Here is a 115,983-nt window from a genome sequence, read left to right as displayed (position 1 = left end):
AAGAAAAAGAGCAGATCAAGTCTGTTTTTGTTTATGGACAATTTTTTTAAAAATGTATTGTTTAAATAATTCATTTATTGACAGTTCTTCCCCTCTAAGAGAGGAAAAACACTATTCGGGGAACTGAAGAATTTTCTTGTCACTTGTACCAATGCAGTTTTCAAATTATCAAGAAGGTGGGAAGTGTTTTTATTATAGAATGATAATAATTATAGCAATACCTGCCCACTTATGCTGAGCTTGCAGTCAGCCTGCACACTCTGGAGGACTAAAAATCTCATGCTAGTTACCTATACTAATCCTATACATATACTAAGTATATGTATAGGAGTGCAATAGAAGGAGTGCAATGAAAAGAATCACCATATACAAGATATGTCACAAGCCTGGAAGAAATGACCCTAGAGGAAAGAGCTATTATGAAGTATTCTATTATTATGAGGTATTTCTATTGAAGGGCAAAATCAGGGGTAGAGGAGGAGGTGTAACGTAATGTAAAAGAACAAAATTCTTCTTTGGGCTGGAGGTGAGGGAAATTTTTTTACTTTTAATTTCTTCCTACAGTTGAGGGAGAGGCTCTAAAGCTTGCCTAAATACCTGTTAACATGACTTCCAGAGGTCTGAATATCTGATCCCTGTTTACCACAGTACCAACTTCAGAATTGTACCTGGCCTGAGCTCCATTAGCTTGGGAGGGCTGAGTATGACAGATAAGAAGTTTGTTCGGGCCAAACTGTAGGGAGTTATCTACCCTAGTAATTATACTGTGCGTTCTGAAACTCTGATCTACGTGCCCTGGTTCTCCAGTTAGGCTGTGTTTCAAAGCAAACAGCTGAGGTTCCAGGAGGACTGATGTGATGCTTACTCGGGTGTGACCTTTCACAATTATGTTCCATAAAGGTGAGAATCTGGTTACTAACACTTCCACCTGTCTTAAAGGTGTTGACATCCTTCTAGATCCTTTAGATAATAAACCTTGCTTAATTTACCCAAGAAGTGTCTGGTCTTTATTTCAAGAAGTGATCACTGACATTAGTCAAAATGGTGGTCACACAGTCTCCAACAGATTAAAAGAGTTTTAAAATTACCATCAGCATGTTATTTACTTTTTAAAAATAAGTTATTTTTTACTTTTAAAAAAATATTTATTTATTTATTTTGGCTGTGCCGGGTCTTAGTTGCGGCACGTGGGATCTTCATTGTGGCATGCAGGCTCATAGTTGCGGCGTGTGGACTTCTTAGTTGCGGCATACATGCGGGATCTAGTTCCCCACCAGGGATGGAACCCAGGTCCCCTGCATTGGGAGCTGGAGTCTTAACCACTGGACCACCAGGGAAGTCCCATGTTATTTACTTTTATAAATATGATTAAAACAAAAGACAAATAAAACAAAAGAGCACAGCTTTCTCTAAATAAATTATGGCCTGAAGGGAGTGGTCTGTTTCTCTAAAAAAAACAAGTATTTGTGCGTTAATAGGGAACAAAGCATACCCTGAGTTCAGTGTTCCTCTATACCTATTTTACTGTCACTTTGAAGGAGTGTTACAGGCACTTGGGAATATACTTTTATAGAAATCAAGAAAATATAACACCCTTTTCAGAATTCTCACTACTTTCCCCAAACCTTACAGTTCAGGTCAAAATTGCTAACACAAAATTGCAACTCCTATGTGTGCAAATTTCTCTCCTTGTTAAATTACAATATGCTTAAGGGAAGGGGCCCTGTTCTATACTTGTTTTACATCACTTAAAGGCAGTGAACAGGAACTGTTGAAGGCAATGCTGAACAACATAGATATTAACAATGAATTTAGGAAGGCCAGGAGTATGTTAAAGAGTGCGTTGGTAACAGATCTGTGTTCGTATTCTTAGTGGGCACTTTCTAGCCGTGAGACCTTGGTTAAATCATTTTCTTTCAGGAGAAACTTTAAATCTATTAAATAGGTACTTGGGATGCATCAGGTACATAGGAGATTGGGCTGTGAACAAAGCAGGCAGCATTCCTGTCCAAAAATATCCTTCAATAGTCCAGAAGAGAGAAAAGAAAGCTGAATAACTGTGGAAGACCCTAGCTGCAAAATGAAAATCATATCCACTTCCAAGCGTTGTACAGATTAAATGAGACGCATTAAAGAGAGTACATAGTTCAGTGCCCAGCACATAATTAACGCTCACTAAATAGAAGATAACTTGGCAAAGCAACGCAGACTTAAGTTTGGCTTTCACTTCTTATCACGTAAGCTCCTCGTTTTACACAGGTGCGTTCCCCAGGCCTTTCCGCTCAGGGCCTAACAAGCGTCTACTTATCAGTGAGAGGGAAGAGCCCTGGCTATTAAAGACAAAAAGCCGAAGGCAGCAAGCACTAGGCCGGCTGGAGGCTCGGGGCTGCAGCCCATGGCCCCCAGCAACCTGTTATCTCTAAGACCACGGGCTCCAGTTCCCGAGCCCCCATCTAGTAGTCTCCCTCAGAAAAGCACGCCTTTTCCAGCCCTCTCAGGCTGCTATCCAATGCACGCCTCTCCGATCCTCTCCGCTTGCCCCGCCCCCGCCCCGCCTCCCTGACGGATTCGCGCCATTGGTGTAGCTCCGTGGCTGTGATGGCAGCGGTGCGCGTGCGCGCTTGTTCGGGGCCCTCCCGAGAAAAGGAGTTGGTGGGGCTGGGCTGGAGGAGGCTGGTCGCGCTCTGCCCGGGTGAAAGGGCGGTGGCTGCACCGGGCGGGGCCAAGTTTCAGGGCTGGCGGCCGGGCTGTGGTGGCGCCAGGAGCCGCTGCGAAGCTGCGCGCTGCTTAGGCGACGGGGGGCTGGCCGAGCAGAGTCCGCGCGCGCCCGCGCTGAGCTGCCGGCCTCGGCGGCTGCGCCACTCGGCCGCAGCGACGAAGCGCTGGTGTTCCCAGCATGACGGAGCTAAGGCAAAGGATGGCCCGCGAGCCGGACGCACCACCCGAGGACAAGGTAGCGGCAGCATCGGTTGGGCGCGGCCGGGGCAGCGGAGTCCCCCGGAGGTCCGTGCGGGGGCGCGCGCAGAGGGGTCGTCTTGCCATCTTCTGCGCGGCCGTCGGCGGCCCCGGGCCTGGCCTGCGGGAAGGGTCCTCGGGTGCTGGGCCCCGCGGAGCTCGCGGCAGGGTTCAGCAGGTCGGGGTCCCGGGGACATGGCTCTGGGGTCCAGTTGGGGGTGGTATCTCCGGGGCCCAGGAAGGAGAGCGCGGGGGTTGCGCACGTCCGCAGCCCTCGCAGGGCTGGTTGCGGGGTCCTACGCCAATCCACCTCCCCGAGGCCTTCCTCGGTGTGAAGACGTCGAGACCCCGGAAAGACTCCTCAGAGCGTGACTTAGCCTTTCTGAACTTCTTTAAAATGTTATTTGGGGGCTGGAGGTGTAACAAGACAAGGCCATGTGATTTGCCTGTTAGGAGATTTAAACTCTTTCTCGAAAGTTAAATCTTTTGGCTTTAAGCAGAGAAGTCTCTTAATTCATGTAGTCAGCAGGTGTTGGAAGGTATATTCCCCAAAGATGGGCTTGTTTCCTGCTTCAGATGTGGGCGTTGATAGGGTAGAGGAGGAGGGTAGAACAGAGGCCATCTTGGCAGGGACGTAGCTGGTTGGGGTTGAGATATGAGGGCAGCGGACTTAATTGGTTGAAGTGAAAGGTAAGGGAGTTGAGGAAGGTGAGGAGTCATTATGTTACTGTGGACGTTGAATGACAGCATAAACTTAGTGGTAGTATTTCGAGCCTGGAGTTAGTGGTCAGGAGCAGTGTTATTTGGTAAATTGATCTGACAGTGATGTGTAGACTGGACTGAAGGAGCATGGACCAGAATGAAACAGATTGGCTGACTCGCGGGTTGCCAACAGGTGACCTGCAGTTGTTTTCTTTGGTCCCTGTGTTGCTTTAAAAACCAGAATATTTCTCCCAACAGTCTGAATTTATTGCCTATTTTGGGTCATTGGAAGATCCGCCATCACATTCCCACCTGATTAACGTTTGGCTGGAACTGAGGAACAGCTGTTCCCACCAATCCCTGTTGCTCTACACCAGGTCCACAGCACCCATTTATGTAGCTTTCCGTTTTTGGTAACTGGAGGAAAGGAACATTAGGGAGATATCAGGAAGGAGGAAGGCACAAGATTAGGTGTCAGGGTGTCAACAGCAGTTATACTGGAAGGAATGTTTTGGGTGAAAGATAATGGGATTTTAAACAACTTTTTTGGTTATGACAGTGGATCACCCAAGGAGAACTCTCCATACTGATTTTTACAATATGTTTTGGAGAAAATTTAGGGCTTGGGTGCAAGTTTAGGAGTCGCTTACAGAGACAAGGTACTTTGAAGTTTCTAATCTTCCCATTAAATACCCTAGCTGGGCCTGGAAGAGTTCTGTTGCCACACTGCATATGCCTGTTGGGGGAGTTTACAGATATTTGGAGGCTGTGTAGCCCTGTTTAAGGGTGAGAGATCAGACTTGATGTTAATGGGACTTCGTGGTTTTAGAAGGTGTGAGAAGAGGTAGAAAAAAAGAAGGCATGATACCTAATGGACTGTACTTTTGAAAAGCTATTTGTAATAATTAGACTTACTCAGTGGTAAAAACAAGCAAAGCCACATACCCTAAAACCATGAGATTATGAGGTGAAACAGTTTCTACCCTCTCCACCTAACTACTTGGATCCATCTCCCAGACAAAAGTGCCAGTTGATTCTTTTTTTTTTTACTTCTTTATTAGAGTATAATTGCTTTACAATGGTGTGTTAGTTTCTGCTTTATAACAAAGTGAATCAGTTATACATATACATATGTTCCCATATCTCTTCCCTCTTGCGTCTCCCTCCCTCCCACCCTCCCTATCCCACCCCTCCAGGCGGTCACAAAGCACCAGACTGATCTCCCTGTGCTACGCGGCTGCTTCCCACTAGCTATCTACCTTACGTTTGGTAGTGTATATATGTCCATGCCTCTCTCTCGCTTTGTCACAGCTTACCCTTCCCCCTCCCCATATCCTCAAGTCCATTCTCTAGCAGGTCTGTGTCTTTATTCCTGTCTTACCCCTAGGTTCTTCATGACATTTTTTTCCCTTAAATTCCATATATATGTGTTAGCATACGGTATTTGTCTTTCTCTTTCTGACTTAATTCACTCTGCATGACGGACTCTAGGTCTATCCACCTCATTACAAATAGCTCAATTTCGTTTCTTTCTATGGCTAAGTAATATTCCATTGTATATATGTGCCACATCTTCTTTCTCCGTTCATCTGATGATGGGCACTTCGGTTGTTTCCATCTTCGGGCTATTGTAAATAGAGCTGCAATGAACATTTTGGTACATGACTCTTTTTGAATTATGGTTTTCTCAGGGTATATGCTCTGTAGTGGGATTGCTGGGTCGTATGGTAGTTCTATTTGTAGGTTTTTAAGGAACCTCCATACTGTTCTCCATAGTGGCTGTACCAATTCACATTCCCACCAGCAGTGCAAGAGTGTTCCCTTTTCTCCACACCCTCTCCAGCATTTACTGTTTCTAGATTTTTTGATGATGGCCATTCTGACTGGTGTAAGATGATATCTCATTGTAGTTTTCATTTGCATTTCTCTAATGATTAATGATGTTGAGCATTCTTTCATGTGTTTGTTGGCAGTCTGTATATCTTCTTTGGAGAAATGTCTATTTAGGTCTTCTGCCCATTTTTGGATTGGGTTGTTTGTTTGTTATTGAGCTGCATGAGCTGCTTATAAATTTAGGAGATTAATCCTTTGTCAGTTGCTTCATTTGCAAATATTTTCTCCCATTCTGAGCATTGTCTTTTGGTCTTGTTTATGGTTTCCTTTGCTGTGCAAAAGCTTTGAAGTTTCATTAGGTCCCATTTGTTTATTTTTGGTTTTATTTCCATTTCTCTAGGAGGTGGGTCAGAAAGGATCTTGCTGTGATTTATGTCATAGAGTGTCCTGCCTATGTTTTCCTCTAAGAGTTTGATAGTTTCTGGCCTTACATTTAGGTCTTTAATCCATTTTGAGCTTATTTTTGTGTATCGTGTTAGGGAGTGATCTAATCTCATACTTTTACATGTACCTATCCAGTTTTCCCAGCACCACTTATTGAAGAGGCTGTCCTCTCTCCACTGTACGTTCCTGCCTCCTTTATAAAAGATAAGGTGACCATATTGCATGGGTTTATCTCTGGGCTTTCTGTCCTCTTCCATTGATCTATCTTTCTGTTTTTGTGCCAGTACCATACTGTCTTGATTACTGTAGCTTTGCAGTATAGTCTGAAGTCAGGGAGCCCGATTCCTCCAGATCCGTTTTTCGTTCTCAAGATTGCTTTGGCTTTTCGGGGTCTTTTGTGTTTCCATACAAATTGTGAAATTTTTTGTTCTAGTTCTGTGAAAAATGCCAGTGGTAGTTTGATAGGGATTGCATTGAATCTGTAGATTGCTTTGGGTAGTAGAGTCATTTTCACAATGTTCATTCTTCCAATCCAAGAACATGGTATATCTCTCCATCTATTTCTACCATCTTTAATTTCTTTCATCAGTGTCTTATAATTTTCTGCATGCAGGTCTTTTGTCTCCTTAGGTAGGTTTATTCCTAGATATTTTATTCTTTTTGTTGCAGTGGTAAATGGGAGTGTTTTCTTGATTTCACTTTCAGATTTTTCATCATTAGTGTATAGGAATGCCAGAGATTTCTGTGCATTAATTTTGTATCCTGCTACTTTACCAAATTCATTGATTAGGTCTAGTAGTTTTCTGGTAGCATCTTTAGGATTCTCTATGTATTGTATCATGTCATCTGCAAACAGTGACAGCTTTACTTCTTCTTTTCCCATTTGGATTCCTTTTATTTCCTTTTCTTCTCTGATTGCTGTGGCTAAAACTTCCAAAACTATGTTGAATAAGAGTGGTGAGAGTGGGCAACCTTGTCTTGTTCCTGCTCTTAGTGGAAATGCTTTCAGTTTTTCACCATTGAGGATGATGTTGGCTGTGGGTTTGTCATATATGGCCTTTATTATGTTGAGGAAAGTTCCCTCTATGCCTACTTTCTGGAGGGTTTTTATCAGAAATGGGTGTTGAATTTTGTTGAAAGCTTTCTCTGCATCTGTTGAGGTGATCATATGGTTTTTTTCTTCAATTTGTTAATATGGTTTATCACATTAATTGTTTTACGTATATTGAAGAATCCTTGCATTCCTGGAATAAACCCCACTTGATCATGGTGTATGATCCTTTTAATGTGCTGTTGGATTCTGTTTGCTGGTATTTTGTTGAGGATTTTTGCATCTATGTTCATCAGTGATATAGGCCTGTAGTTTTCTTTCTTTGTGACATCCTTGTCTGGTTTTGGTATCAAGGTGATGGTGGCCTCGTAGAATGAGTTTGGGAGTGTTCCTCCCTCTGCTATATTTTGGAAGAGTTTGAGAAGGATAGGTGTTAGCTCTTTTCTAAGTGTTTGATAGAATTTGCCTGTGTAGCCATCTGGTCTTGGGCGGTTGATTCTTAAGTACTTTCCCAACCGTTGTTGTAGGTAGGGAGGATATGAGGAACTATCCAGCTAAAGTTACCTTAATTTTTTACAACTGCACTTAAACTGCTTCTATGATGACAGAATGCCTGGGGCTTAGAGGTTCACTAAGTGCTTGTTGCTCCAGAAACACAGCACCTACTTGCTTTCTGTTAAAAGCCTAATGTAGTCCATTAGCCCAGAGCAAGACAGTTCCTCCATTGCTCAATATTTCTGATTATCATGCATGGGATTTCAAACTTCCATAATTCTGGCTTTGCTGATATTCTTAGGTTAAAATTTAAGAAAATTAGAAATAATAAAACAAGGATATCTTTTTAGGGAAATAAATGGTGAAATGGGAACTTGCTTATTTTATAGTAGAAGAATTCAGAAAACAGTATTAGGTCAATTCATGAAAAGAACTGGAACAAATTTGAAAGATTTAAAAAAATGTTTCAGTTGCTTAACTGTTGTGGCAAAGTGTCTTATAAATAAGCAGACAAAACAATCTGGGGAATGTGTTTATTATAAAAGTCAGAAGGTATTTTGTTACATTTAGCATCCTAAAATGGAATTGTCAAAGCCAGTTGCTAATAAAGGAAACGTTTTCCTCTGGGAACCGTGCTTATAATTTTAAATTCCAAAAGCACAGTATTGTTGCCAAACTAAGAAACTTGGAATTTAAGCTTTGAAAGTGGTCTTCCTCCCACCGATCCATGTTTTTCCAGTGGTGCTTAGGAAAGACAAGAATGAAATGTGGGCCAAAAGATTGCCATCATAAAATTTATGATTGGGTTGGCATTTCAGGAGACTTTGAATGCATCTAGGAAACTTTTGAAATGACTCTCCTAACTAATTTCACAGTGCAAATAATCACCCTTTAAACTGTTTAAAAAAATGTGCATCACTATTTCTGATTGTGCACTCTGCTGTCTTTCCTGGGATCCACACAGGTGAAGTGTATTGAATTTGTTAGTTTTGCAGAGAGCTTGCTGAGTAATTCTGCTGCACACAGCTTCTTAACCTGCTCCCTGTGCTGTGACAGCCTCCCCAGCCTTCCTGACTGGTGCTAGAGGCTGCTGGGGGTGACAGAGCACAGCCTTTCACTTACAGACTGCCTCTGGTTTGGAAAAGAGACTCTTGACTGTTAATTTTGCCAGGCTCTCCTTGGAAGAATACTGATTTGTTCCTGGGGTTGGGCTGAGTTCCTGCCTTCCAGGCCTTGCCATGCAGTGGTTGCTTGGTTGGGGCAGTGATGTGGTGCCAACCAGGGCAGACCTGGTCCCCATTAGGCAGCTTGCCCTGCCAGTCCATGATCTTTGTTCTTGTGCTGTTTGCCTCATCAGTGGGGATGGCATAGGGCCCACTCAGTTGAGTGACCTTTTAAAGAAAGTTAAACTTTATGTTATCTTGACTAGACAGTGCATGCGTGGTTCAGAATTTGAAAGGTGCAGAGCGTACACTGTGAACGCCTCCTTGCTGCCTCCCTGGTTCTCCTCCCCAGCAGCAGCACACCCCTGCCAGGGTGCTCACGAGCACCTGCTGCTGGTGCGAAAGGACCTGAACTGTCCTTTGGATTTGTTGCCCTTTGGCAGCAGCTCTTTTATATTGGAGTCACCACAGGGCCAGCCTGGGGCTTCTCTGTGAAGACTTTGCTGCGTTTTTGAAAGAGCTCTTGAGACCTGGGATTTACTGGCAACATTCTCTGTCCTTGGGTGAGATTTTGAGAGGATATCTGTCACTGACCTGGATCCCTCAGTGGACGACTCTCAGAGCCTTGTCCGCCCAGTCTGTGTCCTGCTAGTCCTGTGGTTTCGGTGATCTGCAGGAAATTCCTAGGTATACGTCCCTCAGTCAACGCAAACTTAGTTTGTCTGAAATTTGACTTTTCTCGTTTTAGACGTTGACCTTCCTCCTCCCGTCTGCTCTGCTCCAGCTTGAAATCCGTTAGTCCCTGTGTCTCTGCTCCCTCATCCAGTCCAGGTCACAGGTTCTCATCAGATAACACCTGGATTCCTTATCTGTTGCTTTGGTGTATTTCAGATAGTTCAGGACTTGATGCCTGAACTGTTATAAATCCTTCTAATTGAGCTCCCTCCCTTCAGGATTTGTTCTCAGCCCCTTCTAGTCCACCTGACCTTTCTTTGTACAATTCTGAAACTTCCCTATGAGTTACAGAAGGGAAAAAAATTTTTAGCCCCTGTTTCAGATCTCTTAAATTTGGTCCTTTATGGCCTTGTTTCTTAACCAGCCCCTTTTCCTGCTTGGAGCCTCTGTGACATGGATCTTGGCTCTTGCTATTTCCAACCGTAGGAAATGTGTTCATTTTCTGTCACCCCTCTTTCCACCTCTACCTATTTAAGTCCTATTTTCTCAAAGTCCATTTTAGATCTTCCCCATTTCAATACTTCATCAGGCATGTATGTATTGTAGAAATCATAGGAATGTGTGCAAATGAGAATGAAATCCACCTACAATCCCATCATTCAGAGAAACAACCATTGTTCAAATGCATATCCCTCCTGTGCAGATTGCTACGTGGCTGTAATGCTACCATGCATGGTCTGATAGCTTGCCTTTTTTTCTTTATTAATTGAAATATAGTTGATTTACAATGTTCTGTTAGTTTCAGGTATACAGCAAAGTGATTCATAAATCTATACTGTTTTTTTTAAATTTATTTTTATTATTTGGTTGCATTGGGTCTTTGTTGCTGCATGTGGGCTTTCTCTAGTTGTGATGAGCGGGGGCTACTTTTTGTTGCGGTGCGTGGGCTTCCAATTGCGGTGGCTTCTCTTGTTGCGGAGCACGGGCTCTAGGTACACGGGCTTCAGTAGCTGTAGCGCACAGGCTCAGTAGTTGTGGTTTGTGGGCTCTAGAGTGCAGGCTCAGTAGTTGTGGCGCACGGGCTTAGTTGCTCCGCGGCATGTGGGATCTTGCCGGACCAGGGCTCGAACCCATGTCCCCTGCATTGGCAGGCGGATTCTTAGTCACTGTGCCACCAGGGAAGTCCCTATGAATTTTTTACATTCCTTTCCATTATAGGTTATTAGAAAATGTGAAATAGAGTTCCCTGTGCTATACAGTAGGTCCTTGTTGTTTATTTTATATATGGTAGTGTGTATCTGTTAATCCCAAACTCCTAATCTATCCCTCCTCTCCTCCCTTCCCCTTTGGTAACCATAAGTTTGTTTTCTGTATCTGTGAGTCAGTTTCTGCTTTGTAAATAAGTTCATTAATATTATTTATATTATTTTTTTAGATTCCACATATAAGTGATATCATATGATATTTGTCTTTCTTTTTCTGACTTATTTCACTTAGTATGATAATCTCTCGGTCCATCCATGTTGCTGAAAATGGCATTATTTCATTCTTTTTTATGGCTGATTAATATTCCATTGTATATACGTACCACATCTTCTTTATCCATTCATCTGCCAACGGACATTTAGGTTGCTTCCACGTCTTGGCTATTGTAAAGCTGCAGTGAACATTGGGGTGCATGTATCTTTTCGAATTAGAGTTTTTGTCTTTTCCAGATAAATGCCCAGGAGTGGGATTGCTGGATAATACGGTAACTCTGTTTTTAGTTTTTTAGGGAACCTCTATACTGTTCTCCATAGTGGCTGCACCAGTTTATATTCCCACCAACAGTGTAGGAAGGTTCCCTTTTCTCCATACCCTCTCCAGCATTTATTATTTTTAGACTTTTTGATGATGGCCATTCTGAATGGTGTGAGGTGATACCTCATTGTAGTTTTGATTTGCATTTCTCTAATAATTAGCAATGTTGAGCATCTTTTCATGTGCCTGTTGGCCATCTGTATGTGTTTTTTGGAGAAATGTCTATTTAGGTCTTCTGCCCATTTTTTGATTGGGTTTTTTTTTTGATATTGAGCTGTTTGTATATTTTGGAAATGAAGCCCTTGTCAGTTGCATGGTTTGCAAATATTTGCAAATATCTTCTCTCATTCTGTAGGTTGTTTTTTCATTTTTTTTATGGTTTCCTTTGCTGTGCAAAAGCTTATACCTTTGACTAGGTTCCATTTGTTTATTTTTGCATTTATTTCTTGCCTTGAGAGACTGATCGAAGAAATTATTGCTGGGATTTATGTCAGAATTTTTGCCTTTGGTCTCTATCAAATTACCCATGACATTTTTTTTTGAATTTTATTTTATTTATTTATTATACAGCAGGTTCTTATTAGTTATCTATTTTATTTTATATTTTATTTTTTTGCGGTACACGGGCCTCTCACTGTTGTGGCCTCTCCCGTTGCAGAGCACAGGCTCCAGACGCACAGGCTCAGCGGCCATGGCTCACGGGCCTAGCCGCTCCGCAGCATGTGGAATCTTCCCAGACCGGGGCACGAACCCGTGTCTCCTGCATCGGCAGGCGGACTCTCAACCACTGCGCCACCAGGGAAGCCTTAGTTATCTATTTTATACGTATTAGTGTATACATGTCAATCAAAGTCATCACACCACCCCCACACACACACCCCCCCCCGGCACTTTCCCCCCTTGGTGTCCATACGTTTGTTCTCTACATCTGTGTCTCTATTCCTGCCCTGCAAACCGGTTCATCTGTACCATTTTTCAAGGTTCCACGTATATGCGTTAATATACGATATTTGTTTTTCTCCTTCTGACTTACTTTGTATGATAGTCTCTAGATCCATCCACATCTCTACAAATGACCCAGTTTCGTTCCTTTTTATGGCTGAGTAATATTCCATTGTATATACGTACCACATCTTTATCCATTCGTCTGTCGATGGCATTGCTTCCATGACCTGGCTATTGTAAATACTGCTGCAGTGAACATTGGGGTACATGTGTCTTTTTGAATTATGGTGTTCTCTGGGTATATGCCCAGTAGTGGGATTGCTGGGTCATATGGTAATTCTATTTTTAGTTTTTTAAGGAACCTCCATACTGTTCTCCATAGTGACTGTATCAATTTACATTCCCACCAACAGTGCAGGAGGATTCCCTTTTCTCCACACTCTCTCCAGCATTTGTTGTTTGTAGATTTTCTGATGATGCCCATTCTAATTGCTGTAAAGTGATACCTCGTTGTAGTTTTGATTTGCATTTCTCTAATAATTAGTGACGTTGAGCAGCTTTTCATGTGCTTCTTGGCCATCTGTATGTCTTCTTTGGAGAAATGTCTATTTAGGTCTTCTGCCCATTTTTTGATTGGGTTGCTTATTTAATATTGAGCTGTATGAGCTGTTTATATATTTTGGAGATTAATCCTTTGTCCGTTGATTTATTTGCAAATATTTTCTCCCATTCTGAGGGTTGTATTTTAATCTTGTTTGTAGTTTCCTTTGCTTTGCAAAAGCTTTTAAGTTTCATTAGGTCCCATTTGTTTATTTTTGTTTTTATTTCCATTACTCTAGGAAGTGGATCAAAAAAGATCTTGCTGTGATTTATGTCAAAGAGTGTTCTTCCTATGTTTTCATGCAAGAGTTTTAGAGTGTCCAGTCTTACATTTAGGTCTTTAAACCATTTTGAGTTTATTTTTGTGTATGGTGTTAGGGAGTGTTCTAATTTCATTCTTTTACATGTAGTTGTCCAGTTTTCCCAGCACCACTTATTGAAGAGACTGTCTTTTCTCTGTTGTATATCCTTTCCTCTTTTGTCATAGATTAGTTGACCATAGGTGCGTGGGTTTATCTCTGGGCTTTCTATCCTGTTCCGTTGATCTATATTTCTGTTTTTGTGCCAGTACCATATTGTCTTGATTACTGTAGCTTTGTAGTATAGTTTGAAGTCAGGGAGTCTGATTCTTCCAACTCCGTATTTTTTTCCTCAAGACCACTTTGACTATTTGGGGTCTTTTGTGTCTCCATACAACTTTTAAGATTTTTTGTTCTACTTCTGTAAAAAAACAAAAATGCCACCGGTAATTTGATAGGGATTGCATTGAATCTGTAGGTTGCTTTGTGAAGTATAGTCATTTTCACCATATTGATTCTTCCAGTCCAAGAACATGGTATGTCTATCCATAGGTTTGTGTCATCTTTGATTTCTTTCATCAGTGTCTTACAGTTTTCTGAGTACAGGTCTTTTAACTCCTTAGGTAGTTTTTTTTCCTAGGTATTTTATTCTTTTTGTTGAAATGGTGAATGGGATTGTTTCCTTAATTTCTCTTTCTGATCATTCGTTGTTAGTGTATAGGAATGCAAGAGATTTCTGTACATTAATTTTGTATCCTGCAACTTTACCAAATTCATTGATTAGCTCTAGTAGTCTTCTGGTAGCATCTTTAGGATTCTCTATGTATAGTATCATGTCATCTGCAAACAGTGACAGCTTTACTTCTTCTTTTCCAATTTGTATTCCTTTTATTTCTTTTTCTTCTCTGATTGCCGTGGCTAGGACTTCCAAAATTGTGTTGAATAATAGTGGCGAGAGTGGACATCTTTGTCTTGTTCCTGATCTTAGAGGAAATGCTTTCAGTTTTTCACCACTGAGAATGAGGTTTGCTGTGGGTTTGTCATATATGGTCTATGTTGAGGTAGGTTCCCTCTGTGCCCACTTTCTGGAGAGTTTTTATCATAAATGGGTGTTGAATTTTGTCAAAAGCTTTTTCTGCATGTATTGAGATGACCATATCCTTTTTATTCAATTCGTTAATATGGTGTATCACATTGATTTATTTGCGTATATTGAAGAATCCTTGCATCCCTGGGATAAATCCCACTTGATCATGATGTATGATCCTTTTAATGTGTTGTTGGATTCTGTTTGCTAGTATTTTGTTGAGAATTTTTCATCTGTATTCATCAGTGATATTGGTCTGTAATTTCCTTTTTCTGTCGTATATTTGTCTGATTTTGGTATCAGGGTGATGGTGGCCTCATAGAATGAGTTTGGGAGTGTTCCTCCTTCTGCAATTTTTTGAAGAGTTTGAGAAGGATGGGTGTTAGCTCTTCTCTGAATGTGTGATAGAATTCACCTGTGAAGCCATCTGGTCCTGGACTTTTGTTTGTTGGAAGATTTTTAATCACAGTTTCAATTTCATTACTTGTGATTGGTCTGTTCACGTTTTCTATTTCTTCCTGGTTCAGTCTTGGCAGGTTATACCTTTCTAAGAATTTGTCCATTTCTTCCAGGTTGTCCATTTTATTGACATAGAGTTGCTTGTAGTCGTCTCTTAGGATGCTTTGTATTTCTGCGGTGTCTGTTGTAACTTCTCCTTTTTCATTTCTAATTTTATTGATTTGAGTCCTCTCCCTCTTTTTCTTGATGAGTTTGGCTAAAGGTTTATCAATTTTATCTACTCAGAGAACCAGTTTTTAGTTTTATTGATCTTTCCTGTTGTGTTCTCTGTTTCTATCTCATTTATTTCTGCTTTGATCTTTATGATTTCTTTCCTTCTACTAACATTGGGGTTTTTTTTGTTTTTCTTTCCCTAGTTCCTTTAGGTGTAAGCTTAGATTGTTTGTTTGAGATTTTTCTTGTTTCTTGAGGTAGGCTTGTTTTGCTATAAACTTCCTTCTTAGAACTGTTTTTGCTGCATCCCATAGGTTATGGATCGTCGTGTTTTCATTGTAATTTGTCTCTAGGTATTTTTTGATTTGCTCTTTGATTTCTTCGGTGATTTCTTGGTTATTTAGTAATGTATTGTTTAGCCTCCATATGTTTGTGTTTTTTATGTTTTTTTCCCTGTAATTGATTTCTAATCTCATAGCGTTGTGGTTGGAAAATATGCTCGTTATGATTTCAATTTTCTTAAATGTACCGAGGCTTGATTTGTGACTCTAGATGTGATCTATCCTGCAGAATGTTCTGTGTGCACGTGAGAAGAAAGTGTAATCTGCTGTTTTTGGATGGAATGTCTTAGAATATCAAATAAATTTATCTGGTCTATTGTGTAATTAATCTTATTTATTTTTATTTAATTTTATTTATTTTTGGCTGCATTGGGTCTTTGTTGCTGCGCGCGAGCTTTTTCTAGTTGTGGCGAGGGGGGCTACTCTTCGTTGTGGTGCGTGGGCTTCTCAGTGAGGTGGCTTCTCTTGTTGCAGAGCGTGAGCTCTAGCTGCGCGGGCTTCAGTAGTTGTGGCATGTGGCTCAGTAGTTGTGGCTCTCAGGCTCTAGAGCACAGGCTCAGTATTTGTGGCACACGAGCTTAGTCGCTCCGTGGCATGTGGGATCTTCCTGGACCAGGCCTCCAACCCATGTTGCCTGCATTGGCAGGTGGATTCTTAACCACTGCACTACCAGGGAAGCCCTATTGTGTCATTTAAAGCTTGTGTTTCATTATTTTTCTGTCTGTATGACTTGTCCATTGGTGTAAGTGAAGTGTAAAGTTCCCCACTACTACTGTGTTACTGTTGATTTCCTCTTTTATAGCTGTTAGCAGTTGCCTTATTTATTGAGGTGCTTCTATGTTGGGGGCATATATATTTATAATTGTTATATCTTTTTTCTTGGATTGATCCCTTTATCATTATGTAGTGTGCTTCCTTGTCTCTTATAACATTCTTTATTTTAAAGTCTATTTTATCTCATATGAGTATTGCTACTCCAGCTTTCTTTTGATTTCCATTTACATGGAATATCTTCTTCCATTCCCTCACTGTCAGTCTGTATGTGTCTCTAAGGTCTGAAGTGGGTCTCTTGTAGACAGCATATAGATGGGTCTTGTTTTTGTATTCATTCATCAATCCTGTGTCTTTTGGTTGGAGCATTTAATCCATTCACGTTAAAGGTAATTATCGATATGTATTTTCCTCTGACCATTTTCTTAATTGTTTTGAGTTTGTTTTTGTAGGTCCTTTTCTTCTCTTGCATTTCCCACTTAGAGAAGTTCCTTTAGCATTTGTTGTAGAGCTGGTTTGGTGGTGCTGAATTCTCTTAGCTTTTGCTTCTCTGTAAAGCTTTTGATTTCTCCATCGAATCTGAATGAGATCCTTGCTGGGTAGAGTAATCTTGGTTGTAGGTTCTTCCCTTTCATCACTTTAAGTATATCACGCCACTCCCTTCTGGCTTGTAGAGTTTCTGCTGAGAAATCAGCTGTTAACTTTATGGGAGTTCCCTTGTATGTTATTTGTCGTTTTTCCCTTGCTGCTTTTAATAATTTTTCTTTGTCTTTAATTTTTGCCAGTTTGATTACTATGTGTTTTGGAGTGTTTCTCCTTGGGTTTATCCTGTATGGGACTCGCTGAGCTTCCTGGGCTTGGGTGGCTGTTTTCTTTCCCATGTTAGGGAAGTTTTCAACTGTAATCTCTTCAGATATTTTCTCTGGTCCTTTCTCTCTCTCTTCTCCTTCTGGGACCCCTATAATGCAAATGTTGTTGCGTTTAATGTTGTCCCAGTGATCTCTTAGGCTGTCTTCATTTCTTTTCATTCTTTTTTCTTTATTTTGTTCCGCAGCAGTGAATTCCACCATTCTGTCTTCCAGGTCACTTATCTGTTCTTCTACCTCAGTTATTCTGCTATTGATTCCTTCTAGTGTAGTTTTCAGTTATTGTATTGTTCATATCTGTTTGTTTGTTCTTTAATTCTTCTAGGTCTTTATTAAACATTTCTTGCATCTTCTTGATCTTTGCCTCCATTCTTTTTCCGAGGTCCTGGATCATCTTCACTATCATTATTCTGAATTCTTTTTCTGGAAGGTTGCCTATCTCAACTTCATTTAGTGTTTTTTCTGGGGTTTTATCTTGTTCCTTCATCTGGTACATAGCCCTCTGCCTTTTCATCTTGTCTGTCTTTCTGTGAATGTGGTTTTTGTTCCACAGGCTGAAGGATTGTAGTTCTTCTTGCTTCTGTTGTCTCTGTGTTTGTTCTTTAATTCTTCTAGGTCTTTGTTAAACATTTCTTGCATCTTCTTGATCTTTGCCTCCATTCTTTTCCCAAGGTCCTGGATCATCTTCACTGTCATTATTCCGAATTCTTTTTCTGGAAGGTTGCCTATTTCCACTTCATTTAGTTGTTTTTCTGGGGGTTTATCTTGTTCCTTCATCTGGTACAAAGTCTTCTGCATTTTCATTTTGTCTGTCTTTCTGTGAATATGGTTTTCCTTCCCCAGGCTGCAGAATTGTAGTTCTTCTTGATTCTGTTGTCTGCTCTCTGGTGGATGAGGCTAACTAAGAGGCTTGTGCAGGCTTCCTGATGGGAGGGACTGGTGGTGAGTAGAGCTGGGTGTTGCTCTGGTTCCCAGAGCTCAGTAAAACTTTAATCTGCTTGTCTGCTGATGGTTGTTTGGCCTGAGGTGACCCAACACTGGAGCCTACTTGGCTCTTTGGTGGGACTACTGGGAGGGCTCATGTGAAGGAGTACTTCCCAGAACTTCTGCTTCCAGTGTCCTTGTCCCCATGGTGAGCCACAGCCACCCCCTGCCTCTGCAGGAGACCCTCCAATACTAGCAGGTGGGTCCGGTTCTGTTTGCTGTGGGGTCACCGCTCCTTCTCTTGGGTCCCAATGCGCACACTACTTTGTGTGTGCCTTCCAAGAGTGGAGTCTCTGTTTACCCCAGTCCTCTCGAAGTCCTGCAGTCAAATCCCACTAGCTTTCAAAGTCTGATTCTCTAGGAATTCCTCCTCCCATTGCCGGACTCCCAGGTTGGGCTAGCCTGACGTGGGGCTCAGAACCTTCACTCCAGTGGGTGGTCTTTTGTGGTGTAAGTGTTCTCCAGTTTGTGAGTCACCCACCCAGCAGTTATAGGATTTGCTTTTATTGTGATTGCATCCCTCCTACCATCTCATTATGGCTTCTCCTTCGTCTTTGGATGTGGGGTATCTTTTTTGGTGAGTTCCAGTGTCTTCTTGTCTTTGATTGTTCAGCAGTTAGTTGTGATTCTGGTGCTCTCTCAAGAGGGAGTGATCCCATGACGTTTTTACGGAACTAGAACAGAATAATCCTAAAATTCGTATGGAACCATACAGGACCCAGAATTGCCAAAGCAATCCTGGAGAAAAAGAACAAAGTTGGAGGCATAACCCTCCCAGACTTCAGACAATACTACAAAGCTACTGTAACCAAAACAGTGTGGTATTGGCACAAAAACAGATATATAGATCAATGGAACAGAATAGAGAGCTCAGAAATAAACCCACACACCTACAGTCAATTAATCTTCAACAAAAGAGGCAAGCATATACAATGGAGAAAAGACAGTCTCTTCAAGTAGTGTTGGGAAACCTGGATAGCTATATGTAAATCAGTGAAATTAGAACACTCCCTCACACCATACACACGAATAAACTCAAAATGGCTTAAAGACTTAAATATAGGGACTTCCCTGGTGGTTCAGTGGTTAGGAATCTGCCTGCCAATGCAGGGGACGTGGGTTTGAGCCCTGGTCCGGGAAGATCCCACATGCTGTGGAGCACCTAAGCCCGTGAGCCCCAACTACTGAGCCTGCATGCCACAGCTACTGAAGCCCGTGTGCCTAGATCCCATGCTCCACAACAAAAGAAGCCATTACAATGAGAAGCCTGTGCACCGCAACGAAGAGTAGCCCCCACTTGCTGCAACTAGAGAAAGTCTGCGCACAGCAACGAAGACCCAATGCAGCCAAAAAAAAAAATCTGTTGGGGGAAAAAGACTTAAATATAAGATATGACATCATAGAGCTCGTAGATGATAGCTTGCCTTTTTATGCTGTCAGGAACTTTTTCCCACATCGCTAAGGTTCATAAAGGTTCTTTTCAAACAGTATTTCAAACTTTTTTTAAAATTATTAAAGGCATAGGTGAAAACAAAAGATAATCATTGTAAAAGCACGAAAAAGAAATCACTGTAATCCTGCCACTCAGAGATAACCACTGTTAATATTTATTTTTATACACACTGCACATTCCTGCACTATGTGTACTATTGTAACTCACTTTTAACAGAAGAATATGCCCTAAATATAGTTCAGGTCTTTAAACATTTTGACCTGCTATCATTTTTAGTGGTTTTGTGTCATTTTGCTGAGGCTGTACCTTAACTTATTGAACCAATCAGGCGTTTAAGTTGTTTTAAGTTTTTTGCTGTTTTAAGCAAGGTGTAGCAAATACCCTCGATTTAACACACACACACACACACACACACACAACTTTCTGCACATGCATATTCTTAGATAAGTTCTATGTTTAGAACTACCAACTCAAAAAGGATGTACATTATTTAAGCTTTTGTTACAAATAATATATTTTCTTCTGCAGTAAATTTGTAGTCACCGTAACTGCATGAGAGTATTTGACCTTGTGGTCTCCCCCCAGAAAGGAATACTGAGTATTCACTCGTTTCTTGATTTTAGGAGAGGAATTTTGGCCTAGTGGTTACAAGCACAAATCCTCAAGTTGGACTGCTTGGTTTATAACTTGACTCTACCACTAATGTGCTTAAGTTTTCTCATCTGAACAATAGGGCTTAGAGTGGGGCTGTTCTGAGGCATTATGCCTTTCTTGTATGAACTGTACCTTCGAGTAACCAAATAGTTGATTAAAAGTTTCTCTTTATAGAATAATTGGAAAAGGAGTGATAGAATATTAATATTTCCACACCCCATTGGATTAATTGAAATGAGGCAATAACCATCAGTGCTACTACCATCACAGACAACCAGTTATTGTGTATTTCCTGATGGAAGTATATGTACAATACTACTGATGGAGGAATCTTGTCAAAAAAATCATAACCCAAACTCTTCAAGACTCTAGTTCTAACTGCTAGTTTACAGGAGATTCAGGGAACGATGAGAAACAGCACTGGACAAATGAACTGGTAGCTGTAGAAAATAAATGGCAAGGAGACCCACCTCCCCCACTTAAAAAAAAAAAAAAAGAAGGGGGGAAGCAATAGATATAGATATATGGAGGATAAAACCTACAAATTAGACTTAAGACAGATTGATGATTTCTGGACCTTATTTGGATCCTGATTCAATCAAACTGCTATAAAGAGAAAAAATGAAATTATTGGGTAAATTCAAATATTGGATACTTAATATAAAGGAATTGTTAACTTTTCAGATGTGATATAATGATATTGTGATGTTAAGTCCCTATCAAAAAGCACTAACTATAAAGGAAACAATTGACAATTCGAGCTACATTAAAATTAAGAAATTCTATTTACTGTGCTATTAAGAGAGTGAAAAGGAAGGCCACAGACAATGAGAAGATATTTATAAAAAAAAATATCTGACACAGGACTCATATCCAGAATCTATAAATAATTCCTACAAAATGAATTTAGAAAAGGAAACTCAGTAGAAAAATGGGTACTTCAAATGGTCAGTAAATATATCCAATGTCATTAGTCATCAGGAAAATCAAAGCAAAACTCACAATAAGATACCACTACACACCCACCAGAATGGCTAAAATTTAAAAGACTGAAAATACTAAGGTTTGACAAGTGTGGGGGGCAAATGGAACTTTTTTATACTGTTTGTGGGAGTATAAATTGGTACAATCACTCTGGAAAATTAGCAATATTTTCTTTACTTTTTTTTAAAACTACTTTTTAAAATTAATTAAGTTTTGGCTGCATTGGGCCTTCGTTGCTGCGTGTTGGCTTTCTCTAGTTGTGGCGAGTGGGGGCTACTCTTCATTGCAGTGCATGGACTTCTCATTGCAGTGGCTTCTTGTTGCAGAGCACAGGCTCTAGGCACACAGGCTTCAGTAGTTGTGGCACGTGGGCTCAGTAGTTGTGGCGCACGGGCTTAGTTGCTACATGGCATGTGGGATCTTCCCAGACCAGGGCTCAAAGCTGTGTCCCCTGCATTGGCAGGCGAATTCTTAACCACTGCGCCACCAGGGAAGTCCCACCAATATTTTCTAAAGCTAAATACATACAAACCTTACAATCTGGCAGTTCCACTCCTAGGTGATTACCCAACAGAAATCTGTACACATGTTCACTAAAAGACAAGTTCTAGAAGATTAAAAGCAGTGTGCTTTGTAGTAGCCCCAATCTGCAAACAACCCAAATTGTGAATATGCTGCTATAAACATGGGTCTGCAAATATCTGTTGGAGTCTCTGCTTTCAATTCTTGGGCAATATATCCTGAAGTGGAATTGCTGGGTCATAAGTACTTCAATGTTTAATTTTTGAGGAACTGCCATATTTATGTATTCTTGTATTTTAGAAACCTCACTTTTAATTTCTAATATTGCAAGTATTGATAGATATAAACTACATAAACAGCTATTGAAGTTCTCAATAATTGAGTGTAAAGAAGTCCTAAGATGAAAAAATTCAAGAACTGCTGCTTTAATGAACTGTATTACTTAACAAGGAAGGGAAAGGTTGAAACAGTCATTGTTGATGGGTGTGGATGAGTTGGGCAATGAATAGGGTGACACACTTGAGGGAAAAAGAGGTGCCCTTTTGCCCTCAAGTGTCTCAGTTTGGAGGATACGTTATAGGTCACCCTAATGATGGTTCTGACAATTCACCTCACATGAGGTGAATTGTCAGACTCAGCAATCAAGTTATCTTTGTTTTGGTGCTGCTGTAGATCTTCCTGAGCTGGCAGGCTTTCATTTTCCTATGAACCATGGTGGACCATGCTTTAGGATGGAAAAACTGCAGAATGAAGCTTTGTTATACTCTTGGTGGTTACATTAAATTTTTCTTTGTATGGTGCTATATGATGTATGTCAGGACCTTTTTTCAAAAGAAAGCTTCTCGGGAATTCCCTGGCAGTCTAGTGGTTAGAGAATTCTCTGGCAGTCCAGAGGTTAGAACTTCGTGTTCTCACTGCTGAAGGCCGAGGTTCAATCCTTGGTCAGGGAACTAAGATCCCGCAAGCTGTGCAGCATGGCCAGAAAAAGTAAAATAAAAGGAGGCGGGGGCTTCCGGGAAGATGGTGGAAGAGTAAGACGCGGAGATCACCTTCCTCCCCACAGATACACCAGAAATACATCTACACGTGGAACAACACCTACAGAACACCTACTGAACGCTGGCAGAAGACCTCAGACCTCCCAAAAGGCAAGAAACTCCCCACATCCCTGGATAGGGCAAAAGAAAAAAGAATAAACAGAGACAAAAGGATACGGAAGGGACCTGCACCAGTGGGAGGGAGCAGTGAAAGAGGAAAGGTTTCCACACACTAGGAAGCCCCTTCGCGGGCGGAGACCACGGGTGGCCGAGGGGGAAGCTTTGGAGCTGTGCGCCGCGAAGGAGAGCACAGCAACAGGGGTGTGGAGGGCAAAGCGGAGAGATTCCTGCACAGAGGATCAGGGCCAACCGGCACTTAGCAGGCCGAGAGGCTCGTCTGCTCACCCGCTGGGGTGGGCGCGGCTGGGAGTTGAGGCTCGGCCTTCGGTCGGATCCCAGGGAGAGGACGGGTTGGCGGCGTGAGCACAGCCTGAAGGGGGTAGTGCGCCACGGCTAGCCGGAAGGGAGTCCGGGAAAAAGTCTGGACCTGCCGAAGTGGCAAGAGACTTTTTCTTCCCTCTTTGTTTCCTGGTGCGCGAGGAGAGGGGATTAAGAACGCTGCTTAAAGGAGCTCCAGAGAAGGACGCGAGCCGCGGCTAAAAGCGTGGACCCCAGAGACGGGCATGAGACACTAAGGCTGCTGCTGCTGCCAGCAAGAAGCCTGTGTGCGAGCACAGGTTACTATCCACACCCCCCTTCCGGGGAGCCAGTGCAGCCCGCCACTGCCAGGGTCCCAGGATTCAGGGACCACTTCCCCTGGAGAACGCACGGCGTGCCTCAGGCAAGACAGAAAAACGCACAGCAGTTGAAGGAGCAAGATAAAAACCCACCAGACCTAACAAATGAAGAGGAAATAGGCAGTCTACCTGAAAAAGAATTCAGAATAATGATAGTAAAGATCCAAAATCTTGGAAATAGAATGAACAGAATGCAAGAAACATTTAACAAGGACCTAGAAGAACTAAAGATGAAACAAACAACGATGAACAACACAATAAATGAAATTTAAAATACTCTAGGGCTTCCCTGGTGGTGCAGTGGTTGAGAGTCCACCTGCCGATGCAGGGGACCCGGGTTCGTGTCCCGGTCTGGGAAGATCCCATATGCTGCGGAGTGGCTAGGCCCGTGAGCCATGGCCGCTGAGCCTGCGCGTCCAGAGCCTGTGCTCTGCAACGGGAGAGGCCACAGCAGTGAGAGGCCCACGTACCGCAAAAAAAAAAAAAAAGAGACTCTAGATGGGATCAATAGCAGAATAACTGAGGCAGAAGAACGGATAGGTGACCTGGAAGGTAAAATAGTGGAAATAACTACTGCAGAGCAGAATAAAGAAAAAAGAATGAAAAGAACTGAGGACAGTCTCTGAGACCTCTGGGACAACATTAAATGCACCAACATTGAATTATAGGGGTTCCAGAAGAAGAAGAGAAAAAGAAAGGGACTGAGAAAATATTTGAAGAGATTATAGTTGAAAACTGCCCTGATATGGGAAAGGAAATAGTTAATCAAGTCCAGGAAGCACAGAGAGTCCCATACAGTATAAATCCAAAGAGAAACACGCCAAGACACATATTTATCAAACTGTCAAAAATTAAATACAAAGAAAACAAAAGCAGCAAGGCAAAAACAACAAATAACATGCAAAAGAACCCCCATAAGCTTAACAGCTGATCTTTCAGCAGAAACTCTGCAAGCCAGATGGGACTGGCAGGACATATTTAAAGTGATGAAGGAGGAAAAGCTGCAACCAAGATTACTCTACCCAGCAAGGATCTCATTCAGATTTAATGGAGAAATTAAAACCTTTACACAAGCAAAAGCTGAAAGAGTTCAGCACCACCAAACCAGCTTTACAACAAATGCTAAAGGATCTTTTCTAGGCAAGAAACACAAGAGAAGGAAAAGACCTACAATAACGAACCCAAAACAATTAAGAAAATGGGAATAGGAACATGCATATCGATAATTACTTTAAATGTAATTGGACTAAATGCTCCCACCAAAAGACACAGATTGGCTGAATGGATACAAAAACAAGACCCATATATTTGCTGTCTACAAGAGACCCACTTCAGACCTAGAGACATACGGACTGAAAGTAAGGGGATGGAAAAAGATATTTCATGCAAATGGAAACCAAAAGAAAGCTGGAGTAGCAATTCTCATATCAGACAAAATAAACTTTAAAATAAAGACTATTAGAAGAGACAAAGAAGGACACTACGTAATGATCAAGGGATCGATCCAAGAAGATACAACAATTGTAAATATTTATGCACCCAACATAGGAGGACCTCAATACATAAGGCAAATACTAACAGTCATAAAAGGGGAAATCGACAGTAACACATTCATAGTAGGGAACTTTAACACCCTACTTTCACCAATGGATAGATCATCCAAAATGATAATAAATAAGGAAACACAAGCTTTAAATGATACATGAAACAAGATGGACTTAATTGATATTTATAGGACATTCCATCCAAGAACAACAGAATACACATTTTTCTCAAGTGCTCATGGAACATTCTCCAGGATAGACCATATCTTGGGTCACAAGTCAAGCCTTGGTAAATTTAAGAGAATTGAAATTGTATCAAGTATCTTTTCCGACCACAATGCTATGAGACTAGATATCAATTACAGGAAAAGATATGTAAAAAATACAAACGCATGGAGGCTAAACAATACACTACTTAATAATGAAGTGGTCACTGAAGAAATCAAAGAGGAAATAAAAAAAATACCTAGAAACAAATGACAATGGACACATGACGACCTAAAATCTATGGGATGCAGCAAAAGCAGTTCTAAGATGGAAGTTTATAGCAATACAATCCTACCTTAAGAAACAGGAAACATCTCGAATAAACAACCTAACCTTGCACCTAAAGCAATTAGAGAAAGAAGAACAAAAAAAACCCCAAAGTTAGCAGAAGGAAAGAAATCATAAAGATCAGATCAGAAATAAATGAAAAAGAAATGAAGGAAACGATAGCAAAGATCAATAAAACTAAAAGCTGGTTCTTTGAGAAGATAAACAAAATTGATAAATCATTAGCCACACTCATTAAGAAAAAAAGGGAGAAGACCCATCAATAGAATTAGAAATGAAAAAGGAGAAATAACAACTGATACTGCAGAAATACAAAAGATCATGAGAGAATACTACAAGCAACTCTATGCCAATAAAATGGACAACCTGGAAGAAATGGACAAATTCTTAGAAATGCACAACCTGCCAAGACTGAATCAGGAAGAAATAGAAAATATGAACAGGCCAATCACAAGCACTGAAATTGAAACTGTGATTAAAAATCTTCGGACAAACAGAAGCCCAGGTCTAGATGGCTTCACAGGCGAATTCTATCAAACATTTAGAGAAGAGCTAACACCTATCCTTGTCAAACTCTTCCAAAATTAAGCAGAGGGAGGAACACTCCCAAACTCATTCTACGAGGCCACCATCACCCTGGTAACAAAACCAGACAAGGATGTCACAAAGAAAGAAAATTACAGGCCAATATCACTGATGAACATAGATGCAAAAATCCTCAACAAAATACTAGCAAACAGAATCCAACAGCACCTTAAAAGGATCATACACCATGATCAAGTGGCGTTTATCCCAGGAATGCAAGCATTCTTCAATATACGGAAAACAATCAGTGTGATACACCGTATTAACAAATTGAAGGAGAAAAACCATATGATCATCTCAATAGATGCAGAGAAAGCTTTCGACAAAATTCAACACCCATTTATGATAAAAGCCCTGCAGAAAGCAGGCATAGAGGAAACTTCCCTCAACATAGTAAAGGCCACGTATGACAAACCCACAGCCAACATCGTCTTCAGTGGTGAAAAACTGAAAGCATTTCCACTAAGATCAGGAAGAAGACAAGGTTGCCCACCCTCACCACTCTTATTCAACATAGTTTTGGAAGTTTTAGCCACAGCAATCAGAGAAGAAAAGGAAATAAAAGGAATCCAAATGGGAAAAGAAGAAGTAAAGCTGTCACTGTTTGCAGATGACATGATACAATACATAGAGAATCCTAAAGATGCTACCAGAAAACTACTAGAGCTAATCAATGAATTTGGTAAAGTAGCAGGATACAAAATTAATGCACAGAAATCTCTGGCATTCCTGTACACTAATGATGAAAAATCTGAAAGTGAAATCAAGAAAACACTCCCATTTACCACTGCAACAAAAAGAATAAAATATCTAGGAATAAACCTACCTAAGGAGACAAAAGACCTGCATGCAGAAAATTATAAGACACTGATGAAAGAAATTAAAGATGGTAGAAATAGATGGAGAGATATACCATGTTCTTGGATTGGAAGAATGAACATTGTGAAAATGACTCTACTACCCAAAGCAATCTACAGATTCAATGCAATCCCTATCAAACTACCACTGGCATTTTTCACAGAACTAGAACAAAAAATTTCACAATTTGTATGGAAACACAAAAGACCCCGAAAAGCCAAAGCAATCTTGAGAACGAAAAACGGATCTGGAGGAATCGGGCTCCCTGACTTCAGACTATACTGCAAAGCTACAGTAATCAAGACAGTATGGTACTGGCACAAAAACAGAAAGATAGATCAATGGAAGAGGACAGAAAGCCCAGAGATAAACCCATGCAATATGATCACCTTATCTTTGATAAAGGAGGCAGGAATGTACAGTGGAGAATGGACAGCCTCTTCAATAAGTGGTGCTGGGAAAACTGGACAGGTACATGTAAAAGTATGAGATTAGATCACTCCCTAACACCATACACAAAAATAAGCTCAAAATGGATTAAAGAGCTAAATGTAAGGCCAGAAACTATCAAACTCTTAGAGGAAAACATAGGCAGAACACTCTATGACATAAATCACAGCAAGATCCTTTCTGACCCACCTCCTAGAGAAATGGAAATAAAAACAAAAATAAACAAATGGGACCTAATGAAGCTTCAAAGCTTTTGCACAGCAAAGGAAACCATAAACAAGACCAAAAGACAACCCTCAGAATGGGAGAAAATATTTGCGAATGAAGCAACTGACAAAGGATTAATCTCCTAAATTTATAAGCAGCTCATGCAGCTCAATAACAAACAAACAACCCAATCCAAAAACGGGCAGAAGACCTAAATAGACATTTCTCCAAAGAAGATATACAGACTGCCAACAAACACATGAAAGAATGCTCAACATCATTAATCATCAGAGAAATGCAAATCAAAACTACAATGAGATATCATCTTATACCAGTCAGAATGGCCATCATCAAAAAATCTAGAAACAATAAATCCTGGAGAGCGTGTGGAGAAAAGGGAACCCTCTTGCACTGTTGGTGGGAATGTAAATTGATACAGCCACTGTGGAGAACAGTATGGAGGTTCCTTAAAAAACTATAAATAGAATTACCATATGACCCAGGAATCCCACTACTGGGCATATACCGTGAGAAAACCATAATTCAAAAAGAGTCATGTACCAAAATGTTCATTGCAGCTCTATTTACAATAACCCGGAGATGGAAACAACCTAAGTGTCCATCATCGGATGAACGGAGAAAGAAGATGTGACACATATATGCAATGGAATATTACTCAGCCATAAAAAGAAACGAAATTGAGCTATTTGTAATGAAGTGGATAGACCTAGAGTCTGTCATACAGAGTGAAGTAAGTCAGAAAGAGAAAAACAAATACCGTATTCTAACACATATATATGGAATTTAAGAAAAAAAATGTCATGAAAAACCTAGGGGTAAGACAGTAATAAAGACACAGACCTACTAGAGAATGGACTTGAGGATATGGGGAGGGGGAAGGGTAAGCTGTGACAAAGCGAGAGAGAGGCATGGACATATATACACTACCAAATGTAAGGTAGATAGCTAGTGGGAAGCAGCTGCATAGCACAGGGAGATCAGCTTGGTGCTCTGTGACCGCCTGGAGGGGTGGGATAGGGAGGGTGGGAGGGAGGGAGACGTAAGAGGGAAGAGATATGGGAACATATGTATATGTATAACTGATTCACTTTGTTATAAAGCAGAAACTAACACACCATTGTAAAGCAATAAAAAAAAGAATCATTAATATAAAAAAATAAAAGGAGGCTTCTCATCGGATCTTCACAAGGCATGTGTTGCCAATATGACTCTCAAAATATCAGTACCTTTGGAGATCACACATCTCTTGAAATTTAATATACTATTCAAAATGTGTAATGATTCTGATGTTCTCCCAGTGTTGTTTGAAATGTAACTAAAAAATTTCCCCAATGCTTTCTTCTGTTAAAATGCTGAATGGATCTTCGGGACGTTAATACACATTTTTTTCCCTCTGTAAACACTGACTGAAAACATCATGTTGAGGGTCATGTGCAGTCTGTGAAGTGTATATTAATCCATGCATGTCTTCCCAGGAAAACATTAGCTGGGGAGGGTTTGCAGGGTGTGCTTGCTTGATTCAGTCTTCTCTTCTGGGTTGCAGAACTCAATTACTTCCTCTCAAAGCCGGCAGCACAAAGCTCCGTTCAGTTACTAGTCATTGTGTTTGGCTCATAGTTCGCATGCAGTTTGATATCCGGCAGTCTCCTCATTGGGTCTCGCGACTGTACGTGAAAGGGTTATTATCTATCTGTCATCTTTTGCCCCTTCAATTACAGTTGTGGAAGAGGGACAGGATGAAGGTGGGCAGGACAACCCCATTCAGACATGGAGAGAATGGGAGAGACACAGCAGTGTCTTGGCTCACCTGTGTCCTGACCGGGAATTGCCTGACCTCTGTGTGCTTAAATGGGGCCTGTTGCCTGATAGGCTTCATTTTAGGTTGAGTGGGTGGGGAGCAGAGCCCCCTAAATCTCATCCACCATCTTATCTGTCAGACCTCAGTCCAGAGCTCCTCCAGGGTTTCAGAGGGCAGAGGGCTCCTACTTTGCCTGGAGCCTTTCTTCTATATAATCTCTTGGCTGCATTTTTTTTTTTTTCTGTTTTATTCCATCCATCTTAGCTCTTCAGTCTACTTTGTCATCCAGAAATTTGTTGAAATCTCATCCACTGATGATCTCTGTCCCCTAATATTTCGTCTGAGGCCCTGGTTTTATTACGTACTGTACCCATTGACATTGATTTCAGTTGGATGTTGAGGTCAAAGGGCATGGGCTCTGTCTGCCCTCTTCAACAGGGAGTTTTGAGTTTTGAGAGACCAAGTTCATCTTACAACATTAGAAGCAGGTAGTTGCAACACTGTTTTTGTTGTTGTTTTATGTGTGTGGCGAAAATAAAATTGGTTCCTCTTGATTGGTGAACACTGAATTCTAGGCTTCTGCTTCTGACAAGCAAGAAAGGCAAAAGAGCTGATAACTGACCCTGGGAAGTGCCTGCGTTTGGTTGGAGTTGTCTGATGGAGGAGAGGAGATGAGACAGGGTAGGAGGCCAATGAAGGAGAGTGTGATGTGCTACCAAAGCCTGAGAGAACAAGTGCCATGGAGATGTCAAGTAGAGTAAGGAGTAAATGTGGTTTATCCTCTGCCTCTATATTTTCTCTCAGTGACCCAAAAATCATTTTATGGAAGATGGTATCTCACAAGGTTTTTTGAACAGTAAATCTTTATACATACATTTGCCATTTTATGGATTTTGCTAAGCTCTTTTTAATGATATTTTTTAGTCTCTATGTAGCTTTTCGAAATGACTAGCACTGTGTGTTTATAACCTATTTCTTTAAACATTCTAGCAAAATCTCAGGCTTCTTGCCCTGTTTAACTCCAAGTGACTGAAAACCAAAAATGATAGAGGATTAAACAAGATGGAAGTGTATTTCTCTCACAAAAAAAAGAAGTCTAGAGGTCAGCATTCCAGCAGCTTCATAGTGTCAAGGATTCAGGTTTCTTCTTTTGCTGTTCCACCACCCTGAGTATGTGACTTTTGCCTCTAGTACAGTATGGCTGCTGCAGTTCTAGCCATCACATCCATGTTTCAGAAAGCAGGAAGAAGGGCAGGAGAAGAGGCCTGCTCCTTTCCTGTAAGGATATTTCCTAGAAAATGCACTCACTGTTTCTGCTTATAGCTTATTGGCCACACTGTGTCACTTGTCCTCGCCTGGTTGCAAGGGAAGCTGGGAAATGGTCATGCACTTGGCTAAGCATTGGGGTTCTATTACAATGGGAAAGAAGGGAGAATGGATGTTGGGGCAACCAGTGACCTCTGAGCACTTCCAAAGGCCTGAAGATGCCTATCAAAAATTGGCAGCAGATCTCCTAAGCAATGAAAAAGAAAAGCTGGGGAAAATGAGGGCAGAGAGGAGGGGAGAACAGGGGTGGCTGAGGGTCTTCTCCAGTGGTGGCAGGCAGCTGATTCATGGGAAGTGAGGAAACAAGAAAAGGGGAACTGTTTTGCAGGTTTGGGGATAGGAAGGAAGGGGCTGAGGGTCAAGCACAGGCAGCTGCCTGCTCCTCAGTGGGAGAACCCTCGAGGCATAGGCATCTTTTGGACGGTATAGTACTTGAATGTTTGGTAAACAAAGGAGTAATATGTAGAAAAGTCACTGCATACTAGTATCTCCCAAGATGGATGTCCAGCACCACTTTTCTAAAACTAGAGGAAGAACCAGGCCCTCGGTTTCCTGTCTATCATCATCTAATTTATATCTTTTGATCTCTCTGTAGGATGGAGCAATAATTGTTGTTCAAAATGATGATCTTGAATTCTTACAAAATTGTGTGGGAATAGCCAGAAATGGTGTGGCTTTAACAAGATGCCTTTGGATAAAAGTTATCATTGCACATGCACCCCCTTCCCGCTATTGCATCAGAAATGTATGTTTCCTGTGTGTTGGAGCAGTAACTTGCTGGAGGTGGCAGGGCTGGCATTGAAACCTGAGAGAGCCTAACAAGGATGTGCAATGTGGCAGTTATCTTTGGAGAAACAAATCAGTTATTAATAAATGCAGTCTTCAAAATAAGAGGTCCTTGGTGGAAAAATAACTAAAGGATAAGATTGAGAAATAGTCTCATTATGTTACATGTGGAGACTGGCTGGCTGGAGTTCTTATTGCCTCTGGCCATTTTTTTTGCCATGGGCTTAACTCCAAAGGTATAAATCTTCTCTGTTCCCTTCCATTGTGGTTTATAGTGTCTCATCCTGTGCTGAGTGTGAAGGTGTTTGTAGAAGCCCCTTCATTGCTGATCTTTGGCTACTTTGAATAGAATCTCCCACTAGGTTCCTGTCTGCGCTATGTTTGGGTTGATGTCTTTCCCCTCCTGTAGTTTTGGGAGACCAAGGGCCACACGAGCTTTGTTTTCTTACAGGGATGTCAGCCAAACACCCAGTCTTCTCTTGAACAGTTGCCATTTCTATCTCCTGTCTGTTCCACAGAATTCTCTGTACAGACACTTTTCACTTCGCACATAGTGGTCTATCGAAAAGGTGCCCCTGGGGAGTAGTTTTTTTGAGAACTTCTGACAAAGAAACCATTTCTTCTGTAGATATAGCCTCTCCTAGGGACTTTCCATCGGACAAGTGACATCTCATCATTCTGTAGGGTCCTGCTGAGTCCTGGGAGATTTGGTTAGACATCTTGTTTCCTAGATCTCAGGGAAGAGTTATTCTGATTATTCAGTTTGGTGTTCTAACATGACTCTTATATTTCTCATTGGTCTTAATATATCCAAAACACTAGAATGAACCATCATTTGAAATTGAAGAAACAAAGATTTTTAGTGTCCTGGGGATCCAAAAGGGGATAGAATGGTTTGAGATTGGATGGTTTGGGATTTTTCAGGGTCCTTCCTTTTCAGGGAAACTGGCTCAGGATTTCCAGACTTTGTTGTCCACTAATCTCTCTTGGCTTTGATGAGTTCACCACAGGTAATGTGGTTGTGGAAGCTGATCTTAGGGCTGGTTTTTCTGGTTGCTTCGAAGAATCTCATATTGCCTCGTGTGTTCATCTGTGTGTGACTCCAGGGCTCACTCACTCATCATTCTGAAGTGTTTAGCACCGCTTGGGTAGGGGGAGAGGAAAGGGCTTGGTACAGGGGTGGTGACATTTGAGTTGTAGGAGCAGGAATCTGCTGGGAAGGATGGACAGAGAATGAGTCAAGGGTCCCAAAGTACAATGGGGAAGCCTTGAGTGCCCTGCCACAGAGTTTAGGGGAAGCCAGTAAAGTGTCAGCACAGAGGAGTGAGAGGCTTAGATATATCCATTTTGTACTTTTTAAATTATGGAAGCAATACTTGTTTTGTGGAAAATGTGGAGGTGACAGGAAAGTATAAATGAATATAAACTACATTAATTTCACTACCCAGAATATAACTGCTGTTAACATTTTCATCATGTCCTGCTAATCTTTTTCCTGTGGTTTTAAAATGGCTGCTTGGCATTCCTCCCTATCTTTGTTGAATAGATCATGGCAGAATCTTCTATTGTTGGACATATAGCTTGTTTCTTCCTATAAATAATGCTGTGATGAACATCCTCATAAATTGTGTTTCTCTAGACATTCACTTAGGGTAGTGTCTCAGTATGGAATGACTAGATCAGAGGAGATGTGAACCATTTAAAGGCTCTTTGTACCTATTTCCAAATTGCCTTTCGGAAAGGTGGTCCTAATTTACATTTCCATGAGTACCGCATGAGTGCACTGGTTTTTGCCCCCGTCCGCAGTGAATATTCTTTTTATTCTTTCAATCTGATGTGAGGAAAATGGTTTCTCGTGGCCATTTTTTTTGCATCATTTACAAATATTTGTAAATATTTATTTGTATTTGGCAAATTGTCTTTCTCTTTTGCTTAATTTTCTATTGGTATGTTCACATTTTTCTTACTAATTGTAAGGTTTGTTTTTTTTTTAGTAAAGAAGTTGAAAGACCTAAACTGGTATTGTTCTTAAAGGATTTTTGGAAATGATTATCCATTTTTCACAGACATGCCACTGTGACAGCCTAGCAGGAATTTGGGCAGTGGGGTGCTCAGTAGGCCTGTGATATTATTACAAGGCCTGACCATGCAGTGACCAGCCGGCCACTTGTATACATGTCTAGAAGTGGGCTTGCTGCATTATCAGAAGCTTTGGCTCCTATTTTATAGGGATGAGCAAAAAGGCTTGAAATTCAAGCTATATTCTGAACCCAGGTGGGCTGAATCTGAGTTCCGTGCTCTTTGCCTTAGCCTTCTGCCTCCTTGGCCTCCTCGTTTCCTCAGTCACCGTGTGGCCAGAGAGTCCCTAACACAGGAGGACCTATGAATGTCTCAGGGTTAGCCAACAGGGCTGTTGGGAGGGCAGTGGGGAAGCCTTTACCTCACTCTGCACCAGTCTGTGAGAAAGGAGCTGGTGACAGTGGCCACTGAGTTCCTTGGGGCCTGCAAACTGGAAGCAGGGACATCTCAGCCAGTGCAGGCCCTGCAGGCTGCAAGCAGGCTGGAAGCTACACTGGTATGAGGCCTGTGTGGCATGGATCCCTTGTCCCCTGAGCCCCAGCCTCCTCTGTGGAGCCCTCTTGACTCCTGCACCCCATTTCTTCATCCTCCTCCCTTCTCCATGCTTCTGTGGAAATTGACTGTTCAAATCCTGGTTAGGTGCTATCTCCTCAGCAGATGAAGTCTCTGGAGTTGGGCTCCTTGTCTTGAATTTCTGTAGTTCCCATGAGCTGCAGTAAAGGCAGGTTGATCCGTCATGGGGGTTCCTGGCAGGCTGGCAAAACTGGGGTAACAAAGCAAGCAGAGCCCAAAGGCACAGCTTTCCTTTATGACCTCTTGGTCATATAAACTCCCAGTTGCTGTCAGACTTGGCTGTTCCTAGACGTAAAGTGGTCGGGAGGTTGAGTGGTGTTAAGTCAGCTGTGAAGATTAGCAACTGGCTGGGTGGTCTGAACCAGGCCTCTGGTTTCAGGAGGAATTTGTTGAGCTTAGTGACTAGAGTAGTGGAGCAAAAAGAAAACATTGGCAGGTCAGTGTTTATTTTTAGTATTGAAGTACCATGCTGCATTAATACATGATGTGCTTAGTATCAATCCCAACATTTGTTGAAAAGTGTTTAGAATTTATGAAAATAAAAAGACAGTGAAACTAAATGGTTCAGATGCACAAAATTTGGACACACTACAGAATATCGAGTAAAAATTTAAATGCATAAAAAGGCTAAACTAAAAATTACTGTTGTTGGGGAGGAGGAAATTTCCCCCTCTACCCCCCTTAAGTTCTGTGGCTGGACTAATAATAAAATTGACACAAGACAGATTAACAGGAGAAAAAGAAATTTTAATTCATGCGCGTGGAGGTCCCATAGGAATGGGACCTAAGAAGTGGCCACAGCAGGCAGCTTTTATACTTTTTAGACAGTTTGTGAAGAATTGACAGGATGAAGAAGCTTAGGTTTTCGGTGCCCAATTAGTGAAGAATGTAAACAGAGTTTGGGCTTGGGGTAGTAAATTAAAGAAGTTAACAAGGTTTGTTTATATAGGCTTCTTGGCTGAATTCCCTATCACTTGGCTATAAGGGTGTCCTCCTAAAGCTCCAGATGCAGGGAGTGCACCTTACACATGAGAGATTTCCTGCTTTCAGGGGACAGCAAGGAGGGTCAAAGTGTCCTTCTTGCATTGGCTGTTTCTTAAATAACTAATTCAAAATAATCAATATACCATTGTGACATATTTTGGGGTGGCCTGCCCTGAGTCTCAATGATGGCATGCAGGTGTGACAAGCAACTTGGACTGCATGAACACAGCTTCCACTCTCACCGTGCCGCAGAGCACTGTGGTGACTTGGATTTCCCTCCCTGCCTGTGGAAGCCTATGGGTAGATTTCTTCCTGCCCTGTGTCTTTCTCAGGTTCACCTACCTATAAGGCCTAAGTACTGAGCTGTCCTCAAGCCTTTCTGGTTAAGAGATTGTTGCTCCCAGCCAGGACCTCTCGGAGTAAATGCTCTGAGAACAGCTGGGGCTGATATCCACAGTCTATGCCCAGAAATCCTTGACTGGGCACTGAGCCTGAGCACTCTCTCAGGCTGTGAACAGTTCACTGGCTCTGTCCATAATTAGCTCAGGCCTAGTTCTCAGAGCCTTGGATAGAGGCTCTACCCCTGATAGAGTTCTCTGGGAGAGAGGCAGCTTGGAAGTGCTCTCAAGGCAAGTATGTCAGTAGCCTGATACTGAGGGAGGATAAACTCTAGGATTCAAACCTGAGCACTAAAGCACAGGGTCTGTATTACTGAGGAAGACAGCCTCTTCATTCATTAGCTCCTGAGATCTGCACAGGTGGAAGAGCAATGGGAATTCAGGGTGTTAAAAACAAGACAATAGGCCCAAAATGGAGTCACTTACGCTAAGCTCCACATCACCAAAGAGACCTAGTTACTGTTTTGCCTCTCCCAGAAATGGAACCTTAGACCATTCACTCAGGAGTTACCTAATCAGCACTATTTAGGGTAATCTCCTGATAGACCCCTGCCATTCCCTGAAGGAAAGTAATATTGCAATAACCAATTTACCTTTTTTTTTTTTTTGGCCTCACTGCTCACAGCATTCGGGATCTTATTTCCCTGACCAGGGATTGAACCCCTCCCCCTGCAGTGGAAGCGCAGAGTCCTAACCACTGGACTGCCAGGGAATTCCCCCAATCTACTTTTTTGCTAGTATAGTTTCCTTGTTCACACTCTCTTCTTCCTATAAAAGCCTTTCATTTTGTGCAGCTCCTGGGAGCTTATTTCTTTCTGCTGAGTTGGATGCTGCCTGATCATGATTGAATACAACCAAAAAGATCTTTAAAATATACTTTGTTGAATTTTATTTTTTAACAAAGGAAACGTAGAATAATAGGTTAAGCATCCTTTTTGTAGAGGTGGTTAATCATTTTTGGGTAGCAGATTTGCTTTTAAATAGCTTTAAAAGAAAACCATTTTTTATTGATGAAGCAGGTACATTTTGGTTATCTAGAAATTTCACTATGGATTAACAGGTTTTTCCTTAATACTAGATAGCAGAGATGTTAGAATTTATTCTGTTCATCAAACCTTCAACCCTCAGCTGAGATCGAGTTGGGTAGAGGTGACAGCCTGCCGGTTCAGTGTGAAGAATAAGTGGCCGCCAGTCACTGTTGCCTATGTTATTAAGGTGGCGAGTAATTTCTTTTTTGGTTGGTGCATCTGTCTGTCTGTGCTTGGAGCAGAAACTAGCTTGGTGGAGAACTCAGCTTCTGGAAGCCCAAGCTGCAGGAGGCATGTATTCCTTTTTTGCACGAATGCATGGAGGGAAAGGCAGTCAGCAGCTGCTTGAGATTGTCTTCTCAGTTCTGCTACCCACCTCTGTTCTCCTGTTTGATGGCTCATCCTTATGACGTTCTTAAGACTTCCACATTCCTTCCACACAGAACCTGCAGACGTGAGATGGAGACATTTTGTGCAAAGTGGTTGGCTATTGTGATGTGATATTTATGCCTGCCATTTTAACCTACAGACTCAGAAGTGGATAACTCCTTAGTCATTCCTTAAGCTGTCTTCTTTCTTCCCTTCCTCCCTTTGTACAGAGACATTTATTGAGGACCTTCTATGTACCAGGCAGTGTCGTAGGCCATGGGGATATAGCAGTAAATAAAAGTCCCTTCCACATGGAGTTTATGTTCTAGTGGAGGAGACAGAAAAATGTGTAATAATTTCAGGTAGTAATGATCTTACAAAGAAGAATAAAGCAGGTGTTTCTTAACATGAAGGTAGCATTTCAAAGTGTGAGCATTGGAAGGGACCTTCCAGCATGCAGTCCAGTTGGCTTAAACGACAGATGTGTTCTGATTCTGCCTGGAGTATTTCCCATTATTCAAGGGAAATGAGTGTACCTATATGTTCTTGCAGCATTGAACCATTTTGGGCTTAAAAGGTTTCACTCTGCCAACTTATTCTTTATTCCTGACAACACATTAGTTGCTGTCCAGAAATACAGCTCATTATCACCTGGGTTTTATGGGTGTCCCTCCCCAAATAATTTTAATCTTTGGGAAGGGCTGAAAATTTAGTCCTTTTAGTCATTAGTTGTAATTGTGTAACTGTAGCTCTAAAGTTGTCTTTCCTACCCAAATGGTGGCAGCCATTATTCCAGGTTTTGTAGATAAAGGTTGATGAATTTGATTAAAATTCAGTGAGTTTAAAAAAACACTCATTAAGCTTTAACCAGCTTCTAGGCCAGGAGCACTCAAGGTAAAGAAAGATGAATAGGGCAGTCCTTACTTTTTTTTTTTTTTTTTTTTGCGGTACGCGGGCCTCTCACTGATGTGGCCTCTCCCGTTGCGGAGCACAGGCTCCGGACGCGCAGGCTCAGCGGCCATGGCTCACGGGCCCAGCCGCTCTGCGGCATGTGGGATTTTCCCGGACCGGGGCACGAACCCGTGTCCCCTGCATCGGCAGGTGGATTCTCAACCACTGCGCCACCAGGGAAGCCCAGTCCTTACTTTTGATGAGCTTGAAATCTAAATTAGATTATGTTAAGATTACGCCCTCTGAACATGACTACAAAGTGCAAAAATTAGTGGGAGGAAGGACACATAATATGCTGTGGGAACTTTATTGAAAGAGGAAACTGGTGAGCAGGGTCGGGTATTAGTTTCCTGGAGCTGTTCTAACAAATTGCCACAAACCCAGTGGCTTAAAACAACAGGAAATTATTCTCTCACAAGTTTTGGAGGCTGGAAGCCTGAAATCAAAGTATTGGCAGGACCATACTCCTTTCAGAGGCTCTAGGGGCGAATCCATGCCAGGCCCCTTTCCAGCTTCTGGTGACATCTTGGCATCCCTTGGCTTGTGGCCACATCTCTCTCTCTCTCTCACTCTCTCTTTCTGGTCTTTCTTCACATTGTCTTCTCCTTTGTTTCTGCATCAGATCTCCCTCTGCATCTCTCTTATAAGGATACATGTGATTCCATTAGGGCCCAACTGGATAATCAGGATAAGCACCTCTGTTCAAGATCCTTAACTTAATTAACACACCTTTTGCCATATAAGGTAATATTTACTCTTTTGCCACGTAATGTAATATTCACAGATTTCTAGGAAGTCAATTTATTTTGGGGAGGGGTGTTTTTTTTTTTTTTCCTGTTTACTGTAGGTGGAAATCAGGGAAGACGTTCTTTGAGGAGTCTTAGTGCTCCTAAGATGGGACCTGAAGGATGAGCAAGGAGGAAAAAAGGCTGGGAACAAAGCTGGAGAAGAGAACAGGGTGGGAGGTAATCAGGGCCAATGAGTAGCTGTGCTTGGTTGGAGCATGTGGCTTGTGCTGGGTGTAGTGGACGGATCTTGGAGGACCTGAGGTGAGAGGCCATTTGTCATTAGTTCACTGGGCAAAAATGAGTGGATGAGGCGTGTAATCAGAGCTGTGCTTTATGAAGATTAATTTGGGCGTGTGTGGGGAATAAGTTAGAGAAGGGAGGAATTAGTGGAGAAATCAATTGGGAGGCCAGTGTAGTAGAGAAGGGCTGACATGCAAACTTTAGCAAGCATACTAGGGGTGAGAGTGGGAATAAAGAGAAACCCTGGAGTGTTAGGATCACACAGTTTGAGGACAGATGGGTGTAGGGAGGGGGATTTGGAGGTGGTGATGAGGTCACTGTTCCCTATGGAGCACATCTCAGGTAGATTCGATTCTGATAGAAACAGGAGGAAGAGCTAGTGTGGGTGGTAAAGGAGGTGGTTCGTTTTGGACCTGTTGAGTTTTGAGGTGCTGGTTGGACATAGAGGTGTCTTGTTGACGGGTTGAAATGTAGTGCTGTAGCTTGGGAGAGAGGATATATCTACTGTTACGGAAGGTAGGTCCATAGAAGAGAGACTGATGGTACTAAGGGTGCAGTACACTGCACTACAGAAATACAAGCTTGGGGAACACTGGCATTTAGGAAGTGTGGGGAAGAAGAACAGAAGTGTGAGGAGAGGAATAAAATAAGACTGTTTCAGTTATAAATGCAAGAAGCTTCTCAAACTTGATTAAAAGGGAAAAAGGACTCTATTAGCTCATGTAATTTAAAGACCAAGGAGGTTCTAGCTTCAGGCCTAGTTTAATCTAGTGCCTCAATGTCATCAAGCCCCAGTCTCCTTCCATCTCTTGGCTCTCCTTCACGTTGGCTTCATTTCTAGGTTTCACATGGTTACAGGATTTTCTAGCAGGTGGAAGGTCCCATTGACAAGGTTATGCCTTCTTCTTTGGGGCTCCAGAAGAAGTACAAGGAATTGCTATGATTGGGTCATGTGTTTACCTCTGACCCAGTGGTTGTGGTCTAGGGAGCACAGTGCTCTAATTAGTTATAAATTACCTGCTTACACTGGGTGGGGGTGGAGAGAGGATTACCCCAAAACAAAATTAAAGAACTGTTATCACAAAAGGGAGACCCAAACCTGGGTATTAAAACACTACATGTGCAGTATACCAGGATTGATCCAAGCCCAGCAGTATCACCAAAGATCCAGTCTGAGAGGTAATAGATTGATAACTGATACATATGCCAACTGTTTTCAAGCTTTATGTAGTTAAAACCCCATATAGACATAATTTTGCATTCTGCCTTTTTCGTGTTGCTGCATGGTGTTTATAGTTGTATTGTTAATAGCTGCACAGAAAGTTGGTTTACCATAATTTACCTAGTAATTTTCCTTGGCAAGGGACATAAAACCTGTTTCTGCTTTTTTATCAATGCAGTGATGCCAATGTTCATTTCTCAGTGGTCCCCAGGCTCAGCCTCTCTGGTTTCTTCATCTATTTCTATTACAGTCTTGTTCCTTTTGTATCTCCTTACTGTTTTAACCTTTGTACTGGACATATTTGCCCCTAGGTAAGGTCTGACCAACGCTAAGTAGAGCAGGACCATGCCTGTGTTAATACAACCTAAGGTTTTTTGTTTTTTTTTTTCGGTACGCGGGCCTCTCACTGTTGTGGCCTCTCCCGTTGCGGAGCACAGGCTCCGGACGCGCAGGCTCAGCAGCCATGGCTCACGGGCCTAGCCGCTCCGCGGCATGTGGGATCCTCCCAGACCGGGGCACGAATCCGTGTCCCCTGCATCGGCAGGTGGACTCTCAACCACTGCACCACCAGGGAAGCCCAGGTTTGTTTTTTTAAAATAACAAAGTTCAACTGAGTAAAATTTGAAGATATTATTGGCTTCATTCAATGGTCATGAATCAGGCAGCATCCAGTGTAGCAGACAGAAATGAGCTCCCAGAGCAGTACAGAATGAAAGACTTTTATAGGCAGGAGAGAGTGGGAACAAGGGACTTAACACTAGGCAAAAAAGTAGATTAGTTACTGCAAAGTTACGTTTCTTTAGGATATGGCAGGGATTTTGGGCACATTACCCAAAATAGTGCTGGTTAGGTAACTCCTGACTGACTGGTTTAAGATTCCATTTCTAGGGGAGCCAGAGCTGTAGGTTGTCTCGGTTTGGTGATGGGAACTTAACATAAGTGACTCCATTTTGGGCCTGTTGTCTTGTTTTGAACCGATTGGACCAGTTTTTGTTTTTGTTATTCAAACTAATCTGTGATTGTCAAAGTCCTTAAGTCTTCGGGTGTATATGTTACTGTTAAGCTATATCTCCCTCAATTTGTGCTTCTGAACTGGTGGTTGAAGTCTTCTGTTAATTGCAGTCTAATTTTATATTTGTATAATTGGCCCGTCTTTCTAGCACATTGATATTTTTAAGTGTTTGTCTATCTTTCTGAGCTTTGTGTTGCCTGCATGTTTTATCAGTCTGCCATCAGTGGTTTCACCTAAGTCATTGATGACAGAGGTGACTAGGAAGCAAACAGGACTTGGGTGTGCAGTGTGATTACAGCTATTATCCCCCCAAAAACATGTATACATAGAAAAAGACTAGCATGAAATACATCAGAACGTTAATTATTTTGGATAATTTGGAGGTTCTAAAGATGCATATCCCAGTTATCTTTAAGGAATATGTATTACTTTAAGAAAAATATTTATCAAGACCAGATAAAGGTTGAAGCGGTATGCATTCCCTAGTGCCTTCAAATTTATTGATAATAAATTTCAGGCATTAGTAAGTGCTATAAAGAAAAGAAAGCATTGTAAGGAGATAGAGAATGATGGAGGTGGAGTTGAGCCATTCTTTTATGAGTAGGGTGGTCAGAAAAGCCCTCTTTGAGGAGGGACTGTTTGAATGGAGACTGAGTGAGGTGGCTGATTGAGCAGTGAGAACATTCCAGAGTCGGGGTGAAGGCTCTCAGTCAGGAGTTAGGTCAGTGTATTGAGAGACAGCAGAAAGGCCACTGTGGCTGTGGGTCCATCCTCCCTGGAGATCACTGGTGCAGGGAGGGGCTAGGAGAGGTAGGTTGGGATCTGGTAAGTTAAGCTAAGATAGTGAGAGGTCATTAAAGGGGTTTTAAATGGGGGAGATGCATGCACTGGTAGGTATTTTGGGAAGATCATTGGCTATTTGTGAGGAGAGTGGAGGGTGGAAGGAACAATTAGGAGACTGTTGCAGGTGAGAGATAATGGGGGCTGGGATGAGCCTAGTGACCGAGGAGATAGAAAGGATATGTTCAATATATATTTTGGCTGTAGAACCAACAGAACTTGAATTGTTTTTCAGTTGCAGATAATAGATCATGCAGATCATGCAATTCATTGGCTTAAGCCATTCTTGGTCCTCACTCCACTGTGGCTTTCAGGTGTTGGCATCGTCTGAAGACTCCCATGAAGATGCAGGCTAGTGCCGGTAGCACCTGGGGCTCTGCCTCTCCACCTGTTCCCCTTTTCCTCAGGCTGGTGGGGGAAAGAGAGCTCAAGTGTCTCTCCCCACAGTCATCTAACTGATTCTAGAGTTCTAATTTGATTATACTATCTTAGGCCAAGTGCCTACTCGAGAACAGTCATGTTCCCCATTGGGTTATGCTGGGGTTAAATGCCTGTTCGTGAGCCTGTCGCTGTGGAAAAGAGCATGGGATTAAAATGATTATTTTGCACAGGCTACTACACACCATGCAAGGGGAGTAGAATGGATTTTAGGAGGGAGTCAGCTGCAGTGTCCAGTACCTGGGGAAAAATGAGGAGAGAGGAATTAAGCATGACTCCCGGGTTTCTGGCTTAGGCAGGATATAGATTGTGGCGCCATCAACTGGCTAGCTAGGCACTTAAGGATCAACAGTTTCGTGGGTAATGTCAGCAGTTCTTTTCAGATATGTTTGAGATGCCTGTGAGAACTTTCTAGTGGAGATGTCAGTAAGTAGTTGGAAATATAGCAGTTGGGTCTGGCGCTGGAGGAGAGGTTGGGGTTGGTGATACAATCATCAGAGTTGTTGGCGTGGTACTGGTAATTAAAGGCAAGGGGCTGGATGGTAATACTTAAGGGAGAGAGTGTTGTGGGTCCAGAATTGAGCCCAGGTCCAGATCAACATTTAGAGGACAGGTAGAGGGAAAATAGCACAGGAGACTGAGAGCAGCCAGTCAGGTAGAATGAGAACCTGGAAAGTATGTATCGTGGAAGCTGAGAGAAGTGGTCAGCTAGATCTAATATTGCCAAGAGGTGAAGAAGACCTGCATAAGATGAAGAGTGGAATGTCCATTCAATTTGGCATCTTTGAGGTTGTTTTATTTACTTCATGTGTTAGAAATTTTAGACTCATTTTAGTCCCCAGAGTCTGGGACATCACACTTGAGGGCACATTGGTTTTTCTCTGCTGAGGTACTGGATATCTGAAAGTCATATGCAGTTGAGCTGACCAGGCACTCTTTTTTAACCTTTGTATTAAAGGAACTTTTCAAAGACAAAAGAGAATAGTTTAATCAATTTCTTTGTACCCATTGTACAGAAGGGGTGCGATAAACACACTTTTCCTTTTAATGATTGGTTTTCAAAAGATGATCTGGTGTCCCAGCAACCTTCAAAGGTGGTCTCTGTGGCTTTGCACAGTTATCATTATGAACTCAGATTTTCATATTTTTGTGTTTATATCACTTTTGGTTTATTATTTATTTTAATGCTCAAATTGTCTCATCTTTGATCATTAGGAGTATTATATTTCTTAAATGGCTTTCTCATTTTCCTATTTCACCTTTTCCCAGGGATCTTAGTCATTTATCAAAAACTATTTTGCATTGTTGCTTTCATAATTTCTTCTACAACTAATATGGAAAATTTGGGATGAGAACACTGTTAATTTTTTGTCCTCAGTATATTTGATTGGCACTTGTTTCTATGACTGTTGGCTATGAATCAGGAATAGTGACACTAAAATAAAGTGACACTATACTATTCCAATACTGTAAACAGCTCAGGGTGCTTGCCTACCCACAGGGGCAGGGGAGCTTGAGGCATGAGATACTGGGGACATTAGCTCTCATGTCCACTTACCTTGTCTAGTAATCTTTGTAGTAAGAACTGTGGGAGATGCATGACACTGAGGTGGGTACTGGATGTCAGTTTATAGTTTAGGGGTTCGTCAGATGTGGAATCCAGCAGCTGGTCCTGGTTTCATTTTCTGGCTGAGGTCTAGGGAGTACACTTGAGCCCAATTTTGAGATTGCAAATGTATTTTTCTTTCCCATCTTATTAGATCTTTTGGTAATATTTGATAAACTTTCTTCTTTGCAAGAGCCTTATTCTAATAAAGAGGAAACTTAAAAAAAATTACTTTCTCCCCCAGGATGGACTCATTTTTTCTTAAATACTAATAGAGATGCCTGACTAGGTAACTGATGATAAGAGGACTTATTGGACTCCAGCGGGGCTTCTAATTTTTGGTGTCTTGCTTTGACTCTGGAGGACAGTGGAAAACAAGCGGTATCATTAGAACAGAACTGTGGGCAGAGCCTCCCAGGAGACAGAGGTGATTTTTCCAGCTCTGGTAGTCTCTATCCTGAATTAAGTAATGTCTTTTGATGATGGTTGGTACTAGGTTAGAGTTGTATGCTTGTTCTTTTAGTAAACAAATACATTTACTCCAGACGGAGGCTTTAATGGGGGGAGGTAGGAGAGTGTTGGGAGAAAGAACAAACAGGAATTATCCTATGTCATCCAAACTCTCGGTTTAATGTATGAGAGAGCAGTTTTGAGGAGGTTGGGACCTAATCCAGCAGTGTCTGTCTGAATTAGAAAACCTTGTATTCAAGCAGGCTGCGTCTTCCTTTTCTGAACTCCTTCTCAGACATACCTCTATCACAAATCCTGTGCTTCTTTGAGTCCCCTCTATCACTTATGTATTTGGCCACAAATGACAGAAAACTCAGAATATCACTAGCTTACCAAGATAGAAGTGCCCTTCTTTCTCATGTAATAAGCAGTCCATACCATTTTTGTCGTGCTACATAGTTGTCCTTGATGGTCTCCTCCTTTTATCTTGTTGCTTAGTCATTGGTAATAGGTGGCTTTCACATCATGGGCCAAGATGGTTGCCGGAGCTCCAACTAGCCTTTCCACATTCCAGTCAGCATAAAAGAAAAATGGTAGAATTGCACACAGTGCTTCTGCTAACATCTCATTGACCAGAACTGGAAAATGCAGTCTTGGTTCTAAGCCCAGCTAAAAATCAAGGCTTCTGTTCTAAGAAAGAAGAGGAGATGAACAGTGGGACAATGGGTTGCAACCCTATAATGCCTCATATAGTGCTTTTAAGAGCATGGAAAATGTTGAATTGCTGTATGTCGCTCGGCTATCTGCCAATCTAGTAAACCCTGGGTCCTCTCCAAATGATTGTCTGTGGCTGCTTAGGCAGATGTGGTGAGACTTACTGTCTTCTCTGTAGGCACCATGCCAGATGTAGGGGGTACTGTGGTGAGGAAGTCAACATTTCCCCCTTGCCCCCACCCAGATTGTGGTCTACAGGAGGAGACCATACAGTGTGGGGTGCATTCTTGAGGGAGGATGGGGGCCACTGGGACACATGGCAGAAGGTTTGGAGAGAAAGGTACCTCTTAGCTGAGATCTGAAGTAAATAATAGTTGGCCACAAGAGAGATGAGTTTCTGAAGAGGGTGATTTGCAGAGACTGTTCTAGGTAGGAACAGAATGAGCAAAAGGCCTAAGGTAAGAAAGTACAGCCTGTTCTAGGAACTGACTGTAGTTCAGAATGGCTGAGAGAGACGAGGCTGGAAGGGTATACAAGACCATGATCCCAAAGGGGCTTGTAGACCATTAAAAAAAAGTTTAGATCTGTCCTGTAGTTTAGTCTATCCTTTAGACTGCTAGAGGTGGAAAAATCACCTCAGTTTAGCCCAGAGAGCTCCAGGAGGAGTATTGCACAGGGAGTTGACATGGTCAGATTTTCTTTTTGGAAGGTCCTTCTTGGTGCAGTGTGAAGAGTAGAGTGGAGGTAGGAATAGACTAAGGCCAGAGATGAGGTAGCTGGTTGGGCTGTCACAGTTATCCAGGGGGGACAATGTTGGCTTGAGTTAAGGGGGGGTCTAGAGGCAAGGGGAATGAATAGATGGAGCTAAAAGCTGTTTTGGAGGTAGTGATCCCAGACCTGGTGATAGGAGCCAAGGCAGGAAGCACCAAGGATGATGGCCACCTTTCTCACTTGCCAATTCAGGGGAAAGGGAATGAATTTGGTTTTGAACACACAGAAAATTTTAGGTGTCTTTGGGACATCCAAGGTGGGGACATCCAGTATGTTTGGATATGTGGGTCTGAAGCTCCAGAAGAGGCAGTTAGAGGCATCAGAGTGAATGAGATTACTCAGGGAGAGTGGGCAGTAGAACAGGAGGAGTGCCCAGCACAGAACCTCGTGGAGTCCCTCGATTAAGGGACAGGCTGAAGAAGAGGAAGCTGCCAAGGAGGAGCTGGCTAAAGAAGGCCTGGCTAGAGAGGCAGGTGGGAAACCAGGAGGATGTGCTGCTTGGAAGCCAAAGGAAGAGTGTGTCTCGATAATAGCATCAGAAGCCGCTGCAAGGCTGTGCCGGTGGTGGAGGACTGGGAATGCCCGGGGATGAAGGTGGCTTGGTGTGGCTTGAGGAATGAAGGTCGGTTGAGGGAGGAATGAAAGCCCGTCAAGGGTGAAGGTCAGTCAAGGGAGGGGTTGGGATGTTCAAAGCTTTTCCCAAAGGTTCATCCTTCCCCAAAGGGGAAGAGGGTGCTTTCCTTGGATGAGCCTGTTTGAATGGTGTAAATGAGGGCCAGGGGTGAGGGGGAGGCGGGAGGACAGAGGGGAGGGAGGGGAGATCAGTGGAGCAAGGTCTCCGAGGAGGGGGAGGAAAGGGGATGGCAGCACGTGGGAGGCTCCAGTGCTGGTGTCCTGGGAACAGTTGTCCTCCCACAGGAGCCCTATCTGGGCCCAAGGCTGGCGGTGGTGTGTTCTCTGTAAAGACCTCTGTGGCTCGTTGTAGATAGTATTGTCTGTGGATGAAACGGTTCAGAGCCAGTTAGGTTTCAAAAAGCTGAACCTCCCGCACGTGTGTCTTTCCGTGTCCTCTGGAGAGCTCTTTGGTGTGGAGGTACTTTAAGGAAGCAGTCCATCTGGAGTAGTTGAATGCATTTTCTGTGGATCACGTTACTGATATGAGGCTTTTGAAGGCAGGATATGGCCATGCCAGGGATGATTCTAAACTTTCAGAACCAGGCTCTTCCCCTTTGATCCTTTGTTCAGACAATTGAACTTGTCAAATGAGGTTAGCGTTAGAAAAAGCTAGAAATATTTTCTTTGCTGTTCCAAACACTAAACACACACACACACACACACACACACACACACACACACACACACACACACACACACACACACACACACACACACACACACACACACACTTTTTTTCCCCCCAATAGGAACTCAGATGAAAGTCTACTTCGCTTTTTCAGTAAGAAGGACACATAGGTCCCTTACACTCATATTAAGGATAAACCTGTCTCTGGTAATTTCTTTCCTTACAAGTGGGGGATTCGATTTTCCTGGCAACTGGCCACAGGGCTTGTTTAAGAAGATGGCAGGCATGATACTTAGTGGAAAGGTTAGGCTCAGCCTGAATGATTTTCCTCCAGGACAAGGTTTGTAATTTGCATCTAAAGCAGTACAAAAAATAGTTTGTGTAAGTTGTGAAGTCGCTCATTAAATGAAACTTACGAGTTTTAATGCAGCTTAGTATTCTCTAAACTGCTTGTGTTCTCTCTAGGGTTTTCTAAGTAGATTATAACAGTGAAAATGAGTCCTACGGATGCTGTTCCGGACCAAGCCAGGTCCCTTCTCAGGCCAGGAAGCCAGACCTTGACCACAGGGACCTCCCCTCTCCCCACCATTACAGCTCCTTCTGGCCCTGCCTCGCTGCCTTCTCTTGCTTGTGTTGAAGGAAGCCTTCTGTGCTGTTTTGAGCCCTAGTTCATTGGTGTCTGGGCAGCTGTAGGAGGTTGAGGAACCCTGGTAGGCTGGTAGGGGAAGCCTTTCAGGCATGAGTTTCTCTAAGAATGTTGACAGGTCTGAGCCCTTGGTACCCAAGACTTTCCATGTGTCCCTCACCTGAAGTGCTTCTGCCTTTCCCTATAGAGTCTTAGTGAACCAGAAGGAAGGAGGCCTTAGAGATAACTTTTTTTTTTCCTTTTAAAGTAATGCTCTTGTTTCCTGTTTACACCAGCACCACAACCCCCTTGAGAAATGGCTGCTGGACTGTGGGAGGATGGGCGGTGACTGAGAGAGAATCTGAGAGACAAGGGTCTGCCCTACTCAGCCTCTGATCTGGGCCCTTGGGTTGAAAAGAAAGAAAGGAAGGAGGAGGGGATGCCTGGGAGCCGTGCTGAGACAGCTTGAAGCAGCAAGGCAACCTTTCCCCGCCACTGTGTTCTGGCCCCAGAGCTACTGAGCTGAGTCCTAAGACCCACCAGTCAGCAGGGAGAGGGGATGAGAGTGGGCACTAGTCTGGCTCTGCTGCAAGGGCCACACGAGCTGGAAATCCAAGTGGGTTCTGTCATATGCTCAGTGCAAACAGACACTTTGGTCCATGGTAGGTTAAGTAGAATTAATTAGCTCATTAGTCCAACAAATCTTTGGGCACCTGCTACGTTCCAGGCACTGCTCAGTGCGTGGGAATCAAGAAGACCACAGTCACTGACACACCACTGTGTCCAACATATATGTGATGCTTTTACCATGTGCCCCAGCTTGCACAGACTCACTCAGTTATATACCTGTGCTGATAGGTCCCTTATAAAGCATGCACAAGGAAGGAAAGCTGAATGAGCTAAATAGAAATAAGTCCTAATATTTCCTCCCACACCTCAGTGGACTGTGCTATACACATCCCACATCAGGGAGCACTGCCATGTACTGCTGCCTGTGTCTCAGACCTCCACCTTTCATGGGAGCTTTGAGAAGTGGATCATTTTTGAGTTGGGGCCGCCTGTTGGATGAATGGAAAACAGGAAACAGGAAGCAAGGCAGGCACATGCTGAGCTCACAGAATTGATTAGCCCAGGACCCCAGCAAAGCCTGATAACCACCATTCTTTCACCACTCTACCCTCCTTGGGAAGGGTGCCCAGGTTGCCTGGGGTAGGTGTTTAGGGTTCTTGGGCTCCTGTCGTGTGTGCCATGGTCAGCCTACTGGGGGGGGGGGTGTGGGTGCAGCAGGTGCCTGTTGCTATTCAGTCCCTTTATAGTTTTAATAGACTTTCACTGATGTTGCATTTGATCATCCCAACAACCATCTGAGGTGGGGGGGGGTCCTTTCCCCAGTGGTAAGACCAGAGACTGGAGGCCTGTGCTGAGTGTCATGAGCACCAGGGCTGGGATTTGACTGGCTGCCGCCGCCACCTCCTGCAGAAAGTCTTCCGTGGCGTCTGCCTGTCTCACCATCCGCTGGAGGAGCAAACCTGTGAAGTGCTTGACATCTCTGACTCTTGGTCCTGCGTGTGCCACTTTCTGCTGGGTGAAAACTTGGGCTCCAGGTTTCTGCCTCCTTCTGGGCCCACTATGGAAGCTGCCGCCAGCATTCGCCTCCTCACTCGGGCATGAGCAGCCCAAGTGGAAGGCCCTGCCCGTGCATGGGGAGGGGCCAGAACGCCGCAGGATTCTAGGTTCTCCAAGGTTTCTGTTCATTGCCCTGCTTTCTAGACATCTCCACCTGGAGCCCAGAGAGCTGGCCGATTTGCCCCACCCTGATCCATGTCTTCCCAGGCTGTGCTCTTTCCTCCCACACAGGAATTTGCCCTTCTGCCTTTTTTGGCTCTGTTTCAGCTTGTGGGAGAGTGGCTGCCTGTGTAGGTGTTTGTCTCCTGCTCTGAGGAGACCTCCAGGTAAGGGCTCTGAGGGTGCTTATTCAGGAGCCTGGAGTGAGTTACTTGCTTACAGGCAGGTGACACCTGGAAAGTTAATCTCCTTCAGGCTTGTTTCTTTAGGGCGTTTACTTCATTTCTTAGTTGTTCATCCCAGGCCCCCGATGTCTTGACAGTAACAACAGTCACAGCATCTTTGTAACATTTCTCTCTGTCCTTTTACTGCTTTCTGCTTCAGGATACCTCTCTTCACTGCACTTCTTCCTAGCAAGGAAGGAGAGGAGTCGGATATGGCGATATCTGGGCTAACGTTCGTAAAAGGGCCTGCAAAGTCCAGAGACTTAGTACGGAGCCGGAGGTCCCTGCCCCTCCCCTGCAGGGGCTCTGCCTGGGTTCCTTCCTGCCCTTCCTAGCCTGGGGAACCAGCAGCCTTTGTGAGTTTCCTTGACAACAGGATGGATAAGTTAAAAATAAACTGTGCTAGGGCTTGTGTGTGTGCATGCACGCATGCCTGTGTCCTCTCGCCTGCTGTGCTCACCTCAGCCCCTGTGGCTTCTAGATACTCCTGGAGAACATCTGTGGGAAGCCTTGGTGGGGCTCTGGTACTTGCATTTTGAAGCCCCTTGGTTGAGGGGTCAGATCTAGATAATCCCACAACATCGTTACCTCATATTCCTGATGGTAGCTGATGGGGAGGGGATGATAATGTTAACATGAAGAATGGAAAGCTGTTCCAAATGCCTCAGTCTTTACGCAGTCTCATCAGAGAGGGATAATCCCACATTATCCATGCATTTCAGAACCTTGTGGGGCAGTGGAATAGGCACAGCTCTGGGTGGGGGTTTAGTTAAATCTTTCTAGGGAACCCCTACCAGATAAGGAGGGTCCTTTCTGGGCTTCTTTTATTAGGTGAGGAAGCACAGTACAAGTCACTTGGGTGACTTGTCCAGAGCCACTGGCTAAGCATGGCGGAGGAAGGAGCACTCACCCCCATCATCGGAAATTGTGGCTTTCCCCCTCAGATCCTACGGATGAGGCCACCTCCATAAGTTCTTTCTTTTTTAAATTGAAGTATAGTTGATTTACAATGTTGTGTTAATTTCTGCTGTACAGCAAAGTGCCTCCATAAGTTCTTTACCAAAGCCTGCTGTCTCTGTATCAGCAGCTCTGCACTAAAGCCTCTGTTTTGTGGTGTTATCACAGTTGTGAGTTAATTTAGAAACAGCTGTCTTTATGAGGGCAGGGGCAGCTTTACCACACCTGGAATTAATTCCTCTCTTCCTCCCACCATCCTTACATATATTTGTAAGTATTTTATGTAAGTATCTTTGTGCCGGGCATGAGGATATCCTGAGAAAAAGTTGTTATAATCCTTGTCTTTAGGGACCTTATGGCCAGTTGGGGCAGAAGACAGTTATAAAATCTCCCACCAAGTCCCCGTTGTGGCCAGTGCTGAGCCGGAGGGAGAAGGTCTGACTGTAGGAAAGGGAAGGACTGAGGTGGGGCGTGGGGGTTAGAGAAGGCTGGAGGAACAGGTTAGTGACACAAAGTACTTAAATCTGAAACATATTTAAAAAAACTCCTACAAATCAATAAAAAGGAAAGCAAGAAAAGTCAGTAGAAAACTGGGCAATGACTTGACAGACACTTCACAGAAGACGGTATCCAAATGGCCAAGAAACATGTGAAGGGATCCTCAGTTTCATATATTTATTAGTCATCAGGGAAATTCAAATTGCCCAATTTGAAGAAAGATATAACTGTCTTTTTGTTTGCACATGTATGTAATGAAATCTTTGACACTTTGGTGAAACATCCTTTTGCCATTTTCAGTTTACTTTATTCTGAATCACTTACTGAAGAATAAAACGGATTCCGAGATGCTTACATAAAAGGAAATCTAGTGGGATGAACACACTGAAGTCAGAGACCTGGTTAGTAGGAGATTTGGGGCCAGCCATCGAATTTCTCAGAGCCCCTGTTTCTTCATTTGTAAACAGGGATCTTTCCGTCTTCCTTCCCTTCCTCCCAGAGCTGCTCAGATGTTCACAGGTGTGGGAGATGCTCTCAAAACTGTGAAGGGCTATTCAAATACTGTGTAGTATTGTTACTCTGATTCCAAGTGATTTGATTTCTCCTGCACCTCTTCTCACAGCAGCTATTCTAAATTCTCCTAAGAAATAAAAGCTCTGAGTAGAAGGATGGTCCCTAGGATGTAGAGCAGCCTGCTCCATGGTACTCTGGATGGAGAACCTGTTGTTGGCATGGCTCTGGTCCCTTCACACAGGCTGGGGAGCAGGGTGAGTTCCTGTGAGCATTTCCTTATGTGGCTGGGGTCTGGTGGCAACTCTGTGAGTGACATCAAAGTGTCTGCTGATGCCCAGGCCTGGTGGCTGGGAGAGGGCAGTGGTACACACCAGTCCTGGTGAAGCAGTGACTCGAGTTAGTGGTCCCATAGGGCTTTCACACTGAGTGGGGCTGGCCTCCTTATGGGGTGTTCTTGTGAAGTCTGGAAGTAACACCATGGACTTTGGGGAGCCCTGTTGCGGGGGGCAATAGCCTGAACACCCAGCTTTCCCCGAGAGAGCCTGGGCTGTCTTGGTGGTTCTCAGTATCCATAGCTTGTGGCAGAGCAGGGGCTGCTCCCTGTGTGACTTAGGTGTTGATGGAGAGGGGTTCTCAAAGGTGGATGGGTCTTTTTGGATGTCTACACCCAGTATCCTACTCAGCGCTTGTGACCTTTTCCTCTTCTGTTTTTCTGCTATGTAGGAGTCGGAGGCAGAAGCAAAGGCAGATGGAGAGACTGCATCGGACAGTGAGAGCCGAGTGGAAGCTGTCACCCTACCAACCTCTGTAGACGATACCCCAGAGGTCCTCAACAGGGCCCTTTCCAACTTGTCTTCAAGGTAGCTTGGCTTAATGATGCAAGTGCTTGCTGGGGTCTTGCACTGTCTCCAAGTGCCATGGAAGACCCGAAGCCCTTAGAGAGCCCACAGTGTTGTAGCAGGAGCCCACATCTGTTAGAATGTGAGGTTGCAGACCTGCCCGCTTTCATTGGCCACAGTCTCCCCTGCCTTTGCCTAGGGCTCCATTGAGTATCATCTAGTGTTTAACAGTGACTACGAGCGCCGCCTGGGTGGATCTGGCCTTGAAGGGTGCTCTAGGCTGTCTGGGAGGTGCTGTCTAAGGAGGAGGAGCGAGTGGACATGGGGGTGGTCACTGACACAGCATGTGAAGATGAATGATCCTTGGGGTTTGTGACTAATGGGCAGGTTGCTTTACACTGAGGAGCCCAAGTTTCTAGTTAAGAGTTCAGTTTTCCCTCTCTCACACACATACACATTGTGGACATTCCTTGAATTTTCCTATAAGAATTGAGAAACATCTCAACTTCGGTGAATTCAGGGTTAAAATTTTGGTCCCTTGAGATTCTAGTCCTTCCGATACCAGCTGCATGGGCAGATTAAAAAGGCAAACTATAAGACCCCAAAACATTATCTAAGAGTGTTCCTGGGCATGCCTCCCACACATTTGTCCCTTTGAAAGGCTGTATTGTGCAGTGGTTAAGGGCATGGGTCCTGGAGCCAGACTCCCAGGATTCAAATCTCAGCTTAAACACTTCACAGGTGTATGAACTGTGCACCCCTTTCTTCATCTGTTGTAAAAGCTAGTAGTGTTGAGGGTTGAATCAATTAATACATGTGAAGTCCTTATAGAAGTGCCAGATACATACATATGATAGCTATTATTACCACTGTGTTTGATACTGTTATCGCCATAGCAATGCAGGGTCAGAGCAATGTAGGATTCTGCTGCAGGAAAAATGTTCATAGTTTTTTCCTCAGATAGACAAGCCCATAGAAGCCGTCCAAGTAGATACAGAAGTAGAGGGCATTGTTCCCTCGGGTTTTTTGCCTGATTCCTTCGTTAAGACACAAGCTGGGTGTGTTTTTCTGTGGACCTTGGAGGACTTGCTGAGTTTAGCGTGGATGATGTGATGGCTCTGGCGGCTCTGCTCCTCCCAGCATGTGGCTACTGGGCTACTGCCTCTGTCAAGGTGAAGGACATACTCCTGGAAAGGATGGACCTCAGGGCCCTCTCAACCCAGGAAGAACCATCCCCCTTGGGTTTGTGCCTCAGTTCTTTCTGGGCCCCTGACATGTTTTCTCCTTCCCCTCCTCTCTAACTTAGATGGAAGAACTGGTGGGTGAGAGGCATCTTGACTTTGGCCATGATTGCATTTTTCTTCATCATCATTTACCTTGGACCAATGGTTTTAATGATGATTGTAAGTGCCATTTATATGCTGTTTTATAGTTTTGCCTTCACTTTTCCCTACAGGACTGGTCATTTTAAGTGCCAGGTGTTGGGTTGGTTCTGGGAATCACTTGGGGTCCAGGCTCTTCAGACCACATCTGCCTTAGAATAGCTGTGATTTCTCACCTTCCAGCGGCCAACTGGAGGGCCATTTGTGTGTGAATTCAGGATCACTTTAAAATTTGATTTTATTACTTCAGCTCTTTGATCAAACTGGGACCCTGGCTACGATTCCGTGTGACTCTTGGTTTTGTTTCTTGTTTTCCTGGAGTCTCCCTCCTAGGTTTTAGGACTTTTTTGTTAAGAAACCCCAGTCCACAGTACTTTGCTGTTAGTCTTCCCACTGTCATGGACAGGGTCAGATGACTAACAGATGAGTGCTGAGCAGAGCAGTTGGGACTTTTCAAGTATGTATTTCTATTCAAAGTCAAGAGTGGAAGATACTGAGTCCCGAGGTGGGGGGTGTTCTACAATAAAAAGTTAATTGAAGTTTCAGAAGCATATATTTATTGTGAGAAATTGCATCTACTCTGTGTGACTTAAAGGGCCTCACTACCCTGTGGGGTGGTGTGAGAGAGAAAGGAGGAGAGTGGAATCACTGAAGGACCGACATTGTTCTTAAATATAGTGGTTTTTCTTGAAGGCCCATGACCTGTTGGTTTCTGTTTCCAAAGATCATAAGAATTGGGGAGTTGACAAGTGTTCTAATTCTTTTGTGTCCTGCAGGTGATGTGTGTTCAGATTAAGTGTTTCCATGAGATTATCACTATTGGCTACAATGTCTACCACTCCTATGACCTGCCCTGGTTCAGAACCCTCAGCTGGTAAGCTCTTTAGCCCCACAGAAACCCTTAACAGATTTGGACAAGTGTTTTGTGGTAGGTATTTACAATCATGGTGGGAGGGAGGCTGTGATGACCATGGACCTTCACAGCGCCTTTGAGACCCAAGTATTGCATAGGCCCGACTGTATAGTTGGCCTGTGAGGAGCGTTTGAGTAGTTACCCAGAGTCTGGACTCTTCCTCAGAAGAAACCAGACCAGCTGCATCTGTGACTGTGTTTGCATCAGTATTTGGATTCCTTAGACTCTGCACAATGGCCCCCCTTTTCTATATCAGTACATTTTTCATGCTCTAGTATCTCAGCATCCCACAAGAATCATCTGGGAGTTGTCAGTGCTGGTGTTGCTATCTCTGGAAGTTGACTTCCTCATCCTTAAAACAGATGGTTGAGACCTAGTCAGTGCTTTTCAAACTGTGGTTTTGGAGCCCTAGTTCCTCGGAGGCTCCTTGGGTGCCAGTGAGCAGGAGTGAGACTGAGTGCAGGGGATCGGGGCTCCTCAGAGGAACTCTGCTTTCTCCTCCTAGGAAGGGGCTTGGCTTTTATTTTTTTTTGGCCACGCCACGCTACATGCAAGATCTTAGTTCCCTGACCAGGGATTGAACCTGGGCCCTCGGCAGTGAGAGCGCAGAGTCCTAACCGCTGGACCACCAGGGAATTCCGGGCTTGGCTGTCTTGAAGCAAAAACAGGATCAAAACCTATAGTGCGGATGATGTCCGAGACCCCTTCCTGACCTGAAACTTGCTGCTGTATTGACCACACTCTTCTCAGGTGGTGACATGTGAGCAGAGTACTGTGTAGTCCTGAGAAGACTTCGGGCAAATATAGATTCTTCTCACCCTGCTGTGCTGGGTCTCGGGCATTGATTTCATTACTTACCAGGCCAGAGAGTAGTGTTTTGGGCCCCGGCAACTTGGTTATGGCCAAGGGAGTTGATGTGCTCGGACTTGGCCTGGACACATCCTCTGAGAGATGCTTCCTCGTCATCCAGCAGCACAAGCTGCCTCGCAGTCTCCACAGGGCCTGTGCTTGCCACCTGGGTTAAGATGTAGGTCTCTCTTGTGGGTCTTCTATAGCTGGAAAGCAATGTTATGAATTTTGTTAACATACTCAGGATGTCTGACCCCTGACTGTGGTCACTGTACAAAGGAAGTGTTTTTCACATAACAGAAAACAAACCCAGTATGGGAGTTCTTGAACTTCCACAATTAAAAAAAAAAAAAAAAGAAAAAATGGAAGAGAGAAGCTCTCCCCTCTCTTCTTTGTCTGGATCCTTGTTGAGTGTTTAGAGTGGGGCTGCTGGTTCCCATACTCAGAAACACCAGTGAGGCCGCAAAGGTATATGAGCCATGTCTTCTCCCTCCTCAGAGCTCCTTCCAGTAGAGGAGAGAGGTTATAAACAGATGAAGAGTTAGTGCTAGTGAAAGGTTTGTGTGTCAAAGCCAGGCATCAGAGAGGAAGACAGTCTGAAGCATAATTAATTGCTTGGTGGAAGGAGCAAATACTTTGTACTATAGAAATAAATGCAGGGGAGGCAGATATCATGTTAGGTCATGCAAGGTTTTTATGAAGAAAATGGTATTTGAGCAACGAGTGATAAACTGGGTAAGTGAAGAGGATGTTCCAGGCAGGGAAAAGAAGGGAACCAAGCAGGCAGGTGGCAAAGCCAGAGAAGTCCATTTTGATAGATGTGCAAGGTTTGTGTCAGGAAGAGTGGATGTAAGGCTGCGGAGGCAGGATGAGGTGCCTTTCAGAGGGTTGTCTTACAGTTTGAGTGTTAAGTTAGGCCTGGTAATGCTACAGAAGGGGCAAAAACTTGAGTCCCAAGTTTATGATAAATGGAGAGTGAATGAAAGCCACAAATTTCTAGATAAACGTCTCACCTGCAGTGTCACCAGAGAACAGGGAATGGTGATCTACTTGTCCCTGTGTGAGCTGCCCCCGGGGGTCTTGGGGGTCAGGTGGACCTCTGGTCCTCGAAGCTTTCTAACAGCCTCGCTTTAAAGGAGAGGCCACATGTGCTCCCCTTGGCAGTGACCTGTATTCTCTTACAGGTACTTTCTACTGTGTGTAAATTATTTCTTCTATGGCGAAACAGTGACAGATTACTTCTTCACTCTGGTCCAGAGAGAGGAACCTTTGCGGATTCTCAGCAAATACCACCGATTCATTTCCTTTACTCTCTATCTAACAGGTATGAGTCAAGCAGCTCACCAGTTGTGTATGTCTTGTTTTTGCATGTCTGCTGAGTTGGGGCATTTCTTGGTCAATGTAAGGTTTTGATGACATTAACTCTGACCACTTAGGGGAGCAGAGCTAAGGATTCTGCCTTACGTGAGCTGTAGCAGCTCTTTACTAAGAGAAATGAGACCAAGGGGCTTGTGTGGTTGTGGAGGCTGAGTTTATGCCACCTGTCCTTGTGTTCCAGCCTCTGTTGGAGGACTGCATAGCATGGTCTTGTCCTGACTGTCCTCTTGGCAGAGATTCTGCAGCGTGACTGAAACAAAAACCACCCAGGAACTTGTATATAAAAAGGGACATTGCATTGACATATACACTACTATATATAAAATAGATAACTAACAAGAACCTGCTGTATATATAGCACAGGGAACTCTATTCAGTTCTCTGTAATGACCTATATGGGAATAGCATCTAAAAAAGAGTGGATTCACTTTGCTGTACAGCAGAAACTAACACACATTGTAAATCAACTATACTCCAATAAAAATTAATTTTAAAAAAAGGGACATTGCAGTATATTAGAAATTTTATTGATTGGGTTTAAAATTTTATTGATTGGGTTTAAAAAGACCTGTGACTTCAAAGGAGCCAGGAGCTTACTCTTTGAATCTCAGTTAGCTCTTCTGTAATCTAAAGCTAAAACAGGAGCATTACTGTGAGGATTTGAACAGATACATTGCAACTTGACAAACAGTAAAGTGCTCTGTCAATCTAAACTCAGTTAAGACTGTACAGTAATGCTAGTAATGTGTTCTTCATAGTTACCCTAAAAGCCAGTTTGAGGCATATGAGAAATTTGTTCTGACCTAATAAGTTTCAGTCTTACCTGTTGTTCATTAGCTTGATGGCAATACTCGGCTCCGTGAAAGACACCTGGCTATTAAAATATGAAGTCCACTTCTGAGAGGTTTGCTGTGTTGAGGATAGACAGCATGCCTCAGAGCCTGGGAGCAGCCCCACAAAGGGAGGCCAGGGGTCTTGAATAGTGATGTGCTCTCTTCTGGGCAGGGCTGCTTTTGAGGGACTCAGCACACTTATGGGTAAAATCCCTTTCCTTCCTGGAGAGTTCGGTCATATGGGTCAGTAGGAGAGAGATGCAAGGATGGCCTTGGCCCCATACCGGGTGGATCCCCCTTCTGCCTGTTCTTTAGGACAGAGGTTGGCAAACTTTTTCTTAAAAGGTCCAGATAATAAATATTATAGGCTTTGGGGGCTATAGGGTCTCTGTTGCAGCTCCTCATTTCTGCCATTGTAGCACAAAAGGAACCCTGGACAATATGTAAACAGATAGGTATGGTTGTGTTCTAATAAAAGTTTGTTTATAAAAACAGGCAGCTGGCCTGACTGTTGTCGGCCCCTGCTCTAGGATCAAAACATTTCTATCTGGTGAACGGTGTCCTAAGTTGAGTGTAGTCTGCAAGATTTTAAAATATTGCCTTCCTTTAATTGTCTTGAAGGAGTCATTTTTTCCTCCTGACTGCTTATCTGGTTTTATTCCCTTGGGCTTTGAATTTGTGCCCTGGTTGGTTAACTGCTGCCAGGAAATTAGCAAAGGACTGCTTAACACAGCTAAAGGAAATGACTAGGACAAAGACAGATGCAGAATGTGATTCATTTTGCCCTTTCTCCTCCTCTTCCTCAAACTAGGATTCTGCATGTTTGTTCTGAGTCTGGTCAAGAAGCATTATCGACTGCAGTTCTACATGGTAAGGGAAATATGCGCGTCAGTGTCCAAATTCTTGGCATAAGTGAAATTCTGTGGAAACTCCACAGGCCTCTCATCCTTTCAGTGATAAATCAAAACCCTGGAATGCAGTCTGTGTTTATTCATCTGGAACCTAGAGGATGAAGGAGGCATCCCTAGTGAAGTTTGGTGGCTCTTTATCCACCTAGACCCAATCGCTGTTATGTAATTTACACCCTAAGTAGTCTTTGCCCTCTGGACCTGAGGGTGGCCTCCAGGTAAGGCTCAAGGTGAAGCTTTAGGCATTGCCCATAGATATCCTGCCTGCTATATCACTCCCTCAACCTAAAAACATCCCCTCTCTGAGTGTCCTAAGCACTCGATAAATACTTACTAAGAAAATGAGAAGTACCCAGGCTTTTGGAGCGTAGAAGGACTAACTAATGGGCCATATGGGCCCTCCTTTTGATGGCAACTGTAGCTGGGGAGCATAGTTCTTCCCAGAGGCCTGTTCTATACCTTTTTAACTTCCTGTAAGGCAGGTACAGAAGCAGATGTCTTTCCTACCTGTTTCTAACCAATTTTCTATTTGGTATTAACGGTTATTTGAAGTTCCTTTCAAGCTAAACTGTTAGGTAAAGTTTATCCTTTATCTTCTTTTGCAGTTTGGCTGGACCCATGTAACATTACTGATTGTTGTAACCCAGTCACATCTTGTTATCCACAACCTGTTTGAAGGAATGATCTGGTGAGTGATGTTGGGGGGGGTTTTCCTTTTATTTTGTGGATGTTTCCATATAGGTGGGCTGAGAAACTCTGATGAACTGTCTAAACCAGAGGTTCTCACCTGAGCTACATCAGAATCCCTTGCAGGCCTAGTTGCAGCACAGGTTGCTGGGCACCCCCACTCCTGAGTTTCTGCTTCAGTAGCTATGGGGTGGGGCCTGAGAACTTGAATTTCTGGTACATTCCCAGGTGATGCTGATGCTGCTGGTTGGGACCTACACTTTGAGAACCACTGTTCTAGACTAACAGGTGTAGGGATATTTAAAGAATCAAAGGCAGTGCAACTATATGGCAACAAATTTGAAAATCTAGAAGAAAAAATCATGATTTCCTGACAAGAGGTCACCGAGTAAAAATCACGAAGAAGAAAACTTGAATAGATCAGTAACTATAAAAGAACTTTGAAAATTGCATAAGAATCCACACCTGGAAAGAATGACCAATGATAGCAGCTGAGTTTTATCCACCCCTTAATATTAAAGCTGATAAAAGCATAGGGAGGGAGAAACAAGAATGATAAACTGATTTCTTTTATGATTATAGATATACTATTCTAAATAAACTATTAGCGAATGGAATCTGGCAATGTGTCAAAAGAATGATATACTTAGTAGATTTTATTCCACAAATGCAATGGTTTCAGCAGGAAATCTGTCACCATTGATAGAAATCAGTAGGCTGACTGAAGAAGCTATGCTTTTAGTGAAAATGTGAAGGCATATCCTCGTGTATATGAGGAGCTAAAGTACTGTGATTAAGATCCCAAACTGTGCCTCTGTTTCCTGTTCTCAGGGTGAAGGTACAGTAATACCCACTGCCTGAGGAATAAATTAGTAAAAATATGTAAAGTGCTTAGAACAGAGACTAGCTCATCTAAATGTTCGCCTTATGGCATTATTATGTTTAAAATAATGATAATGGCCTGAGGAGATGTACTCTCCCTCTCTTTCAGAGTGTTGTTAAGTAATTCTAAAGAGGGGCTCATGCTAAGTTCTCATCTTCAGGGCTAGACATACCACTTGGCTCTAGAGTGAATCATATTAAAATCTCTAGTTATTGGTTTTTAGACTGAACCGTCAAGACTTAATTATAGGTGTAGAGCAGAGAATGTTGCTAGAAGCCTCAACAAAGTAAATACTATGGGTGGTTGGGTGGATACAGGTGCTCTAAATCCCTACCTTAACAAGCAGGAAGTCAGAAAATATTGCCTGTAGTTGAAGGGCTAGGATTTTTGTATGTTATGTTAAACTGTAATAGAGGAAATTTGAAAAAAGTGACTGTCAGAGAGCAGAAAGTGAGAAGAGAGAGATGGTACAAGTTTGGAAACTGTCCCTTTTTTTTCATGGTGGGGATGACCAGACCAGCAGAGGGAGGCAGAGAAGAAATCTGGCTATATGTACTTGGTCTTGCTCTCAGTGTAGTCCTGGGGAAAAGTTGGGCTCACTAGAGCTAGTAATAAACAGTAAAAAAAAAAAAAAAATTATGAAATAGATAATAAATGTATTACTTAGGATTATGGAGGTAACTACTAGAAGAAGAAAAGTCAGAAATGTTTAAAAGTAGTTATTTTGGAGAATGGAGATAGGGATAGGGGAAACAAGGCAACTTTTTATTTTTTCTTTTCTTTACACTTTAAATTTTTAAAGTGAAAAAAGAACAAATGACATTTTATAGGATACCACCTCCATTTATTCAGTAGTCATTCAGTAAACATTTGAATCCTGCTATGTGCTGGGTACTAGGTATGGCTTATGTGGCATTTTATTTCTTTTAAACTTATTCCTTAATGGTTAATAAGTACTATATGGGTTATTCTGGTACTGAAATTTATGAATGGCATTGTTTTGTGGACTTCTGAGGTATTATCATGTTGGTAGTGTTGATTCTTACTTTGGTTTATTTCCTAGGTTCATTGTCCCCATTTCTTGTGTGATCTGTAATGACATCATGGCCTATATGTTTGGCTTCTTCTTTGGTCGAACCCCACTCATCAAGGTAAGTGGATCACCCTAACATGGACCATCACCGTGAGGGGAGGGTGGTGCTTTCAATATGAGTAGATCAGCTTGGGAGACAGAAGAGATCTAGCTGGTGTGTACATCTTTATGTCATCCTGATGAAAGGCTAGTAATAAATTAGCTTCAAGAGAAAAGCCAGAGGAAGACTTGACAACTACTCATAGGAAAAAAAAGAGCTAATAGGGAAAATATTTTTATAGACGGTGTAGGCACACTTTTGTGGCTTTGATCTGAATTTGAGTGTTATCATTTAAATAGTTTGCTGTTTTATAATATAATTAAATTATTTGGCCAATTGAAACAGAAAGGAAACTGAGGGCTATCAGACAGGGAACAAGGAAACCAAGCATGGGGTACTTTAGAAGGTGAGGTGGTTTAATTGAATGAGTTTTTTTAATAGTAGAAAGACTTTTAACAGTTAATCATTATTCCCAAAGCTAGAGTTATCAAAATGCCTTTTTTAAAGAACTTGCTCTCTGTCCACAGCTGTCCCCGAAGAAGACCTGGGAAGGCTTCATCGGGGGCTGCTTTGCTACTGTGGTATTTGGCCTTCTGGTAGGTGGTGCTCCCAGTTGGGTGGGGGATGGGCAGAGGCCTCCCACCCACCTTCAAAGCCCATCCACGGCTAGTGAGCATGTCCCCCGAGGCCAAGGACTCTGTCCTGCTGAATGGCAACCTTGCCCTGTAGCGGGGCATGAACATGGCATGGGCAATGCCAGCTGTCCTTTATCTGCCAGTCTTTAAGCAGTAGAGGAGTGGGTGCCGTGCACACCTTGTACTCCTCTCAGTCTGAGGCCTGGCAACACTCAGGAGATGGCATTCTTGTCCAGGCAATTGATATTTTGCCTGAGAGTAAGAGGTGAGGTGGGATATGCCATTCTAACCCAGATTTTCTCCTGTGTGTGTCTTTCCTGGAGAGGAATGATCTCCCAGCCCTTTCTAGAGCACCATTCGCTGCTTCTGACCCTCAGGCCTGTCTCTCCCCTTTTCAGAGTTGTCCAGCTGCCCTTCAGGGCTGACCCCCTACTTAGTGCTCTTCAGCCTTCTCTCCTCCTGGTTGTCTCCCTCTCACTATACCACTCCCCTCACCACCTGCCATTTTGAATTAAGGGATCCTGAGAAAAATGGACCGTCGCTCCTCCAAATGGGTGAAACTTCTTGTAGTTCTTTGCCCAAATTCCCTCAGGTCTTTCCTGGATTTATTCAGGGCCTGGTTGTTGGAGCAAGTACATTGAAGCCTCAGTGGGCCATCAGCCTCTTTTCCATTTTTTTTTCTCCAGATACAGGTAAAATACACATATCGTGAAATATGAACCTCTGATTTAGTGCATAGCTTGCACTTAGGGTGCTAGGCACTGTGAGGGACTTGGCTGAACCAGGCACGTGCTGCCCAGGCAAGATGGCTGGAACTTGTCTCCTTAGTCTGTCTGTTCTCACCCTCAGCTGTCCTATGTGATGTCGGGGTACAGATGCTTTGTCTGCCCCGTGGAGTACAACAATGATACCAACAGCTTCACTGTGGACTGTGAGCCCTCGGACCTGTTTCGTCTGCAGGAGTACAACATTCCTGGGGTGATCCAGTCGGTCATTGGCTGGGTATGTGCCACTCACATGGGGCGAATGATCCTTGGCTGGATAGTGACTACAAAGAGAGAGCCCCCTCTCCACCACTGCCTTCCCTCAAAAACAACTAGCTTCCTCCCTCCCCAAAGCTTGTAAGCCCCAGGTTGGAGAATTGCTCAAGTCAGTTCAGGGTGAAGACAGGAGACATTTCCTCCCGCTTCAAATCATTAAGACCAGGATTCTGAAAGTGTGCTTTTGGATCCTGGGGCACCCTGAGGTCCTCTCAGGGGGTCTGTACTTTCTTCATAACATAATGAAGAAAGTTTCACTTTTTCACTTTGTCAACATTTGCCATGATGGTGCAAAAGCAGTGCTGGCACCTTAGCATGAGTGAAGGCAGTGGCACTAAACTGGACTGTCATTGAATTCATTATGCCACATACTCACAGGAAGACTCAGCCAGCTCACTTTAAGAATGTCTTTGATGAGATAGTAAAATTATTAATTTTATTAAATCTTGACCCTTGAATACACACCTTTCTAATGCTCTGGTACCGAAATGGAAATTATACATAAAATGCTCCTGCTAAATGCTGCAGGACAGTGCTCACCTAAAGGAAGACTGCGTGTGCACCTGCTTGAGTTATGAGCTGAACTAGCGGCTTTTTTATGGGGACATAATTTTTACTTGAAAAGAACCGGCAAACTATAATTTTTCAGATTTGGATTTTTGGCAGACATTTTTCTTGAAAAGAAACAAAGTGAGTCTGTCACTTCAAGAAAACAACTGACAGTAGTTGTTACCAATGATAAAATTTGGCTTTCAAGTACAAATTAGAGTTTTGGAAAGTGTATACCTGCCACTGTAAGTTTGACAGCTTCTTAATACTTAAAGGCTTTTCTGAGGGATCTGTGGTGATTTTAACATATGACGTTTTGACATTGTATGGCAAAATTTGTCTACATTTGAAAGATCTGTGTAACTCAGTGAACCAGTATTTTTGAAATGGCCAGTGCATAGTGTTACACAGTCATGCACGGGTAAACGATCCATTCAAATGGTCATTGATAGGCTTTCAGATTCCACATTGCACCAAATTTTTAGAAAACTACCGCTCAAGTTCTGGTGTAGTATCAGAGAAGAATACCCATAATTATCTGAAAAGACGGTGCTAAAATACTCTTCCTTTTTTCAACAATGTATCCTTGTAGGGCTAGATTTTCTTCATACACTTCAACCAAAACATCATATTGCTGTAGACTGAACGCGTAGTACCTTAATGTCCTCTATTAAGCCATATATTAGAGATTTACCAAAAACAAACAAAAACCCCCAAACCAGTCTTTTTCCTAAATTATTTTGGGGTGGGGGGAGAGAAATAGTTTCATAAAGAGGTGGTTTTGTTGTTGCTGTTGTTTGTTTGTTTTTTAATGTTAACAAGTAATAAGCCTGGGCTTGCAGGCATCTCAACTGACTTCATTTATTCTTTTCAGAAAACAGTCCGGATGTACCCCTTCCAGATTCACAGCATTGCCCTCTCCACTTTTGCTTCACTCATTGGCCCCTTTGGAGGGTTCTTCGCTAGTGGATTCAAGCGAGCCTTTAAAATCAAAGTAGGAAAACGCTTTTCTTTTCCCCTCATTGTCTCCTAGCTGGGCCCCTTTTCACCCGTCTTCTGCCTTCCTCCTCCTGTCCCACTTCATCAGCCACCACCCCCTTCAAAATACCAAGCTATGAACTCTGATTATTAATGTGTGCTCTTCTTCACCCATGCATGGAATTTAAGTAGGTTAAAGGAAGATACATTGTTTCTAAGAAAATTCAGCGGTTGGATTTTCAGTATATTTGTTAATATATTCTTTCTTCAAAAGAAACATTTTGTAATTTAATAAGATTGTGTACTATTATAGCTTCAGCATTTGAATCAATACCTTTCACTTTCTGTTGCCCTCAGCTATTCAGTTACAGTAGCTGGACATTGAGGTGGGACCATAAACCAGGCTTTGACTTGGCTGAGGCCAGGCTCATCAGTCCTTCCCCTCCTCTAACAGGACTTTGCCAATACCATTCCTGGCCATGGAGGCATCATGGATCGCTTTGACTGCCAGTATCTGATGGCCACCTTTGTCAATGTGTATATTGCCAGTTTTATCAGGTATAGTACCTTTCCATCTGAACCAACTTAGTGGACTTTAAGTGGTGAAATTCTAGAATTCTAGCTACTCAGTTTGAGTGAAAAAAACCAAGTGTGAATGCAGTTTTCAGTTGCTGTTCGTTATGGATTCCCTGAGGACCCTTACCCTCCATTAGTAGAGAATCCAGAGAGGGAACAGCTACTTAAATAATCAGGCCCTCGAAGTTGCTTGGCCGCTGCTTTGCTCAGTGCTGTTTCTTCATCCTCTTCCAGGGGCCCTAACCCGAGTAAGCTGGTTCAGCAGTTCCTGACCTTGAGGCCAGATCAGCAGCTCCACATCTTCAACATGCTCAAATCTCACCTGACTGACAAGGGGATGCTGACAGCTGCCACAGAGGACGAATAGGGACCACCGAGGGCCAGGAGAGCAGGAACAGGGCTGAGTGAGGGGCAGGGCTCCAGGGCAAGCCCAGCTGGACAAAGACAAGACTTCAACTCACTGTCTTTTTTTTTTTTTTTACAGTGTTTTTTATTTGTGGATTTAAAAAAAAAAAATCTGTGTGTACAGTCTATGTGCTTATGATTTGGGTTGTAAGTAACCTACAGCTTTGAGTTGGAAAGAGGTCATGGTGGTAAAACCATTTGGGTTTTTAAAACCGAAGTTTTTAACAACCTGGAAGACAGTGTTGCCCAGCTCTGAAGCACCTGCTTGGTGCTTCTAGCTCCCAAGCTGGAGCTTCCATATCTGGGCTTGATCAGAGTGGTCATTCATCTGTGTTCGTCCAGTTTAGCCACCCCCCCACCCCAAGCTCTTTTTGTAGCTGACCCCCGGCAGGGAAGAGATGCACAGCTTGGATGTCTTTACTACTGGAGTGCTTTCCCTGGGCTTCTCAGTAATCCCTGCCTTGGAGCTACAGGAGTGCTGCCTCCTGAGGCTGGAGGGATGAAGACTTGTTAATCAGATAGGCATTCTGTTCACAAATCCTGTGGAGTATGAGCTCTGCTTTATGATATGGGTTCACCTCGCTTCATCACAGACTGAAAGAAGGTTTCAGTTTTTATTTTTTTCAGAAAGCATGAAAAATTATAATAGTCTGGAGAAAAGCCACACTGTACTATTTCAAGTGTATGCAGTAGGATATACTGTAATTGGGCCTTTTCCCACAATTTAGGCTCAAGTGGCTCCTATAGGGCAGTCGGTTAACTGGGTCTTTTCAGGGATGATGTCGTTCACGTTTGTGCTGTAGACTTGTTGCTGCTGAATCCCTTCTGGGGGCTTCCCATTTGACAGGGAGCAGAGGGCTTCTCTTTCACATGCCCATGCCCTTGGCCTTGCTGACCACCCACGTAGCTGCTGTGTTGTGTGTGTGTGTGTGTGTGTGTATATTATATATATAATATATATATGTATAACTCTTAAGGCAAGTGTGTACCTGTGTGTGTGTTAAAAATCACTTATTTCTTACAGTGATTTCAATTGTACCATGACTTCTTCACTGAAACCACAAAGTCCTGCTTACAACTCTGCATAACCCAACCCAATTAGAGGTTTGAAGCTTCTGAAGATTAAATGCACACTTGTTGTATAATGTGACCAGTTTAAATGTAGTTTATATTTTACAGGGGGACCGTTTTTCTTTTCAACTGTGACTTATTTATTGTTTCCTTTTAAGTAGAGGAGTGAGGTTGACTTTTGGAATATATGTTCTTTGTCAGGACAATAAGCAAGGGGAGAGCTTGGTGGCCAAGTGTGTTCCATTATTCTGTGCCATATTGGTTCTCATTGCCAAATGGGGGTGTAACAGCTTGCTTCAGCACCTTGGGCTGGTGCTGCTTTGCTTTATTTCTGTTTATCTCAGCCTCACTGCATCCGTGGATGCTCACAGCCAGCCCAGATCACTAAAGCGTCCAGCACGGACCAGACCCCTCTTGATGTCTCAGCTCACAGTCGCTGTGTGACCTTCCACGTGCAACAGCTTCTTTCTTCTGAACTTTTATTTCCAGTTCATTACATGGCTTTTCTTTTTCAGGTCCAAGGCCCCCTTAAAAACAAAATGTGTTTTTGCATGGGGTTTTAGTGCTGGCTGTGACTCTAGGTAGGACAGACACATCACTCTGTGGGTCCTCATTTTCTGAGCTGTCTTGTAATTCCCATATTCCATGATTCTGGCTGAACAAGTACATGTAACCAGAGGCTGCTGCAGGTATTGAGTCATGTCCTGGGCACCCAAAAAGCAAGTACTTACAGGCCTTTTCTAAATAACTTGTCCTTAAAATGCTTGTCCTCAGCAATAAATCTTAAAAAGTGGAGGTGATTAGTAATGAATCTAGTTTTCTGATTGCAGAATGAACTTGGTTCCCCAAACCAGAGATGGAATGGCGCCACATTTGTCTCGTGGTGCCCTGCTGTGGGCAGATGGTGGATCCTTGGGTGCAGGGAGTCTCAGCTGGGACTCGGCAGCAGAGAGCCACCTTTGAATAGGTCTTCCTTTGGGATCAGGGAGCCTGGCACATTCCTGTGGACATGGCTGCTGATGGGGGTCCTGGGAAATGGCAGCTGGAAGCTCAACAGAGCTGCCATCAAGAAAGCCCGAGGGTCAGCTGGGATTTTGTTTTCTTTTGATTCCCTTCCTGCTTTCTGGTGAAATAGGGGAATTTCATAGTCAGTAGCCAGGAGACTGATGCCACCTTGTGTCTATATAGCACATTGTTTTTCTTTCTCCCATTTATTGAAAATCTTTCACCAAATAGACAAGTTTCCAGAGACTTGTAACACACAGCTGTGCAGATATTAATGAGTGGCATAACTTGCTTCAGATCCATTTTTTTTTGTGAGAAATAAAATGTGACAAATTGTGTGCCCTCCCTTGTCGTGGATTTAGCTTCTAACTCCCATGCATGGTTTTATGTTTCCCATTTGATTTTGTGTTCATACGTATTGTGCAGTCCTGTTGTAGAGATTTTTGTTTTGTTTTCCGATTTGAATCCTGTACATTCTCACAGCAGCCTTCTGAGGTACCTCAGGTCGGAGGCATGAGCCCTTTGCTGATGAGGAAGCCGAGGGCCGGGGGGCGCTTCCCCAGGGTCACGTGGTGGTTGTGCTCACCAGCAGGACAAGGACTTATCATCCCCGGGCCTCCTCACCTTTGGGAAAGCGCAGTATTCCTTCCGGCAAGCTCAGGAGGCCCGACCTGTGTGCCATGTTTAGAGCTTAAGTTGCTGTTAGCTCCTACCTGGTGACATAAGGAGCTGATGGAAAAAGAAACCAGGGAGCATCTGCAGGAGCTGGGCCTGGGCGTCCTCCCTGGCGAGCTCTCGTGACTGCTCGCAGGACACCCACACCTTTTCCCTTTGCGTGCATGTGCCACCCTCTCAGTTGCTCTCAGCATCGAAAAAGTACACATTTATGTTTTGCTTCTGAAAGTGAAACCTTCTAAGGCAGCCTGGGCCTTATTTATGTTTATTACTTCTTGCCTGTTTCATATTCTGAGCATTTTAGTAGGTATAGTTTAACTGTATTTAAGATGTATTTCCTTCTAGTGTTGTACAATTCTGTAATGTATGTTTGAAACTAATGTCTCTTTCAGAAGGGGCAAAATGTAACTTAGCCTTACACAGGTAGACTCTGAAATCATTTTATGGTATTTATTTTTTCCCCGCTGTGCTTTTTATCCTGTAACTTATATTGTATAAGAAGATTCCAAAAATATATTTTAACGGAGACTAAACGGGCCCTTTGATTTGAATGAGCTAGTTGCTGAGTTAGCTGGAGGCTGATTCGAATGGATCCTTAAGTTCACATCTTCAGACTGTCAGTGAGCCCCTGGCAGGCTCAGGAGCATCCCTGACATTGCCAGGGGCAGGGGTGTGCGTGACTGACTCAGGGCAAAGAGCATCATTGCTTGGAAAACTGGACAGCAGTGGCCTTGCTCAGTAAGAAGCCTGCCCAAGGTCAGTTTCCAAGGAAGTAGATTTGCATTACTGTACTAGATGTGGCACCTCTGAAACTTCTTCTTGTGTCACCGATATCTTAGGCACCATCGCCTTTTGTCTTTGGGAGTAACTCTCATGTGTGCCCACCTTTCTTGTGCGCTGTGATTATGTGCTGAGGAAGGGGTGGAGTGGGGAGGGAGCAGTTTCCCTTAGGCCCAGGGTTCCTGTTTTTCCACAGTCAGGGTGGGAAGTTTCCCTTAGGCCCAGGGTGCTGTTCTTCCACAGAAGGATGTCCAGGTGACTGTCACACACACATTGCAAGACAACAAACCATGGGCCGACTCTCACTGTGCTTGTCAGCAGGGGCTCCGAAAGAGTGGCTGGAACAAACCATCAGCTTCCTGAAGAGAGGGTCTGGTTCTTGGGCAGAGCCTCGTTATTCTGTCCTTGTCTTGGTGAAACGAACTTCCTTTTCCCTTGATCACCTTCCATGCTCGCAATTACCCAGCTTTCACTTTTTAAAGAGATTACCCGCTCCCACTTCCTAACTTGTTTTCCCTTGTTGGGTGGGGGCCCTTGTGGCACGACCTACATAGGGTGCTGGGCTTGGACCAAGTGGTGATGAATGAGGCTAATTTAAGGGTTCTTCTAGGCCTACCTCCTCTTGGTCCTGAACTCTGTTCACCCACATTCCCTGCAGAAGGTGGGCTCGTTCTCAGGAATGGAGTCCCAGCTGCTGACTGCCTATTTCCATTTGAAGGTGGCCCCATCTTTCTGTTCCTCCCATCACTGCCCCCCACCCCCCCCCCACCGCCCCTTTCAGATTGACCGGCAGTAACCTTATTCACCTGGCCTCTCAGGTGGGTAGAGGCTGCTGTTCTTACCTGGGGCTGCCTCTTGATAGAGCAAGGCTTTCACCTGTCCGTATGTATGCCATGGTTTCAAAGACAAAGAGATCTCAGCTGGGAGGGTGGTTTGGGAGATATACTTTGGGTGCTGAAGTGTTGGGATTTTAGAACATGTAGATGATTTATGAGAATAGAATGCCAGAATATATGAAGTCTAGGATTTTATTGCCAGTGGCTTTCAAATCCATTGGCTCTTTGAAAACCCTGCCCCCCTTCCCCTCTTCTACCAAATGCCTATCTGATGAGGCTCCTTTTTATTCTCGAGTCATTAAGTTACCAGCAGTGTGTTTATTAATAATAATTGCAATAATAGTGCTTAATATGTGCCAGGCACAGTGCTAAGGATGCATTATCCCTTTTAATCCAGAAAACAACCTTTGATCAGGTATTATCTCCATTTTATACATGAGGAAAATGAGGTACCATGACAGGCAAAGTGCAGTGGTTAAGATAGACTTTGGGCTCAAATAGCCCTAGGTTTGGGCAGGTTACTAGGTACAATTCCAACCCAGCTGTCTCTGATAATAGCAGCTCCCTTACGGGATTGTTGTGAGGATTTTATGAGGTAATGCATGTAAATATTTGTCAGTGCCTGGCACATAGTAAGCTCAATAAATGGTAGTTGTTTTTATTGAACCCAGCTGGTAATTTGAACCCAGGGTTGTGTGATGCTGGAGACTGTTTCTCAGCCACTACACTGCCCCTTCCCTGCACACAGCCTGGGTGTTAACAAAGTCTAGAAAGTGACCACACCCTCCTTCTGAGAGAATCAGTCCAGACCTTACCCATCTACAGCGACTGGTTACTTCCCACTTCATTTAGAAAGCCAGCCTGACGAAAGGAAAGAGGATGTGGACAAGTTCCAGAATTCTCCATTCCTGGTAGGAATGGTTTGCCTGAGGTTTTGCTCACCTCCTGCTGCCCCTGGTCTGGACTTGCCATGGGGAAGGAAGCCCTTTCCTCTTGCCTGGTGGTGCCTCCACTTCCTGGGCAGTAAGGGCTGATCTGTGAATTGCTGTGGACCCCATGTCCCCCTCTGCCAAGAACTGTGCTCTGTGCACACAGCTCAGGGACCTGCAGCAGTCCTCCGTGTGAGCGGACACCGCGGGGCCCAAGAGGAGTGGGAGAGAGAGAAAGCTGCTCTGTAGTAGATGATAGTACAGAGGGAAGGCCTAAAGCTCTCGCTCGTGTCCTTACGCATAATAAGTCAGGGGCTTTGTGTTTCTTGCTTTCTTAAAAGTGTTAACAGGGTGGACGCAGATGACCGCTTGGGGATAGATAGAGGGTGTTTCTCTTGGATTCTAGGTTAGCAGAGGATCTCAGCGGTGATTCATGAATGAAAGGAGAGTAGGCACCGGATTAATGAAAAATGAAAACTATTTCTTTTAGTTTTCCGAATGCAGACAGAGGAGTTGGGGAGGGTGTGTTTGAGGTGGCTCATTCTTCACTTGGAAGGAATGGTGTTGACAGGGTATCCCGGAAGTTCTCAAGCCAATAGAATAATAATGACCTAGGACCACTGGCTTGACTGTGGGCTGTTTCCTGAGTAAGGGGAATGAAGACTAGACCCAAGGCCCATGTGTTTAAATGGTAGTCTCTCCCCTTCAGTTAGTTGCTTATGACAGGAGCCAGGAGCACAGTTGTGGGGGGTTAGTGAGCAGCTGCTGTGATGGACTGATCCGGGGCCTGCCTCCCGCTCCTCTGGACCCATGCTTGCCAGGCCGGGCACTTCCTCCCTCATCGTTGCATCTAATGGACCCAGGCAGCTTTTTATCTGTAGAGAAAACAGCTCCAAACCAGGGGCAAGGGCCCTCTGCACCTTGGGCTGAAGATGCTGCTGCAGTGGTCTCCCAGGTCTCGGGAGACCCTTATGTAGTGCTCAGAGTCTCTAGTTGGGTTTAGCCACCTGGTGACTGTCCTAGGTGAGATTCTCTGCTGACATCATCCATAGCGCAGTCCCTGTCCTCGGCTGCTGGAGCACCCATTTCTTACCTCTGTTAGTTTCATGTGCTGGTTTTGCTGGCTTTGTGCCAGGGAATGCCAGAATAGAAAGGGGGTTGAGAATGTACCTACCTGTTTTTATAAGGATGTCCTTTGTGTTCTGTTGCATTTGAATCCTCCATACACACAGCACCGTGTGGCTGCCACACAGCACTGTGTTGCTGCCTTATGTCACACTGGCTGGGTGTCTGGGAGCTGATTACAAAGGGAAAGAGCTGAGCAGACATCAGGGCCAACATAACCAAAGGACTTGGAGCCAAGAGAACAAAAGGCAGTGTCAGGATACACTGGTTTATTGTCGTCCAGCCAGAGGACTGTTGAGAAGCCATGGGAGCAGCAGCAGGAGGAGTGCAGGCAGAGGAGAGGCCATGAGTCCTGCAGCTGGCGGAGGCCAGCCCTGAGTGTCTTGTGGGTGCGGGAACAGAAACTGGGCTCAGAAACCCATCCAGGTCTCCCTGGATTCAACGCTCATGCACTGTGGATTCTCTTCTGGAGTCGATGCTGATACCAAGTTTTAAGTTTTATTGGTGTTTAATACTTTCCAAAACAGGAGGGGAAGACCAAAGTGTTAGAGACAAGCGGCCCCTCTGTTCAAGATTGTTGGGAAGCCTGGTGGTGTTCGGTGAGTCAGGCACTTCCTCAGTTCTGTTCACTCTGAAGACCTGTTTAGTGACAAGGTTCCCCAAAACATAGAAATGGCTTCCCTGGCCCCACTGGGGAGTGCCAGGTAGTCAAATGTAGCCCACTGCAGTGTCTGTGCTGCCAAGATTGGCCCCGAGTTTGTCCTGGCCCTGCCTCTGGCATTTCACTAAATCCATGTGTTTTTGCCCCAGCTGACCTTTCTCTGTGCACTGTCTGATCAGTATTGAACTGATTCTTTTTCAATGAAGTGTCAGATCATGATATACTGTACATTGGAAAGTATTCACCTTATTTATATACCTGAATCTTCCTACTACACAAATAAACATCTGTTAAATTCTGCATCATTTGTGGTATCTGATAGGGGGTGTGCTGACTTGGTATGAGATGTGGGGGGTTGTCTGTATGGAACCAGTATCACTTCCCAGGGCGCTGCCGACCACTCCCTCCTTCTAGAGGCATCCTCTGCCCTTGGCCTTCACCTGCTCTCTGGCTTTCCACCTTTCCTCATTTTGCCTTGGCTGCTCCTTCTAAGTTGCCTTTCTGAGCATCTCTCCTCCTGCTGGCCCTGCCCTTAGCTGGCAGCATTCTGCTCGAGACACTTCTCCCCACTGAATGCTCTCTCCTGGGTGTTCTTGCCTACTCTCAGGGCTTCAGTCACCATAATCCTGCGGTTTCCAAGTCCACATTCCTAACCCTCATGCGCCTGTGAGGCCTCTTTGTGTGGACTTTGCATGGCCAGACCCAGGCCCTCCTCCTGTACCTGCCCCAATCCAGTGTTCTTTCACCACCATCAATTCTTTACTAGGAGTGACCTCATCAGTATCCAAGGCCTGCCCATTCTACTTTCTAAATATTCTTCAGATTCATCCTGACTGCCAGTTGGCTCCATGCAGCCTCGTTGCCTCCGCTCATTCATTCCTTACACGATAGCTGGGGTGAGATTTCTCTGCTTGGCGCCTTCCTGTGGCCTTAGTTGAGGCTTGTTGCTGAGACCTGACCCCACGCTCAGGTCCTGCCCTCTCACAGCCACACTCCTGCTGTCCCCTCTTTGTCCCAGGTGCTCTCATCTCCTAGCCTTTGCACATGCTGTTTCCTCTGCCTGATTCCTCCTCTCTCCCTCCCTGGCTCACCTCGGCTGCCTAACTCCTGCTCATCTTACTGTCCCACCGTCAGCAGCACCCGACCTGGGAGACCTATGTGCTCCCCACCCCAGGACTGCTTTCCTGGTAGGACTGTGGGCCCTGGTGGGAGGGTGGTGGCTGCCCTGGCTCTGAAGTCCAGGGGCTAATGCCTCGGGCCAGTGGGACCTCTAGATAACTTGCCTTTTGGGTAGGAGCCTCTGCCTTTCTCACCTATAGGGACCCTAAATGGTGGGACTTCTGGAATGAATTGCTTCCCAACACTCAAAGTGTAAAAGATACTGCATTTACTTTCCTAAATCCAACAAAATGTGACTCCAAGCCACCAGTTTCCGCGATTGATGAGAACCCCAACTTTACTTGTCTTCCCTTACTGCCTTGCTCCCACGGGCTCGTGTGGTGCCAGAGACAGGGGGGTCCCATGTCTTCAGTCCATCTACTGAAGGCTTTCCTCATCCAGGCCTGTGAGGTCCATCCACTCACTCCCCAGTCAGTGTGTCAGCACCCACCTCCCTGGGCACCCCTGCAGCTGTCTGCATCTGACATCCTGCCACCTCAGGGCCCCCGCACTCAGGCCTTGACCCTCTCCATGCATTCGACAAACACTTGTGGAGTGCCTGTCCCGTGCTAGGCCCTGGCTGGACACTGGCGATGCAGCAAAAAATAAAGCTGACACCGTCCCTTGTTCTCAAGGTGCTCATTTTGGAGAGGGTGGCAAACATGTGAAAAAGCCACGTTAGATGGAGAAACTGTAGCCAGGAGAGGGGAACAGGGAATGCTGGTGAGGAAAGCTTGCAATTGTAAATAGGGCCCTCAAGGAGGGGCTTGCTACCACAGTGATGTTTGGGCAAATGGACACACACCTGAGGGAGGTGGGGGAGGGTGTTCCAGGCAGGTGCAGAGCAAGTGCAGACACCTGTGCCTTCGAGGAACAGCAGTCATGGATGAAGCAGGGTGAGTTGGGAGGGAGCCGTGGTAGGTAATGAGGTCCCAAAGAGACTACGTAATTAAGCAGGGCCAAGGCCACTGGCTTTTACTATGAGCAACATGAGAAGCTGTTGGAGAGTTAAGAGCCAATGAGTGACTTGATCTGTTTGTTTTCAAAGTGTCACTTGGCTGCTGCACTCAGACTTGATTTCAGAGGGGGCAAGGGCGGGAGGAGGGTGCAGCAGCAATCTGGGCAAGAGAGGATGGTGGCTGAGCTCCGTTGATGCAGTGAGAAATGATCAGATCATCAGGATGTGTTGAAGGATTCTATGTGGCCTGGGAGAGAAGGGGAGTCAAGGATGGCCGTGACGTTGTTGGCCTTGGCAACTGCAAGAACGGCATTACTGTTTTTCTGACCTGAAAAAGGCTGTGGTGGGAAGACAGAATTGGGGTGGGAGGTGGAACAGAGAAGGAAGATCAGGATTTTGATTTGGACTCAGTAGGTCTGACATGCCTGTGAAATATCCATTTGGGAATGTCCAGTCCAGGGGGGTGGTCACAATGTGGATATTATTCTGCAAGAGCCGGGATACTGGATGAGATCACTGATGAAGAGTTGAGGTATAGGGACTTCCCTGATGGCCTAGTGATTAAGATTTTGCCTTCCAGTGCAGGGGGTGCAGGTTCAATCCCTGATCGGGGAGATAAGATCCCACATGCCTTGCGGCCAAAAAAACCAAAATATAAAACAGAAGCAATATTGTAACAAATTCAATAAGGACTTAAAAAAAAAAAAGGTCCAGATTAAAAAAAAAAATCTTGGGCAGAAGAGTAAGACGCGGACATCACCTTCCTCCCCACAGATACATCAGAAATACATCTACAGGTGGAACAACTCCTACAGAACACCTACTGAACGCTGGCAGAAGACCTCAGACCTCCCAAAAGGCAAGGAACTCCCCACGTACCTGGGTAGGGCGAAAGAAAAAAGAATAAACGGAGACAAAAGAATAGGGACAGGACCTGCACCAGTGGGAGGGAGCCGTGAAGGAGGAAAGGTTTCCACACACTAGAAGCTCCTTCGTGGGCGGAGACTGTGGGTGGCGGAGGCGGGGGAGCTTCGGGGCCGCGGAGGAGAGTGCGGCCACAGGGGTGCAGAGGGCAAAGCAGAGAGATTCCCACACAGAGGATCGGTGCCAATGAGCACTCACCAGCCCGAGAGGCTTGTCTGCTCACCCGCCAGGGCGGGTGGGGCCGGGAGCTGAGGCTTGGGCTTCGGTCGGAGCGCAGGGAGAGGACTGGGGCTGGCAACATGAAAACAGCCTGCAGGGGGTTAGTGCACCACGGCTAGCTGGGAGGGAGTCCGGGAAAAAGTCTGGACCTGCCGAAGAGGCAAGAGACTTTTTCTTCCCTCTTTGTTTCCTGGTGCGCGAGGAGAGGGGATTAAGAGGGCTGCTTAAAGGAGCTCCAGAGACGGACGCGAGCCGCGACTAACAGTGCGGATCCCAGAGACGGGCATGAGACGCTAAGGCTGCTGCTGCCGCCACCAAGAAGCCTCTGTGCGAGCACAGGTCACTCTCCACACCTCCCTTCCGGGAAGACTGTGCAGCCCGCCACTGCCAGGGTCCCGGGATCCAGGGACAACTTCCCCGGTAGAATGCACGGCGCGCCTCAGGCTGGTGTAATGTCATGCAGGCCTCTGCCGCCGCAGGCTCGCGCCGCACTCCGTCCCCCTCCCTCCCCCCGGCTTGAGTGAGCCAGAGCCCCCGAATCAGCGGCTCCTTTAACCCTGTCCTGTCTGAGCGGAGAACAGATGCCCTCCGGAGACCTACACGCAGAGGTGGGGCCAAATCCAAAGCTGAACTCTGGGAGCTGTGCGAATAAAGAAGAGAAAGGGAAATCTCTCCCAGCAGGCTCAGGAGCAGCGGATTAAATCTCCACAATCAACTTGATGTACCCTGCATCTGTGGAATACCTGAATAGACAACGAATCATCCCAAATTTGGAGGTGGACCTTGAGAGCAAGATTTATTATTTTCTCCCCTTCTCCTCTTTTTCTGAGTGTGTATGTGTATGCTTCTGTGTGAGATTTTGTCTGTATAACATTGCTTTCAACATTTGTCCTAGGGTTCTACCCGTCCATTTCTTCTTTTTTTTTTTTGTTTACATTTTTAAAAAAATATTTTTCTTAATAATTATTTTTTTATTTTAATAACTTTATTTTATTTTACCTTACTTTATTTTCTTTTCTTTTATCCTCTTTATTTCTTCCTACTTTTTCTCCCTTTTTTTCTGAGTCGTGTGGATGAAAGGCTCTTGGTGCTGCAGCCAGGAGTCAATGCTGTGCCTCTGAGGTGGGAGAGCAAACTTCAGGACACTGGTCCACAAGAGACCTCCCAGCTCCACGTAATATCAAACGGTGAAAATCTCCCAGAGATCTCCGTCTCAACACCAGCACCCAGCTTCACTCAACGACCAGCAAGCTACAGTGCAGGACATGCTATGCCAAACAACTAGCAAGACAGGAACACAACCCCACCCATTAGCAGAGAGGCTGCATAAAATCATAATAAGTCCACAGACACCCCGAAACATACCACCAGATGTGGACCTGCCCACCAGAAAGACAAGATCCAGCCTCATCCACCAGAACACAGGCACTAGTCCCCTCTACCAGGAAGACTACACAACCCACGGAACCAACCTTAGCCACTGGAGACAGACACCCAAAACAACGGGAACTACGAACCTGCAGCCTGCAAAAAGGAGACCCCAAACACAGTAAGATAAGCAAAATGAGAAGACAGAAAAACACACAGCAGATGAAGGAACAAGATAAAAACCCACCAGACCTAACAAATGAAGAGGATATAGGCAGTCTACCTGAAAAAGAATTCAGAGTAATGATAGTAAAGATGATCCAAAATCTTGGAAACAGGATAGAGAAAATGCAAGAAACATTTAACAAGGACCTAGAAGAACTAAAGATGAAACAAACAATGATGAACAACACAATAAATGAAATTAAAAATACTCTAGATGGGATCAATAGCAGAATAACTCAGGCAGAAGAACGGATAAGTGACATGGAAGATAAAATAGTGGAAATAACTACTGCAGAGAAGAATAAAGAAAAAAGAATGAAAAGAACTGAGGACAGTCTCAGAGACCTCTGGGACAACATTAAATGCACCGACATTCAAATTATAGGGGTTCCAGAAGAAGAAGAGAAAAAGAAAGGGAATGAGAAAATATTTGAAGAGATTGTAGTTGAAAACTTCCCTAATATGGGAAAGGAAATACTTAGTCAAGTCCAAGAAGCACAGAGAGTCCCATACAGGATAAATCGAAGGAGAAACATGCCAAGACATATATTAATCAAACTGTTGAAACTTAAATACAAAGAAAACATATTAAAAGCAGCAAGGGAAAAACAACAAATAACATACAAGGGAATCCCCATAAGGTTAACAGCTGATCTTTCAGCAGAAACACTGCAAGCCAGAAGGGACTGGCAGGACATATTTAAAGTGATGAAGGAGAAAAGCCTACAACCAAGATTACTCTACCCAGCAAGGATCTCATTCAGATTTGATGGAGAAATTAAAACCTGTACAGATAAGCAAAAGCTGAGAGAGTTCGGCGGCACCAAACCAGCTTTTCAACAAATGCTAAAGGAACTTCTCTAGACAAGAAACACAAGAGAAGGAAAAGACCTACAATAACAAACCCAAGACAATTAAGAAAATGGGAATAGGAACATACATATTGATAATTACCTTAAATGTAAATGGATTAAATGCTCCCACCAAAAGACACAGACTCACTGAATGGATGCAAAAACAAGACCCATATATATGCTGTCTACAAGAGACCCATTTCAAACCTAGAGACACATACAGACTGAAAGTGAGGGGATGGAAAAAGATATTCCATGCAAATGGAAACCAAAAGAAAACTGGAGTAGCAATTCTCATATCAGACAAAATAGGCTTTAAAATAAAGACTATTAGAAGAGACAAAGAAGGAAACTACATAATGATCAAGGGATCGATCCAAGAAGAACATATAAAAATTGTAAATTTTTATGCACCCAACATAGGAGCACCTCAATACATAAGGCAAATACTGACAGCCATAAAAGGGGAAATCAACAATAACACATTCATAGTAGAGGACTTTAACATCCCACTTTCACCAATGGACAGGTCATCCAAAATGAAAATAAATAAGGAAACACAAGCTTTAAATGACACATGAAATAAGATGGACTTCATTGATATTTATAGGACATTCCATCCAAAAACAACAGAATACACATTTTTCTCAAGTGCTCATGGAACATTCTCCAAGATGGATCATATCTTGGGTCACAAATCAAGCCTTGGTAAATTTAAGAAAATTGAAATTGTATCAAGTATCTTTTCCGACCACAATGCTATGAGACTAGATATCAATTACAGGAAAAGATCTGTAAAAAATACAAACACATGGAAGCTAAACAATACACAACTTAATAACGAAGTGATCACTGAAGAAATCAAAGAGGAAATCAAAAAACACCTAGAAACAAATGACAATGGAGACACGACGACCCAAAACCTATGGGATGCAGCAAAAGCAGTTCTAAGAGGAAAGTTTATAGCAACACAATATTACCTTAAGAAACAGGAAACATCTCGAATAAACAACCTAAACTTGCACCTAAAGCAAGTAGAGAAAGAAGAACAAAAAACCCCCACAGTTAGCAGAAGGAAAGAAATCATAAAGATCAGATCAGAAATAAATGAAAAAGACATGAAGGAAACGATAGCAAAGATCAACAAAAGCAAAACCTGGTTCTTTGAGAAGATAAACAAAATTGATAAACTGTTAACCAGACTCATCAAGAAAAAAATGGAGAAGACTCAAATCAATAGAATTAGAAAACCATAGTTCAAAAATAGTCATGTAACAAAATGTTAATTGCGGCTCTATTTAGAATACCCGGAGATGGAAACAACCTAAGTGTCCATCATTGGATGAATGGATAAAGAAGATGTGGCACATATATATACAATGGAATATTACTCAGCCATAAAAAGAAATGAAATTGAGCTATTTGTAATGAGGTGGATAGACCTAGAGTCTTTCATACAGAGTTAAGTAAGTCAGAAAGAGAAAGAAAAATACCGTATGGTAACACATATATATGGAAGTTAAGAAAAAAAATGTCATGAAGAACCTAGGGGTAAGACAGGAATAAAGACACAGACCTAGTAGAGAATGGACTTGAGGATATGGGGAGGGAGAAGGGTAAGCTGTGACAAAGCTAGAGAGAGGCATGGACATATATACACTACCAAACGTACGGTAGTTAGCTAGTGGGAAGCAGCCACATAGCACAGAGAGATCAGCTTGGTGCGTTGTGACCCCCTGGAGGGGTTGAATAGGGAGGGTGGGAGGGAGGGAGATGCAAGAGGGAAGAGATATGGGAACATATGTATATGTATAACTGATACGCTTTGTTATAAAGCAGAAACTAACACACTATTGTAAAGCAATTATATTCCAATAAAGATGTAAAAAACTAGAATTAGAAATGAAAAAGAAGTAACAACTGACACTGCAGAAATACAAAAGATCATGAGATTACTACAAGCAACTCTATGCCAATAAAATGGACAACCTGGAAAAAATGGACAAATTCTTAGAAATGCACAACATGCCAAGACTGAATCAGGAAGAAATAGAAAATATGAACAGACCAATCACAAGCAATGAAATTGAAACTGTGATTAAAAATCTTCGGACAAACAAAAGCCCAGGTCTAGATGGCTTCACGGGCGAATTCTATCAAACATTTAGAGAAGAGCTAACACCTATCCTTCTCAAACTCTTCCAAAATATAGCAGAGGGAGGAGCACTCCCAAACTCATTCTACAAGCCCACCATCACCTTGATACCAAAACCAGACAAGGATGTCACAAAGAAAGAAAACTACAGGCCTATATCACTGATGAACATAGATGTAAAAATCCTCAACAAAATACTAGCAAACAGAATCCAACAGCACATTAAAAGGATCATACATCATGATCAAGTGGGGTTTATTCCAGGAATGCAAGGATTCTTCAATATACGCAAATCAATCAACGTGATACACCATATTAACAAATTGAAGGAGAAAAACCATATGATCATCTCAATAGATGCAGAAAAAGCTTTCAACAAAATTCAACACCTATTTATGATAAAAACCCTCCAGAAAGTAGGCATAGAGGGAACTTTCCTCAACATAATAAAGGCCATATATGACAAACCCACAGCCAACATCGTCCTCAGTGTTGAAAAACTGAAACCATTTCCACTAAGATCAGGAAGAAGACAAGGTTGCCCACTCTCACCACTCTTATTCAACATAGTTTTGGAAGTTTTACCACTGCAATCAGAGAAGAAAAGGAAATAAAAGGAATCCAATTCAGAAAAGAAGTAAAGATGTCACTGTTTGCGGATGACATGATACTATACATAGAGAATCCTAAAGATGCTACCAGAAAACTACTAGATCTAATCAATGAATTCGGTAAAGTAGCAGGATACAAAATTAATGCACAGAAATCTCTGGCATTCTTATACACTAATGATGAAAAATCTGAAAGTGAAATCAGGAAAACACTCCCATTTACCATTGCAATAAAAGGAATAAAATATCTAGGAATAAACCTACCTAAGGAGACAAAAGACCTGTATGCAGAAAACTATAAGACACTGATGAAAGAAATTAAGGATGATACAAGTACATGGAGAGATATACCATGTTCTTGGATTGGAAGAATCAACATTGTGAAAATGACTCTACTACCCAAAGCAATCTACAGATTCAATGCAATCCCTATCAAACTACCACTGGCATTTTCCACAAAACTAGAACAAAAAATTGCACAATTTGGAAACACAAAAGACCCTGAATAGCCAAAGCAATCTTGAGAATGAAAAACGGAGCTGGTGGAATCAGGCTCCCTGACTTCAGAGTATACTATAAATCTACAGTAATCAAGACACTATGGTACTGGCACAAAAACAGAATGATAGATCAATGGAACAGGATAGAAAGCCCAGAGATAAACCCATGCAATATGGTCACCTTATCTTTGATAAAGGAGGCAGGAATGTACAGTGGAGAATGGACAGCCTCTTCAATAAGTGGTGCTGGGAAAACTGGACAGGTACATGTAAAAGTATGAGATTAGATCACTCCCTAATACCATACACAAAAATAAGCTCAAAATGGATTAAAGAGCTAAATGTAAGGCCAGAAACTATCAAACTCTTAGAGGAAAACATAGGCAGAACACTCTATGACATAAATCACAGCAAGATCCTTTCTGACCCACCTCCTAGAGAAATGGAAATAAAACCAAAAATAAACAAATGGGACCTAATGAAAGTTCAAAGCTTTTGCACAGCAAAGGAAACCATAAACAAAACCAAAAGACAACCCTCAGAATGGGAGAAAATATTTGCGAATGAAGCAACTGACAAAGGATTAATCTCCTAAATTTATAAGCAGCTCATGCAGCTCAATAAGAAAAAAACAAAAAGCCCAATCCAAAGATGGGCAGAAGACCTAAATAGACATTTCTCAAATGAAGATACACAGACTGCCAACAAACACATGAAAGAATGCTCAACATCATTAATCATTAGAGAAAAGCAAATCAAAACTACAATGAGATATCATCTCACACCAGTCAGAATGGCCATCATCAAAAAATCTAGAAGCAATAAATGCTGGAGAGGGTGTGGGGAGCAGGGAACACTCTTGCACTACTGGTGTGAATTTGAATTGGTACAGTTACTATGGAGAACAGTATGGAGGTTCCTTATAAAACCACAAATAGAACTACCATATGGTGCAGCAATCCCACTACTGGGCATATACCCTGAGAAAACCATAATTCAAAAAGAGTCATGTACCAAAATGTTCATTGCAGCTCTATTTACCATAACCCGGAGATGGAAACAACCTAAGTGTCCATCATCGGAGGAATGCATAAAGAAGATGTGTCATATATATACAATGGAATATTACTCAGCCATAAAAAGAAACGAAATTGAGCTATTTGTAATGAGGTGGATGGACCTAGAGTTTGTCATACAGAGTGAAATAAGTCAGAAAGAGAAAGACAAATACTGTATGCTAACACATATATATGGAATTTAAGAAAAAAATATGTCATGAAGAACCTAGGGCTAAGACAGGAATAAAGACACAGACCTACTAGAGCATGGACCTGATGATATGGGGACGGGGAAATGTAAGCTGTGACAAAGTGAGAGAGTGTCATGGACATATATACACTACCAAACGTAAAATAGATAGCTAGTGGGAAGCAGCCGCATAGTATTTGGAGATCAGCTCGGTGCTTTGTGACCACCTAGATGGGTGGGATAGGGAGGGTGGGAGGGATGGAGACGCAAGAGGGAATAGATATGGGAACATATGTATATGTATAACTGATTCACTTTGTTATAAAGCAGAAACTAACACACCATTTTAAAGCAATTATACTCCAATAAAAATGTGAAAAAAAATCTTAAAAAAAGAAAAAGAGACTTACCTGGTGATTCAGTGGTTAAGAACCCTCCTGACAATTCAGGGGACACGGGTTCAAGCCCTGGTCCAGGATGATCCCACATACCACAGAGCAAGTAAGCTCGTGTGCCTAGAGCTCGTGCTCCACAGTAAGAGAAACCACGCACACCGCAATGAAGAGTAGCCCCCGCTCACCGCAACTAGAGAAAGCCCGTGTGCAGCAGTGAAGACGCAGTGCAGCCAATAAATAAATAAATTTATTTTAAAAAAAAGAGTTGAGGTCCACAGCTGAGCCCCCCATCCCCTGCCATTCTTTCTTGACTTGAGGGTCCAATTCTTGTCAGTGAGGGCCACTCCCTTCATCCCTTCAGGTAGACTTTCTTTCCTCAGGGAGCTTCAGACAATCTAGCTCTCAGGCCAGAAAAGGGCCTGGATGGATCTTGTCTTCAGGTGGCCCCACTCCTGTCTGAGAGCTGACCAGCTTCTTCCTGGGGAAGGAGGCTGCACTTCTGGAGGAGGAAATGCACAATCACGTTTTTGGTCTCTTGGGGGAAGATGGGGGTGGGAAACAAAGCAACAGTGATTTTTTTTTAACATCTTTATTGGAGTATAATTGCTTTACAATGGTGTGTTAGTTTCTGCTGTATAACAAAGTGAATCAGCTATACATATATATACATCCCCATATCTCCTCCTTCTTGCGTCTCCCTCCCACCCTCCCTATCCCACCTCTATAGATGGACACAAGAGTGGCATCTATATTTGGTTATTCAGGGGACAGGCAGTTGTATGGATAGCCCCAGAGAATGGACTGATAGCCTAGCCATGGCAAACTAAATCAAAACCCATCACCTCCCCATATTTACCAAAGGACATTGCCAGTTCCATAATCAACCAAAACCCAGGCAACCCTCAAATTAAGTAAAATTGGGTGGTGGGAGGGGCACACAACGAGGGGCATGCACAAGGATGCCTCCCCCCCCACCGACAACACCTTACGTTGCATCACCACTGCCGACCCTCTCCCGTGCTCTCCACTGCCAGCAATGGTGGGTGTGGGCCCCAGGCTCCAGCACCATCCATTTTCAGAGCTAGTTGATTTGGCAGCTATGTGGCTGACAGGGTCTTGATATTCTGGTCTGGTGTCAGGCCTGAACCTCTGAGGTGGGAGAGGCAAGTTCAGGACGTTGGACCACCAGAGACCTCCCAGCCCCAGGTAATATCAGTAAGCGAGACCTCACCCATAGATCTCCATCTCAATGCTAAGAACCAGCTCCATCCAATGGCCAGCAAACTCCAGTGCTAGATGGCCCATGCCAAACAACTAGCAGGACAGGAAAAAAACTCCACCCATTAGCAGAGAACCTTCCTAAAATCATACTAAGTTAACTGACACCACAAAACACACCACCAGATGCCGTTCTGCCAACCAGAAAGACAAGATCCAGCCTCACCCACCAGAACAAGGCACCAGTCCCCTCCACCAGGAAGCCTACACAACCCACTGAACCAACCTCACCCATTGGGTGAGGGAACTCCACCAAAAACAATGGGAACTATGACCCTGCGGCCTGCACAAAGGAGACCCCAAACACAGTAAGTTAAACAAAATGAGAAGACAGAGAAATATGCAGCTGATGAAGCAGTCAGGTAAAAACTGACCAGACCAAACAAATGAAGAGGAAATAGGCAATCTACCTGAAAAAAAATTCAGAGTAATGGTAGTTAAGATGATCCAAAATCGTGTAAATAGAATGGAGAAAATAGAAGAAATGTTTAACAAGGACTTAGAAGAACTAAAGAGCAAAGAAACAATGATGAATAACACAATAAATGAAATTAAAAATTCTCTAGAAGGAATCAATAGCAGAATAACTGAGGCAGAAGAACGGATAAGTGACCTGGCAGATAAAATAGTGGAAATAACTACCACAGAGCAGAATAAAGAAAAAAGAATGAAAAGAATTGAGGACCATCTTAGAGATGTCTGGGACAACAGTAAACACAACAACATTTGAATTATAGGGGTCCCAGAAGAAGAAGAGGAAAAGAAAGGGTCTGAGAAAATATTTGAAGAGATTATAGTTGAAAATTTCCCTAACATGGGAAAGGAAATAGTCAAGTCCAGGAAGCACAGAGAGTCCCATACAGGATAAAGCTAGGAGAGACATGCCAAGACACAAAGTAATCAAACTATCAAATGTTAAAAACAAGAGACAATATTAAAAGCAGCAAGGGAAAAGCAACAAATAACATACAAGGGAACCCCCATAAGATTAACAGGTGATCTTTCAGCAGAAACTCTGCAAGCCAGAAGAGAGTGGCAGGACATGTTTAAAGTGATGAAAGGGAAAAACCTACAACCAAGATTACCCAGCAAGGATCTCATTCGGATTTGATGGAGAAATTAAAAATTTTACAAACAAGCAAAAGTTAAGAGAATTCAGCACCACCAAACCAGCTTTAGAACAAATGCTAAAGGAACTTCTCTAGGCAGAAAACACAAGAGAAAGAAAAGACATACAAAAGCAAACCCAAACCCAAAACAATTAAAAAATGGTAATAGGAACATACACAGAAATACATACATTCTTATGTATTAATAGGAACATACATTTACTTCCTTAAAAGTAAATGGATTAAATGCTCCAATCAAAAGACATAGACTGACTGAATGGATACAAAAACAAGATCTGTATATATGCTGTCTAAAAGAGATGCACTTCAGACCTAGGGGCACATATAGACTGAAAGGGATGGGATGGAAAAAGATATTCCATGCAAATGGAAATCAAGAGAAAGCTGGAGTAGCAATTCTCATATCAGACAAAAGAGACTTTAAAATAAAGACTATTACAAGAGATAAAGAAGGACACTACATAAAGATCAAGGGATAAATCCAAGAAGAAGATATAACAATTATAAATATATATGCACCCAACAGGAGCACCTCAATACATAAGGTGACTAATAACAGCCATAAAAGGGGAAATCAACAGTAACACAATTATAGTAGGTGACTTTAACACCCCACTTTCACGAGTGGACAGATCATCCAAAATGAAAATAAATAAGGAAACACAAGCTTTAAAAGACACATTAAACAAGTTGAACTTAATTGATATTTATAGGACATTCCATCCAAAATCAACAGATTAGACTTTCTTCTCAAGTGCTCATGGAACATTCTCCAGGATAGATCATGTCTTGGGTCACAAATCAAGCCTTGGTAAATTTAAGAAAATTGAAATCATATGAAGTATCTTTTCTGACAATAATGCTATGAGACTAGATATGAATTACAGGAAAAAAGCTGTAAAAATTACAAACACATGGAGGCTAAACAGTACACTACTAAATAACCAAGAGATCACTGAGGAAATAAAAAAATACGTAGAAAAAAAATGACAATGAAAAAACGACGACCCAAAACCTATGGGATGCAGCAAAAGAATTTCTAAGAGGGAAGTTTATCACAATACAATCCTACCTCAGGAAACAAGAAAAATCTCAAATAAATAACCTAACTTTACACCTAAAGCAATGAGAGAAAGAAGAACAAAAAAAACCCCAAAGTAAGCAGAAATCATAAAGATCAGGTGAGAAATCAATGAAAAAGAAATGAAGGAAATGATAGCAAAGATCAATAAAACTAAAATCCAATTCTTTGAGAAGATAAACAAAATTGATAAACCATTACCCAGGCTCAGCTGGAAAAAGAGGGAGAAGACTCAAATCAAGGAGAAGTAACAATTGACATTGCAGAAATACAAAAGATCATGAGAAATTACTACAAGCAACTATATGCCAATAAAGTGGACAACCTGGAAGAAATAGACAAATTCTTAGAAAAGCACAACCTTCCGAGACTGAAACAGGAAGAAATAGAAAATATGAACAGACCAATCACAAGCACTGAAATTGAAACTGTGATTAAAAATCTTCCAACAAACAAAAGGCCAGAGCAGATGGCTTCACAGGCAATTTCTATTAAACATTTAGAGAAGAGCTAACACCTATCCTTCTCAAACTCCTCCAAAATATAGCAGAGGGAGGAACACTCCCAAACTCATTCTACAAGGCCAAAATCACCCTGATACCAAAACCAGAAAAAACAAGACAAAGATGTCACAAAAAAACCCTACAGGTCTATATCACTGATGAACATAGATGCAAAAATCCTCAACAAAATACTAGCAAACAGAATCCAACAGCACATTAAAAGGATTATACACCATGATCAAGTGGGGCTTATCCCAGGAATGCAAGAATTCTTCAATATACACAACTCAATCAATGTGATACACCATATTAAAAAATTGAAGGATAAAAAGCATATGATAATCTCAGTAGATGCAGAAAAAGCTTTCGACAAAATTCAACACCTATTTATGATAAAAACTCTACAGAAAGTAGGCATAGAGGGAACCTACCTCAACATAATAAAGGCCATATATGACAAACCAGCAGCCAACATCATACTTTTTTTTTTTTTCTTTGCCGTATGTGGGCCTCTCACTGTTGTGGCCTCTCCCACTGTGGAGCACAGGCTCTGGACGTGCAGGCTTAGTGGCCAGGGCTCACAGGCCAAGCTGCTCCGTGGCATGTGGGATCTTCCCAGACCAGGGCACAAACCCATGTCCCCTGCATCGGCAGGCAGACTCTCAACCACTGCACCACCAGGGAAGTCCACCAACATCATTCTTAATGGCGAAAAACTGAAACCATTTCATCTAAGAATAGGAACAAGAGAAGGCTGCTCACTCTCACCACTATTATTCAACATAGTTTTGGAAGTTTTAGCCACAGCAATCAGAGAGGAAAAAGAAATAAAAGGAATCCAAATCAGAAAAGAAAAATAAAACTGTCACTGTTTGCAGATGACATGATACTATACATAGAGAATCCTAAGGATGCTACCAGAAAACTACTACAGCTAATCAATGAATTTGGTAAAGTAGCAGGATACAAAATTAATGCACAGAATCTCTTGCATTCCTATACACTAATGATGAAAAATCTGAAAGAGAAATTTAGGAAACACTCCCATTTACCACTGCAACATAAAGAATAAAATATCTAGGAATAAACCTACCTAAGAAGACAAAAAACCTGTATGCAGAAAACTATAAGACACTGATGGAAGAAATTAAAGACAATACAAACAGATGGAGAGATATACCATGTTCTTGGATTGGAAGAATCAACATTGTGAAAATGACTATACTACCCAAAGCAATCTACTGATTCAATATAATTCATATCAAACTACCACAGGCATTTTTCACAGAACTAGAACAAATGTTTTCACAATTTGTATGGAAACACAAAAGACCCCGAATAGCCAAATCAATCTTGAGAACGAAAAATGGAGGTGGAGGAATCAGGCTCCCTGACTTCAGACTATACTACAAAGCTACAATAATCAAGACAATATGGTACTCGCACAAAAACAGAAATATAGATCAATGGAACAGGATAGAAAGCCCAGAGATAAACCCATGCACATATGATCACCTTATCTTTGATAAACGAAGCAAGAATATACAATGGAGAGAAGACAGCCTCTTCAATAAGTGATGCTGGGAAACCTGGACAGCTACATGTAAAAGAATGAAATTAGAATACTCCCGAACACCATATACAAAAATAAACGCAAAATGGATTAAAGACCTAAATGTAAGGGCAGAGACTATAAAACTCTTAGAGGAAAACATAGGCAGAACACTCTATGACATAAATCACAGCAATATCCTTTTTGACCCACCTCCTAGAGAAATGGAAATAAAACCAAAAATAAACAAATGGGACCTAATGAAACTTAAAAGCTTTTGCACAACAAAGGAAACCATAAAGAAGACAAAAAGACAGCTCTCAGAATGGGAGAAAATATTTGCAAATGAAGCAACTGACAAAGGATTAATCTCCAATATATACAGGCAACTCATGCAGCTCAATATCAAAAATACAAACAACCCAATCCAAAAATGGGCAGAAGATCTACATAGATATTTCTCCAAAGAAGACATAGAGATTGCCAACAAACATATGAAAGGATGCTCAATATCACTAATCATTAGAGAAATGCAAATCAAAACTACAATGAGGTATCGCCTCACGCCAGTCAGAATGGCCATCATCAAAAAATCTACAAACAATAAATGCTGGAGAGGGTGTGGAGCAAAGGGAACCCTCTTGCACTGTTGGTGGGGATGTAAATTGATACAGCCACTATGGAGAATAATATGGAGGTTCCTTAAAAAACCAGAAATAGAACTACCATATGACCCAGCAATCCCACTACTGGGCACATACCCTGAGAAAGCCATAATTCAAAAAGAGTCATGTACCACAATGTTCATTGCTTCTCTATTTACAATAGCCAGGACATGGAAGCAACCTAAGTGTCCATGAGAGATGAACAGATAATGAAGATGTGGCACATATATACAATAGAATATTACTCAGCCAAAAGAAGAAATGAAATTGAGCTATTTGTAGTGAGGTGGATGGACCTAGCGTCTGTCATACAGAGTGAAGTGAGTCAGAAAAAGAAAAACAAATACCATATGCTAACACATGTATATGGAATCTAAAACAAATCATGATTGTGATGCACCTAGGGGCAGGACAGGAATAAAGATGCAGACGTAGAGAAGGGACTTGAGGACATGGGGAAGGGGAAGGGTAAGCTGGGAGGAAGTGAGAGAGTAGCACTGACATATATACACTACCAAATGTAAAATGGATGGCTAGTGGGAAGCAGCTGCATGGCACAGGGAGATCAGCTCACTGCTTTGTGATCACCTAGAGGGGTGGGATAGGGAGGGCAGGAGGGAGATGCAAGAGGGAGGGGATATGGGGATATAAGTATACGTATAGCTGATTCACTTTGTTATAGAGCAGAAACTAACACATCATTGTAAAGCAATGATACTCCAATAAAGATGTTAAAAAAAAATAAAGTAAAACTGTGCTGTCACTTGCCGTTATGTCTCTTCTCAATTTTAAAAAGAAATCTCAGCACACTTTTGGGGTCAAAAGTTCGTCCATCAGTCTGAGACTACTTGCAGGGTAAATTCTGATCTCCGTTTGACCAGGGTAATTGAAGTTGTTCATTCCTGTAGCAAATACTGGTGCTCTGGTCTTGTCCACATGGTCCAATTTCTCTGAGATTCACAGAACCTTAGAGCATCCCTAGCAAACGATTCTCAAACTTAGGTGTATATTAGATTCACCTGAGGAACTTTAAAAAATGTTGATGTCCAGGCGGCACCCCAGGCCAATTACGTCAGAATCTTTTTTTTAAAATTAATTAGTTAATTAATTAATTTTTGGCTGTGTTGGGTCTTCATTGCTGTGCGAGGGCTTTCTCCAGTTGCGGTGAGCGGGGGCCACTCTTCATTGCGGTGCGCGGGCCTCTCACTGTCGCGGCCTCTTCCTTTGCAGAGCACAGGCTCCAGACGTGCAGGCTCAGTAGTTGTGGCTCACGGGCTTAGTTGCTCCGCGGCATGTGGGATCTTCCCAGACCAGGGCACGAACCCATGTCCCCTGCATTGGCAGGCAGATTCTCAACCACTGCAGCACCAGGGAATCCCGCGTCAGAATCTTTGGCATCAGTATTTTAAAAACATTCCTGGGGAGATTCCAACAGGCAGCCAAGTTTGAGAACCAGTGGCTGAAACTCCCTTCAGTGAGTCCATCCCCTCTCAGACAACCCCTCTCCACGTACACACAGTGGTTGGCACCCTGTGCCCTATTGTCCCCAGGGGAGAGCCTCAGCGTATCCCGAGGTGAGCCTCCTGGTGTAATCACTGGAATGATCCACACCACAAGCCACGTTTAGAAAGGTGTGTGCCTCCCAGTACCTCCCCTCAGTGTTCATTCTGTCTTGCATCTCACAGACTGAGTCTGCTTTCTGTTTGTTTGACAAATGTCTAGAATGTTTCTCATGTGCCCCCCAGCCAGCTCCTCCCCTCACCACCTAGCCTTCTCTTCCCAAGTTCCTCATCTTATTCTATTCACTCTTCCTCACAAGAAATGCCTTCCAGCCCCTTTGCTATGCTAACCAGTGTCTGGACACACACAAGCTTATCCTTTTTGGGAGTTCTCTATCATTGCCTGTAGTTGTGAATATGAATATGTTTGTGCCTTGGAGGGGGTGTACATGGGGTCCTGTGGGAACTGAAGACCCCGAGAGCTACTGCTCAAAGGTAGCTTCTTTCCTCCTGTCATCTCGAGGGTCCCTATACTCCCTGCCTACCAAGATTGTCATGATTGTCAACCTGAAGAGAAGCCAGAGAGGTACCCCTGTGGATAATAAATTTGCAATCTCCCACGGACCCTATCAGTTACCAGAGAAAGTCCCAGCAACCTGGGGAGCTATGGTGGTTGGCTTCCTGAAGGTACAATGATTAACCTTTTTATTTGAAGTAATTTCAGACTTACAGGGAAGTTATGACAGTATAAGGAATTCCCTACATACTTCACCCAAATTCCCCAGATGTTAACATTTTACTACATTTGTTTAATTAGTCTCTCTTTCTCTCTCTCCATGCACACACACATGCACTTTTAAAAACTGAAATTTGTAGACATCATGCCCCTTTACTGTTATGTAACCTTATTCAGATTTCACCAATTATCCCAATAGTGTTCTTCATAGCAAAATAATACATATAGTTATGGCTGATGCAATTTGATGGGCTCTGCAGTGGCTTTGAGAACCAGAACTACCCTACCTGCTTCCTCCTTCCTCACCCCCAGCGTGTCCTTCATCAGATGGAACCACTCAGCACCCTGTGTGCTGTAGTTAAAACTTGGTACCCAGTACAGCAGGGCAGTGCTGTCCCACACCAAGCAGAGGGCAGCAGCAGGTCACGAGGTGCAAAGCTTTGGAGTGAGACATATCTGGGTGGAATCCTGGCCCAGCAGTCACTGACTTTGTGACCTTGAATGAAACACTCAACCACTCAGCCTTCTCCTCTATAAAATGGAGGTAATTGAGAAAATATGCAAAGTACTTATCCAGCACCAAGCACCTACTAATCACTCCTTTTATTTGTAATATTGCCACCTTGGCCTGAGAAGTGAATTTCTGGGGGATGCAGGGGAAGGAACTGGCAGCAACACTCCAGTGAAGGTGGGGGCACAGGGAAGGGAGCACCCTTGGGAAGGAAGGGGAGGGAATCTGAGTCTAGTGACCTCGGGTACCTCAAGGCCAGTTGGAACGAAAATTCACCCTGGAATGCTGGCTGAACATTTCGCGGCATTGTCCAGACTCACAACCTGTGCTGGAATCCCCCTCCACAGCCATCCTTACCAAACCCATGAAGGAGAAGTGGTTTGTCTTCTTTGCTATTTTGGTTGGGAGAGCAACCGTGATCAGCTCCTGACTCTTATCATTTACTGGTTGTGTGACCTGGTGGCTTTGGGCAAGTTACTTAACCTTTCTGTACTTCAGTTTCCTCATCTGTGAAGTGGGGATAATAATAGTGCCCACCCCATGGTATTGTGAGGGTAAAATGAGTTAGCACTTGTAAAGAGCTTAGATTAGCTTCTGGCACATAATAAATTTTCATAAATATTATCTGTTATTTCAGTGATCCCTCCCTCTTTTCTTCCTGATTCGTGTGCTTGGCCCTTTTATATCACCCCGGAGATGGTCCCACTGTGGGTGGGGGAGTTACTCTTGGGTCTGAACCTCCCTGCTGCTCACACTGAACTCTCCATAGCCACCAGTCAACCTTGTGGACTTTTCACCCAACCAACGGCTCTCTACCTGTCCATTATCTATTGCAGCAAACATACCAGACAGCAAAGGTGCTGTTAAAAAATAACAGGGCTGGGAGTTTCCTTGTGGCCTAATGGTTAGGATTCCGGGGTTTTGCTGCCATGGCCCAGGTTCAGGCTCTGGTCAGGGAACTGAGATCCCTGCAAGCTTCATGGCATGGCCAAAACAAACAAAAAACAAGAAACAAAACAAACAAGAAAGCCCACAACAGGATCATATCAAAACGCCTCGGAGCTAGTAAGAAGATGCTCCCAAAGATGGGACATTTTGAACATCAGTGAGGATAACTGCAGTGTATTGAAACGTATCAATTACATTTTAAATACATGAATTCATAACAATACTTTAAAAATGCAGTTGATCACCACTGGAGGATGCTAGTAAGCCAAATCTATTTCTAAGACTAGTAAACAAAGAGGAAGAATCAAGCATTTATCCTGCCTTTTAAAAATAAAGCATACCATTGGTATCAAGCACCTGCTGCATAAAGATGAAGCAACTAGCAACATAGGTAGTAATTTTTAAATTGGTAAATAAAGTGAAAGAATTAAAAACTGGGAAACAGACTTGCACATATATGGTCACTTTATTTGTGACAAAGGTAGTACAGTGGAAAATGGGTGGTTTTTCAATAAATAGGCTGCATCAATTGGACATCCATGTGAAAAAATTACCTCACATTATACTAAAAAAATCAGTTCCAGATGGATTGTAGGTCTAAATGAGAAAAGTAAAACAATAAACCTTTTGAAGAAACCATAGGAGACCATCTCATGACTTTGAGTAGGAAAATGTTTCTTGAAGAGAATACAAAAGAGCTAACTATAAAAGAAAAAAAAAAGGAAAATTAGACTAAAAGACTATTGTGTTAGGTATATTGAGGGATGCAATGACAGCAAAACCTGGTTCTAGTCCTAGTGAGGTTTATGATTAAGCCCATCTATAGTTTTATTATTCTTTCTTCCTTTTCTTTCTTTCTTTCTTTCTTTCTTTCTTTCTTTCTTTCTTTCTTTCTTTTTCTTTCTTTCTTTCTTTCTTTCTTTCTTTCTTTCTTTCTTTCTTTCTTTCTTTCTTTCTTTCTTTCTTTCTTTCTTTCTTTCTCTCTCTTTTTCTCTCTCTCTCTTTCTTTCTCTCTCTTTCTTTCCTGTCTGTCAGGCTCTTCCTGGGTGGTGGGCTAACTCCCTCATTTGCCCTGTTGTTATCTTGCTGAGTGTCCCCAGAAAGCCTGTCTCCTCATTGAGTAACTGATATTTCTCCTTTGCCTTGCTGTATCACCTGGATTAGGAAAGGTGGTGTGGTGGTTGCAGAATAGGAATGGGGTGGGAGAGGAAAACAGGTCTCCTCTGCATCACTGACAGCTGGTTTCTGTTGTCAAACTGTTAAGATTGTGAAATTGGCAATTGGTGATGATTAAGATTCTGATGAGACACTGTGGGGGGTGGTTTGGTAGCCCCTGAGAACATAATCAGAAGGCATTTAGGGAAATAGAAGAGGGCTCAGAGGGCTCAGAGATAGTTCCTTCTCTTTCTTCCCCCTCCTCTCCCTTCCCTTTCCTTAACCTGTGGGCTTTGGGCCTCAAGTACTTAAAGGAGTCAGAAAAACTTCAATTGCTTGGAATTATCCTTTTATTTATTCACCAAAAACATATGCAAGGGCAAGTAAATCATTCCCTACCCTTGTTAGTATGAAAACAAATCTTTAATAAGCATGAGGTGTATTGATGAATGTGCCTAATCTACTCAACATTGTTATTACACTTCATGGTGGTTGTTTTTTTTTTTAATTGGAGTGAATCAGCTATACATATACATATATCCCCTCTTTTTTGATTTCCTTCTCATTTAGGTCACCAGAGAGCATTGAGTAGATTTCCCTGTGCTATACAGTAGGTTCTCATTAGTTACCTATTTTATGCACAGTATCAGTAGCATATATAACATCAATCCCAATCTCCCAATTCATGAGAGACAGACATTTAATATGGACCACTGCAACACTGTGGGGAGGATTATTAGTAGCTTATCATCAATGACATTTATGAAAGTTTTCCATGGTCCAAGTATTGTGGCTGACCCTTTATTTGCACCATTTCATTTAATCCTTATGATATCCCTATGAGCTAAGTAATATTCTACCTATTTCATAGATTATGAAGTTGAGGTTCATAAGGGTTTAGTAACTTGGTCAAGTGTATTGTCAAGGATCTCAAGACAATCCTCTTTACAGGTCCTGGCCCCTCAATCAGATGCTGCTTGGCAATTACTCTTTCTTTGTTATCAAACTGTCTCCCAAATTATTTGAAGCCTGAGGTCTTAATGAAAAATCTGGCTAGTGGCACTTGACTATAAGGTGGCAGAGTGCTGATGCCATGTTTGAAAGTAGAGTATGCTTCATTTTTCAGCTATAGATTTAAAAAGGATTGGTGGTGGCTACCTATGCCTCAGGGCAGCACCCCTTTTGTGCCCAGCCACTCCAGGAAGGGTTTAGGGTTATAACTGGCTGGCCCCAAATAGAGAAAACATAATGGTTATCTTTCTGCAGTGGCCCAAGGCACAGTGTACAAACATGTCTATGCCACAGCTGTTGCACCTGCTGAGACACACCAGGTTGAAGTTTGTCTTCCCATGATAAATGATGGAAGTGAAACTGTGCAACTCAGACTGGGACTCAAATCTGGCCAAAACCAGATTGGGACTTGAGCCAAGTCTTTTAATTGAGATCACATACCTGGTCTCAGGACTTAATGAAGTTCATGATGTCTCATCACAGAAAGAATTCAGTGAGAGACAAAGTTATAGGTGAGAAGTGGACTTATTTAGAGAGAAACACACTCTACCCACAAAGTGTGGGCCATTTCAGAAGGTTAGAGGCCTTGGTAGAAACACACTCCACAGGCAGAGTGTGGGCCATCTCAGAAGATGAGAGGCTGTGAAATATGGCTTGGTTATTTTTTATGGGCTGGGTAATTTCATAGGCTAATGAGTGGGAGGATTATTCCAACTATTTTGAGGGAAAGGGTGGGGATTTCCAGGAATTGGACCACTGCCCGCTTTTTGGCCTTATATGGTTAGCTCTGAACTGTCATGGCACTGGTGGGTGTGTCATTCAGCTAATGTGTTACAATGAGCACATAATGAAGCTCAAGTTCTACTGGAAGTTGAATATTCCTCCACCTTGGGCCTAGTTGGTTCTAACCAGTTTTTGTCATGTCCTATGGCTACATCATTCTTTTAAAGGTTATGCCCTGCTCCCTTCCCTCCTGTTTCAAAAGGACCCAGTTTCTTCAGGTATGTTCAGGATGTCAGAACAACTCTGCCTCCTCTCTCAGTGTTCAGCATGTGCTGTGTCCTGCCTGGAGTGGGGAAAAAATAGAAACTCTTTTCTTTTTTTACTTTCTACTTCATTCCCATTAGTTCTCAGGAGGTTGAGAGCATTAACCCTGCTTGAGCTGAACCTTTCATCTTAGGTTGAGTTTCCCCTAGGTTCTAGGGAGACTTGAGTGCCTACAGTTTATTTGGGAAGTGGTCTTTGAAAACTAGAAGGGTATGAGGAAATTTGCAACAGAGAAGGAAAGAAACCCAATGCATGGTGTGCTGAAGAGTCAGTACCTCTGACAAGTTAAGATGTATATTGTAAGCCCTAGAGCAACAGCTAAGAAAATAACTCAAAATATAGTGAACAAAATCAATAAAGGAATTATGATGTTACATTAGAAAATATTTACATAATATAAAAGAAAGCAGGAAAGGAGGAACAGAGGACAAAAAAGATATGAGACACAGAAATGAAAAGTAAAATGGCAAATGTAAATCTACCTATATCAATAATATTAAATGTGGATAGAATAGCAAATGGAGTGAAAAAGGCAGTGATTGTCAGACTGGATAAAAAAAAAAACACATGATCCTACTATATGCTGTCTATAGGAGACAAACTTTAGATTCAAAAATACAAATAGGTTAAAAATAAAAGGAGGGGAAAGATATATCATGCAAACAGCAATCCTAAGAAAGTGGGAGTGGTGATATTAATACCACTCAAAATAGACTTTAAAGTAAAATATGCTAGATAAAGGGGACCATTTTATAATGATAAAAGAGTCAGTGCATCAGGAAGGTATAACAATTATAATATATATTCACCTAACAACAGAGCTCAAAAATACATGAAGCAAAACCTTCAGAATTGAACGGAGAAATAGACAACTGAACAATAATAGTTGGAGACTTTAATACTTCACTTTCAATAATGGATATAACAACTAGGCAGAAGATCAACAAAGAAATAGAAGACTTGGGCAACATTATAAACCAACTAGACCTAACAGACATCTGTAATCTACCCAGCAATAGTAGAATACACACTCTTTTCAAGCATGATCCAGGACAGACCATATACTAGGGGTAAAACAAGCCTCAATAGAAGTAAAACAATTGAAATCATATGAAGTATGTTCTCCAACTGTAGCTGAAATTTGGCCTCTGTACACCGTACTGAACTGAATCTTGGAGACAGTTTTGGGTGAAGTAGAAAAGAATAGCTTTATTGCTTTGCCAGGCAAAGGGGGCCACAGTGGGCTAATGCCCTCAAAACTGTGTGTCCTGACCTGGAGGGGGTAGTGATGAGTTTTATACTAATGGTTCAAAGAGGAGGGCATGATCAGCTCATGGACATTCTTCTGATTGGTTGATGGTGAGGTAATTGGGAGTCAGCAACATCAACTATCTGGTTCTAACAGGTTTGGGATCTACATGTTTGCAGGCAGCATACAGTTAACTTCTCCCACCTTGTAGGGGCTTCAGTATCTGCAAAACAGCTCAAAGATATTGTTATGTATATCCCTTGAGGGGGAACCAGGACCTGCCTCAAGGCTGCACTATTGTTTCTTGACTACTCCTCTGTTGTCTTCACATCCCCTCCCTTCCCTAATTAGCAAATGTTTGAACCTGCCCCTTAGAACTCAGGGAAGGTCATAGAGGCTGAACGAAGCCTATTTCCTGCAAACAAGAAATGGGGGACACAGAAAGGCTTTTGTGCCCAGGAGCCCCATAGGGTCCTGCTCAGTTTCACAACTACAGTATAACAGAAGGAAATTTGGGAAGTTCGCAAATATGTGGAAATTAAACAACCACTCCTAAATAGCCAGTGTGTTATTTAGAGAAGAAATCACAAAGGAAATTAGAAAATACTTTGAGATGAATGAAAATGAAAACATAACATACCAAAATGTATGGAGGGAAGCTAAAGCAGTGCTTGGAGGAAAATTTATAGCTGTAAATGCCTACATTAAAATAGAATTCCACCTTAAGGTACTAGAAAAAGAAGAGCAAACTAAAACTAAAACAAATAGAAGGAAGGAAATAAAGATTAGAGAGGAAATTAATGAAATAGAGAATAGGAGAACAATGGAGAAAATCAACAAACCCAAATCAACAAAATTGCCAAAACTTTAGCTAGACTGACCAAGAAAAAGAAGACCCAAATTACTAAAATCAGGAATGAAGAGGGAGCATCACTACCAATTTATAGAAATAAAAAGGACTATAAGAGAAAATTATAAAAAAACTGTATGCTAGCAAATTAAATAAATGAAATAGACAAATTCCTAGAAAGACATAAACTACTGAAACTGACTCCTGGAGCAGACATGGTCAGGTAAGAGACTAATACATTAATCTAGGTGGGGGTGCTGATGGCAACTTGGACTTGGGTGGTAGGGCTGGAAAGTGAGAGGCATGGGGCCCTTGGGATATATTTTAGAGGTAGGACTAGTGGGGCTTGCTGGTGAGTTGGATGCACGGTGGTGGGGGAAAGAGGAATCAGGAATGAGTCTTAGATGTGAGCCTTGCCCAACAATAGGTGGACAGGGTGTCATTGTTTCTTTGTAAGAATCTCACTACTTATTATAGGACAGAGGTTGTTATGGAGATGGAGAGAGATTTGAGGGAGTGGGAACATAACCCGGTGAAGATGGCAGAGGGTTTTTCAGAGGGGAGACATCTGAAACATCTCTCACTTTCCCTCTACCCATTTTGGAAATCAGAACTCCTCTTATTCACCTGGGAGGTGATTACACTGGCCAGGGCTGATTGCTTTGCAGGGTTTGTTTCTGTTATCTTTGTTTTGACAGTGTCTCTTTCTCTGGCATTTGGTGGGTGTCAGCATTATTACGTTTGCAGAAATAATAGTACTTCTTATTCTGCCAACTGAGTGGGCATGATTTGAATGTCATTTGCATATGTTAAATTCCTCTGTGAAAATTATCAATACTTCCTGTCTACACTGTAGTGTGAAGAACTAGACTTGAAGACTTAAAGGAAGAATCAACTTAACTAATCCATTAAGCTGCTGCTTTAGGTTGGGCTTCTCCAGTAGCAGACCCTGAGACAAGGACAAACCTGCATTGGCACAGTGAGGTGAGACAGAAAAGTGTGTATTAATGAGCAGGTTGCTGCTGGGGGCTACTGGGGTTTAATCCCCCTGCAGAAACTTGGGAGACTATGGAGAGCACATTCCTTAGAGTTGTCACTACTAAGAGGTGAGGAAGTTCCTCCAACCTGCTTTGTTACTGGCAGAGGAGAGCCTCTGGGGGCATCAAATCTTCCAGCACATCATACCAGCTGTGCCAGTGGGCTGAGAACATTCCTACAGCCAGAGGTACCTCTCAGGCAGAGTCACAAGTGCTTGCTCTAGGAGGCCATTTTATGCACAGGAATGGCGAGGGCCAGGGAGAGATGGGTGGAGCACTGACCTCACCTATTATAATAGCTTTTAGGGAAGATGTGGGTTGCTGGACCCAAGGCATGGGAGGGCACGCAGATGATTTTTCCATGTATGACACAAAAGATGCCATTGTCTCCTGTGGCGGTTTCATGGTTTGAGATTCTCACAACAGCTTATAAACAGTAGCAAAATAATTTCCATGATAGTTCCATCTCTAAAATAGGCCAATAATTCCTGATATCAATATTTCATCCAACTATTCTGTCCTTTTAAATGGTCAGCTTGTACCCAGCCTGTGCAAGACCTGCAGAAGGTATGGGCTGGGGGTAGCAGGTATTTTCCAGGAATTCAATGCATAAGGTATCAGGATAATTGGCTGGCTTTAATTTATTGATACTGTTACTGAGCCAGTTTGTTTTGCCTGATGCACAGCTAGGCAAATCCTTAGATGCCGAGTTTTGCAGCAGAGCAAGGCAGCCAAGCCAGGAGAAGAAGTCTCAGATTCACCTCTCTGATAGTGAGAGGGTTGGGGCATTTATGGGACAAGCAATATGGTCTTAGGGTGGGAAAGTGTGGTTGAAGGTAGGGAAAAGGTGAGGTAATCTGTGTTCTACACAAGCTTATCTGAGTTACATCCTTCTTCATGGGGTGCGTATTCAAAAATTGAGGCACTTAGCATGATCTAAGGGTGGAGATTTTGGCCCTCTGACATCAAAAGGTCATTCATTGGACACCTGTGCAGGGCCAGTTTTAGGGTCAGTGGTCCCAACCAGTTTTAGCTGGCTTGAACTGAACAGGGACTGATTCCAAGTTCCTGGAAAACAACTTAAACCCTTTGTTACTATAGTGGCCCACACATCAAATGTGTTATCTATAGGAGTGGTTAAGGGGTCTTGTGATATCTTACTTAAACTACGTGAAGCTTGGAGGGTATGCAGTTAAAGGAAAAAACAAAACAACACAACACAAAAAACTAAAGTGAGCTTAATCAGTAAAGGCAGGTTACAAGCAGGGTTTTTTTGTTTTTGTTTTTAAACAAGCTGTTCCCTTATCTGCTATTCTGTAAGACAAGCTCAAGGATTTCTGTTAGTCACCAGATTCTGTTAATCCTATGGGGCACGATTTCAATATCTGGCTCATTTGGGCTCAGCTTGCTGGGTATGGGGGCAGATTGCAAATTACTGTGAAATCAAAAATGTTATCAGTAAACAAAGGATGTTGCAGCCATCAGGTCACTGCAGCCATCCTGGATGGTGAGCCCTGAGGGAGCTCAGTATGGAGACAAACAGGCTGCCCACTGACAAGCCCTCAGCCACTATAGTTACCCCCAACTGTGCACCCTGAGGGAATTCAGGATGGAGAAAAGCAGGATACTGTCCCCAGATAGTCAAGGTGCCTATCAAAGAGATGATTTCAGTGAGCCCAGACTCTTGTATCTTCCCATATATAGAAAAGTGCTAAATTCCTTAACTTTAGATGTCTGGTTTTCTTTAATTAACAGTAATCTTTTGATGTTCCGACTACCTGGTTTTGGTTGCAAAAATGCCTATATTGGGCTTCTCTGGTGGCGCAGTGGTTGAGAGTCCACCTGCCGATGCAGGGGACACAGGTTCGTGCCCCGGTCCGGGAAGATCCCACATGCTGCAGAGCGGCTGGGCCTGTGAGCCGTGGCCGCTGGGCCTGCGTGTCCAGAGCCTGTGCTCCGCAACTGGAGAGGCCACAACAGCGAGAGGCCCGCGTACCGCAAAAAAACAAAACAAAACAAACAAACAAACAAAAATAACCGCCCATATATCCTGGCTCCTCCTTTACCTCTTTGGAGCAGTCCCTCAGAGCTATCTGAGAGGCTGTGACCTGGGCTTAAGTCCTCAGTTTTGTCTGCCAAATAAAACCTAATTCTCAACTTTTAGGTTATGTGTGTATGTGTGTGTGTGTGTTTTCAGTCGACATCACATCGACTGTGCAGGGTGATGGTGTCCAATACACAGAACAGCTACATTCACCTAGTCCTACATCCAGCAAGGAGTTGTATCCAATCTGGTTACATCTGGACACAAGGAGTCTACATCCAGTCTGAAGGATGTATCTTTTTCTAATTTACACAAAGTTGCCATATGAGTTAAGGGAAATACCAAATTGGAAAAGTGAGTTTAGAAAACAGTGATTTATAGCCATGGTATGTCTTTAGGGCAATGGTTGCTTATAATAAAGGCACTGCATTGGTGTTCAGTGTGAACATGAAGATGAATCATAATTAGTTCTGGGAGCTGCCATATTTCTTCCCACATCAGTCCAAATACACACTGACCCTTTTGAGGATACTTAACTGTTAACTTGAGATGGACTAAGTGGAAAGTCATGTCAGCTGTCTTTAAGAATATCTTCTACTTCGAAACAATAATAATAGCAAGTACCAATTAACCAGGACCCCATTCTACAAATAAGAGCAGAAGCATCTGAAGGTATGTGGAAGTAATAAGACCATGCTGACTTCAGAGTCCCCTGAAATTCAATATCCTGAGACAAGAGTGATTTGGTGGCCTGAAATAATGTAAATAGGAAAGTTGCAATCTGAACTCCAACTTTGGGCACCTTATAGGAATGGACCCTCCATGGAGAAAGCAGTGAAAGTGTATGAGGGTCTTTGCCATGAGAAAAGGAACTAGGAGGAAGGAATTGACACTACCCCTCCTCTCTCCAAGCCCACACTTCACACAGGCCATGTCCATGGCTGGCTCTCTTATTGCCATTTAAGCTTTTATGGTATGAATATCTAGAATATCACTTCTGGCACAAATGCACAGTTTACTTACACTTTCTCTTAAAAATGATGCACTTTTCATCTGATCTCTTCTTACCCCTTGCTACCACTTTGGAAAATGCCACTCTCATCTCACATCTAGATTAGCCACGCTCCTGTCTCCCTTCTCTGTCCCTATCTTCACTCTATTATCAACATTGCTGCCAGAGTGACCCAGCTCACTCAGATCCTGTCTCTCTCTTCTGCCCAGAGCCTTACAGGGGCTCTCTTCTCACTCAGTAAGTGCCAGAGTCCTCACAATGCCTGTGTGACCTGGCTCCATTTCCTTTTCACATCCCCTTCATTCACTCTGTAACAACCACGCTGTCCCCTGGAATAGCATGCTATTCCAGGCACATCCCACCTCAGGGTCTGCATTTGCTCTTCCCTCTGCCTGGATTGCCCTTACCCCAGATGTCCACATGGCTCACTCCCTCACCTCCTTCAGGTCTTTATTCAAATGTCTTTTTACTGGACTTCATCAGACCTCCCACCCAACTGTGTGCACACCTACACCCCTTTCTTCATTAAAATTTTCCTTAGTTCTTGTCACTATCCAACACACCACAAATTTTACTTATGTCTTTGTTTATTGTCCATCTCTCCCTCTGGAAGCTAAGATTCCTGAGAGCAAGGATTTTGCCTGCTTTGCTCACTGCTGTGTCCTCATCACCTAGAGCAGTGCCTGGGCCATAGTAAGAGCCCTGCAAATACAGATTAAATGTGAACAGTGGGAACCTAGAAGGGCTCATTCTATGAATTTATCAGCAACCATCTCTCCTGGCCACTGAAATCACTTCCCTCATGGATTTCCAGGTGTGTGGAAGGTTAGATGTTTTGGCCTCACCTCCTAATCTCTTGCCGTATTTATATTCTGACTGTATGGACAAAAGATGTCATGAAATCCTCTGGGCTATTGTTTCCTGTAAAATAATGGTTTTGAACTGGATGATCTGGGGCTCCTAAATCCTGAATTTAATCTTGTAAATCTTAGTTGTTGTTTTTCTTTTTTTCTATTTTTGCTTTTGTGTGACCAATCTTCAACGAGACTATATTATCAAGGCAATTAATGACTGGGTTCCTTTGGTGAGTCCCAGGCTCAGCTGCTTGCAGCAGACAGCATCAGTGGCCAGCCCAAGTTGGCACTCACCATTCTAGGACATGCTGACTGTATTCTACTGCAAGTTCTTGTGCCTTTACGCCTGAAGGTTTTCTTTCTTTCTTCCTTCCTTCCTTCCTCCCTCCCTCCCTTCCTTCCCTCCTTCCTTCCTTCCTTCCTTCCTTCCTTCCTTTCTTTCTTTTGTCATGGATTGGAAGAATTTATTTATTTATTTATTAAGTATAGTTGATTTACAATGTAGTGTTAATTCCTGCTGTACAGCAAAGTGATTCAGTTATACATATATACCTGTTCTTTTTAAAAAATATTCTTTTCCATTATGGTTTATTATAGGCTATTGAATATAGTTTCCTGTGCTATACAGTAGGACCTTGTTATCCATTCTATATATAATAGTTTGCATCTGCTAACCCCCAACTCCAGCTCCATTCCTCCCCCACCCTCCCTCTCCCTTGGCAACCACAAGTCTGTTCTCTATGTCTGTGAGTCTGTTTCTGTTTTGTAGTTAAGTTCATTTGTGTTATATTTTAGATTCCACATATAAGTGATATCATGTGGTATTCGTTTTTCTTTCTGACTTAGTTCACTTAGTATGTTAATCTCTAGTTCCATCCATGTTGCTGCAAATGACATTATTCAGTTCCTTTTTATGGCTGAGTAGTATTCCATTGTGTGTATGTACCACATCTTGTTTATCCATTCATCTGTTGGTGGACATCTTGGCAATTGTGAATAGTGCTGCTATGAACATAGAGGTGCATGTATCTTTTTGAATTATAGTTTTGTCTGGATATATGCCCAGGAGTGGGATTGCTGGATCATATGTATGCCTGAAGGATTTCTTTCCACATTGGTGGAGGCTGAAAGTTCTGGGGAGTAAGTGTTCCTGGGAGTGGCCTTCAGCTGATGATGTATAAGAGTTGGTGGATAAATAACCAAGCCCCTTTGCCCCTCTGGTGGCATAGCTCTGAGGTGTGTTCAGTGCTGTCTCCCAGCAAGATTGAGCCCCAGTTGCCCAGAGTGGCATTCTGCTCATTACCACTCTCTGCCATGCTTACATCACTCACCCTACTCCCCTTACCAATGTTTCCTAAGATCACCTCCCTAATAATCTGCTTTCAAGTTTTTAAAAATTGAATTGTAATTGACATATTAATTTTAGGTGTACAACATAGTTATTTGCTATTTTTTACATTACAAAATTATCACCATGATAAGTCTATTTATTATTTGCTTGCACTCAAATTCTTATCTCAGGGTCAGCTTCTGGAGGACCCACCTAAGGTGCTGCTCTTTGACTTCAGCTCAGTCACCCATTATGCATGCCACCTCCAGGGAACTGAGTAGCTTATGAATTTCCTCCATAGGCTCCCTTTCTCTGGATTGATTGCATCCTCCCACAATCTTCATCCTCCCACAGTCCCCAGGCCCCAATAGTCAACTCTCAAATTATTTTGCAGCATGATTTAGCTGTTCCTTATCCTCACGCCTCTCACCTAAATTATGCCCTCAGGGATATTTATCCTCTCTACGAACCCACCTATCAAGACACTTGGCTAAACAAAACAGTAGATCTCACCCTGCACATTTTGCTCACTTTTCTGAGTTTGAGCTGTTGCTCAAACTGCAAGCAGTTTAAAAATGTATTTTCCGGGAGCCCTCCTGCACTGCTGGTGGGAACATAAATTGATACAGCCACTATGGAGAACAGTATGGAGGTTCCTTAAAAAACTAAAAATAGAACTACCATATGACCCAGCAATCACACTACTGGGTATACACCCTGAGAAAACCATAATTCAAAAATGTACATGTACCACAATGTTCATTGCAGCACTATTTACAATAACCAGGACATGGAAGCAGCCTAAATGTCCATCGACAGATGAATGGATAAAGAAGATGTGGCACATATATACAATGGAATATTACTCAGCCATAAAAAGGAACAAAATTGAGTTATTTGTAATGAGGTGGATGGACCTAGAGTCTGCCATATAGAGTGAAGTAAGTCAGAAAGAGAAAAACAAATACCGTATGCTAACGCACATATTTGGAATCTAAAAAAACGGTACTGATGAACCTAGTGGCAGGGCAGGAATAAAGACAGATGTAGAGAATGGACTTGAGGACACAGCAGGGCATGGGGAAGCTGCGACGAAGTGAGAGAGTAACATTGACATATATACACTACCAAATGTAAAATGGATGGCTAATGGGAAGCTGCTGCCTAGCACAGGGAGATCAGCTCGATGTTTTGTGACGACCTAGAGGGGTGGGATGGGGAAGGTGGAAGGGAGGCTCAAGAGGGAAGGGATATGGGGATATATGTATACTTACAGCTGATTCACTTTGTTGTACAACAGAAACTAACACAACATTGTAAAGCAATTATACTCCAATAAAGATATTAAAAAAAAGAAGCATACAAAATGGTAAAAAAAAAAAAAAAAGGATTTTCCTCATTACATCTGACATATGAGCAAAAGTGAGCTTCAGGTATACTAAGAAGGCTTAAAGCCACAGGTGAAAAGTGCTGTTCATTCACAGAGCATATGGGGTAAGACATACTGTCTGTTGGCCACATGAATGATGACAAGCCGAGATACAAATTGTACAAGAAACTAATATTCCTTCTTCCTGGAAGTTTTCTAAAAGAGAAAGGATGAGGACTCTCAATCTTATTGTTTTAAAAATCGGCATGTAGCCTCAAATTGCCAATCAGCCTCAAGCATATACTTGCACTTGTAATTTTTCTTGAATATCTAGCATACAAATGTTAGCCTCCATGTCCCAACTAGACTAGCAATCCCATGGAACCTTGAGATATTTAATCTTCCACTGTCACTCTGTGCTCCCCAAACATTTCTAATTAACTCAAGGAATGTGGGCCCCTGTGTGGGCTCGAGGGAGAAGAAGGAGTGAAGAGGGGGCACAAGCCACAGAGGTTTTTGCTCTCCCTCTCAGTCCTCATCTCCATCTGGCCACCCCAGACCAACTCTTTGCCTCAAAGATAAGGGGGGAAAATCTCCACATGCAACTAACTGCAAGTCTGTCCACCTAAACATCCAACCCTGGGATCCATCTACATGATCAAGGTGTGACAATATGATGGATTAAGAATGTTGACTTGGGGCTTCCCTGGTGGCGCAGTGGTTGAGAGTCCGCCTGCCGATGCAGGGGACACGGGTTCGTGCCCCGGTCCGGGAAGATCCCACATGCCGCGGAGTGGCTGGGCCCGTGAGCCGTGGCTGCTAAGCCTGTGCGTCCGGAGCCTGTGCTCCACAGTGGGAGATGCCACGACAGTGAGAGGCCCGTGTACCGCAAAAAAAAAAAAAAAAAAAAAAGATTGTTGACTTATGGGGGAAATATTCACAGTAGATTGAAGACTACAAAGCAGAAGGTACAGGTGGTCCTGATTTTTCATAAATTATATAGGCAGATATAAATTATAAATGCATTTGTAAATTATTCCATACACAAAACACATGCTTACAATATTCAATTTACATTGTGTAATATATTTATAAATCATATATTTGTGTATTTAAATATTGTATTTTAAATATTTTAATGTTAAATATTTATAATATTAAAATTTTATTTGTAATATACAATTTAAATATTTACATACAAAAGTCAATCATATATTTGCATATTTGGATATTCTATTTAAATATTAAAACACAATATTTTTGATATTTAAAAATATTTAAAATACAAAGTTAAAATATGTAACATATTTATATAAAAATGGTAAATATTTGTTATTTAAATATATTTAAAATATATTTACAAATCATATATTTTTATATAGGATTTATATATGTTTACATATACAAAAACATGGAGAAAGTAGACATGGCCATATTCATAATGGGTACATTAGGAGAAGGTGATTTGGAGTTTTTGGAAAGATACTATTTGTGTGTTTTCAGTGTTTTACATATGCTTTTTGTAAGTAGAAAAATATATCAAGAAAAAGAATATTGTCTTTCCTCTTGTGTCCATGAGTTTTGACTTCAATAGTTCGAGCAAAACTACTACTTCTCCCAGTTGCCTCTCCTGCAACCTCAGATGAGGCTCTATCATTCATATTAACAGACTTCACCTAAGCTGGGGTGCTGATCAAAGGATGGGGTGCTGTTAAAGGTCAGAAGATGTGAGATATAGGTTCTTACCCTGAGCCTCTACCTCCATGAAGAAACAGCAGTGTAAGCAGTGTAACTGGCTCTGTAAGTCCTGCCAGACCACATCACCACTGAGGTTGTGGTGGACCTTGCTCTTCAATTGTACCAGCTTAGACAGTAGGGAAATTGCTTTTAGTTCAGAGATGGCCCCAGCTAACTATAGCTTTGCCCTGCTCTACCATGGATATGGGACCACCTAATGGTTCAACAAGGGCTCAGCCAATTTTTACAATGACCCTGTTATATTGAGAGATCACTTGTCTTGGCATCAGAAAAATCTGCATTTAAGTCCTAGGTTAAAGTCTCAACCCTATGTGCTGTGTGATTTTGAGCAAGTTCCTTAACCTCTCTGAGCTTCACTTTACCCATATGTAAAATGGGATCCATGAGAGGGATGTTGTGAGGATTAAGAAAGTCCATAGCCTAGTGCCTGACACCTGGTGGTCAGTCAACACATGATGGCCATTATTATGGTCTACTTCTGTCACTTACTAGCTTCTGAACTTGGGCTAAAACTCTATTTTGCTGAGACTCAAGTTTTGCACTTATAAACTAAGAACAACAACAGCACAAACCAAACTTGCCTGGCCAACCCACATGGGATTGGGGTGAGTCTTAAGTAATGTGAAAGTGAGAAATAGTTGTTAACCAATACTGGGAAGAACCCAGTATTTGGTCATGGAGAAGAACCAGAAAGAAAGATTAGTAAATTACTCTTTGTTGACTGATTGCAAAATAGCTCCAATTCTTCCCTTCCTTGTATCCATACCCCTTGGCAACGTGACTTTTTAGCTCCTCCCACCAAGAAGTAGAGTTTATTTCTCACCCCTTGAAATTTGGCTTGGCCATGTGACTTACTTTGCATTGCAAACAGAAGCTTGAAAAGTGCTTGCACAATGAAGCTTGCCCTACATGACCTTCTTGGGAACTCTACAACAACCACTATGTGAATGAACCCACTGAAGGATGAGCAACACATACTCTGACAAAGGGACCTTTATTGTCCCTGCCGACAGCCAGTCATCAACGGTGTGAGTGAGGTCATTGACCATGAGCTGACCACAAGGCATGAGGGGAGCCAGCCAACACCATGTTGAGCAGGCATCCTGCTAGCCCAGCCCATCTATCACACACAATGTTCTAACAAGTATCTAAAGTCAAGTCACTCTCTGAATTATTGCCCTTATTAGTTACCAAGCTATAGCTTAAAACAATCATTCTTAAAGTGATACATATATGAATCACTTTGCAGTACACCTGAAAGAATATATATATGTATATAAAATATGTGTGTATATATACGTGTATATAATGTATATATATATATATATATATATATAAAGAATTTCAGATTATTTTCCATTACAGGTTGTTAAAAAATATTGAATATAGTTCCCTATGCTATACACCTGAAACTAACACAATAATGTAAATCAACTATACTTCAATTAAAAACTTTATCATTCTTGTTCTATGTGTGTTTGAAAGTAAATGGTATAGTTCCAGGCATAGACAAGGCACTTGGTGAGTGTTTATGAACTGGATGGATAGATGCATAGAAGGATAATGTAGGTGAAGGTAGGATAAAAGGCTGGAGCAGGGAGTTTCTGATGAAGAATAGTTAGAGCAGGGTTTCTCAACCTCAGCACTACTGACATTTTGGTTTTTTTAGTTTTTGTTGTTTTTTGGCCGCACCACGTGGCTTGTGGAATCTTAGTTCACTGACCAGGGATCGGACCCAGGCCCTCGGCAGTGAGAGCACGGAGTCTTAACCACTGGATCGCCAGGGAGTTCCCACTATTGACATTTTGGTCCAGATAATTCTTATGTGTGTGGGGAGCTGTCTATGCATTGTAGGATGTTTAGCAGCACCCCTGGCCTCTATATACTAGATACGAGTAGCAACTCCCCTGTCCCCACCAGGAGACAACCGATAATGTTTTCATGCATTGTCAGATGTCCCCTGGGGAGAAAAATCACCCCCCAAATCCCCACAGAGTTAAGGGAGAAGATTCTGAGCAGCTGTAGGGGTAAAATCTAGGGAATGATGGACCTCTGCCTCAGGTAGAGGGCTTTATCCGAGGACCCGTGAACAGAAATGAGAGGTCAGGAAGCCTGGGTGATGCCTCTGGGGCCAACTGCAGGAAACATCGAGCCACTGGCCCCAATCAAGCTCTGAAGCCCAGGTTTAAGGTGAAATGAGAATTGCACGATCTAGTTTGTGGTACACATCTCCTCTTTCTCTCCTGTTTCCTCTGGAGCCTGCCATCTCCCGTCTTCACTGGTATTCCATCAGTCAATGGACAGGGAAATAAAAACTGAAGAAACTCTGAGGAGCCAGCACTGCTATCTGCTTAAGGGTCTAGGGAAGAGAGGAAAGGAAAGGACATTGACTTTGTGGGAATTTCAGTCTCCTCAGCTCTTTGCTCCCATTATGGAAAAGGTGATTAAAAAGTAGCTTCATTTCCATAAACAGTGACATGTATCCAAACCTACAGCAGTTCCTTACCAAAGAGTGACTCTTTGCCAGTTGTTTTGAAGATGATGGTAAAATCAGAGCACCGTATATTTCCCCCACACAACACAACAGGAATCAACAACTATTTGAGTACTTTCTCATCATAATCCAACCATCAGTAAGTCTCTGGGTAAGATTGTGTTGTTACAAGATTGTGTTGTTACAAAGCCTTTGTCCATCAAGGACGTTTTAATATCCCCTGACACCATTACAGAGTGAAGACGTTCTATAAACAGAAGACAGTGAACATTCCTGGTCTTTTCTCTCCCACTGTTATTCAAACCACCCTAATGCAGGAGCTCTCACATTTGTAATTCTTAGCAAAACAAAGCCTGCTTCCTGGCTGTATAAATTACCCTGATATGGGTATGGGAAATACACTCATGAGATGCCTGAATGTAAGCATGTTTCCACAGATGTAGAGTGTTAGATGAGTTTATGTTTATTGGTGGCCTCTGGACAGTGGGCATAATGAAACACTATGGTCAAGGTGTTTTAGCAGGTTTGGGAGATAAGATTTCCAGGCTAGTCACACGTCCCAGCTTTCGGGGAGCTAATGAATGTAGGTAACTGTGTTAGTTTGCCATAACAGAGTACCACAGACTGGGTGGCTTAAATAGAAATGTATTTTCCTCAGTTCTGGAGGCTGGAAGTCCAAGATCGAAGTGTCAGCAGGGTTAATTTATTCTGCGGCCTCTCTCCTTGGCTTGTCGTTGGCTGTGTTCTAACTGTGTCTTCATGTGGCCTTCCCTCTGTATGTATTTGTATTCTAATCTCTTCTTACAAGGACATCAGTCCTATTGGATTAAGGCCCACCCAATAACCTCATTTAACCTTAATTACCTCTTTAAGAACATATCTCCAAATACAGTCACATTCTGAGGTACTGGGCTTAGGACTTCAACAGGTGAATTTGGTGGTGGTGAGGGGGACATAATTCAGCCCATAACGATGACAGGCACACATCCTTTCTACTCCATACACATCACCAATTGTACAGAATGCTGATGCCCTTTATCAGCCATCTCTCAGCTGCTGTGAGTGTTAACAGCTAATGACTCACAGTTGCCCCATCTATGCAGAATTTTCCTTGTCCAGGAGCTTCCTTGCTTGAGAAGTTATGCCCCCACTCCTCCTTGTACCCCTATGGGGGTACAAAAGGCCAGGCCCCTTGATCTCTGGTGGGACTATGTGGTAGAGTTCATGCTTCAGAGCTCCCTGTGGACCAGGCTGACGCTAGACTCCAGCCGAGACCACATCCTTGCTCAGCTCCTTCCTCTGCCCCTTTTGTTTCTCTCACTCCTCTTCTCCTGAGTCACTGTCAATAAATCATGCACACCCAAATCCTGTCTCAGCCTCTGTTTTTAAGGGGCTTACCCTGAGACTACAAATTTCAAAGAAATTACTCAAATGCATTTAACAGGAACACTCTTCAGAAGATAATTTAGTTGTTCTTTGATAATTCAGAAGATATTCCCTGAAATTGCAGTGTCACTGGGCTTTTATTGTGAACATCAATTATTTCTACAGGTAGGAAGAAATGTCCTTGAACAGAGCACTCCTATGGCTAGAGGATACAATTACACATTTTGATTTAACAGTAGCTAGAGGTCAGCCCATCTGGGTCCAGATGAAGCTAAATCTGATGGCAGAGCAAGAGGTCAGAATGATATCTCCAGTCAACATCATCCACACCAAGAGTCAAAAGGCATAGCCACTGTGATCTTACATGTGTAGCTTCTTGATTTGACAGAATTTCACATGGTTCATCTCATTTATAGACATATGGGATGTTAGTGCTGGGAGGGTTCATAGTTATCCCTCCAACAACTGTTTAGAGTTCTGTGATGGGTTGAACTGTGTCTCCCCCCAATATATGTTGAAGTCTTAACCTCTTGATCCCCAGAAGATGACCTTACTTGGAAATAGGGTCTTTGCAGATGTAATTAGGATGAGGTCATACTGGAATAGGGTGAGCCTAATCCAAAGCTCTATACGTTTTCATCATTTTGTTTTGGAAGTCATGGGAAACCTGATTCAGAATGTGACAAAATTTCATTAATGACAAACATTACAGAGCCTCTTTTGATATTTTCTATTTATCAGTAAAAGATGAAAAGCCATTGTGTAAAACACTGTCTCATCCTACTGGAATAAAAGTGATTGAAAGAATATATGGAAACAATATGGTAGCAAAAGTAAAATGCAGTCCTTGGTCAGAAAATATATGGAAGACACCTAGAAAATATTTCTGGAGATTTGGGAAATATTAAAACAAATTGTACACATGGGAAATTTGCATTACAGTTTGAAAAGAGTACAGATAAATGTTCCTAATGTGTCCCAGCTTGTAGTGCTTGTTAAACTCTGTCAGTAATAAAATGCAAGAGCTACTTTTTGTTAAGCTATGAAAGGAAAGATGAAGTAGATAAGATAATAGTCTCAACAACAATGACTTCTTGAGTAAAACTGCTGTTCAATGAAAAGTAATAATCAAAAACCTTGTAGGCACCAAGAATCATCTGCTTTGATTTGAGAGGGGAACAGAAAGGGTACAGAACATCCCATTAAAAAATGCATCCATCACTGTTTCAGAGATGAGGCATTTCAGCAAAGAGGTGGAAACCAGAAATGCTCCACTGATGTAGCTCACTGCATGAGAACATTTTTAAAAACATGAGCATGAAAATCATTTGACTACATAGGAGTTCACTGGTTATCTGGTGGCAAAATTTGTAAAAGAGCTTCTAACTTAAAGATAAATTACACAGTTTTCCTTTAAAACAAGACAAATGTTTCAAATTTGGGAGCCTGGGAAGACAAATGACTAGCAACAGAATTGACAAATGACACTAGAGGGCTCAGATTGGCAGAAAGCCAAGAAACAGACATGGATGGGTAAATTGACCAGGTTCACTTATCTTGTGAATGGAAAGGAATTGGCATAGTCAGAATTCACTGCAAAGAGACTAGGAACATTAACTGAGCCACATAGAGGTATAAACTTGCGCACTAAAGCTTCTTCCAGAGCTATGCAGTGTCAGATGACAACATCTGATGAGTGAGGATTCCATCAGAACTTCTGGAAGCCTGCCTCTCTGGCTCCAGACTTACATAGTTAGTTCTGCACTAGAGCCAGGAGCACTTCGTCACTCTTGGAGTTTATGGTATAAATACTATTAACAGGTCCCAGTACCCTCAGTTATGATGAACATAGCCTTCTGTGTCCCCTCTGCCTCCCCAGGCTAGCATTGTCTTGTCCAGACACATTCCTGAACTTAGTGCTGTCTGGTTGTTTTTGGATTAAGAGGAGCTTGAGAGACTGAACAACCAAATGCAATATGTAGTCCTTGTGTGGATATTAGCTCAGATGGACCAACTGCAAAAGATATTTTGGTGGCAATCAGGGAAATTCGAATATGGATTGGGTATTAGGTAATATGAAGGAATTATTGTTCATTTTGTTAGGTATGATAATGATATAGTGGTTATGTTGGGAAAGTCCTTATTTTTAGAGATGTACATGAAAGTGATATGAGGTAAAATGTCATTGTCTGCAATTTATTACAAATACCTTGGCAATAAGTCACATGAAGCAAATCTGGCAAAATGTTAAGAATTGTTAAGTGTAGGTAATGTATATATGGCAGATCATTATACCATTTTTTCTACTTTTCTGTATGTTTGAAAATTTTCATAATAAGAGTTTTTATAATAAATAAAAATTAATAAGCAAAATCTATACCATCAAGGTGAAGATGATGTTTGAGCATGAGAAAGAAAGTAGATTTTTTTTAAAAAATTATTTATTTATTTATTTATGGCTGTGTTGGGTCTTCATTTCTGTGTGAGGGCTTTCTCTAGTTGTGGCAAGTGGGGGTCACTCTTCATTGCATTGCATGGGCCTCTCACTATCACGGCCTCTCTTGTTGCGGAGCACAGGCTCCAGACGTGCAGGCTCAGTAATTGTGGCTCACGGGCCCAGTTGCTCCGTGGCATGTGGAATCTTCCCAGACCAGGGCTCAAACCCGTGTCCCCTGCATTAGCAGGCAGATTCTCAACCACTGCGCCACCAGGGAAGCCCAAAAGTAGATATTTTTTTGAATAAAATGTATGGAGAGAACATTTTGAATGTTTCCATTGTTACATTATTTTATTGATAAAAGAAATACAAATGTCATCTACCAAATTTCCTACTGCTACATTTAAAAAATATTGGGAAAAACAATGAACAAGCTGAAAAGGAAATTAAGAAAACAATTCCATTTACAATAGCATAAAAAAGAATAAAATACTTAGGGAAAACCCTAACCAAGGAGATGAAACACTTCTATGCTGAAAACTACAAAACATTATTGAATAAAGTTCAAGAAGACAGAAATAAATAAAAAGAGATCTTGTGTTCATGGATTGTAAAGCTTAATATTGTTAGGATATTACACAATGCAATCTACAGATTCAGTGCAATCCTTATTAAAATCCCAATGGTATTTTTTTGTAGAAATAGAAAAATTTATCATAAATTCATATAGAATCTCAAGGGACCCTGAATAGCCAAAACGATTTTGAAAAAGAACAAAGTTGGAGAACTCACATGTCTTGATTTCAAAACATATCCTCTCCATATCAGTGCTCTCACCTCACTGTGGCAGAGCCCTCCCTTACACTCCCCACCAACAAATTTCTTTTCAGTATTTTTAAAGGAAAAATATAAGAACCAGTTTTATCAAAGGGGTAGATTAGTCAGCTAAGCCAACAGATAGCCTAACACCTTGAAACCACAATCTAAAATGGAGTCTAATTAAAGACTGGCTGGCAAGATGGCAGAGTAGAAGGACATGAGCTCACCCCTTTTAAAAAAAGCATCCAAATCACAACTAACCGATGAACAACCATTGCCAAAAAAAAACCCCAAACAAAAAAACAAAACAAAACAAAACCCCCACTGGAACCTACCCAAAAAGATACCCTACATACAAAGACAAAGAAGAAGCCACTGTGAGATTGTAGGAGGGGAGCAATTATGATAAAATCAAATCCCATATTTGCCAGGTGGGCAACCCACAAAATGGAAAATAATTATACCACAGAAGTTCTCCCAGAGGAGTGAAAGTCCTGAGCCCCAAGTCAGGCTTCCCAGCCTGCAGGTCTGGCAATAGGAGGAGGAGCCCCCAGAGAATCTAGCTTTGAAGACCAGCAGTGTTTGATAGCAGGAATTCCACAGGACTGGGGAAAATAGAAACTCTACTCTTGGAGGGCATACACAAGGTCCTGTGTGCACCAGGACACAGGGTATAAAGCAGTAACCTCATAAGAGACTGGACCAGACCTACCTGCTAGTATTGAAGGGTCTCCTGTGAAGGTGAGGTGGCTATGGCTCACTGTGTGGACAAAAACACTGGTAGCAGTAGCTCTGGTGAGTACTCATTGTCATGAGCCCCCGCGGAGGCCGCCATTTCCTCCCCAAGACCTAGAGCCACCCAATGGCTTGTAGGCTCCAGTGCTGGGACACCTCAGGCCAAACAACAAACAAGGTC

General features: G+C 42.7%; 1 protein-coding gene and 1 non-coding gene across 3 annotated transcripts; one reads left to right on the top strand and one right to left on the bottom strand.

Annotated features, from left to right (window-relative positions):
• Positions 1 to 2,721: 2,721 nt before the first annotated feature.
• Positions 2,722 to 72,997, top strand: CDS2 (CDP-diacylglycerol synthase 2). 2 transcript variants are annotated; one of them, XM_022556522.2, is made up of 13 exons: positions 2,722 to 2,953; positions 52,352 to 52,488; positions 53,774 to 53,870; positions 54,626 to 54,723; positions 56,796 to 56,935; positions 58,633 to 58,691; positions 59,335 to 59,417; positions 61,363 to 61,450; positions 61,960 to 62,028; positions 62,917 to 63,069; positions 64,531 to 64,650; positions 65,089 to 65,192; positions 65,445 to 72,997. In XM_022556522.2, exons 1-13 carry the CDS (start codon positions 2,897 to 2,899, stop codon positions 65,575 to 65,577), a joined length of 1,338 nt encoding a protein of 445 aa, XP_022412230.1. In that variant the 5' UTR covers positions 2,722 to 2,896; the 3' UTR covers positions 65,578 to 72,997. The 2 variants fall into 2 exon arrangements, with proteins under 2 accessions (XP_022412230.1, XP_022412231.1); XM_022556523.2 differs by lacking the exon at positions 2,722 to 2,953 and adding an exon at positions 28,438 to 29,905.
• On the bottom strand, positions 55,325 to 55,397 carry TRNAE-CUC (transfer RNA glutamic acid (anticodon CUC)). The gene has a single exon. It is a non-coding gene; the product is annotated as a tRNA-Glu (tRNA).
• Positions 72,998 to 115,983: the final 42,986 nt, after the last annotated feature.

The sequence above is a fragment of the Delphinapterus leucas genome, chromosome 15 (genome assembly GCF_059928025.1).
Source record: "Delphinapterus leucas isolate spDelLeu-1000000601 "Yukka" chromosome 15, BTC_Dleu_Yukka2, whole genome shotgun sequence".
NCBI lineage: Eukaryota > Metazoa > Chordata > Mammalia > Artiodactyla > Monodontidae > Delphinapterus > Delphinapterus leucas.
The sequence above is the reverse complement of the archived record's forward strand: the minus strand, read 5'-3'. Positions and strand labels throughout refer to the sequence as shown.

What these genes read in the sequence shown, in the direction of transcription:
- CDS2 (XM_022556522.2), top strand. Translation starts at nt 2,897, where the DNA reads ATGACGGAGCTAAGGCAAAGGATGGCCCGCGAGCCGGACGCACCACCC. An exon ending in CTTTACTCTCTATCTAACAG is followed by an intron (nt 56,936 to 58,632) that starts GTATGAGTCAAG and finishes TCCTCAAACTAG; the next exon opens with GATTCTGCATGTTTGTTCTG. An exon ending in CTGTTTGAAGGAATGATCTG is followed by an intron (nt 59,418 to 61,362) that starts GTGAGTGATGTT and finishes TTTATTTCCTAG; the next exon opens with GTTCATTGTCCCCATTTCTT.